This window comes from Rhamphochromis sp. 'chilingali' (genome assembly GCF_963969265.1).
Source record: "Rhamphochromis sp. 'chilingali' genome assembly, chromosome: 9".
Taxonomy (NCBI): Eukaryota; Metazoa; Chordata; class Actinopteri; order Cichliformes; family Cichlidae; genus Rhamphochromis; species Rhamphochromis sp. 'chilingali'.
The window spans coordinates 23,253,230-23,375,126 of record NC_137936.1 but is presented as its reverse complement, the minus strand read 5'-3'; the positions used below and the strand labels follow the sequence as shown (position 1 = coordinate 23,375,126).

Below are 121,897 nucleotides of genomic sequence, written 5' to 3'. Positions count from 1 at the left end.
CCATCCAACCCTGAGGATCTTAATCAGCAGTACATTCATAGTCACACATGCAACGCGCTGACACGGGAATGTGTTTGACCTACCCTTAATACTTTGTAGTGAATGGCTCTGTTGATTTCCAGTGGGAAAAGATTCTGCTCTTCACTGGAGCGGGCCCAGTTAACGTATCGCAGCCAGTTCCCCTTCATGGGGTCTGTGGCATCGATACACATCCAGCCCCGTGTTGGGAAATAAACCTACAGAACACAAGCGGGAAGGTGACGTTTTAAAAAGCAAATAAATAAATAAATCTAAATCAGAAACAGAGATGCAGTGAAGAGTTTTTTAATTCTGTGCCTTGGAAAACTCCAAATGTTTATGTTAACTTGCTCACGGCACACAGAGGACTTCCTAAACTCTTTTGAACTACTGCTGCTTGATAAAGAATGCAGCTGGGCTCGTTATTAGCAAGTATCACAGAAAAAGGTGGCTATGCGCATTTTTAGGGAAAAGGAGCAAGGGGAGGGCTGCAACATACCTCCCACATGTAAACATTGCTGGTCACCTGGGACCTTTTCTTCTTCTCTCCAACAAACGGACCAAGCTTCTTGCCTTTAGGGATGACTCGTGTCGCCCAAACACCTGAAAATAATAAAAATAAAGAAATAAAAAGCAAAGACACCTTACTCATGCCACATCTGAGAGTTATATATTAATGCATTTATTAATAATGCATGGAAATATGTGAGCACACTTATAAAATAGAGCCACAACTGATATATTTTGGTAAACCTTAACAGTCTGTGTTGATAATCGTAAGGATAGGCATGATACGCCATGTAATAAACCTCAGTGAAGTCATTTTGTTTTGGGGGTGGGGGGGGGGGGTCATTTTAGGACTGATTTAGATGTTTAAATTCTAACTTTGTGCACAGAATAAATCAGTTAGCAGAAGCAGGAGATCCAATAATTATGCAACTATATTTCAACCCGGTGGATTTTGTGTCAGATAGGAGATCAAGGTGAGCAGTATCATATCCTGGTTTGTCCTTGCTTTGATTTTTCCCCATTCTTTGATCAGTTTCTTCATTATTATTTCATTGCATTTGCTCACTTTGATTTCAAATACAGATCAATACAACCCACGCTTCTTGATTTAATGCATGTTTGCATGTCCATATAATGTATCTGTCTAGCTGTAAAGCACGGGTGTTTAGCACCACGAGATGTTTATGCATCTAACAGACTCTTTGAAGGAGTAAGCATGCACGAGGCATGTTAGAAAAAAACACTCAAAGCCTTCGACTCAGATGACTCGCTTCATGTTTGTTTAAGTTCTGATTCAGTTATCATTTTCAAGTTTCACTTTCTGGCCCAGCCTGGTCTTGCTTTGCTCCACAATCATTGGTTGCTGGAAGTCTGTTTCAAGGTTATATAGCCGTGAGATTCAAATGAAACTCAACATGTTGCCAGTCCTAAAAGAAGTTGTTACAGTTATGAAATGAGACCGGCTACTCACCAATGCGGCTCTGATTTACAGCAGAAGGCCCCAGATTCAGATAGTCAGGCAAATCTTTCCACACATGAGCTGGAATTTCATTCAAAGACTCCACTGTACCTCCAGTAATAGCCATGGCCTGCAATAAGTGACATGAAGCAGCACTCGTTGATTGTCAAAAGCACCTGGCTCATTAAAACATCTGCAGTTATATTCTGCTGCGTTTTTACTTGTCTGTGCATAAAACTGAGATCCAATAGCAAATAAAAGCAAAACTTATGTCTAATTATCTATAGTGATCCATTTCCTGTTCTTAAAAAGAAACGGCTGTTATTTTTTCTGAAATGGAAGTTGCAGCATGTAAATCTGACCACAGGTAGACAGCATTTTGGAGATATTTCCTCGTCAGCTTCTGTTACAGAAGCCTCTTGTGGCTCTGAATAATTATGCAGCCATTTATATTCCCCAGATGCATAAGCAGCTAAAAGGTTTATGCTTCAGATTCAGTAAGGCTGATTTACAGGAATTTTAAAGAATAATTCTCAGTGGTATCACAATACAGCAGTATATTATGCATATGAAACAACCATTTTCTACAGACCTCAGTCAGTGTGCAACTGAGGCAAAAAAAGAAAGAAAAAACACCCATGAAGAGGCAAAAATCAGAGATTGTTTACTTGTATGTGTGTAATATTATTCCTTTTCAGTTTAATAATGTAGCTCTCAGGTTTAATCATCAGTGCCATTTGTTATTTCCACCCCTCCAAGTTTCTTCTTCAGCACAATCTGGTGCACTTCCGTTCATTTAGTAAGCATCATCTTAGTTCACTTAGAGCCTTGCAGGCAGCAGCTCTTTAACGCCTTTAGTATCAGTGGGCAGAAACTGTCACAATCATGCATACGCTGTGCAAGTTAACAGAAACTTTTCAAATTACACTCATAAAAAGTAAAAGATATTGAGGAAAAAAGCCAAAATAATCTTTTGCTTGTTGGCTTTAGAGGTGTTTTTTTCCTGTCTATTAACTAATCGCGGAATTAACTTTCAGCTTAGCAAATTAATCCTGCAACTATTTCCATAACAGGCACATACTGAGCTTTAAGTCTCTCGCTTTGTATCCCAACTGGCAGAAAAGCCATTTGTTAGGGACAGCAATAAGCAGCTGACCCATGTGTGGCTCTGTGGACCAGGCATACGCATTATTACACTCAATGCAATAAAGAGATATAAAACCCGAGCGGTTCACTAGCAGATATTTTGACCTTAACGACTGTAACGTGACAAAATGATGAGGCAGTGGCAGATAAATGGCATATCTGAGACAATAAACCTCACTGTCTCCACTTGAGGCACTCGAGCTTGAGCTATTGATGCCCCTTTAAAATAAAGGCTAAAATGCTTAACTTTTTATTGGCCAGTCGGTGTAGATTGATTATATATTTTTTCTTTTACTACCACCGGCGTTCCTGGAGTTGTGATCAGACATGTTTAAATCCCCCCTAGCTGAAGTTCAAGCAACAAACAGCAAGAGATTTTAAATTGGGGTGTGTGCGTAGAGCGCATTTTAAAGCGTTTTCTCTCAGATCGTCAAAGAAAAGAAAAGTTGATCCAAGCAAACAAAACTGACTGGAAGCCTTACACTAAAGCGCCTGAAAGATGCAGTTTATTGTTACCCTTGTAGGCAAACCGTCCGCTCTCCTTATTCTTCCCGATGCTGGCCGGGAGTAAGGTGGTTGGAGCGGTTTTTCTCCCTCAATATTTCCTGTCGTAAGGTGTTTGTTGGGTTTAGGATACTCATACGCGCACTTACCTGCTTTATTTCACCGGGAACTTGTGATTTTTGTGCTCTACCTGCTGTCAATCTGTTGAAAATGGTGGATGGAGGGCTTGAGTCGAAAGCCTTTTCAGTGACTCGAATCGCGGTGTAGTGGAGTTGGGAGAGGCAGCCTCTCAGACCCGTGCTCACACACACAGCGATGGGGCAAATATAATTCTCAAGTCAGCCTGCGAGGAAGGAGGGGGGTGTTTTGGTTTTCTTTCTTTCTTTTTCTTTTTTTTGTGGACGACCAGAGCAAGGCTCCCTTGCTCGCCTCTCTTGCGAGCAGTGGTCCAAGTCCTGTCCACACTGCAGCCTAACATGAAACCATGCCAATTAAGTACCTTGCCTAGATTAATCTGTGAGCATAATGGGCCTGTAGGCTGGTACCATCTGTGCAACCATGAATAGCAGAGAGGAACTCAATAAAAGCAGTGGAAATGCAGGCAGAAGGGTGTCAATGCGTCCTCTGTTTTTATGTATTTTTAATTTTAAGTAACTGAGCTGTTGCTTCCTTGTTGCCATATCTCTATTGCAGTTATTCTAAATCTAATAGGGCAGTATTTTAGAATTTAAATAATATACGTCATTTCAAAATGAGGGAGGTACATGGGGGGAAATGGGATTTAGTGTTTCCAAAAGCACAAGCACGTGTTGGTTAATTTATTTTGTTAAATTATTAAGTTTATTAAGATTTTATTTTTAACAGAATAATGTAGAAACAAGTTCAAATGAGAGCCGAGTGAAAACTTTTTCAGTAAAAGTAGACTTAATCAGAATCAGAATACGTTATTAATCCCTCAGGAAATTATGTATTGTGTGTGTATGTATTATGTATGTTAATTGAGGAAGCAAGGCCTTACAATAGCTGGTTTCATCAACATCTGTATGAATATACATATCATTTTATATTGCATGATTCAGTCAGTCAGTCTGATTAAGTAAAATACAAGACAACCTTTTTTTTTTTTTTAGATCATTTAACACCTTATAGTCAAAGCGCTAGATCACCATAATGCTAAATTAATAATGAAAAAAAAGGGGCTGGGTGGGGGGTAAACAGCTAAAGCAAGCAACACAGTTTCATTTGTTGGACTTCCTGTTGGGCTGTAGTGTAACCTCACAGATATAGTAAGTGTACTGGTTCCTTTGGAGCAAATTGGGTAGACGTGACATTTCTCACTACTAACAGGAAGTGCCTGTGGCCACTAGAGGCTGCTGCGATACCACATACTGGTTGTCCATGTGGACGCTCCTGTACAAGCCTGCAGATCTGTGAACTGTGACTGTAGGAGATGGAACTGGGCTGGGGTCAGAGCAGCACTTTAAATTATAAGTACTGGCTGAGTTGTAACACTTGTGATCAGATGTGTAGGAAAATTTACCACCTCTCTCTGCACAGTGTAGATGTCTCTGTCTAATTTTAACAGGAATAAAAGGTAACACCGTTCCTGCTGTTAATGATCATGAAAGCATCTGCGTGGCAGCTTCTTAAGGTATGACCTTGTGCCCTTATTAGTGCACATAATTGCAATGCTTTTACTTGATCACTCAGTTCACCTCAGGACACTCAGCCAGAGTTTCTATTTTAACTGCACTTCCTCTTCCACCAATTTCATCTAGTTTAAAATATCTCAGAAATGCCGTTAGACAAGAGGAGTCACACTGTGAATCACCCAGGTCCTCACTTCACCTGCTTCTTCACCGGTGGTGACCGTGCGTTACGCAGATGTGCTGATTCATGTCTTCACCTCCACTACCCCACGGACACCTCCTGCACCACCCCGGTTCCCATGTCCACCATGTTGACAGCTGTTGCAGCTCCTCCTGCTTTTTATGACATCTTTCAGTCACCTCGTCCATCATCCTCCAGTGTTCTTGAACAAATCCTGCCAGATTTAATTAACTTTAAAAACAGAAGCATTTACCTTTAAAACAAGCTGAGGAAGCTGTCACTTTGCCAACGCTAAGGGGAAATATAATTACTGACAAAGAACTGGATAAACTGTCACTTTCAGTTTATTGTAAGTAATCAGTCTACGAGGGCAGATATCTAAGACTGGATTTCAAAGAGACAACTCCAGCTATGGAGCATAAATGATGACAGTAACAAATAAATGACGAAAGACATTTTAGTTATGTTGATTTCTCACATTGCAGCAGACAGAACATGTAATTAGAAACATCTGGATGGCATCCAGTCATTTCAAAGGTTTTGGGAGTTTTAGTTAAAGTGCAAGACAGCATAACAAGAGCAAATTTTGACACCTGATACAGACATAGCTAAGGTTTTTAAAAAGAAATAATAAACCACCGGATAGGAAAATATTAAAATATATACCTGATGCTTTGTTTGATGTTTGTTTCTATGATTTCTTCCTCTTCATAGCTGTCAGATCCTTTCATGGATGCACATAAAGTCACGTGAAAGTGGTGCTTGGATCAGAGTATGTGCATGACGGGATAAGCGGAACATTTGGTGATTAGAGGTGTTTTTAACACCACGTGAAAGAAAATATCCAGGATACCTGCAGCAAAAATAAATAAATAAATAAAATAAAAATGTAATAACTCCCAGTCAAATGGCTTATTCAGCTTTCAACTTTAACTACAATGATTAATTAAAAATATTTAGAAAACCTTATCAAATGCTTCCATTTACCCACACTCCTACATAATCCTGAAATAGCCAAATATTTATTACAGTTTATTCTCTCCTGTTCAATCAATGATCTCTGCTTATAATAACCAACAGCTAAACTTTGACAGAATCAGTAACTGAAAGACTACTGAAGCACAGTTTAGTTGTATTTCACATTAGTATTTCTATGAGCCAACGATGTCTGCAACATGCACTGTGGAGAGTGGAAGAGAAGTCCCCAGTGCATGATGGGAAGTCCCCTAGCAACCTGAATCCACAGGAAAGAAGGCAGGGATAGCTCAGTAGGTAGAGTGGTGGCCCCATGATCGGAAGGTCAGGGGTTCGATTCCCCTGAACAGCTACCCTGAGGTACCCCTGAGCAAGGTACCGTACCCTACACACTGCTCCCCGGGCACCCAATGGCTGCCCACTGCTTCACTGAGTGAATGGGTTAAATGCAGAGAGGAATTTCCCTACGGGGATCAATAAAGTACACCTTCTTTCTTTCACATTTCAGAGGAAAATATTCTATTTTTTTGCTCATGTGCATTCATTGCACAGCTATAGCTGCATTATAAATTATAGTTTATTGAAATGTATAATTACGGCATTAAATATTATGATTTTTAAGGTTTAACCCTTTCTCCCATAAAGATGACATTTGATGACCTTCCCTAAGTTTTGACAGCTCTGTAAAGTTGTGGTTTGATGACCATTACAATAGTTTCCAGATTTTTCTAAGGGTAGCTGCATAGGGGATAGACCACAGTCACTATCCCCCTAATGCAAACCCAGTCATTTTGTTCTATAGGCAGGTCTGAAATATGACAGCAAGCAGTCAGTTTAAACTACCCAACACCTTTTATGAAGTCATATAATTATAGATAATCCCTATTTCCACCAACCAGAAAAAATGGTGCAAACGCATTAATGCATTGTTCTACTATTGTTATTTTTTATACTTCAGTTATATTTTGCTGATCATAGCTCTGCATATTCACTTAGCTGAAAAATAAATGAGGTTCAGGTTTATTTATCCTCTCAAGGTGCTTTATTCTTTAAAATAACGAACAAAGCACAGGCTAAAACATGCACAGTGGGTAATGGAAGAGAAGTCCCCAGTGCATGATGGGAAGTCCCCTAGCAACCTGAATCCACAGGAAAGAAACATCTTTTGGGATAATATGGCACTTGCAGGTCTTTAATTGGGGCCTAATCATTCAGGACTTTGTATGCGAGGAGGAGAAGTAAGATTTTTGGGGTGTTAACAAGGAGCCAATGAAGAGAAGTTAATCAGAGAGAAATGTGATGGGTTTTTTCTACCACTGAAAGCTTTTCAGCCATTAGAACAATCTCAGTGTTCAGCCAGAGGTAACGACTGCATGGACTCGTTTCTTCAGCATCACTCTGAGAAAGGAAGTTTGCTATTTTGAGACTGTTATGCAGATAAACGATACATCCTGGTCAAAGTGACTCCAAGCTGTACCCGAGGCCAAGGTGTTACCTGCACCATGTTTCTCAAGAATTTAATCTGAATTTAGAAACAGGCCTATGAGTCATACCTGTAACTCTTTGTCTCAATTTTATTGATAGATAAATATGAATAATATAATAGAGAGTCATCTGCTGTTTGGCAGTGTAGATGTCTGAAGTGTTGTTTTATTGTGTGGAAGTGTGTGTGCTGTTGGCTGAATTGTTAATCGAGGCAGGTTTTTTACTTGATTTATGGGCCGGCTGAGGTCAGTTTCCAAACTGAATGCATATTATTGCTTTTTTATTATTCATAGGTAGATAATACCTAAAGCAACACTTGCCTTTTCCTGCCCGAGATTCTGTTGACTCACAATCTACCTGTTATGTAACATCAAACACAGGTTTGCCCTCACTAACCGACAACTGTAATAAGAGCAGGAGAGAACTGAATAATAACATGCAGCACCAGGGATTTCTTTTAAGAGTATTTTGCATTTACATAACTTTATGCATTCAGTATTTTTCAGAGAGGTAGATTCTAAGGTGGCTTTGAAATGTTTTCACATCATGGCTCTGTGAGTCTGTTCAGAGCTTTAAGTGACCACCACGGGAAGTTAGTGATGGGATTTCCGGCTCTTTTTAGAGAACTGGCTCTTTCGGCTCGGCTCACTAAAAAGAGCCGGCTCTTTCGTATCCAAACCAGCTCTTCAGGTTGTTTTGTTGCTTTAATTAATTTATTATTAACAATAATATGAAATTATGCACAAAAGGAATTACTAATGTAAAAAAAAGTGGTTTTATTTATGTATGTTTATATATAAATATATACGGTGGCCCCTAGAGACAAAACACATACAAACTCCAAAGCACATTTCTAGCGTTAACTGAACTTCCAAAACAGAGCTACCTAGATCATTTAAATTACACATTCGAAAGCATATGTGTATTGTTTGTGTATTTATACACAAGCACTCATATATATTCAAATAATTTAAAAAAAAAGTTCATTTACCTGTTATTACCACACACCAAATCCGGTCGTTGGTACTTGCTGGCTTGTGTAGCCACTAGGTAACAAAAGCTCAACACTGCACCCAGCATCCTGGACCACTTCTGTTGTCTTTTGTACGTGTTTTGGAGTTTGTACGTGCTTTGTCTGTAGGGGCCACCATAAATATACTTTTATTTATTTACTCCACATAAAATGTAATATATAAATCATATAATACAAAAACCAACTAGTTACAGTTCAGCTTTTAACTATTTAAATTTTCAGCTTTTTCCTTTTAAACACATTTAAAGTGAAACAACACAAAACACTGCAAACCACAACACAATTAAATATAAATTAAAATATGAAAACAAAAAGAAAATGCACATTCTCTGTCATATGGACCTGCATGAATAAACTTTCTGAAAAAACCCATGGCTCGCAATAAGGAGCCGGCTCGCATCGTTCACGTCAAAGACCCGGCTCTAAGAGCCATTTCGTTCGCGACCGACACATCACTAACGGGAAGACAGTTCAGAGCAAAGATGTCTGGCTCATGTGTTACATTTATATGAACATTTGGGCACAGAGTCAACAGCAGGAGGGGAAACTTTGAACATGAACCTACTCGAGCCAGAAAAATGATCCTATAAAGGTGTGGCATATACTGTGTGATCCCTATAGGATAATGTGAAGTATCACACTGCATGTAGACTACATGGAGGGCTGCGTGCTTAAAGCCAAAGCTCTTGAGATTTGATCACATGAACTATATCACAGCTCAAAAACATACATAATGTATTTTTTTTTAATAATCAGCTCTGTTAAAAAGCAATTTCTAAGCAATCTACAACTTACCTCTGCTTGAACAAATATTTACAACATGTTGTTGCTGTCTTTTCCCTTTCCACGGCAGAGAAAGAACAACACTCATACATCCTTTTACCTGGCTATGAAATGTATTTTTAAGATATTAAAAATACACTGTAACATAAAAACATGGGTGATTTTGTAAGTAATGTAGCCATCTTTGTGAATAGAGTTAAAAGTTGTAAATGCTGATGCCTTTAATAGTCATATACTTTGGAATGTTAGGAGTGTTGTTTATATGAAAATGTAAAACCACACAGAAATTGAAATGTTTAGGTTGAATAGATTCATTTGATAATTTTCAATTAAAATATTGTAAATGTTAATTTTTTGTTGTGTTTAGACTTTGATTGTTGTGGACATGTTACGTGGTTTCCAGCGTTGGTGAGAACAGTGATAAACCTTTGATGTCAGAACCATGAAATAACTGAAAATTCAAAAAATAAAAATTGAAAATAAAGTGGGTTCTTTTTTCCTTTAACATTTTTTAAATGAAATAAATAGTAATTTCCATATATGAGTTTTAATTTTCATCATAAATGTAATTGTGCATTTTAGTTACATTTTCAGTGGGGATCACACTGTTGATGCAGAAGTCCCAAAACCTTACAAAAACTCACATATCAAATATGATATATTAATCATTACGCGATTAATTCAATTCAATTTTATTTATATAACGCCAAATCACAACAAGAGTCATCTCAGGGTACCTAATATCATAAAGACTTGCAATGATGAGAAACTGCAACAATTTTCTTTTTTAAATCAAACTGAAATTAATTAGTGAATATGACAAAAAAAAATCTGAAGTACACAGAAAAGTTACGTAGTTTAAGCTTTTGCTAGTTTGGTGAAAAATGTATTGTAGCGTGTGTGATGAGGCATTGATGGACGTATCTATTGAGACTCTGGAGGTGTAAAAGACTGAGCCAACTGCTTTCAGTGTTTTTATTGTAATACCTATATGCCTCTGACACGTCCTACCTAAAATAATAATAATAATTTTTAAAAAAAGACTAAAACTGAACACTGAAACTAATAAAAATTAAACATTTTGAGAAGATAAAAAACTAAACAGAAACAAGAAAATCCACACTGTATGCTAACTGAAACCAAACTAAAAAAATTAAAGTCAAGACAAAATAAAAATTAAAAAACTAATTAGAAAATGCAAAACTGCAATAACTCTGGAATACACCAGCACACCTATAAAGGTCTGTTACAAGTAGACAAATGAAAATTGTGGAAAAGGTGACGTCTTGTCACAGTTGATGAAGAGAGCAAATTGAATTTAGGCTACAAATACAGAAAAATGTAAATATTTTGTACAGCTTTTTTTTTTTTTTTTTTAAATTCTAGGTATTCCCATAAATTTTGATGTAAAGATGTATCATCCTTTAAAACGTCCTTGATGTGAAGTAGAGTTCGAAAAATGATAAATCTTTGATGGGCAATGAGCATACCCTACCCTTCACATTTAGACCACATTAAACCAATGGCCTCTTTACACTGACAGTTCTGCTCTGGGAGTGTAAAGAAGTTTCTGTGTGTCTGCAAGTTGCTCTCATCTACATTTCTTTTATCATAGCTTATGCACTGCTCATAAAATTAATCCTCACAGTATAAAACACCAAGTCAGGTCAACTTCATGGATATCAGTGCATCCAGGTAGGAAGCATAAACCAATCCGAATGCAGTTCACCTGCTTCGGTGCAAAACAAAAGTGATGACAGTAGTGTGACATGGTGGTGCAGTGTGTAGCAGAAGGTTTCTTGTTTGAACCCTAGGTGGAGATTTATGGAGTTTGCATGTCCTTGCTGAGAGTGTGTGGTTCCTCCAGGTGCTCCTGCTTTCGACCCCCCAAAAACGCATGTTAGGTCGTGGTGGTGATCGAAATGAGCCTGGCAGTGTATAGAATAAAACACTGTATGAACATGTGGCTAAAATGTTGCTGTGAGTGTTCATTGAGACTACAGATATATATATAAACGCAGGTGTGTTACTGATGCACTAGTTAGGCAACAGCAAGACAACAGAATGACTTTACAGGTGGCCCCGGGAGATCTTTGCTCTCCGTGGTCTGATTGAGACTTCTGCACATAACATGACGATAGTTCAGCTCTCATGATGCACTGAGTGTTTCTTCCTGTTAAAGGGGAGTTTTTTTCTTCCCATTGTCACCATTTGGTCAAATGGGCTTACTGATGTTGTCAATTGGCGCTATATAATTGAAACTGACTGAACTTGTATCACTTGGGACACAAGTGATACAAGTTGCTCAAATTATGTGGCAAGTAAAACAAATGTCTTCAGATTATTTATTGTAAATAAAAAGAACTCATCTCCTACGGGCTTTAAGATTTCAGAAAAAGCTCAAACAGCACATTATTCCACAGTGAAGTTACCATATTTTATTTCTTTAAGTGCCATTCATGCATATTGGGGAAGGGGGTGGGGGTGGGCGGTGGTATCGACAATTCTAATAACACTTGAGTTATTTTACAGCACTAAACGAATACAAAGAGTAGCTGTGTCACCTCATCGGACAACAAAAGTAATAAACCGTGCAATAAACAAAAACGAAGACAAATATAGGAGGGAAAAAATTACAAGAAATGACAGAGACAAAATCAAAAAAACGGAAAAATAAAAACACAAACCAAATATATTATCATCAACACTGAAACACTGAATGTAGAACCATAGTACAAGTAAAAGGTAGTGTCACACAAAAAGCCAACGCATTTTTTTTATCACATATATACAATATAGATATATACATACTGTCACCCTCTGATTGGACAATAACAAAATACTCTATTCTTCTCCCTTCCTCATTCATGGATAAGACCCACCCTCTGCCTTGATACCCCACCCCCAAGAGGGGGAAAAAAAAAAAAGGGATGGGGGGGATGATTGAAGACATATGTACAAGCACAACAACACCAGCACTGAATAAAACAGGCCCCAATCAGCAGTAGATGTTGGCAGTTCTCTCCCATTTTGTAACAAGACTTTTTTTTCCCCATTATCTTTCCCCCCCAATAATAATAATAATAATAATAATAATAATAATCTCTCTGGCAGGTACATGTCCAGCGGTATTTAAAAACTTAAATCATCATCTTGGGAAAAAAAAAAAAAAAGGAACTTAAACTCCCACAAGCGAACACACTCACTCAGACATAATGTAAAACTGATTGTGATCCAGTCATTGTCAACACCGTTTTCTTTTCCCTTTCATCCGCTCGATCAAATCTTCTGCTTTTCCTGCCGGATGATGTGCTTTTATAGTACTATACGCGTTCACCGTCTTCGCCTGGAAGAAACGAAACACTCCATTTTCACTCCAACCAACGGCTCGCTGGATGTTCTCCATTTCAGGCCCTTAAGATCATCGAAGAACAAACACGATTCTCCTTTTTTGTTTTTATTTTGTTGCTGCTGTCTTCGGTTGCAGTCCTTTGGCCCACACTCACCCAAAAGAGTCATGAACTGGTTAACTCAGGTGGCTTAAGCGTCCTGTCTGAGTCCTAATTTTGAAAATTCCCGGCAGTTGAATAAAGCGATCCTCCACAATCAGCAGACATTTGATAAACAAAGGGAGAAAAGGAACATGGCAAGAATGATGCAAAAGTATACAGGTGTGTGACTGGCAGGGGACAAAAAAACAAAACAAAATAAAAGCTGAAATTAAAAAAACAACAACAATTTAAAAATAAAAATCAATGGCAGTATTATTAGTTCAAAGAAAAGAACTCAAGTTCTTCTGCACAGTGCAGCTCTGGTCAGTTTAATAGAAGGTCTACAGTATAAAACCAGGCTGGTAATAGATTCAAAAAACAAAACAAAAACACACCTATGTATTCAGAAGCATGGCTTTCCACCATCCAATTTGGGGGGGAAAAAAGAAGAAAAAAAAAAGAGACTTGAAAGTGCCTTTTTACACAATAAGAAAAAACATTTCGCAATATCATAAAATCATAAAAAAGAATCCATGATTGTCTTCCAAGTATAAAATCAAAACTATGCCTACTACTGCAGTCTTTCTTGCTTAACTGTCTTGAAGAAATCGTTTGAAATTCTGGGATAGTTTGACATCTCTTCCACTTTCTAGCTGGGTTTGATGAGAATATTACGCGTCCATATGGTAAATATGATGCCAGAGTGCAGGATTTATACGGTGGCCCTGAGAGGTCAAACACACTGCAACTTAAGAAAACCGGCACAAAGAAAAATCTTGAAATCTCAAAACACAGCGCAAACGCTTTTAGGGAGAAAATAATGTGAAGGATCAGCAGCAGAAGTGACAGAAACCAAAACAGGCTGAATGCACCGAGACGTGTTTAAAAGCGGAGGATTCATCGGTGTTGTGAGGGAGAAAAGGATGCAGCTAATGTGTCACGTGACTCATTATAGGATTCTCTTCCACAGGCCTTTAGTGTCAGAAGGCCTTCCTCCTTGAGCCTGGTTCAGCTGGAGGTTACTTCCTGTTAAAAGGGAGTTTTGCCTTCCCAATGTTCCCAAGTCATTGCTCATTGAGGGGGTTGTATGATTGTTGGGGTCTTAATCTATATTATTGTAGGGTCTTTACCTTACAATATAGAGCACCTTAAGGCGACTGTTGTTTTGTGGCGCTATATATATATATATATATATATATATATATATATATATATATATATATATATATATAAAAAACTGATGTGAATTCAATTAATATCGTAGATACACGTTTACTCTTAGCCGTCTACTGTCAGCTTGTCACTGCTGCAGCTGTTCCGTCACATTACTATGTCCCAAAAACACTTCCACTGCATTTTTCTATTATAGTTGTGTTTTGTGTGCTTTAGCAGCGTTTTTCTATTTGCTGGCATTTCTAAAATTGCAGTGCCTTTGACCACAGCAAATGAAAAAAAAAGTAGTGCAACAAATCTTTCATTAGCAATGAATGATGTCGCAAAACCCAGAAGGAGACAAAGTTGTGAAACGTTTCTAAAAAAGATGTTGGACAAGAAGTAACAAAATTTCTTTTGGTGCAAAACAACTGTAATAATTATCTGAACTCCATAAACTGGGAATATGTACAAAAATGCAAAAAGATTGTGTTAACCAGCATTTCTGTGTCTCGGTAGCTTCATATTTACCATATTTAATTAAGGTTGGTATCAATTTCAACTTCCCAAAATATAGTGTCATAGATGTACAGAGGACAAAAATAATCCTGTTCATTGTTTCTAGATGTCAGGAAGACTAAAAGTGAAATGATGGATAGGTGAATGAATGACTGAACTAATATGAATGATTACTCGATCCACACGGTTCTTTGCAGCTTCAATCAGATGAGTAAACAAAAAGTGTGCAAAGAACTTGAAAACAACAAAAAAAAAACCAAAAAAAAACAAAACATAGTGTCTCTAAAGTTCAGCGCCTGTCTGATTAAGGAGCCACTTGTTACAGGACACAGTGGACAGGTTTCCAGAACCACCGATTTCCCTGTTCTGTGCTTCAGAAACCCTTTTCCAAGAAAAAGTCTAAGTCAAATCTAGTCTTTAAGCACTGTGTGCATCTGCTTTGTGCTCATAGATAGCATAGAGATGATTGCAGTAATCAATCATAGCCCTAAAATTACAATAAAACCAAACATACACACACACATACACACACACACTCTATAACCAGCACACATATATACTGTACGTCCTGTATGAGTCACATTTCTCATTCGGTTATGATTGTATAGTAGCAAAATCTCTATTTAAAAAAAAAAACCTGTGGGCAGTTTAAAGAAAAAAATTAATATCCTCCCAAAAAATTTAAACATCAGAAGTGACAATGAAGCAGGAAAAAAAAAAAAGAAAAAAAAAAGAAAACGCCATGTCTGCTCTGCTGATCAGATTTGTTTCTCTTTGAGAAGGCAGTGTTACGTTTCAATTGTTTGTTTTTCAAAATACAATTTACTTTAATAACCTGTTTCAAGTCAGCAAGAATTGAAAGTGTTACTATTTGGATTCTCTACAGTTTACTGTTACTACAGCAAAACATTTAATCTATGGTTTGGACTAATTCTTTAATTTAGGAAATATGCTTATTGCCAGAATTAGACTCTTATGTGTGTGCAGTAAATATGAGCCCACTTCCAGCAGCTTAAAATTAAGGTGCCAGTTACACAAGCTTACAGACCAGTTAACAACCCCATAGAAACCACTGGTCACTATGGAAAAATGTGCATTCCACAACCAGTTGGTGAGTAATTTCTCGAGGTTGTTGGCGGTCGCCTGGTGAAACCAGTTGCAAAGAGGGTGCTCCGCCAAAAACCACCAAAAAGCATTGCTGTGGTTGTTATCAGATTGCCGTGGTCGCCCGTAGTTTGCATGGAAGACGCCAACAAACAAGTTGAGAGCCTTTGCGGTATCTGTGAACACTCAGAAATTGTGCCTTACAGACCCAACAAACATATTTCAAAAGACTTTTACTATGAAAGCAAATGGTCTTCATTTCTGGTTTCCATCGCACACTTAGTGAGTACTTGGCGTCTTCCGTGCAAACAGCAGGCGATCACGGCTGGTGATAAAAGCAATCACAAGCAGGTTTTCTGCACAGCACAGCACTCATATTTGTGGCTGATTTCCCCTAGCAAAAATGTATTTTTCCTTAGTGACTGGTGGTTACCAGGGAGTTTCCGACCGGTCTTTAGGCTTGTGCGACTGCAGCCCAGCTCTCTCCAAAAGAAAAAAAACTGATCTGCCAGTCGCTCATTATCAGGTCATAACCCTCGATCACAACCTGCTAAGAGAGAAAAAACTCACACTCAATCTGAGCAAATAGCAAAAATTTCAAGGTAATAAAGTGATGATGATAGCGCGACCGATTTAGTACCTTTGAAACTGGACTAATATTTTCCTTGTATTCCCTTACATTAAGGTAACAATGCTCTCAATTAACTCTCAGGAAGAAAATTAACAATTAAATCCTCCACAGTAGAAGTGTTTCGTTTAAAGACTTCAGCTTATGTCTTGTTTACAAAATATAAGTAATGGACATTTCAGTCCCCACCCCCCTATGTTTTTTTTTTTAACTGAACAGGACACTTTAGAGTTCACACATCTTAAACATTACTGTATGCAGCTCCTTGTTTGACCAACATGCAAATATTGTTACCGTTAATGTTCAGTAATAAGTTGGCCTGAAAGCTGCTGTTCAAACTTTAAGCCTAAAACTTGTTTAATGAGAATGGAAGAGCCAAATATGAACAAACATGATGCAAACGGAGAGCTTAAATCAACTCTGGGCTGAATGAATTTTAAAATGACTAATATCTGACTTCTCTCTGCTATCATCTTCCACTCATTCATTCATCTTGAAGTGCTTGGGACAGAGAAATAAAGAAAGACAGTTGCTGTACTCCCATAACTCGTCTAATGCAGTGAGACTGATCACATTGGCTGGCTTTAAAAAACAAAACAAACAAACAAAAACATAAAAAAAAAATAAAATAAAAAAAATCACGACACTTTCCGTGATCTCCCTCTTGTTTTCTATTCTGGTTTGTTTAACATCAAGCCTGGTTACACATTTAAAACCCTGTGTTTGTTTGTTTTTTGTAAACCTATCTTTAACCACTGATTCAGCCACAGCGGGACAACTTTCTCCGAAAAGTGACCAACAAACACCATGACATCACTCACAGCGACGGCTTGTGTTTCATTTTAAAAAAAGAAAAGGAGAAGAAGAAAATAACAATTTAAAAAGAAAAAATAAAGAGAGAAACTCATCCAAGAGGCAGCTGAGGCCAAGGTCAACACGAGAAGAATTACAAGCTGAACACGCCGCTCAAATCACATAACGGTTACGGAGCAGGAGGCTGGAGGAGGGGAGGAGGGAGGGGGGAGGGGGCTCGGACTTTGGAAGGCCGCTCGCTAGGGACGGGGAGAGGGCTGGCTGAGGAACACGTGGTTCAGACGTGAATGTGTTCAACTTGCTTCTACACAAGTTTGTAAGCAATCACTTTAAAATGTCCGACTAAATATGATTGTCTTCAAAGTAACATTTTCTAGTTATGTTTTGCTTTTATTTTTTTGTTTTTGTTTTAAACTGTCAGGACTCTGAAGTCTGAATTCTGCGTCTCTCCACCAAAGCTTCTCAAATGTTCTTCTGCAGTCCACCCACATTGGCCTCCTCCACCTGCGGCCTTTTCAGCTCAGCCTGGCTTCCATCTCCTCCCTTCGCTCCTGTGTATTTGCGAGAAGCAGTTTTAGCAGCTAGACAATGGAGTCCCAATCAAAATCATCCTGGATATCGTCAGCTTGCATGCGATGCATCTGGAAGTTTCTGGCAGGTATCATGTGCTGCTGGTTCATCTGTGCATGGTGTCCTGGAGAGCAAGAGCAGAGGAAGTGTTCGTTTGTGCTTAAAAAACAAAAAAGAAACAAACAAAACCCAAAACATTCAAACTGAGGTAAGAAAACTGTTATGAAGAATAATTTCATCCATGCTTCTGCTGTGGCTATATGTCACCTGTCATAGTGGGTCCTGCACTGCTCATAGGGGGCATGTGGGGATATGCTGGAGGAACCATCATGGACATACTTTGTCTGGAGTCCATGTACAGGTTTCCTGCTGAGAAAAATGGAAACTTTAATTAAAAGATCTTTTAAACCAGATGGAAAACACCTTTGCTGACAAATAACCTTTGTTTTATCTTCTTATCTGTTCAGGCCACTAAAATTAGTCATATAAAATAAGGAGAGAATGAACACTGAGTGGACACAGGCACCAAAATGTGCATGTTTGCCACTCAGGACCTATTATTTTGAAAATCCTCAGTAGCCACTTTCAAAATGTTCCAGTTTGGCCACCATTTCCGTTTTAGGAAACAGTCATTTTACCACAAAATTTAAATTGTGGGTAAATTTCAGGAACTTTGACAATAAATAATTAAAATTTACAACTTAAAACTTTATCAGAGCTTCTTTGTTTCAAGTAAAACTACATTTTAAACTACACAGCATTGTGCAGGTAGGTTGAGGAATTACTGTTTTACTCCTCTGATAGCACTATGAGGAACACAAATCAAGCTTACACACATGTTCAATAAAGAAGATCTGTATTCACTCATCTGCCTGATTTTCCTGAGTGTTTCCTACTCTATTCTTTAGGTCATTTCCTCCTTCCCAATACTCCAATCATTTTCTTTTCTGCGCTCTGAACCAATCAGTTGGTTCAAAATTCATTCAGTTTTTTTTATAGAGTTCCTAAAGACACTTTATATTGTAAGGTAAAGTCCATACAATAAAAGACCAAAAGCCCAAACAATTGAAGGACCCCCTTTGAGCAAGCACTTGACGATATTGGGAAGAAAGAACTCCCATTTAACAGGAAGAAACAGGGAAAGACAGCCATCTGCTGCCATCGACCAGTTAAATCTCAGTGTTCGTCTGTCATTCTTCCTTTCAGACTCTTTCATGATACCCGCCTCAGCCTGGTCATTCAAAGCCCCATCCAAGCCTCCCATCCCAGTTTCTATCCATGCTGGGACTCATTTCTGCTCATCGGAGTCTAATCGCCAAATAGCTTATTAATCAAAATGTATATATCTCAATAAATCATCAATTCTTCCAGACAATCTCTCCTTATTCAACTAAGTCTAGACATTTAGGATTGATACAGTGACAATTTATTCCATGCATGAAGACTTCTTCACCCCTGGCTAACCTCGCTCATCCTGGCACAGTGTCTTTTTTTAACAGGCTAACACGGGGAAACATAACCATTTATCATTAGACCAGCAGCCACTTTAAAATCACCAATTAAACTGACAAGCGTGTCCTCTGACAGGTACAAACACAGAACCTTCTTACTGTGAGACATCTGATGCACCACTGTGCAGCCAAGCTGCTTGCTATTATTATTATTATTGCTATTATTATCATCGTTATTATTATAACTCATGCAACTAAATGTAACTACACTATAAAGTTCATAAGGTTGGGTAGTGTTCGCACTCTCCTAGTTTAGTGCCAGTGTTGGTACTTTTATCCATTTGTGAATTATTTCCTCTCTAAGGTCAAGTTATATTTATTATTGGTGTAGAAACCAGTGCTTCATAGCTAACAAATCTATATTTGTCCTTAAAGACAGGCAAACTGTTTGTGAGATTGACTTGGAAGGAGGAAAAATCTTCCAGATAAACAATTGTTAATGTGCAACGGCAAAAAGACTTCCTCATGAAAGCTGATGTTTAAGCAATTAAGCATTCATATACTGTATAATGAAATACAAACTAAACTAATCAAGGAAAAGGGTCAAAATATAATTGGATGAATCTTTCATTACACAGATTACTGGATTTCCAAACAAAGGAAACATACAGATTACTCTTTTTGAGTCGATAGTCATTTCAGACCCACAAACATGCACATTTACACGACAACAATGATCTCTGATTAGGGCTGAAAGGTTAAGAATCAGCTGTTTAACCTGCGTTGAGGTGCTGGCTGGGTTTGTTGGTGTGCATGGAGCCATGGCAAACGGGAGGCTGCACTTCCCCCTGTGGCTGGATCACACCAGTGCGGGCAAAAAACTGGTTGATGGATGAGCAGAGGTCTGCGATTTGGGTGGGTTCCAGAGACCAGTTGTTCAACTCTGCTTGTCTCATGCTCTCTCTCAGTCCTTGGGAAGATAAAACATACATTTTAGCACACGAGAAGCAGGTGGTGCTGGACTTAACTGACTTAAAATAAAATTTTGTGACAATGAAATGTGTGAAACCGCTCCAGTTGACTTTCCACAGAATATAAATTTTAGTAAATGACAAACTAATTTACAAACAAGTAGCAAAAACTTTGCTGCAATATATATTCATTATGTCAGTAACCTTCAGTGGGTGATATTTAAAAACATCCTACCTTGCAATCCTAGACTGTAATTGGATAAACTGACCTGCTGAGCTTGGTGTTTTGGTAATTAAACTTGAAGGCAGTGTTATTTAATTGAAGAGCTCAGTTTAATTAAACTGGTAATCAACTCCACAGAGTCAACATTTGAGCACTCAATCAAAAGCTGGGGCATTACTGTACTGTCAGCTTCTAGCTTTAAATCTTCTGACTGCATACATGTTAGACAGGAGGTAAATCTGACAGCAAAAGGTTTTTATAAATTCTTCACTTATCAAATTTAATAACTGCAAATGGATTGAGATCTACTTGTAGTGACCAAACCGCACCTTGGTAAGGTGAAAGGTCGACATCAGCCCAGTTATAGCTGCTAGCAATACGACAGCTTTCTTTCAGTGCATCCAGATTTGGGTACCAGTCAGACAGTAAACCTGCAACACACACAGCATACTATGTGTAACATTACAAGGTAAGAGATCAAAGTCATGTGATTTTGGTTCCAATGCCAAGTTCACGCCAGGGACAAATACAGTTTCAGTCATAATTGTAGAAGCACTTGCTCTGGCAGAACGTGTCTGCCTCCCCTTCTGGTTCAAATGGAGTTTCCCCCTCACCGAGTAGGGCCAGTTGCAACCCATTTAATATGGACCCATGTGGTATGAGGACTGAAATCTCTGTCTGTACATGACACATTTTAGTGCTCATCTGTTGTAGTTTTATCCAGCTAAGAGGAATTTAAACCTCAAATGTGAGGTAACAGTTACAACTGTACATTTTGGGGACTGAGCCGTTTTCACACATGAACTCTGGACAGTATCGGAAGAACGAGATTTGAGCAGCTGTCTGAGTACACATAAGGAGAGTCTCATTGTTTGGTTTAGGACAGGGTGTGGCCTGGGTAAAGGCTACAGTGAGGGAGCATACATGATGACCCTCTTGCTCAGGATTTTCAGGATAACTACTCCCTCCGGGCTCACAGCGATATTGTAATAAAGAGATAGCAGGTTAAAGACTATTTAATGTCTGGGGTGTAGGTTAAGCTCACAGGGTTGAGCATGTGATCAGTTTGCTAAAAGGTTAATGCAGAAGCCCAGGTTTGCATCTGCCCCGTAGCCATTTTTTACCTTTCTCCCAGTTTTCCTGTTTTCTCTCCACTACGCTCCAAAAATACATACAAAAAAGATCATTTAATGTCTGATCAGACTGCATTGGACATTTGCAGTCTTAAAAGGAGCTCTGTTGGGTAATGTCGAAAAAAGGTTGAAGGGTGCATTGTGTGAAAACAGCTTTTGTCTGGCGATGGCAAGCCATTATTTCCTGACAACAACAATAATGTCTACACATAAAGGTCAGGTCATTTTAGTCACATTTATGGTTTTGCTGGCAGTCTTTTTCTGAAAAATGAATAAGAAGTCAATGCCAAATATAAAACCCCCTTTTTTGGGGTGTTAAACAGTTCAGTGCTGTGGTGTGGCCACTAGGAGGTGCCAGGTGACTGGACAGGCTGCAGAAATCAGCGGCTTCAGCACTGCTTTGTTCTCAACAGCACAGATAATAAATCAGGAGATGATTTTAGTCTTCAGCATCTAAAACAATTTCTCAGTGCTTTATTACACACACACAAAAAAAAAGAGAACCGATAAGAAATCCAATTCAGCTGTGAGCACGGTGTCTTTGCTTTACATGTGGTTTGCGTGATGGACAGGATGAAGAGTGAACAACACGAGGCGACGCTGGGTCCACAGACAAGTGACAGACAGAGGGCCTTACCTGTGTTGCAGGCCATTTGTTGCTGGGTAGGATGGGGCTGGTGGGAGAGGCTCTGGTGCTGCTGTCCATGTTGAGAAGGGTGCTGGCTGTGCTGTGTGTGTTGAGAGGGGTGTGGCGTGTGTTGCTGCGGGTGCTGGCTGTGGGACTGGTGCTGCGATGGATGCTGCCCGTGCTGGGAGTGCGCAGCATGCTGGGGATGCTGGGAGTGCTGTTGGTGCTGTGGGTGCTGACTGTGTTGGCTGTGCTGAGCGTGTTGGCTGTGTTGGTTGTGAGGGCCCCCGTGCTGCGAGAGGTGCTGCGCATGGGGCGAGCCGTGGCCAGGGTGGGCTTGGGCAGGATGGGACAGGGGAACCTGACCACTGTTGGTGGAGTGGCTGTTAGGGTGGCTGTTAGACTGGTTGTTTGAGAGGCTGTTCTGAGAGCTAATGGTGCCACTGGGGGAGTGCTGATAGGAGCAGGAGGTGTGGGTCTGCTGGGAGGAATCTGCCGGTATGCCCATCAGACCTGAAAAATAAAACATCAATAAAGTAAAGAATTATTAACACAATTAATTTTTAATTGTATTTACAATAAAACAAAGACAATCAGTGCAGGAACAAGGAAAATTATGAAAAATTATTCAACAACTAACTCAATATAATTTGACTTTTTACTTAGGTACTTGTTTCAGCTTCTCACTTTTGAGGATGTGTTGCTTTTATATGTTTCTCATCACCACGTTTAGATTTTGCACCATTTTCTATTACAGCAAAAAGCAATTTGTAGACATTACCCTGGCCCCTGGGAATCACTAAATCTAAAAATAATGGAAAATTAATTTATAATGAAACTATATTTAGCCGTAGCTCCAGCTGCTACTAATTTTCCAAACAAATGCACTCGCATGGTTGCAGGATCGAATGCATTTAAGGCACTTAAGCAGAAACACAAATAAGAGTCGGGAGCCAACACATGTTTAAACATCTACTTCAGGTCATCAGTCTTAGCATCTGACAGTAATGGGACAGGGGCCTCCTGTATTTAAGTAGTGAGACAGGCCAGCTGCCATTTTATCGTGTCAGGGAATGACTCAGCACCAGTTTTGATTCTAAGGTTCGCTGTCTCGAGTTGCCGTCGACACTCTTCTCCAGCTACGCCGTCTTTGACAGATTCATCGTGCTGCTGCGCAGACATGACTGGAGCATGAACATCTGCACACCCAACTGCAATCATCTGAGTGCCGGGGAGTGGTCGTAAGAGGCACTGTCCTTCACAGCTTTGGCACAGTAAACCTATTTCACTGGAGTGCTTTTAGAGCTGACTCCAGCCCTGCACCTCCACAATCGGCACGTAACACTCACTGCAGGGGTGACAAAGGTGCATCTCTTATCGGCACAGAAAGCCCATTGTCCAACGAGGGAAATACAGAAAGCAATTAACGCGGCACCAGAATAATAATGCGAGCTCATTACCTATTATCAAAGCCAGTGAATTAGCTCACTGTCTACAGCGGCAGAGTGTGAAATCCTCTAGCTCGATTATTTACGCTTTTTAATTGCTAGAGCTTGTCTGACTAAGAGATTTCACTTTTATGCACATAAAAAAAGGTTACAACTTTCAACTAATGAAACATAGATGATAGATTAAAGGAGAGGAACTCTTTGAAAACATTAGCATGAAATGCATTTGATTTGTGAAAGTAGGTTATACACAGAAAGCTCAGTCGACTTTGCTCATAACTCGCTTGTCAAGTGCTCCATGTTTATCAGTCAATCAGATTACAAGCAAAACTGCTTTTTGTTCTGCAGGGACTCACAGCCCTTTGGAAAGCTGTGCTCTATCCAACACCGTGTATTATATGATACAAATTCCCCATCATTATGACAAATGAACCTCAAATCCAACAGATTTACTGAGGCCTTAAGCTGCCTGCAACCTCTTCCACTCATCTGATGAAACATACCCTATGTGAAAAACTTGACATGTGACAAGATGCAGACAGCATTTGTCTAACGTGAAGAAACGTGTGGAGAATTAAGCCTGCGTCGGTTAATGAAATACACAGACTCTCAGACTCTGCTTTTGTATATTAAATGAGGTGGTTTTTACATTTTCTCTGGCAGAAGATCGTGAAAATACTCAGTATAGATTTCCACTATAGGCTCGTCAGCCTGTTTGAAAACCTGCTCAATTCTTTGTAAACCTCATTAGTGCCTAAAGACTCTCTATAGCCCCAGCTGTTAAGAACAAACCCGCATTAGGAAAATCGTTCTGAGAATCATCCTGTTCCTTGATGATTGAAGCTTAGGCCCTCTATTAGGTTTCCACTTGATGCTCCCGTGAGCCCACTTACCTTGTTGGCTGAAGGACTGCTCAAAAACAGACTTGTAAAGGCTGCGGAAGGAGGCACTGAGATCTTCAAATTCTGAGAACAAGAGCTGCTTGTCCCTGTCTGGCATGTTATACTGGGACTGGGGAGGCTGCTGGAGGCTCATAGACTGGGACACAGGCTCTGGGTGACTGGTCACCTGGACAAATGAAGAGAGTAACGACAGCAAAGAGTTACAAAAGTGACCAACACTTTGTTTGATGTTTCACTGGTTAAGGTATAAGCTACAGGGATTACTGTAGAGGAGCACCTGTACTTTTCAAAGATACCCACACCATGCTCACCTTATCAAGGAACCGCATCAAATATAAAGCAGTTCTCAAACACATGCATGGTTTAATTGTTCTGAGGAGTGACGGCTACAATGTCTATTTCCGCCTGAAAGGGTGTCAGTCATGTTACATATAAAGAACAATTACGCGAAGCACAACAATCTAGGTCAGTGCTTACCGCCTTGGCTCACACAACATTAAGAGAGCAACTCGAATGGACACAAAGCCAATACTCAGGTGGCTAAGCAAAATGTATTTAAAACAAAATCAATAGCAATACCTTGTACAAATAAGCAGCCATTTTATCCATGTATTTGTGTGGGCAGTCAATGTTATGCACTGCCCCTGGGTGTGAGACAGCAAGCAGCGTCCCCTCCAGCTAAGAATTTATCTATGAGATTCACCACAGCAAGTGCAGCAACACAAAACCATGGTTATTTCACAAAGTAGGACCTGACCTGTTACCACTGTGGGCTAGCACTACAAGAGAGTTCACGTCCAATTTTTGATCATAACATCTTCCTCTTCCAATATGTGGGCACACTGCTGAAGCGCATGGCTCACAGACTGGCAAGGCTAAGAGTGAAGAGGTGATAATAAAGCCGGAGTGTTTACTGCGAGCTGCTGCTTTGGCTGTGTGTGAGAGTGAGAGAGAGACAGAGAAGAGAGAGCGAGCACATCCATCAGGCTGAGCCGATCGATGCCCAGCGCCTGGAGCACGGAGCGCTCTAGGATGCAGGAGGACCACACCAAAGAGGGGGCATCTCTGGTGGGAGGACATCAGAGGAAGCACTTCTCTTTGTCTGGGTTCCAGGAGTGTGCACATTTTTCTCTGTTTCCCTTAACCCCCTTCCTGATGTTGTACTCCAGCTCATGTCCACCCTGAACCTCGGTCTATTACCGTCTACGGCTGGCTCCTCTGAAGAAAGACTCCAGGGACTTTCTGAGCAGATAAAATATGGGATAAAGTACACTTTCTAAGCCTGGCAGTGTTTCATTTTCATTCATTTAGCGACTGTGGCTCTCCTACGGCTTGGAAAAATATGAACACAATGACAATTTATCATTTGGCTGTAAGTGCTTAGTGCTCAAAAAACAACAATTACACCAAATTTATATAAATATCCTGTTACAAATATTCAGTAAGAGCCAGAAACAAACAAAAAAAAAAAAAATCCCACTGTTCTACACTATTGACTCTTTGCAGAACAGCAGGAACAACCTGCCCTGGCACCTTTATTGTTTTTTCTTTGTTCCCATGAACGATGCAGATTAATTGCTGCAAATAAACCTGAGGTCTTTATGGCACCGCTTAGGTCAACCTCAATAAGACGCGGCCCACGTCAAATCTGTATCAAGCCTGACTGGCTCAGGGAGAGGGTAGCAACCCATTCTTTTGTTGCAGGTGTTTGGTGATCAGAAGAAAAATGCATTTCCTGAGACTGTACAGTGCAGGGAATAAAACTGCTGCTGTATTTTTCCAAAGCTCTTTTTTTTTTTTAAATACACTGCTGCAGGTGAGGGTGTTTCCTCTTGTTTTATGGCTGTTTGAATCAACCAACCCAGGTCTCATTAACTTTTGATGTTTCATGTTTTTTGTTGGGGGTTTTTAGGAGGGGAGGTAGAGCTTGTCTATCTTTAGTGCCTTTCTAAATTAGTCAATGTGAAAGTTAAACTTTGCAATCAAGAGAACATTTAAGATTATGTTTAGAGTGCTGAATCCATAAAAATGACAATTCACTCAACAACATTCATCCTAGTTCTTACCGGTGTATAGCTGTGCACACTGCCCACGCTGTTGAGATTGACGGAGGCCAGACTCTGATCAGACAGGCTGTTGTTAAGGCTGCTTCTTGGACTATCACTCCCTTCCTGGTCTGTGTTGTACAACGCCACCTGAAACGCATACACATGTGCATTAGCCTTGATGTCTTAAAAAAAAAAAAAAAAAAAAAAAAAAAAGAAAGAAAAAAAACCCAACCACACAAATAAATGCACTGGTACATCAGCATTCCTGGAAGAAAATTGGTGTTACAGGTAATGTTGGTGTGCAGTTTAATGATATTAGCAGTGGGAATGTGAAGCCAGGAGATGTGTGTGTGCTGCATACAACAGCATGTCATAATTGCAGAATAGTTTTTCGCTTTACTGCGTGCGTGCGTGCGTGTGTGTGTGTGTGTGTGTGTGTGTGTGTGTGTGTGTGTGTGTGTGTGTGTGTGTGTGTGTGTGTGTGAGTGAGTGAGTGAGTGAGAGAGAAGAGAGAGAGAGAGAGAGAGAGAGATAGGGTGCTGCTCAACACCCTCCGCAGTCACTAAGGGGTTCCATCTGAATGTGTTAAGGGGTCTGGAGACAGCTGAGACATTCCCATCACTAAAGGTCATGCTACTGGCGATGTCAGCCACATCTGCTCACCAAGCGCAAATCCGTTTGGGACAGCTAACAAAGGATTTCAGTGCAGCCGAGACACTGACCTTTCAATGTAGGAGCGAAACTAGCCGAGGCACTTCAGGACGACAATCTTAATTATTGTCTAACAAGGTTTAGTCCTCCCGCCATTCCCCAAATAAAGTGTGCCGTCAGACAATTAAGACAGTAGTAAGAAGAATAATCCAGATAATGAATATAATGACACCCACAGAGACCATCCCATGTGCTGAGTTTTGTTTGGTGAGAAAAGAATGGCAGTAACGCGCTGGTGGTGTTGCAGTGGAAGAAGGCATGGCATTCTCAGATTTGTGTGTGCCTGTCCATGTGTGAGTGCAGCATGGTGGCTTCTGCTCATCACTGCTGCTCAACAGAGTGGGCTCTGTGCTGAGCACAATGAAACAGCAGTTGTAGTAGCCTTCAGGCAGGCAGATTGGCCCGGCTTGTCCAGCACCCTGCCTCTCAGTAGCAGCAGTAATGGACTGAAGCCTCTTGTCTTTCTGTTGAGCCACAGCGTGGCACCACAGCGGCCCCAAGGAGGTGAGGAAATTCAGGCAGCCCTGACCAGTCTTCTCTTCTCTGACTGATTGGCCGGCTGACTAATATGTTGGTGCGAATCCAGAGCACAGAGCAAGAGCTTCAGATCATATTAAGCCTTTAATATGGAGCTTGGCTTCTGCACTGATAGAATGAGATAGAAATAGTGCAATTTAAAAAAAAACAACACAACTGAACAGCGCAAATGCTGAATCCAGAGAACACTGTTTGAGGAAGAGGGGTGATGCAGAGGAAGAGGACAACAGGGGGGTGGTAAAAGAAGCTCATTAGGCAACTCTAGCCTTCTTCCACTCAGTGTGGGCCTGGCTCCAGCGTTCATTAGCGCAAAAGGGAACTCAATGAGCAGCTAAGACTGAAGGCTTAAGCACGTCTACAAACTCAGCCCTACAATGCTAATCAAAAACAGCGTGCCACAGATATATAAATGTTATGTGTAATGAAGTCATAAAACAAGCTTTTAGCCTTAAGTCTCTCACCACAATCTATTTTTACACCATTCAACCATAAAGTGTGATGATTTCAAAAACCTCAGTGCTCTGTGGTTTACCCAGAACCCCCATCCCCACCCAACACCAAGTCCTGAGTGAAGATGCCTACTCAAACACGCACCGTCGCAGGCTAACACCCAGTCGCGTCTCACCCACATACATAGAAGCATGTAACATATAATAGACATACATTGCTACAGCAACGGACGTGCACAAAGGTAGAACAACACACATAAACACACAGAGGCCGAGGCAAGCGTGTTCATACAGGCAGGAGCAGCTCCACAGTAAAAACTGTGTACAGCTAGCAGGCAAGCGAGTCAGAGTTCTATTCTTAGCAGTGAATTAAGTAAAAAGCCAGAGGTGTCTTTTACATGGGGGCCTAATCTGGTGCATGAGACATGGATTATGAAATCAAAGCCCAGGTGTCTCCAACAATGCCAGCCAATGTTTGGCACAATCCCCGCATGCATGATCGCACAGACACAAGGTGACAGCGGAAGAGACACAAAAAGGGTATGAGATGCATGAAGGAGATGAGAGGAGAAGAACAACTATTCATTAGCAAGCATATTTCCAACAATCTGTCCTTGCCCCCTCTCGATCATCCACACATTAGTGCCAAAGTTTTGTAACTTTAATGCCAGTGTTTAGGATAATCTCAGAACACAATCTTTGGTGGGGGGCAAAGAAAAGTCTGAGTCTGCGTGAGAAAGACACCAAAGTGAGAGGAGAGGGAGTACAATCGTGTGAGGAATGCTAGACAGAAGATTCTTGCTGGTTCAGTAGTCGTCCTGCCAGCTTCTCCCATTGGTCTATGCGAGAAGGCGGGAATATGAGGGAGAGAGACTAGAATAGAAAGAGAGAGAGAGGAGGAAAAAAAAACAGAGAGGGAATTCCTGTGGCTTGGCATGCAGCACCGAAAGAGGCGTGGCCTGTTGTGTGTTTACAGTGTAAGACAGTGAGAAACAAGCTCTCTCTGAGGACATCAGACCTCAGATCTGTTGCTATTCCACTTTGTCTTCTGCTTGCTTTACTGCCATAACACTTTTTGTCACAATCAAATGAACAAAAGAAGACAAAACTGGCTTGAAATTGCTCAGCTGATGGGGTTTTTTGGGTGTCATTTTTATGCATGTCGGTTATTACTCGTCTAAGTTATTTAGCTGGAGGTATTCAATGGCAGGGATCCAGACTTAACTGTCAGCTCTTAACATTAGGGCCTTATTATGCAGCGGCTGGTGGTGGAGATCGGTGGAAAGTGCTTGTCTGTAGTACTCAAACAGGAAAAGGGTCATCTGTCTCCACACTTTGGCCAATGAATCTGTCTGCTACAGAAACAGCCCCTAGGTAGTTGTCACCGACATGCTCCTCAAAACAAGCAGAAACGCTTTGTAACATAAATGTGCATGCATAAAAATTACAACACACGCCTTTAACTTGAAACGCAAGAGCCTCTGTCATACAAGCACTAACTCATCTTTTCTGTGAACACCCCTGTTCACGTTAAACCATACTTTTTTGTAATGCTTGCAGGAAATAAGCGACTCTTGTAGGCTTTTTAAAAGTACTCCTGAGAGCTGCCCCCACTGGGCTCAGAGGATGAGAGCTTAAGGTTAAAAAGCCTATTTAAATTTCAGAGTGAGCAGCACACTCAGAGCTAACAGCTAGCAGTCCCTGTAGCTTTGCGCTATGATGTACAAGTGTTTCCATGTTTTCACGGATGCTTAAAAAAAAAAAAAAGAAAAAGAAAAAGAAAAGAAAAGAAAAAGAAAAGCCACGGAGAGCAGACAGAGCCAGCAGCCGGGGTGGTCACCTGTAGAGTGGTCACTCGGTGAGAAAACAACTTTTCGGGCGTCAACCTGCACTACAGGTGTGAATACAGAAACCCCAAATAGCATGTGGAGTATTCTGTTTCCAAATGTGCACAAGACTGTGTGCAAGTCTATCAGGTTGCAAAGGCAAGCACCAGTGTGAGCATCATATTTCCGCACTAAAGATAACAAGAGCCTGCTGCCTGTTGTTGTAGAGGAAAAAGGTACAGCAGGGCACATAGTTGTGTATTTTGGTGTGGGTTGTGATGAAGAGAAGCTTTAGGCACATGAGCATATGCTCGTGTGAAAGTGTGTGTGTGCGCGCCTGCATCTCCCCTTCACAAAAGTGCTCCTGTCTCTGTGGGGAATAGTGCTGTAGGTGGTTGGAGAAGTGGGTGGGGTCAGGGTGCAGCCGTGTAGCCAGGTGTGTGTTGGAGCTGGAGGCTGGATTGCTGGCTGTAGTACCTTGTTAGTCACAGTGTTGATTGCCAGCGTTGGAGAGGCACTTCCAGAGATCATACACTCCATCCCCAAAGACTCTGACTCTAGGCTGTACGGCGTGGAAGCCTGTGGGGGTTGGGGGCAGGGAGTGGAGGCAGAACAAAAAAGAAGTCAACGTAATCCAATTATTAAACACACGAGATCCCACTACTGCAGGAGCAACCTGTATTAAAGCTGGTAACAAATTTCATGCTGCTATCACATTCATATCCATCTGCAAGATCTGAAAACAAAAAAACAAACAGAGCTGCTTCTATGATACATCAGAGACACAACTTGATTTAGGACTTTAAAAAAAAAAACACAACTAAAAAGAAAATAGGTCTGAAACCCCAAACCCCACCGTCACCTCCCACCCAAACACATACCATATTGATGCACACGTGCAACCCCCTTGTCTTGCAGTATAGGTACACTGTTGTGAGAGATAACTCTACTGTGGCTGTCTCCCAAAACTGCTTACTGTAAGAGGAATGGCTACAAATTCATGCTAAACATAAATGAGATTTCACAAACTCTCAATTTCACTGTGTGAGACCCTTCAAGGAAGCCTTTGTAGACAGGCAGGGTCTGGGGGGGTGGGGGAGGAGGGGGGCAGTAAACGTGTCCTACAGAAAACAGAGTCCTCTTCGCTTTGTGCGTGCTTTTGTGTCACACTCAAAAAACAAAGGTACTAAAAACACTAAAAACAAGGCACGCTTTGTGTATCTAAGATCACACACCTGCAATACCACAGTTTGTTGAATGAATCTGATAGTATTTGGATGCCGTGAGGCAACTACATAAACAGCATTTTAAGATTAATGGAGTCTATGTGTTTGTGTCTGGTAGAGACAACAGTGTGTGTGTGTGTGTGTGTGTGTGTGTGTGTGTGTGTGTGTGTGTGTGTGTGTGTGTGTGTGTGTGTGTGTGTGTGTGTGTGTGTGTGTGTGTGTATATATATATATATGAGTCTCCCTCGCCAGCTTGGGGAATTTCTCTTCATCGTAGCCTCTGGTCAGCCACATTGTGGAGAAGGAAGAGACGAGAGCCCCCTGTGTTGGGATGCCCAAGGGCCAGGTCAATCTGAGCAGCTCAGTAAAAACCTGTACAGCCGTACGTTAACGGGCGGATGAAGCTCATGCATAATTAAAGACAAAAGCTCCCATTCAGAATAGCCGCTGCACACAGTTCTGCATTAATTGATGTTTGTTAAAAAAAGTGAGTGCAAAATGTAATGTATGTAATGGTTGCCTGAGGCATAGTTTATTAATAAGGAGCCCACTTCATGACAGGCTAGCGAAGCAGCATGAAGAGGTAGTTACATAAAGTCTGGATATGAACTCCTACTGAGTCTGAGTGTGTGTGTGTGTGTGTGTGTGTGTGTGTGTGTGTGTGTGTGTGTGTGTGTGTGTGTGTGTACGTCTGCAAGTGCTAGAGAAAGAGTGAAGGGAAAGTGGGAGAGAAAGAAGGGCAAAAGGAAAACAACACTGAGGCAGATGCAAGGTAAAGACACAAAAAAAATATACTGAACCACACAGATATTAACGCTTTAACAAGAATGAAGGAGGAGAAGGGTGTGTGTGTCTTTCTATCTATCTATCTATCTATCTATCTATCTATCTATCTATCTAAATAAATGCATATTCTTGCAGAGAATGTTAAGTTTCTCCTATCAGACTCACCCGCTCTCCAGACCGCGGCCTCTTCTTTGGCCGTGTAGGCAAAGCATCCTCTTTTGGGTTGGTGTCGATGGCCCAGTAAGAGCCCTGCAGACAGAAGAAAAGCCTGTGAGATGATAAAACAGACTGCTTTCTCACATGATACCCCAGAAATTCCCCTGCATTCATTGCTGAATGGTTACAGAGCACGCAACTTTGATGGTTTGAGTATGGCTTGGGACTCTTGTCACACATCACCCCAGAATTTCATGTCATTCCCATCTTTACAACCCGCCTCTTAAATGTCAAATATCCATTAAAGTCAAGAAAAAAGTCAAATTAAAAATGGGAAAAAAGGAAAACAAACAAACGAAAGAAAAAACAAATCAGGATTAAGACATTTCCACTCTGATATCACAAACATTTTTGGCACTGAAATATACCTGCATATTCAGAACTCTTGGGCCTCATACGCTCTGTTAAAATCTGTCCTATCAGCCCGAGCCTTTATTTGAGTTGATAGCTATGTGTTAAGAGTTTGAGTGGTGTGTGGGTGGGCTTTGTTAGCAAGAAAGCCTTGGCTTTTCCTCCTCTGAGGCTGCTCCTCAATGAGAGGCTGGTGAGGGCAGCTGGTGGTGGTGAAATGCTAAGCCTTTCCTGAAGCTGTACTTCCTCAGCCTCAGGTAGTGAAGTCAGAGCGCTGCTGCCAAGGATGAAGGATCCTGCCTCAGCCCGGGAATGGAGGCAGCGCTAGCCCTGCCGTGTTGCTTTCTTCTAAGGTCTACAAAAGGCTAATCGAGGAGAGAACAGTTGGGGCTGGCTCTGGGGCTGCAGCTCGTAATTCCACAACCAGGCTGCATTATTTATCTTTGCATTCGCCCCATTTAATTTATTTTTCAATGGTGTGCCTCCTCGAAGCCAACAGCAATGCTGCTTGCAGTTGTTAAAAATGAGATTTTTACCCTAAGGCCCTGCGAGTTCTGAATTTGTTTTTAATATTTCATATGACCCCCGATAAAATCTCAATTGTCAAGAGAAAGTGAGATCAGGACCTTTAAAATTACTTCCTTAGCAGAGAGAATAATTGATATTTCTATAAGAAATTCTCTAAACAACAAGAGAGGCCATGGAACAACTGTATTTCAAGTATCTATACAATAATGCAGCATACACAATAGCCTGCTCTTGTTAAATTTAGCAAATCTGCCATTTTTGCATAAATCGCTGCTGCGACTGTTAAAATAAAAATCCAGGCTTGGTCTATATTCATCAGGGGTTAAAATTATAACTCTTCATATGAGTGTGAGGCTTTGGGGTCAATTAGTATTTTCCTGGGGGGGATTCACAGCACAATCAGCACAAGATACAGGCTGCTTTAAAAACAAAAAAAACCAAAACCCTTGTTATATGCAAAGATGAGAGAGTCTCTAAACGTAACTGCTCTCTTTCTGAGAGCTGAAATGGGCAGGTACAGATGTTTCAAAATTAAGTGTCACACAAAGAAAGCCAAGCTCTGTGGTGTTTCTCTTAATTAGGGGGGGAACAACACTTTAAGTTAACCCTCATGGGAGGGGAGTTTTTGCATTTTCCAACACCCACCCCCAGAGACTTGGCAGCAAAAAAGAAAAAAGCATATAAAGAGTCATTAAATTATTCACAAATATACAGCACAAAAAAAAAAAAAAAAGAAAGAAAGAAAGAAAAAGGAAAAATGTAGCAATGCCAAGTGAAGTGTATCCTTGGAGTCTGGGGCAACAACAGAGGAAAGCCACACTATTTCTGCAGCAATAAAACAAAGGCAGCTGTAAAGATTTTTTTCAAGATCCTGATAACACAGGTACACTGCCTGTTCTCTTCCCCTCAATGACGCAGCTTATTTTCATACATCACCATAAATTATGTCACCTGCTTCCCCTTTCATACAGGAAAGACAAACAAAGAAAGTACAGCGGCGATCCTTGCAACTCCAGGCCGAGACATAAGACCAATTAAAAGGAAGACTACTAACAGCAGCCTTCACAGGCTACATTTCTACCTCTGAGGTAGACACAGTGTGTGTGTATGTGCGCGCGCATGTGTGTGCACATGTACAACAACAACAACTGTCATCTCTTACACCATCTCAGAGACAGACACAGAGCGACATGACTCTCCTATCTCATCCAACCAGCAGTTCTCATATTCCTGCCACATTACAATATTGATGCAACATATCAAGAGCGGCTAGCGCCCCTTTGAAGTTGTCTTCGGGGGGAAGGGAGTGAGGAAAATTCCAAATTAAACATTAAGGATGCGAGCATGTTGGCCATGCATTTGGAATGGGATCCATACAGCAATAGATTATTTTGTATTTAGTGGAGCAGCTCCCAGGAGTGTCAATATCAGAGGATTACAGCAAAACATGAAATTAGCATTCAGTCCCCATCCTCTACACAGCTAGGCGTAGCTCTTCATGTGCGTGTGTGTGTGTGTGTGTGTGTGTGTAATTATTTGTGTGGTTCTTTAAGCATATGTACCGCACGCTCTGACATTTCCAGGATGATCTAGGTTATACCACATATGGCTACACCTATGCTCACCATCACATACATTTTGGCCTAAAGGCTCGCTATTCATGAACAACAAAGTTTATCAGCAATTGCTTCATATCAGGTTGATGTTGCGAGAGATAGATTGTGAAGAGAACGAAGCTGAAAGTGCGGGTGGTCCTTTTATGAATAAAATGTCAGATTAACCTGGAATAAATCTTGCAGAAAACAAAAGTGAAAGGCAGAGGCCTGATTTAGTTCTTGTTTTTTCTCTCAGTAGGTTCAGCTTCACTTGGAGTAAATACTTGATGGATGGCAGATTCTGGGAATGACCTAACTTGTACCCTGTTATGGCCCCATCTCTACCAGTCTGGCTTCTTTTCCTCACCCACATCTGTTGTCTGTGCCAGCACATAAAAAAAGAAGAAGTAGGAAAAAAAAGAAAAGAAAAAACTAGCCTCCCCTTATATTTGAAATGCAGTTATGTGGGGGTGGGAGGTTCATAATAGATTACGAGCATTCCATGCATTTCCAGACTGTCAAGAGTCCTGGCAGGAATTCAAAGGTAATATTTTTCTGCCAGAGATAGCACGATACACAACAGAAAAATGCTGTAATAGTGAGTTCTGCGAACTTAGGGTACTTGCTTAAAATTTTAAATATTGCATTTATTTGGCTTGCAATTACATGCAACCATAGGTGTCTGCAATTACCAGTTGATGTTTTTAAGTCTCACCTTTCCTGGGTCATCTTTGGAGCGAGGCACTTTGAGAAAACACTTGTTCAATGACAGATTGTGCCGTATTGAGTTCTGTGGGGGGAAGCAGAGAGAGAGAAAAAATGTGAGGTGAGTTAACATATCAAAAATAAAGAAATAAAAAATACAAATAGAAATCAGATCACATTAACAAGTCTGAAATATCTAAATGTGAGCAATATCACTTGTAGCGGCAAAAAGCAACTTGTTATGAACCATTTAGGTTTAGTCACCGCTCCTGCTGCTGTTTCAAAGCCATTAGATCTGGCTCACAACCATGTCTGGATTCATGTGCAGGAGATCAAATTTATGTACAATACCACCAGGACATACTATCTTTCATCACTGTCCAACAAACTGCATTATGGTTGCACAACATATCAAATTCCACCGGCGCCAAAAATAGGAGCCAGAAGGAATCCCACACTGGGATGGTTGCTGATAGCGGTGCCTGATATTAATTAATGCTTCAGCGGGCTCCTGTGGGGGCAGGAAATAAATTATGTAGATCATTCTGAAAGTTAACTCATTACAGTGTTACAAGCTACTCCACAGTGGTGAAGAGGGAGGTTCATCCAGCTGCCTGATAGGGGAGGCGAGGTGGGCTGAAGTAGCCACAAGGGCTAGAGAGCGATGCTCCAGGCCTGGGTTAACCACCAGCAGTAAGGCCCTCACATCCAGCTGGAGCCAAACCAGCTGAGGGCTTATAAGAGCCAATGGATGCACACGTTGCTCCACTCCACTTTATGGAGTGGTATTGACAGATGGTCACACTAAAAAGCTGTAGGATTCTCTGATGAGTTTAGTGGATGCAGGAGATAAGCTGAGAGGGGGCACAGGCAGAGAGAGAGTGAAAGACCCCTAAATGCAAAAGATAGGAGCTGCTTGTTCAACACCAAAGGCAATTATACCACAGGAGGGATGATAATGGCAGGCTGGTCGTAATGCTGCCAATCCTGCTCGTTAAATAATCCTGAAATGCCCGTACAATTCAGGAGAAGATTAATGCTTTTTTTTTTTTTTTTGTTTCCTCCAAAATAAAATATACATGGGAAACTGTCAGTGGAGTGAAAATAATTCTGCCCTTGTGTCATCCACAGGCGATGTCCGGACCTGGCCCTTAGGCCAAGAAAAGCTCCTTTACGACTCTGAGCCATGGTCACACTGTAAACTCTGAGCTGAGCTCTGCTCCCTTTGCACCACTGGCTGGTCCAATATGCCAAGGACCCTGTGGTTAAACATCCCCTAGTCATAGTCAAGGCTCAACACTTTTCTGACCCTACACTGGAGGAATAAATTTCCCACTTAAGTCGGGACAGCAGAGTCAAAGCCCTTACTGTGCCACAGGCTAAATGAGAACTTTCCAGATTACATCTTGACACTTAAAGTTATGACTTCTTTCTTTTCTTTCTTTTTTTTTTTTTAAGTGCTTGTGCTGTAGCACTACACACTGCACTTCAAATTTATGAGGACATACAAATCTTCTGTATTTACAATAAATCTCATTGGACAAATGTGCAGGGTACTCTCTTAACACAACAGTATTATGATCCTCTTCTCTGCTCCACCTCTGGTCATACAGCGTATTCCAAGCAGTCCTGGATTCACTAAAATATGGCCAAAAGACTGCTTCGTGTACCCATACTGCTTTTTCTAAAAACGGGGAAGAAAAAGTCTCACTGACAGTATTTGACTGTAACAAACGGAGCATGAGGATGGTCAGGAGAAAATACGATTGCACTGAAGCTATTCTGACACATATTGTCTTTCGGTTCAATACAGCTGAGACAAATTCAAGATGGTGTTCATCTTTGCGAAGAGAAGAGCAATCCTATAGGACAGTGTGTGAAATATGAGTGAGGGTGGAGTATCACCCAAATACCTGAAGGAAAACTGAAACTCTCGAGACAAAAAGCAACAGTACAGAACACAATGGTAATAAGAGACACACATCATTCACAGGAAGGCTGTCCCACACTTGCACGCAACACTGTTGACTGAAAAATTCGAAACAAGAGACTATCAAGTGTAAAAACTGTGTTCTCCCTCCCAAAACAGGCACACAAAAAATAACCATCTAAATCATGAACCTCAGAACCCAAAAACACTCACTGCAGAAACATATAAAACAGAAATCATGAACTGCATACAATGGAATCAGAATATTTGACAAATTTATGGTTTATTAAAATCACTCCATGCCAAAAACTTAAATTTACAACATTTTTACTACAGGAAACAAAAGACAATCATTCTGTTCTGCTCTCACACACCAGAATAAATTAATGAAAACCTCTCAAACCGCAGCATCTTGTGGTCACGCCATTATCAGGTTTTCAAAACTACTTGCAGAAGCATTCAGGGTTTCACTGTGATCAGACCCATTATGTGGTCTGAGTGAAATCCAGTTGCATGCTACACAAACGTGCACTGATATGATGCTTGAAAAACTAATCTTAAGAATCAGATCTAAAAAGTCACATAGACTTGACCAACTTGCCACGTACGCTGAGCAGTAGTGAGAGCAGCCTGACGGCCAGCAGAGGTTTTACTGAATGACTGTTTTTCCTCTCAGGTGCTCATCGCAGCCCAGCTTGTCTGCACAGCCTCTAAGCAACAGCACTGTTATAAAAGGCCTTGCCCTTTTGGTTGCAATTTGTCGCTTGCCTTTTCATATTTTGACTTTGGCCAGGATGAATAAAACAATGCGCATGCATAGTGGATGGTGACAAACACATAAGAAGTTCCCCACTTAGCCAGCCCATGCCACTTTAAAACCCAGAGACATGTCCAACAGGGGAGAGTGTGAGCCGGGACGTGTGTGATGCAAGCTCTACAACGCCATACACCCTTAAGTACCTAAAACCATTTTTCCTTCACAGCTTCTGTGTTTGCGTGTGTCACTTTGATGCCAAGGAGCCAGAAGCAGTCTGACTCGCACAGAAAGTTGGCTTTATCCATTAAGGACCTTCTACTGGGCCTAAATCATTGATACAGTCAAGTGTTCAAAGCCTGCTGTTACATCAGAAGTTTAATTTTTAATGAACTGCTTTAGACACATTTGTCTAAAGCAGAAACCACCAGGCTGCGGGTCATACGCAGGTGAGGGGGTATCGGAACAAAAGGGGGGATGTTATAATATTACAACAGCACAAGAAGAAAAAGCTAAACAAAAAACACAGAAAAGACAAAAGTCACTGTATTTGATAGATCATAGCTTCTTTGCTAATGGGAAGAGAGAGTGGGGAGGAAGACAACAACAGGCTGATGAAAAATTACTGCCAATTACCACTAACTATATAAACAGTATGTCACTGTTTGAGCTGCAGGTCTTTACTTTTAGACAGTGGGCTATAAGTTGGTATGAAGACATAAGTGGCTCAACAGCAGAGGGAAATAAAGTAGGTGGAAGAGGTCAGAGGGTGTTAACAGTTGTACACAAAGTGAGTCAGACAGAGCTCACTGCAGGGGTCCTGTCCAAGTGCTGCCCAGCATCTACCTGCAGCCCCCACAGAGCACTTCATATCCAACCTCAGTACAAACCTGTGTCTGTGTGTGTGTCCATGCATGTGGGATGCCTCCTACACACCTAAGAAAGAAAGAAAAAAACAAAACAAAAACCCAACACACACACAGGAACGTGTCTCCTAACAAATGGCGGTGATTTAACACACCAGGACAGCAGTGGAGGCGTAAGCAGCGCCGCCCTCGCTGTCCCCCCTGCTGAGGAGCGCTGCAGCTCAGCAGAAAGGACCGCCAGGGGAAAGTAGGTCAGGCTGACCTCTGCGCTCGGCATGTCAAACGTTCAAAGTGAGCTAAAGGGACAGACCATGTCAGAGCCCTGCTCCTCACAGCTGGGGAGGAGGAGCCACCCCGCGCACATGGTCAGGGACCCAAGGGAGTGGACTCGGCATGCTGGGACAGACATGCGTATGCACACATACCAGTTATGACACAGGGACGAACACAGAGGGAGAGGAAGAGTCACACTGTGCTATAGCATCAATAAATCAATGCCACTGTATGGGCCTTACTAGTTTCAAACCATCTTTCTATAACTTGAGCTTTTAGACAAAAAACAAAAGTGGAGGGGGGAGGAAAAAAAAGGGAAAAATGAATTGTATGTGGGCTCTAACCAACCAACACTCTGCCCATTCTTCTGTTTCCCACAACTAACAACAAAGACATATTAGCCCATTTCTAAGTTTATCCGAAGCATTCCAGAGACCAAGTGAGAGCTGAGATGACCTGGAGGTGCTCTTAAAGTGTTTCGATTAAACTCCATCGGAGAGAAACTTAAATGCTGCTGGATTTGCTGCCTTTGTGATCAAAGTGTTCTCTGTAGCATTGCAGTTTGTGGGAAAATAAGCGGGGGTAAACGTTGTCAGGAGCCAGTGGTTAAACATTACAGTGACCTTCATCACAGTGGCTGCTCATAAAGGCAAACATTCCCAATAAAAAATAAAAAAATCATTCCAGAGTTCAATTTACATTTTTACAAAAGAGCAGGTCTTCAGAGAAAACGTAAAAGCAGGCAGTTTCAAGCTGAATGTAAGGAGAGGTTAGTTCAGGTGACACTGCCTACGCATTCCCAGCATCCTTCCAGTTTTAAGTTTATCCCATTTTGTATGAAATCAACATGTCTTTTCACATTAACAATGAAAAAGAAGACAGAATGTACCACAGGGCTTTTAGAGTAGGAAAAAAAAATAGCCATGTAAAAATACTATTCAGGCCTATTGCCACATTTAATATCTTGTATAAAGCATCTGTACAGAAGAGGGAGAGGAGAACAACAAATCAGACAAACTAAAGCAAACACCCTTGCAAATACTATCGCTAAAAAGATGGGACCTCAACCTCTGACTGACCTGTTACCAAGTCTGAATGACGAACCAATACAAAAGACTTGAGCTATTGCTGAGATGGATGCTTCAGATCTGTTCAGAAATAGAGAAATACGATCTCGTGGGTGAATGAATTGTAAGAGGGAGGGAAATAGCTGGTTATTGAGTGGATGAGTGAGTAAAACAAATGGAAAGAAGAGACTTAAAGATAGACCATACAGGGAGTGCAGAATTATTAGGCAAATGAGTATTTTGTCCACATCATCCTCTTCATGCATGTTGTCTTACTCCAAGCTGTATAGGCTCGAAAGCCTACTACCAATTAAGCATATTAGGTGATGTGCATCTCTGTAATGAGAAGGGGTGTGGTCTAATGACATCAACACCCTATATCAGGTGTGCATAATTATTAGGCAACGTCCTTTCCTTTGGCAAAATGGGTCAAAAGGACTTGACAGGCTCAGAAAAGTCAAAAATAGTGAGATATCTTGCAGAGGGATGCAGCAGTCTCAAAAGTGCAAAGCTTCTGAAGCGTGATCATCGAACAATCAAGCGTTTCATTCAAAATAGTCAACAGGGTCGCAAGAAGCGTGTGGAAAAACCAAGGCGCCAAATAACTGCCCATGAACTGAGAAAAGTCAAGCGTGCAGCTGCCAAGATGCCACTTGCCACCAGTTTGGCCATATTTCAGAGCTGCAACATCACTGGAGTGCCCAAAAGCACAAGGTGTGCAATCCTCAGAGACATGGCCAAGGTAAGAAAGGCTGAAAGACGACCACCACTGAACAAGACACACACGCTGAAACGTCAAGACTGGGCCAAGAAATATCTCAAGACTGATTTTTCTAAGGTTTTATGGACTGATGACATGAGAGTGAGTCTTGATGGGCCAGATGGATGGGCCTGTGGCTGGATTGGTAAAGGGCAGAGAGCTCCAGTCCGACTCAGACGCCAGCAAGGTGGAGGTGGAGTACTTGTTTGGGCTGGTATCATTAAAGATGAGCTTGTGGGGCCTTTTCGGGTTGAGGATGGAGTCAAGCTCAACTCCCAGTCCTACTGCCAGTTTCTGGAAGACACCTTCTTCAAGCAGTGGTACAGGAAGAAGTCTGCATCCTTCAAGAAAAACATGATTTTCATGCAGGACAATGCTCCATCACACGCGTCCAAGTACTCCACAGCGTGGCTGGCAAGAAAGGGTATAAAAGAAGAAAAACTAATGACATGGCCTCCTTGTTCACCTGATCTGAACCCCATTGAGAACCTGTGGTCCATCATCAAATGTGAGATTTACAAGGAGGGAAAACAGTACACCTCTCTGAACAGTGTCTGGGAGGCTGTGGTTGCTGCTGCACGCAATGTTGATGGTGAACAGATCAAAACACTGACAGAATCCATGGATGGCAGGCTTTTGAGTGTCCTTGCAAAGAAAGGTGGCTATATTGGTCGCTGATTTGATTTTGTTTTGTTTTTGAATGTCAGAAATGTATATTTGTGAATGTGGAGATGTTATATTGGTTTCACTGGTAAAAATAAATGATTGAAATGGGTATATATTTGTTTTTTGTTAAGTTGCCTAATAATTATGCACAGTAATAGTCACCTGCACACACAGATATCCCCCTAAAATAGCTAAAACTAAAAACAAACTGAAAACTACTTCCAAAAACATTCAGCTTTGATATTAATGAGCTTTTTTGGGTTCATTGAGAACATGGTTGGTGTTCAATAATAAAATTATTCCTCAAAAATACAACTTGCCTAATAATTCTGCACTCCCTGTATAGCTGAGCACAGGTTGGTGTACAGCTGAATTAACCAGAGCTTTTGCTGAAAAGAAGGGCCAATGTCATATTAGACAGTAGCAAAACGGCACAATTTAATAACCATGTATATAATATTCAATGTGGATCTGAACAATAAAGCATTTCTTTCTTCAAGCATTTGCTACGTGACCACAATCCTGATGTCTGCACTCAATACCACGTCAGTAAAATGACTGGCAAAATAAAAAACTCCAATTCTGCTGAAAATGAAAATGAATTAAAAAATACATGATATTTAAAAAAATAAAATAATAGAAAATTCATCAACAATTGCAAAGCATATTAGAACCTGAGTTTCCAACAAAGAGGACAAAATGAGTACTGAAATTATTTGCAACCAATAAAAAAACAAATATTGAAAAAATAAATGTTTTTAATGATAAAAAGGAAGATTTCTCAAATGTGGTTGGTAGCATTGCAAAATATATGGTAACCTGACTCTTTTTATTTTTAATATAAACTTTTTTAATATAATTTAATGAGCATTCTCATCATTTGCAAACACGTAGTGAAAGAAAACAAACAAAACTAATCGGCATGTTTATTGATAATTAACCTAAACCCAGTTTATCGCTGCAATAAATACCATTGTGTTACATAAAGGGTGTGTAACCTGCTGCTCTGGAGCCACATGTGGTTTTTTTCTCCACCACCTCCACTGGCTCCCTGTGACATCCATTTAAAAAACAAAAAAACAAATAGTGAATATGTCAATGAACAATGGTTTACTTTTTTTTTTTTAGCACCCTCCATTTTTTCTATCATTACTTCAAATAATTATTTACATTCTCTAACTGTAAAAACATGTAGCCTATAGACTGACTTTTTTTTGTAATGTTTCATCATATTTTCTGAACCTCAGTGGCAGTGTTTAGCAAGCATAGAAATGCTGCAACTTGCCTTAAGTATGGAGTTCATGTTCAAAAAAAGAAAAAATATGGAGTAAAACAGAAATAAAGAACAGTGCATTCACTGCCAATGCTTCCTGGTATTCTCGATGTGTAATCAGACTTTTGCCAAAATTAAATTAATACTGCCCACCCCTCACTTTTACTATTTTAAAGCTATTAGGATAATAACTGTTTCATTTATTATCAAGTACAGATTGCACTTGCTTGGCTACTTTTAATTTGATTAATTTTCACAAACGCAGGCAAGACTGATAGTGACCTGCATAGCTTTATATCTGTTTCAAAGTAGGCCTGTACGTGCCAATTTTAGTGACCCTATTGATTTTCTTCCTCCACGTTACAGTTGTTCTTTTTTGTAGTAAACATAACATAAAAAGGCAAACTATTTTCATTGTTTTTTAATATTCTAAATGGAAAAAACAGAACATTGTAAACTAGCTGTAGTTAAACAGACCGTGTCACCTCCATCCTAAGGCTGAAATGTGAAATAATTTTTTTTCTGGTCAAAAATTGCTCAAAACTGGCTCTACTGATGTTGCTTAACCCTATATAAAACAAATATCAGAATACAATAACACTTCACATTGTAGTACTACTGGTGTTGAAGCAATTTCCACATTTGCCTAACAAGCAGAAGATCCCCGGTTCGATCCTAGGAGGAAACAAAACCATTTGCGGTCACAACAGGAAGCGCATCCACATGTAAAAATCTACCAAATCAACTACGCAGAGCTACCTGCTGCGATGCCCCTTGTGACAAGGTAAGACCCAAAAGTAGCTTTTATTATATAAACTTTTAATTCTATTTGAGTCAAAAATCTAATATACATAGTATTTTTCAAAAAAATACAATATGCATGCATTTAAGATATGCTGTGGCAGATTTTACTACTAGTACTATTACAGCATGAGGAGTGAATGGGAAGGAAGGAAGGAAGGAAAAAAGAAAGACAATGGGTGACAATAAAGAGCAGTAAGAAGTGATAACACAGCTCAAAAAGAAGGAAATGGGAAGTGAATCTGTACAGAAACAGTAACACACACACACACACACACGCGCGCGCACACACACACACACACGCGCGCGCACACACACACGCGCGCACACACACACGCGCGCACACACACACACGCGCGCACACACACACACACGCGCGCACACACACACACGCGCGCACACACACACACGCGCGCACACACACACACACGCGCGCACACACAGGTAGATTACTGTATTTTTAGGCCTTTGTTATTTCATATGGACCCTGTGACATGCCCACCAACACAGAACATACTCCTCAGCCTCGGGGATCTGCACCGAGGCCACGAATGTAGCACCTTCGCTGTCTATTTGTAGTGGGTGTGGGAAGGCATGTGGGATGCCACAGCATTTGCTCAGCTAGGCACTGCTAAAAAAATGCTTAAAAAACATCCTCGGACACACATACACAGGTAGAAGAAGGTAGGTTCGTCCAGGTGCACCAGATGAATCAGCTAGCTACAGTAGGAGAGCTGTAGCCTTAAGGATGTTGAAACAAGGTTCTTGTGATTGATTTGATGAAAATCCGCTATGTGATGACAAAGGAGCTGTATTCTTCACTTTCAGCGTTCTGAACATTAAAACCGCCACCCCCCTCCCCCTCCTGTTTTATCCCAGACCCTCAAAGAAGTGAGACAAACATTTGCTTTGCTAGCGGCTGTGAAGTTGAGTCTTTGGCTTCAGTGACACAAGTATTTTCATTAAGCACCTATTACAGACACATCTAATTCTATTTAGCTCTACCTAAAGCCTTGCTGAGTACAATGACCCCTCCCTTGCTGACACTATACTGTCAGACTCAAGAAGACTGCCAACACAAGCCGCCCAACACACTGTGAAGCTCTCTTACATCTACCACAGCTACCAAGAGACCTAAAGCCCACACTCAAATACCAATGAAGTCAACTATAACGATTTTCAACTCATTTTTTAAAAAAACCATCTTCAAAGGAATTTGATCTGCCTCCCTTGGCATCTAGTAGTAATGTGTTGGCATGCTGGGCTTTAAATCCCTTAGTCTCTGATCTTTACTCACTTGTATGTACTTTTAATAAAACATGAAGAGTGTGCTTGCTTGCCACAGAAAAAATACATGCCAAGGTGAAATCTGTCATAAATATAATAACCTGTTATATAGTGGTAGGAGATCATTGTAAGTCTATGTCCATAACGCAGAGGAAAGAAAAAAAACCAAAAGAAAAAGGCACACAAGAACAATCTAAATGATGACTAACTTTTGCTATCTATACTCAGGTCATCTAGTGTGGCACACTGAGGTATTATAGTAATTAAAACTCAACAGCCACTTCTGCAGAATGAGATGACACTATGGGGAAATTGTATTTTTCTCCCTCCCCTCCATAACAGTGAGCATTTGGCTAAATTAAACTCATTTTTCATTGGCAGACTCATATAATGAGGGCAATACATGCAAGAAAGAAATTAGCTTGATAAGCAATTACACGTGTGGAATCAAAAAGGACATGCTATCGCGAGTGGTGAGAACAATGACAGCCAAGGGGAGAGAGAGTGGAGAAAAAAAGTCCTTCACAAGATTTTGTTACAAAAGATGCTTGGACTTTAGCTGGATTTGAAACACAATTAATGACGGTAACAATAAAAACAAAGAAAGAGGGGTAGAAAAAAAAGTGAAGGCTGTTAAAGTCCAGCACGCCTATCTACAACAACATTAGCCTGTGCCAGGCCACACTGGACCCAGCTGTCTGCATATTAACCACACATTAACCAACGAAATGAGCACACAGAAGAAGCTTTAGCTTACCTGCTTATTCTGATAGCTTGGCTTCATCTACAACACCAAGGAAGCAAAAGCAATCCAACTTTATCTGCCAAGTAATTTTGCTGAATGTAATCCAAGGATACTGCATCCTATAGAGCTCAGACAATAGGCTGAGCCAACACAAAACCCCCATAGTTCTCCAGTGGCATATAAGAAGTTTATGAATGCTGCACCAAGGATGTTCGCTTTTCAACAGACGCAGAGGGGTTAGAGACCAAAAGCTCCAATATAAATGTTCTGAACTCAATCTCACTCAGGCACTTGCACCCACATTCCCTTTTCTGACTCTGTATGTGTGCGTGTTTGTTCCCTTTAAGGCTAACCTTGGAACGGACCTACAGAAATTAAAGGGGAAAAAAAAAAAAAAAACAAACTTCTGCATTATTTTCTAGGTGCACTCGAGGTTACAGGCCTGGCTTGAATGCTGCGTTTGAAATTCGAGCATTCCCCTTATAAATTGGGAGGCGGTCACTGCAGATTTGAAAAGCTGTGGGGGAAATTTTCACTTAATGCAACACTGAATGGCAGGTCACACTACAACAAAAGCCCTGAGCCACTCATATGAGGCCTATTTGATCACAGTCCCTCAGAGAGCTATCTGTCTTTGTCTCACTTTCTTTTTTCCTGCCGATATTTGTAGCTCTCCTGCTCTGTCTCTCTCTCTCTCACCTCTTTCTCTTTCCGTCTCTCTCTCTCTCTCTCTCTCTCTCTCTAGCATGCTCAAAACCAACCGCACACTGTCAAAACACTTTGCACAACCTCTAGTGTTGCTGCACTTGCCACACTACTGCAGGGTGCAGAAATGTAGCATGATTCCATTAAGTGGATTATTTGAGAACATCTCTGACCTTCGACAGGGTTGTCATTGGCAATGAACCAGGAAGAATTATGAAAAAATGATGATGGGTCTGACCTCTTTGGAAATTGGCAGGACTGAGTGATAGTAAACAGAGTTCAGCAGCAAACCAGTCGACACAACACAGAGGCTCGAAAAAGAAAGTTTGAGACATGACAAGAGTAAAAGCATGCCAAGAAAATAAAGGTTACGCAAAAATATCTACAGAATCGGGAATCCGGAACCTGGACTGTCTAAGGCTACGTTCACACTGCAGGTGAAAGCGCATCAAATCCGACTTTTTTGACCCTATGCGACCCATATACGATCATGGTATGACAGTGTGAACGGCACAAATCCGATATTTTCAAATCTGATCTGGGTCACTTTCGTATGTGGTACTGAATCCGATACATATCCGATGTTTTAGAAAGCGACTGCTGTTTGAATGGTCATGTCGCATTAAATCCGTCTTTTACGTCAGTGACACAAGACAGACGTCAATTATCAGCGCCGGAGAAGCGCCCGATAAGACATCGCGAACGCTTCCTGGCCATCCAGTGCAGATGTTAGTGAAACTGTTGGGAAGACAACGTTGGAGAAACGTGAACATTTTATTTGTACTGTTTAATCTACAGATTTTGACAGAAATTTCCAACAATCCTTTGAAGCACCGCTCGTCTCTAAAACAGCAATTAGGATCATTGTTAGGCCATATGTAAGTAACAGAATAACTTTATAACTTAAAGCAAAATTGGGAAACGTAAAGTCCGAAACAAGTCTTAATATTAAGGGCCATCAGTCAAACAGTACTGTTTGGTCTGCGCGTTGTGTGTGACGTCTTCTTTTGCGCATGCAGGCCGCTTTGAGCGTTCTCACTAGAGCACGTTTGCTTTTACATTTTATTTGTAGTGTGAACAAGCAGACAAAAAAAAAAAAAAAAAAAAAAAAAAAAAAAAAGTGATTTAATCAAAAAATCTGAATTGAGCATTAAGACCTGCAGTGTGAACGTAGCCTAAGAGGCAATCAAATGGGTTCATTAGTTTTATAGCAGTGTCACTGTACCCTGGATAAAAATATTATTAAAGTGATAAAAAAAATTTAATAAAAGAATGGTATTAGACATGCTCTAACATGGTGTACTTATTTTTTATTTTATTACAGTGATCAATGAGAAATCGAATAAAAATGATGACCACTCTGGTTAACCGAGGCTTAAATCTGATAAATATTCTAATCATTTAATTTTAAATAAGTAATGCACATCTGAAAAAAAAAATCAGACCAATTAAATGCAGCTTAGATTTGAGTATTACAGGTATTTTACTTTAATTCTTACAATGACCCATTCAAATGTGAAATTATATTTAATGGTATTTCCTTTACAGCAGTCCAAGTATGCTTACTGCTTAAAGGTTACAACTGATAATTAAAGATAAAGATATGAGATAAATCTAATCCCAGTCTCTGCTCTAGCAGGTAACAGATGGACAGTTTGATTTCCTACCAAGGCAATTTCGTGAATTAAAATGATAAAAATTTAAAATAAGTGCAAGAAGACGTCGGGAAGTTTTAGTGAAGGGTCATTTTAAAAATCACTGTTACCATATGGCTCAAACCTCGTCTGTCTACTGACTCTCACATACTTTACGTCTGAAGTCATCACAAATTATGCCCAGCCTTAAGGAAACAAAAATAATTGACAGATTCTCAAATGGAGAAAAAGATGTAACGCATAACTGTAAGCGTGGTCACTCGAGACAAAAATGGGAAACTGGTACAGTACAGCCTGACATATCAGCAAAGACAGCCGCCTTACTCGCTGCTGTAAATTGAGTGTAGTTTTCTGAGCGACAATGGCTCGCGCTTTTCTCCTGTGCTACACAGGGCGCTCTCACCCCCCTCTTCCTCCACCACTGCAGAGGCAGCACAAGGCCATGAAAGATTGGAGGCAAAGTGACGTCCTCCGGTTTATCCTCCCTGAAAGCCTTCGCATGCTCTCAGTTCCACATGAGGGATCTGATGAAAGCCGTTTGTCAGTACGCCACTTAATTATCAGCCAGAAGAGGAGCCTCTGATGCTATCCTCTGACAATGGCTCACAGCAGCCTGCTGACTACAGTGCCCACTAACAATGAAGAACTGACTGCAGCTACTAATGGTGACGGGGTAGTGCCAACTGTCCTCTTAAGAGTTAGACAAATTAAGTAACAGCACAGAAAGCCTTTTCTGCGCCGTTACTTCAGCGCATATTATTTTCTTCACAGGCCGATGTAGAAAGCAGCAGATTTTTCCCATCTGCAAATATAGGCTGCAAAATGCGATGCTTGGAAGATAAAATGCAAAACAGAAGTCCTACTTAAAAACACATTATATCATGCTGAGGAAAAAAAACCAAGACATTTTGACCTTTTATTGTTCCTGCATGTCTACACAAACATTATGCAGCTCATGCAGATGCTCAATATGCAAGATTCCATCAGACTACAAAATAAAGTCTCTTAACTGTAGTCATATTCTTTGACTTGCCAACAAAAAGGGACTTTAAGCACTGCTAATTCAAATGCAGCCATCCAGTGACTTATGGTACAGTTAAAAAGGCATGCAAGGAAGAAAATGGGTGGTGCAGTGGTTAGCGCCATTGCCTCACAACCAGAAGGTTCCTGGTGTGGAGTGTGCATGTTCTTCCTGGGCCTTTATTACACACTGATACTGAAGTGTGTGACTGTGTGTCTGCTTTTGTTGGCCCTGTGATAGACTTGTGACCTGCTCAGGGTGTACCCTGCACCTCACCCTATGACAGCTCTGACCTCAAGTTGGATAAGCAGTAAGGAAACTGCTTAAGAACTTATTCAACGTGATATTGCAGTGTTTACATGCCAAGTGGCTAGGCTGTTTATTTCATCCTCCAATGCTTACATTTTCTTATACGGTATGTCACACAACTTAATGTTACATTTGCTTAAATTGCCCTAAAGTATTTGAGTATACTTGTACCGTTGTGCAGTAGCCTTCCGGTCAAGCACCATTCACTGTCATCCATGTGATGAGATTCTTAGTTTTTTGTTGGTTGTTTTTTGTTTTTGTTTTTTTGGGGGGGGGGTTCTGCAGTGACGAAATCTGTAAGGGAATGGCAAAAAGCAAGCCTCATTCTCGCTAACAAACTCTGGGAGGGGGAAAAAAGAAGAAGAAAAAGGGCCTAAGAAAAGACTTTCCTCTGCAATATGTATCAGATTTGATTTCCTTCTGAAAGGAAATCACAGACCCACCCTACAGTCCATTAGCCAAGTTAATGCAGAGCTGCCAGACTTGCTGACCCATTAATAATACATTGCAGTGGTCAAAAGAGGCCAGACACCTCCGTGCACCCCTTCATCCCTCTACACAGCCACATTAATGGACTAATTCAGATGCAATTAACTGGTGGGGAGAGGCTGTGGCCTTGCGGCTGGTGGAGCACAAGCTGAAGGGCTTAGAGCCAGGGCTTGGATTATAATCACTGTGAGCACACACATGAACACACACATTTACAAAACAATTTTGAAAGAAGCCAACACAATTAGCAGTAAAAAAAAAAAAAAAAACACAAAAAAAACAGTGTAGCTTTTCCTATTGAATATCCAAAGTGAAGCCACCCCTTTTATATAGGATGATCCGATCATAATACAGAAATATTTTGGCCACACCAGCAGGGCTTATATTCTGCGAGGTCCTTCCCTATAGCACATCTGCATGAGACGACAAAGCGTGAATTGCTTACGCCGCCCTGTGTTGCGACTTCGTTTCACTGCTTTCCTTTGTACGTTTGTCCATTACAGCAAGTTTCATTCAATAATGCGGCTGCGGAAACTTGCTCTTTCAGATGTGACGTTGACAAATGAGCAATTACAGGAGCGATATTCACGTGTCCCATTTGTGGCCGGCATGACCCGCAATTAGCCTTGCTGATACTGAATGGTAGATGCAAGAGCTGTGGCTGTCAATACAGGCGCCTGTGAAGGCGGCACGGCTCATTCTGGCATGTCATCCATCACCGGTTCCACTCGGCTGCCACAGCTGTGTCACCGTCCCCCTCTCGCAGACCGCTGACCCGACTGAGGACGCACCAGCAGGATGATCAAATATCGCTGCGGGATAAGAGACAGCCATCCAGCTTCACTGACAAGGCAGAGGACAAAAAACTCCACCTTTTCTATACATTCTATGTACCACAGTGACATCTTTATCAATAAACAGCTGTTAATACCAGGCAGCAGAGACACGTAAAGACACGTGGCCACTTCCCTTTCATTCTACAAAACCAGGGACTGTGAAGAGCAGAGTGAAGCCATTAGCTGCAGGAGACTGGCACAGAAGGTGACATGGGTTAAATAATTGCCAAAGAAGACAGAGGGTGGATGAAAGCAAATATGAAACGGAGAAACACTGGCCAGATGTATTCCCATGATAATTGCTTGCCATGGCGATTTTATCAACATGCCAATCATCCTGGCCGGTCTACTCTTTTAAAATTCTTATCAGATGTGAATGACCTACAGTCTGGGTGTAAGACAGTGCAGCTGAGCTCCTAGTCGCTCTAAATGGATGTTCAGTGGAGGGCTTACCCCAGTCAGGCTACAGACCTTTGACCATATCAGCAGTCTCAGGTTGCTTTAGACTTTTTAAAAGGTTCCTTCTCCAGCCTCTGCTAATTACTCCTGCAGCCTCCTTCCCTTTCATTTCCAAAAAGGAAATGTGGTGTAGAGGCTACTGTACAGTGCAGGCAGACAAATTAGCTGCGAGCTTAACAGGAGGAAACCATTCTTTAGGGAGAGCAGGCTACCTTAATTATGAATTAATTACATTTTTAAAAGGCAAGTAAAAAAAAAAAAGAAAAAAAACTTAAAAAAAACAAAAACAAAGCAAAACTCAATCACCCTCACACACATAATTGGTAAAATATTGTTTGCTTGTAAGAATTGTGAAGATTGTGGGACTAAAACCATTTTAACCTAGTTACTTTATGCTATTTATTTATGATGAAAGGATAAAAAGAGCCTCCAAGCCAACCAGCGTGCAAGTGCACATTTTCACATGACAGACATTATCCTAAAACAGACTGGTTAGCCTACAGTCTTTAGATGATGTTTGCAAAGTTTACACTGAACACTTTTTTAGAGTAAATACTCAACAAAAGTAAACTTTTAATAAATTAGCAGTTTCCGTTATGCAGGAAGTGCTCAAAGATGTGAAAAATGGGGTATTTTCATAGGCCGTCTGCTGCTCCCGCTGCCAAGAATAATGGATTAATCCTGAAAGTCTACTGATGTATTGCAACTGTCTGACCAATGAGAATTTGGTTGGAGACAATATGAGCCAACCAATCGACCAGTTGAGCTGGAGACTAGAGCCACAGAAAACTGGATTATATAATATATCCTGTATCCAGATGGAGCCAGTGAAAGCAGTGGCCGTTCCAACCCAGCTTCGATTAATTTAACAGGGCATATACAGCGTTAAAGGCAGATTCCATGGGCCGCTTTCTATTTATAGCATGCAAAAATAGTCAGCTTACCGCTCTCCTTTCTCGATGTCAGGGGGGGAAAAAAAAAAAAAACAAAAAAAAAAAACACAAAACACAAAACAACAACAAAAACAACAACAAAAAACTGTGTGCATACATGAGACTGTTAAAAGCCACCATCTGCAATCCAAATGTAAACAAAAGGTAGCCGGATATTCTGTGAGTAGCCTCTATGCTACGCTGTCATTATTTAGTGAATGTCAATTAGCTGTTTTCTGGAGGGGAGGATTTGATTTCACCCTAATCAATCACTATACTAAGCATTCCAGCTAATACATACAGTTAGTAAACTATAAAGGGTGGGCACTGGATACTGAGAATACTAATTAAGCAGAGACAAAAAAGACTAATAACTAAATTATTGCAAATAATAGAACATAGCAGAGAGGTACTCTTGCTGCTATAATATGGACAATTATTACAGAAAGAAAGCTTTTAATATCTGAGGAAATTTATCGAAGGCTTGCATCTATTGCACCTTTTAGCAACCTAAGGAGTAGCAGTGATTGAACTGTTAAGCTGAATTATTTTCAAATTATTCGTTAGTTTGTCTTTGGAACAGCTTGGTAATGACAACACCACCAGACCCACTCATAAGTCGTATTAGTGACTTTGTTTCACAGTTGTAAGAGAAAAGAAAAAAAAGTACGACTTTTTCACCTTTCCAGCATAATCAGATGAAGACGTTAAATTCAAAAGAATTTTTAAACTTTGTTTGTTCAAACTTGAACTCCACACCAAGTCGAATACATAAATAAAAATCAACAGCAAATAAATAAATAAATAAAAGAAAGGAAGAAGTGGATTTAAAAAAAAACAAAAAAAAAAAAACTGACTACCCTCTCATCTTCTGAAAAATACACGAAGCCACTGGAAATAATAACTGGCATTTTCACCAATATCATGCTTTTATTGCGCATACTCTGCATCACACAAACGCTACAGCCAGCCGAGTCAAAAAATGATAGAGGTAAACTGAAGTCAAAATACCTAAGAAAACATTAGTGCCATTTTTGTTCAAATCTTTGTAGGGTGGCAAAAGATCCTCTAAGCACTGGCAACTCCCTTTTATCTCCTCCTCTGAAATCCCTAAGAACTAACTGCTGATTTTTTTTCCAGTTATGAGTAGTTGTGAAACGTGCTTCAAATTTCTCAAAATTCATAACTGAGGGTGATTTTCTAGTCAACCTGCTCAAGATCCTGTTCTCAATCACAACATAAACAGACACATGTGAAAAAGACACAGAAATACCAATCCTAACCCTTTTCACAGTTATTAAAAAGTCAAGCCTCATTGATGCCAGCCAGCCGAATTTATAATAAAAACTACCGTTCAGGAGCATTATAATCAAAAGACGACTGTTATCTCCACCTGCAGTAATTTATAATTGGGTGTGTGGCTCTGTACTTGGACCTCAGTCTTTCTATACACATGCATGTAGAACAAAAGCAAAACACCCAATAAAAACAGAACAGACATCAATAACAACAGACAGGAGAGACAGCATTGAAAGGTGGAGCTCGGATGGAGGTAAGCTGCAAAGTGGCAAGTAGTGTGCAACTGTAGGCTGATTAAGGTTGCTAAACACTGCACCCTTTGAGATTTACTAAATGGCTGTGGTAATGGTAAAGGAACTGGCTCTCATATAGATCTTTTCTGCACGTTTTGTAATTCACACAAACACTTTTTCTAGAGATAACATTGAAAAACACACTCTTACTCCAATTGACAGTATATTGGCCAAGGATACTGTGGCATAGCAGGGATTGAACCATCAACCTTCTGATTAGTAGATGACCTGTTCTACCTCCTGAGCTACAGCTACCACAAACAGCAATGACGCAAAAGCCATCAACCACTAAGATCTACAGAAACCGCAGCTGAACTGGACTTTGGGGCCTGCCTGAACTAATGCTACACTTGATTTCTCATATCACATACAACTACAAACCATCGCTCGGGAAGCGACAGTACCAAAGAAAGGTCACAGATCAGTAAAGTTGTGGAATTGGTTTGGATTACTTCATTCAGACCAATCAAAGAAAGTCAGTTCGCAAAGGTGTACAAAAAAAATGAGTAGGTAAATCATTACTGCAGCTAGTAATGCAGACATGGCTTGCTTCCCCCCCCAAAATAACTGCACCCAGGTAAGGGTGCAATTGTTTGGAAAATTTGCTTGATTAGATAATTCTCTACCTTGTACTTGAAGATTTTTAAGAAAATAAGAAGAGATTGCAGCCAGTACTGTAGACTTGATTTGCACGGTTTATGCTTCTACTTAAACATATCTGCATAGTTTAAAAGTACAGCACATCGTTTTTGTACATTGTCATATTGCTAAAAAGAACAAAACTGTATTGACCTGCAGTGATCCTTCTCCCCAAAAGGTTAAGTGGACGCACAGTGCGCCAGCAAAATGTTAACAATACTCAATGACCAGGAATCCTTCAGCCCTTCAGATTTTTCAGGCTTTGGCCTTTGGTCATACAATTCTCCTAATTTTGCCTCCATACACTACCACAATAGATCTGAAATGAAGCAATCAAGACATGATTGAAGTACATACTTTCAGCATATTAAGGATAAACAAAAATTTAGTAGAAACCAGTTATATCCATGCATTACATCCATCTTCATCCGCTTTGTCCGGGGCCGGGTCGCGGGGGCAGCAGCCTAAGCGACCCGGCACACAATGCACCCGACCCCTATGGCGCCTCCTGCGGGTGGTGGGCCTGCGGGGAGGATGGGCCCATGTCTCCTCTTCGGGCTGTGCCCAGCCGGACCCCATGGACTAAGGCCCGGCCACCAGACGCTCGCCCTCGGGTACCCTCCCCGGGCCTGGCTCCAGGGCGGGGCCCCGCTAGCCCTTATTTTCATGAGCCCAAGAGGAAGTGGACAAACGAACATATCTTAATGCATGCTCAATCATCCAGGTAACTACATCCCAAAAAGTTGATTTTGTTCAAAGAGACTGGACAAGTAATTTGGATGAGAGACGAAATGTTTTTTCCCCCCACTGAAAAGGCAACGTCTAGATAAACAGAATCAACTTTATGGGACTAACTAACATAATGATAAGGATTCATTTTTAATTCATTAGGTGGTGGTTGTAGGCCTTTCTGTCCTCATTTTTCTTCTTCCTAAGTAAAAGCAAGCTCAGAAGGGTCAAGGTTTAGGTTGATGACTCGGTCACTTTAAGGACACTAAGTTTTTTTGAGCTCTTGGGCAGCTTTTCCTGTGACCCAGACTCATATTTTTTTTTCTTTTTAATTGTGTGATTTGGCAGATATAGACTATATTTCATGGTTGTGTGATATGGCTCTGTCAGTGCAAATCAAGTTAAAGGAGGATTATAAATGGCCTTGATTGTGTGGAAATTGCTCATAACATGCCAATAAAAATTTTATTGTAAGAAGGTGAGTTGCTACTCTACAGTGTCAGAGATGCTGTTCCTCTGCTCTACAGGAGGATCGGCCCAAGCCCAGCTATTCTACCACAGACTGCAATGGAGAAGAGGCCGCAGAGAGACCACTGCTGTCGAGTATAATACCATGCAACACTGTCACTGAGAAGCAAAATGGAGGTGTTTACAGAGACTTTGCTTCATAGGAGTTGGAGGATTTCTTACTCATTCAACAGGGCAAAATCGAGGGGGCAGCATTTTGTTCGTTAGTGACAGCTGGTGCAGACAGTACACCGTGAGAGAGCCTGTATGCAGCACTGAACTGCTGCTCCGGTCCCTGGGACCTTTTTATCTGCCAAGGGGAGTTTGGGAACAATATAATCCGTATGTGGTGTTTTTTCTCTTAGTAGTAATGCAGTAAGAGCTGCTGATCAAATAGCAGAATGTTCAACAACTGCAGTGGACAGAAGGCATACTTACAAATAAATGTTATGGGTTACATATGAGAGCGTTTTAGTTAAATGTTTGGAAAATACACACAAAAAAAGAAATCTGATAAGCCAAAGCTCCCCTGTCAAATTACAATTGTACTATAGGCCACTTAATTCCACTTTTCAATATGTTTTTTTAACTGAAGTAATCCACAGACGAAAACACAGTGACTGTATGGCTGAGAAATAACATATAGACACTTCAGCATACTTTGAGAACTGACGATGATGCTTTCACAATAACAGACTATACGCAACTTTAGTGGAGTTACCAAAACACACATCACCATACATGTCAGGCAACAGTAGGCCTTTTATAAATAAGATGGTTCACTGCTAAACAGAAAAATGAAAAAGAAAAAGAAAACAAACAAAAAACAGTGAGTTTATAGAGCTGACTTGTTTTATTTCAGTGGGCTTTTAAACACTTCGAGACTTACACAATAAGCACCAACCAATATGAAAATAAACACAAAGCACCATGTCACTAAGAATGATTTGCTAAAAGGCAATAAACCGAATAAGCTCCATACAACGATCCAACCAAACTGGAGACCATTTCAAATCCAGATCTGGACATTTTAGACATTTATAAGGAATATTCCAGCTCTGTGCAGCATTGCTCACCCCATTATAGTGCCCTATTTTCCAGCACTGTGGACTCACACTGCCCTCTGGGAACACAAATTGTCATTATTCCAGTTCCAAAGAAACCTTGTCCAGCTGAATGATTATAGACATGTGTCTCTGAAAAAAAACAAAAAACAAAAAAAGAACTGTGCCTGTACTCAAGGAAAAGGTCAATTCTGTACTGGCTCTATTCTAATTTGCCTACAGGGAAGGGTGGGGCACATGATGCAGCCAACAGTGCTATCTGTTTGACTATTAGGCACCTGGAAAAACCCAAGACTTTTTGCATGTCTCCTTTTCGTTGACTGCAGCTCTCACATTTGCTTATTTCAAAACTGAAACAGATAAATATCATTTTATGTTATAAAGAGGCATGTTTCCGTTTTGACCAACTGAATCTAGTATGTCTGGGTGATCAGTACCCCTTTCAGAATCAAGATCAATCAGCATCCTACCGCCTGAGGTTTGTGTCAGCTCTCCATCTCTTAAGCTTATATTCAGTATTCTTACATTTTTAAATCCTTACATGACTTCTGCTGCCATCCTGCTCAGTTTTTGACTGAACTGGAAAGTTCTGATCTGTGGTGTGATGACAACAGGCTCCTTTTAAATGTAAGAAAAAAAGAGATTAGATATGTGATGCAGACACAAGGTGCAAAGAGTGGACCAGAGGATTCTCTAACCCCCCCACCCCTTTTTCTTTCTTTTTTTGTTTTTTTACTACATAGTGTACTCAAGTGTGGGAGTTCAGCATGGTATGCATCCTTAACGTACAGTTAAAATCTAAGCTTGTTTGTCTGGTACAAATGCCATGGGGGTTATTTGGAAGAGTGAACACGAGTCCTTCCAGTGAAATATGTGAACAGAGTTTGCAGACATGCACAAAAAAAAAAAAAAAAAAAAAAAAAAAAAAGCTCTTGTATGAACTATCCCATAGTCACCAGCTATGGTAGAAGACAAAGCACCCCAATGAGCCTACCTCAAATGAAAAAGAACCATGCAGACATGGCTATATGGCATTTTCATATACTGTTGCTGGTTGTGTAATATGTGCAGTGTGTTTCATTTGTGGTTGTGATTTGCCACAAATGTGTTGTCTGTTTCTTTTTTTTTCCCCTCCTAATACTATGGAGGTGGTAAGTGTGCAGTATTTGAGACCAAAATAAATTCTGCCAAAGGGATGATAAAATCTTTTGTATCACATTATAACAAAAGTAGATTGAAATGCCGTTCTACCAGTCCAGCAGCATTAAGAGTGAATCAGAGCTACGAGCACAGCTCTAAATATTTCAGATTTCATTCTGCGACTTTGATCATCAACTAGGTAGTCACTTCAACAGGCTATTTTGCATGTTTTAACCGGTAACTATCATAAAATTCAGCTTGGTTGATCTGGCACAATCTTGGCGAAATTGCAGATGGTCAGCAGGGGATTTCCAGCAAGCAACCAAAAGTGGTTGAAGTGCTAAAAGTGCTGCAACATTTTTAAATTGAGGCAAATCTTATTCAATGGGATAGTGGCCAAATTTAAAACTAATTTTTGTTTTTGCTTATAGATCATACCTTAAGATGTCTCCTTATTTGTAGACTTTGACAAAAATATAAATCCGATGATTTTTAGCTAAATGTCGTGAAAAGGTTTTCTGACTGTTCTTGGATCCCCTTCGGTGATGCTGAGCTCGCCAATGCAATCCTCAACAATGCACTACACAGTTGTTTGGCTTTGCCTAAAGTTTCTATTATCTCTGCATGACAGATCTGTTTTTTTGTTTGTTTTTTTTAAACATAGGAATGGCCTGCTTCATTTGCACAGACATATCTGTGACCACATACCGAGAAACCACTGACCCGACACGTCAGTTGGTTTGCAGGAAGCAAAGAGTGCCAAAGAAGACAGAACAAGTAAGAGTCTGAGGAGCTCTGAAGCTAGAATGCAGTCAGCTCTGCTACTTATGGAGCTATTGGAGATTATTTTTACTTTCTTGGTCTGGACACCAAGAACGTTCCCAGGGTTGCATCTTATTGGACGATATTTCATCACAGGTTGCTGATTTGTACAAACCGTTTGTTTCATCAACACTTTAAAACAACTCAAGAAATTGTATTGCAAAGCACTAATGAGGAAACAGGCAACATGAAACTGCAATCTGTCCAATAACATTCTAGTCTGCAAAAAATAAAAGGAAAGCGGGGTAAAAAATGCAATGTGTAAATTGTTCATTATAGTTTATGCAATAACATTAAACAAATCATTTCTTTGCTTTTACTTAATAAACAGTAACAGTAAATAACAGTAAATTAATAGTAAATAATATTAATAATATATAATATTAATAATACATACTTAACATTATTATTATTTTATTATATTCAAAGGGCAAAGTTGTGAACAATTCTTGTCTGAATCAACAGTACTCAGTGTTCTTCTTTTCTGCATCATAAATCAGTCTTAGAAGGGGGAATAAGCTGCAAAACAAATGGTTTGTCCTCGTCTGTGCATCAGATATCGACTTCATTATCACAGAGGAGGAAGTTCACTGGATCAATTGATGACCACGGTCAACAGCTTTTGCAACTAGCTGTTGTATCACATCTTGAGCAGAAAAAGCAGATGGGAGGGAGCTACTAAGGGTTAATGACTGGGTAAAATGATAACAGAAGTCATGTATATCATGGATGAACTGTGAGACCATGGCAGAGACTGTCAAAAAGACAGCAACAGTTTCCAAAAAAATAAATAAATATTGAAGCCAACATAGCGGTACACAGGCCTGCAGGCCACAAGAGGAAGAGATAGAAGCCTCAGGCCTTTTATGTTCTGCACTGCAGTCAGCACTTCACTCAGTGGAGTGTGGGGACAGCAGCTCCTGCCAAAATGTATCCATGCCAAGGCCTGCCAGCTTGCTCTCCCCGCCCACTCTAAGGGCCAGAGCGTGAGCGGTGGGGCGCCGGTAGGCGGGTGCAAGGTGAGGCTGGTGGGCGGGTGGCCAGGCTGGAGCTTCCTGACACGGGAACCCGCCTCACAGCAGGATCAAACTGGCTGCCGAGTGAATCACTACCCCTCCCACAGCCTGAAAAAGTCAGCGCCGGGCCAGCATGCAGCCACTTTTCCTGTCTCTACAATTAACAAGAAATCCAGTATACGTGAGACCGCAGTAGAAAAGATACATTTCTGAAGAACGAAAAAGTAACTTTGCTATTTACTAAATTTTCAGCAGTATGAATACATATTTAAAGTGATACTGTTTCTTTTGTAACATACACGCTCTCAATTCCAAAGTCCTTAAAATGTAAATGCTTGCTTTACACTGTAATGATGAAAGTAGACGAAAGTATCAGAGACTCTAGCACCGAAGCAATTTTCCACTTTGAGATTTCAGGCCCTGTAAATCTAAGCTTGAGGTGAGAGATACGGGCAGGAGGCACGAATGCTCATACCTGACCGATCTTATTTAAATAAGCAACAGGAGCAAGGATTTTCTGAGCTGTGGCTAGTCACTAGTCAGAAGCAGGAATATTATCTCCAGAGTAAATAATGTCCTGGAGGACCAGTGGCTACCCAAATCGCTTCTTTAAAAAATAGTAAACTGCTCCAGGCTGCTATTATTAAGCCTCAGATCCAATGGGAAGTTGAACCTTTGATCTGTTTAGGGTACTGTGTATTTGCATTTTATAATGAGATCAAAGCAAGGTCCAGGGCCCCTGCAGAAGGCAGTTCCATGCCCCATCTCTGCACACTCAACGATTTACAGACCAAAGCTATATTTCCCTGTTAACAAGATCATGTAAGAGCTATGGACCTCAGTGAAAATGCAGTGGGAGATTCAATGTTTGTTAGGCAATCAAAGCAGCTTCCGTTCTCTTCCAACTAATTTTCTTTTCCTGTACACAGGTGTAGAAGAGAAAAATAAAATAAAAATCATGCCAGTAGCAACAATCTCTTCTTCAGTTAAAGTTCAAGAGCGAACATTTCAAGCGTTTTTTAAAACTGGTTGAGAATTGCTCCCGAATTTCTCTGGCATTTTTCACCTGGAAGAAATGCAGAGGGGAATTTACACACTTTGCCTGAAGTGAGCCTACAACGAGCCGGGAGAAGGTTTGAGATGAACATGGAGGTCAACATTTCAGCTTTTTTTTTTTTTATATAAAGAAAAAATAGACCCAAAAAGAAATCAAACATACTGTCACTCTGTCTATGGCTGAGCTGAGCTGAGATATTTTCAGACAATCAAAGTGGACATTATAGTAAGAGTCAAATTAGCCAACAAGATCGACTGTTGTTACAAAATGTAATGAAATAATCCTGAATTTGTAAATAAAAACTACAGCCATATTTTCATATACATATGCAATTCTAATTTTGTACTATTAGGGACTTTTAAAATCCTCTGAGTTTAATTCTTAAACAGTAATACAGTTGCAAACATGCTTTATTATGAGTAATTTATTTTTAAACAATTTTTGTATAAAAACAAAAGAAATATCTTAATATCTACGATTAAATATAGTCATTTTTTATTGTCAACTAGATAAAGAGTATAACTTCTCAAACTGCTTTTTTATGAAACAATATGACAAAGCAAACTCATTTAAATCAAACTCAGAAATGACTGTAAAGACAAACTACTCTAGTGGTCTTCTAAAATACTGTCCATCTACAAAGTTGATTAGGGGAATACCCTCCTCTGTCACGCAGCAGTCTCTTTCAGGTGTCTTGAAGCCACACGTCTGCAAATCATTTATGCAACATGTGCCCCACAAACAGTCGTAGTGAAAGTGAGAGAACCATGATTTGCCTTTCGTGACACGCAAGAGAGCATCTGTGCAGAGAAAAGGCTGATTCGGGCACTTGTGACACACTTGTTAATTTCATTCAAATGCTAACCTCAACCTTTGAAAAAAAACAAAGACTTTAACTTATGACTTGGTAGTGTATGTTCTAAAACACTGAATAAGACCACTAGGTAAATCCCAAGTCTCATCTTCGCTAAGCGGCAACGACGGAGAGACAAGCATCATCTTCTGACCTTGTGGCTGAGGAATATTCCCATTTATGTTTTAATCTCAGGAGTTATCGGACCAGCTGACGTCACAGAGATTAAGCAGCACATATTTGTTATGACAAAGAAGACAAAACATAAGAGAAAAGAACTTTTTAGATACATCTTTTAAATATAGCTTTCGGTAAACCTAAAGGTCTTCAAGCAATATAATGGATCTTCTTTGCATGGAACAGAAGGCTGCAGAAGCTAAAGTATATGAGCTGAATCATGCACACGACTGCTTAGACAAACCTGCAAAACATGAATCAAAAATGCCTCAGAGAGCCAGAGAGGGTGTTAAGAAAATCACCAACTAATTGCTTGCTCATAGATGCCGAGCACATATTCGGCACTCTCAAGGCAGCGCTTACTTTTTTCCTTTTTTTATTTTAGTTTTTATTTATTTATTTATTTATTTTATTGACCTTGATGAATTATCTGTTTTTATTGACAGCACTTATTGATATTTCTTAACAGCGCAGGCTAATGGAGTTTTATTGAGATGATTAAATGAGCTGCTGGTGCCCAGATTAGCCAGGTCTCATCTCTCAGACACAGCTTGCATTATCATACAGAACAGACGCATGCGTGTGTTGAGTCCCAAATTCCTGCGACTGACATCTCCAGGGGAACAGAGGAGCGATGACTACATCCGACCTACATTCACCCCACCCCAGCATGCTTGCTTCCAACTAATTACACACACAAACATACTCAGTCACACTATAGGTGGATTCATATCATAACGGTCACAGTGCAGGGAGAATTGCAAGCATATTACAGAATTATACAATTTCAATTAGCCGTTTTGTTACTTCCAAATCTTTTGAGTATCTGCTTGGATTTTAAAGGGAGAAAAAAAAACCTTTACAAGCGTAAAAGCTACAAGTGACCTCCTGGTGATTGGGAGAGGAACCTTTCCCAAGGCTTTTGCACAGGCTTGGATGAAAATATCATTTGTGTGATGGGATGTGAAAATTCTCCAAGCACAAAAACATTAGAAACAAACCTAAGGCTACTGGAGCTTGTTCAAATGCCCCGGGCACGGAAACAGTTATATTGGATTTCATTCAAATGTCTTATGCAATGAGAGATTTATACATATTCCATGTGCATTATTCTTGTTGTTTAGATTCTCAGAAAATCTATGACAGGGAAAACACCTTATTAACAAGAACTGAGGGGGGAAAAAAAAATTTGTGACGCAGGCTCCAGCCTATGAGCACATCTTAAAACCGCTTTTTCAGCGTTTCCTGCGCTGTACAGCATCCTGGTTAGAGTGATGTGGTTTTTCACACTTTTAAATGTGAGGGGTATTTCTACAGTTGCAGCCCACATTTAGGCCAGAATCTGTCGATCTATGCAAACCTTTACCAAACTAGAAAGCGCCTGAAGAGCGTCAATCGTCACCAGCGCTGACTAATTCAGTAACTTGCTCTCATATCGAAGACATCATTGCAGTTACGTCAAATCTATTTTAAACTCGACTCTGAAAGAAGCACTTTTCATTCCAACAACTTCAAGATAGCACACTGTGGTTTTGAGTATATTTTTTTAAAAAAAAAAAAAAGAAGCTAAAATCTAACAAGTGCCCTCATATTTTTGAAAATATATCGCATTTGCGATAATATCGCGACATGATCAAGTGCAATTTTCTAACCGCAAAGGCTGCGATTATACTCTGGACATGTCCAAATTCATGGGCTGCATCCTCCTGAGGCCGCATTTGTAGACCGATTACATCACAGCGACGCGCCGAAGGCTGTCCAAATTACTACCATATCCCAGAATTCATAGCGCGGCCCAGCCAAACTCCAGTTTCCAACAATGGCGGCCGCTACTAAGTTTTAAAATTACTCATACTAATCTTTCTGGGTCACAAAATAAACTTTTAACATATTTTCAGGCGAGAAAGTAGTTGTGTAAACATCAAATATCTGCTCGGTTTATCAAGATATCCCATATTTGCAAAAGTGCTTCGACGTTTTCAGAGGCGTCTGCTACCCACCAGCTCGACAGCTAGCCGGGAGCTCGAGGGTTACTGATGCGGCCGAGAACGGCACAACTCCCGGCACATCATTTTCAGATCACCGCGGAGTTTCGCTGCTCGGGTTAAACGTGATATATAAGTCACTTAGACAACCTAAAAATGTTATTGTTGGGCTTTTTTCAGTGTTTTGTTTGTTCGTGAGTAAATCGGTTTGGCTGAGATTAAAGTTATTAGATTAGATAAAATAAAACTTTATTAATCCCCCGGGTGGGTTCCTCCTTGGTTTTCACACAGCTGACTAAACGTCAAACAGAAAACTCATTAAACAGAAGTATGAGACAGTCGAGAATTTACGCCAGTGTCTGGTTATATTTTAGATAGCAAGAAGCAGACGGCCGAGTTTATTAAACTCCACCGAGACAGCGGTGACGCTAATCAGAACTAGCCTTCTGATTAGCTAATCAGAAGGCTAGACCGTCCAATTTCACGCCTTTAAACTTTAAAGGCGTGTTTGTGTGTGTGTTTATACAATTGCTATTATGTTTGCACTTTATGTGTAATGTTACTGACTGCAGAGATCAGTAAGATGTGTGTATTTTTTATTTATTAGTTTTATTTATTTAATATTATTTTTTAATTGAATGACTGTCTAGTAGTTCACAGATGTCGAAAAACTGAGTGTGGTAAAGCCACTGATTTTTTTTATGTATATTTCTGCAATCTGCACATTGTACTGACTTTCATTTTAATGTTTACACCAGGGTTCCTTGTCAGCACTTTATGCTCAGATGTTTGTAAGCTAAAAATAAACTATTGTGTATGTTCAAATATACTGTTGTGATTGAAGAAGTTAAATAAAAATGTCAGTCATCAATTCATGCATCACCTCATGTCATCATAACAGAGGTCTGTCTTCCAGGAAAGAACAGTTTAAAATTAATGTAATATAGTATTGGCCATACTATATGATGTATTGCTTGTCTTTGTTTAATAATACAGAAGACAAAGACCTTAAAAAATAATCGCATATCGCATCGCAATCGCAATATTGGGGCAAAAAAATCGCAATTAGATTATTTTCCATAATCGTTCAGCCCTACTATGCGTCGCCAGGTGTTTCATCAGATTTGAGGTGTTACCTCCTTTGCACAGTATCAGCTTAAAGCACTTGTTGCAGGCTGCTGAGTTTGCATCTTTTGCTGTGAAGTACAGCCAGACTTTTTATTCTGTAGCTCTGCTCTAAAAGAACGTACATACCTGGGCCTGCCTACTATCCTCGGAAAGGTAAAATGATTGGCTAGAATCCAAAGTGTATGACGTCTCAGGGAAAAAAGCACTGAAATAAAGCACCGAAATGTGCGCTGCTTTTCGGTCTGGTTACTACCGTTTATGTCAGAACCGATACCGGTACCCATCCCTACTTGCAGCAAGAAAAAACAAAAGTCCAGAAACACTGTTGCATCAGATCAGCTGCGTGTTATCGCTCAGTCACATTGGAGTAAAAATAAAATGTTAACCTTAGCGTACAGGGTTTGAATTGTTTTCACATTATGCGAGTAACTGCAAGTAGTTGCAACAACCGACTAGCTGTCCTTAACTGAGCAACACACTCATCATCTAGGCAACCACTTTGGATCACATAGTGATTGCACTGGTTGCCTGCTGCCTGGCAACTGGTCTCCAAACAATTGTGGTCTTACTCATATCAACTGCAATTACCGTTTCTGAATTTCTCTATGAGGTACTGGCTCAACTCTGAATGCAAGCAACAGACTGTGTGTATACAACAGACTTGCAAGATGGTTAAACTGCATATGATTGCCATCTTTACTACATTCAATCGAAAACTGGCAATAGACCGATTACAGATGACTCGGTCTTATTACCGTTTGTTTGCATCTTGAGGCATTGAAGTCGTTTTAAAGACTGCAACTGACTGCAAGTACGACCAGGTTCCCATCTTGAAAGCAACCATTTCAAAGGGAATGAGATCGCATTGCACACGGTTGCAGTATTTTTAGGTTTGCTGCAGTCTCCAACCACCGTTTGTCCTAGTGTGACTCTAGCGTTATGATTTAGATTTCTGTGGTGAATCTTTGTAGAGCTTACAACGTAACCCACTTAAGCATCCGGCACTGTTACCAGCATTCATACTTTTGCACAGTGTTTTATATTTTAATCGACTTGGGGTTGTCTCCTGGTGCTTTATATGCAGAGCTAGCCACGATAGAAACTAAATGCTGGGGCTTTTTTCCCCCTCCTGGGTCCCTAACTCTTTGTTGCGGTCCATTTTTTCCCTCCTTGGAGGTAAGCATAATTGTCCACTTCTTTGTACATTCTCTCACATCCATTCTGATGGTGTTGTCAATCTCCCTCCAGGAATTTGCTGAAATCTATGAGTCCTTATATTGAGGCTATGATTATTATTTCTTATACTGAGGTGATGATGGTTATTCTCTCACTGACAAATTCAAATTTTGCAACAGAAAAGTAGCCAGAAATGCACAGAAGGCATCAACAGTCTTGAAAAGGCCAATCTGAATAGTGAATTGTGGTTCCTTTTACAAGGAGGTGCTAGTTGGGTTAGAGCGTACAGTTTCAGAGGGATTTGAGGTTAAGATATACCCAAGATGTAGATTTAACACATTAGAATAAATCTTCCGTTTGGCATGTTGAATTTGTACCCTTTAAAAAAAAAAAAAAAAAGTTTATACAATTCGTGGAAAAAAAATAGTTATCAATACACTGATGCCAATTCATTACATTTTAATAGAAAATGCATTAAACAGATCTTCAAATTATTTAAGCAGGGTCACTACTCTATGACTGTTTATGGCAGCAGTTATGAAATGAATGAGGGTAAAGTGAAGGCAAAAACACCCAACTTGAAGAGAAGAAGATGAAAATCAGAGGGGTGTAATTTTTGACCACTGGTGAAACCAAATCAGAGTTAATCATATTTGTTGCCAGATTAGTGTGATTAGATAATAACAATACACATGCTGACACCACGCTGCAACAAATAAACACCTAAAGACCACATGTAGGGATATTTTTTCTTTAAAAATTAAAGCAATGGTGGGTGCTTGCCTTGTACTGTATTGCAGAGTGTCTGCATCGTGATAAGCATCATCATAGCAGACAGCATATCACGACAGCGTCATTACACGTTTCTACTATACCCCTCATCTAAACCATTAATATGATACACAGTTTGAAGTTTTGAAATAAATTAAACATTGGTATCAGCTACAAATGAAGCCACATACACATCCTTAATGCTACTTCTACTTATTTAGAGTGTAGGCTTTTTGCAACAAGTTTACATAACGTCCTGTTCTTACTGACTGTTGGAAAAAGCCACGCTTCACAACATAAGAACCAAAAGACACATTAGCAGCAAAACACTTGGGTAATTTAATATAATTTCTTCTTTTCTGCTGTAACTACAGTGGAACTGTAACTCAGTGGGAAGACCAAAGCGTCAACCCTGCCAGCAGCATCAGTTTGATTCCCACTGAGGCCACCCACTCTAAAATGTATAAAAAGTGTGTGTATTCACAGTGCTTGGGATAAGTGTCAACTACATGCTATGTCTTATCTACAGTTATTTTAGTTGGGCTAGTCTGTCACACCCTCACATTTCTGAGCAGTAAAGTCTGTGGATATGTAGGAGTTCACCAAGTCCACTACAACCCACCTAAATTATCATCTACTCATGGCTGCTCTGAATAAGAAAGCAGCATTTAAAGTATCTCAGTAGGTACAGTCTATCCAATGATTGCAACATGTTCTGCAACTGGATTTCCTCACAATCCAAAAACAAAGGTGGTGAAAAACGCTCCTCTAGCCTTATACCAGCGTCTGGCGAAAAATCATTTGGCAATGAATTTAACATTTCATTGCACACGGAGGTAGGTGGTATACAAAATGCAGAGCTGAAAATGCCTGTAACTCAATGCAGGAACACATGCAGTCTGACGGCACATATGCTGCTGTGTTACTGACAACTAAATAAGGGATGATGAAGGTAAAAGAGGAAACAAAGGCTGCAAAATAAAACAATTCATTTCCTTACAAAAGGGGCCTTGCCACAAAAGCTAAAATCAATCCATTTATAATAACACATGCTTTCTCATCTCCCCCTCACACACACACCTCAGTGCAGCCTGTACACATGCCAGATCTTGTCGCCCCAGGAAATGGGCTTCATACATCTTGTCTGACTGCAATAAAGCAGTGCCTAAGATTCTATTTCCAATAAACGTCGACTGATTGGAAAACTCATTCTAATATCAATTTCCATCTGGGCCCTTTAAAAGGCAATCAGCATAGCTTCATCTCGGTATATCATGGGCTCCTTGAGATGATGACACAGCACTGGCTCTCTCCTTCTGCATAATGGCCTTCTCCTATCAAGGCATCTGCAATGAATAATACCACCCATGAATGGGCTATTTAGTCTGTGTTCGCACAGATAGGGGCCACTTCCCTGAATATTAATCCAGGGTTTTACACTTCATATGGTTCTCTCAGGGCTGCACCATTTTTCATTCGGAGGACTGAGGCACTTAGTGTGATTTGGCACACTCATAGTTTCTCTCCAAGCTTTCTCAGAAGTGACAATGGTGATTACCAACAGAATCTCACTTTGTTTAAGACATCCAGATCCCACCAAACTACAATTTAAGTCAAAGAATTTCTTCGACGAATGTTGTCAGCAGCTCATCTCAAAAACGTAAGGTCAAAGGAGAATCTAACCAAACGCACAGCCAAATGAATTTTAAAAGAGCAACAACGATAATATTCAATATTCTGGATATCAGATGTCTGTTAAAGGATAACCTTGGTGGTTTTTCTAAATGTAATAATGTACAGGTCTGAACAGCTCGTTTTGCCTTAGCATTTGCTTTTCAAAAAAATAGAAAACAAATAAAACATGGCAGTCAAAGCATGAAAAGCCCAACTAAATGCAAAATTATTATTGCATTTCCTCATCTCCATAGAATTAATAGTCAAGATTTCTTTTTCCTCACCTTCCAGCCACTGCCCGCCTCCCTGTAGTAGGGAAAGTTATCACAGATCCACTGGTAGATCTCGCTCAGTGTCATCTTCTTCTTTGGCGAGCTGTTGATAGCAAACGTGATAAGGCTGGCGTAGCTGTAGGGCGGCTTGCCATCCTTGTGCTGCTGCACCTCCTCCTGGTCCAGCGTGGTGTTGGGATCGAGCAGGGCGCTCTTCTTTCCCATGCCGGGCCCGTGGGCATTCTGGGCATCAGCCTTGCGAATGGCCGCCTGCATGGTTAGCTGAGGGAGCCAATCCATGGAGGTCAGGCTGCTTTCCAGCTCCGACGTCATGGTGACGACCGGCTGGACAAAAGGGGGTGGGGAAAATGTGAAGGTGTTGGTGGTAGCTGTTGGTGTTGGTGACTGATGGAGAGCAGACCAGGTGTGGAATAACAAAGGCGAGTGGGGAATGAAGTTAAGGCTCCCTCAGCTCAGGACATCAGCATACCATCTTCTGGAGATCAGCTGTAGAGAAACAGCAAAGAGACATGCTTAAATAAGTCAACCAGCCTGTGTGATAAGGAGAAATTAAACGTTGGGAATGTAGAGAAGGAAACAGCTCCAATATCAAAAACCAGGCGTGTTTATAAAGCATGCTTATATTTGCTGTGCAGTAGATCACAAGCCAACCACTTTCTCCACCACTTGCTGCTCTGAAAGCTGACTCATAGCTGGGACTCCATCTGCACAGAGAGAGTAAATGCCAGGCAATTGTTTTCACAACTGCCAGCCAAATGGGGGAATGGCTCAGGAGGAATTCCGACTCTCTTGAGGGTAGTAAACCCCCTCTCTATTTTTCCTGCCTGCCTCCTTCCCCACCACCCCTTCCCCCTCAAATCGACCCTCTGCTGTAAACAAGCCAGCTAGTGTCATCTTGCAAACTGTTTCGCCGCCCGTAACAGCCTGTCTCGCTGTCCCTCTCGGCACACTGCCCTCTGCGTCTTAAAATAGGGGGGCAGAGAAAAGCCTAAAGTTACCAAGATAGGTTAAAGGACGTACGTGTGTGTGTACACGAGAGAGAGAGAGAGAGAGAGAGAGAGAGAGAGAGAGAGAGAGAGAGAGAGAGAGAGAGAGAGAGAGAGAGAGAGAGAGAGAGAGAGAGAGAGAGAGAGAGAGAGAGAGAGAGAGAGAGAGAGAGAGAGAGAGAGAGAGAGAGAGAGAATGAAAATGCAATCAGGCTGAGGGGAGAATGAGGACTCCTCACCGAGTTGTGGGATTTTTCTCTTGACTAAGCACACTCACACAAGTGTGTTTGTTAGTGTGAGAGAGCATGTGAGAGTTTGAGTGCATGTCAGGCTGGAAATAACACAGTCTTGACAACACTTAACAGGTCAAATATCTTTCAAAAATAGTGTTTGTGTACCCTTGTGATGCCACTGAACCAGATTTTTCAAACTTTTTAAGCACATTTGAGAATAATGAGTATTTTTGCTAAATACAACTAATAAATTTTACTTGTTATACTAATAATTATTTTTATTAAAACATGCTACAAAAAAGGAACCTCGGTTTGTCTGAATGCAGTTTTACAAGTATTAAAAATATCTACTCCATTACTGACATCGAACTTTTAAAATCTCAGATTTGTTTTATATCCGTTTACTTAATGAGCAAGTCAAAAAACATGGCAAGACAGACACAAAAAACATAATTTATATGCTGCTCTGCTTACCATCTGAAATGCATCAGGAAGAGTACGAAATTCCCAAATTGGCCGGCAGTTTGTGAGAAGCAGTATATGGCTGTCCCTTTCAATTGATCTCTCACAGTAGGGGTTAGCTAGTGCCCAGCAGCCAATTCAATATCTGCTATCAGTGCAGACAGGCAGAGCAGATGATGAAGGCATTTCCACACATCCAAACAGAATTCGGAGAAAGGAAAAACCAAAACCGGCTGCGGGAGATCATTAACGGATTGGCGCAGTGGTCTTAAATCTTCCCTTAGTATAATCAGGGTCAGGTTTCATCAGCCGCTGTTAAGTTTCTAATCCAAGTTTTTCTGAACAAAATGCATTAAAATATTTTATTCATTCCATTTCTTGCCTGCTATTAAACTGATATAATTCCTATAAAGGATGCTCCGAGTATCAAAAACTCCCATTTTCAGGGCTAAGAAAGATGGATCTGACAGAGAAAAGTAGCTATGGTTACCTTGAATTTATGCCAGAATGTTTCAAAAACTACTTTTATGTTTGAGCCCCCCCCCCCATACACACGCTATGTGTACCCAAACTCTGGGCGTTTGTAACATACAGAGCATGAAGGAAAACATAGAAACACTTTCTGCTGGAAAATGAAAAGTTTAGAAAGATGTTTTGATACTTGATTCCCTCCTTGATATTGTTACCTCGAGAATCTGTGGTAATGGATCAAAATCAAGCTGTTCAGACAAGCCTTATGAAACTCAAACATATTTTGAATCTGTTGTTTTTATTCTTCATTAGCACTTACATCATGGCTGTTCACGGACAACACAGGAGAACTGAAACTTCTCCCCCATCCTCTGCAGTCATGAGCAGACTGATAAATGAAGAGGCTTGCTGACTGACTATACTGACAGGTGAGTCAGACTAATGGTGAATAACTCTTCCTCATCATACAAATAAATACAAGGCATCTCCACCCTGTAACTGAACTGAAGGTGACTCACAGGGCTGCTGACAGTAATTTTCCCTCTATGAGTAGAAGCCCACTGAAATACAAAACTAATTAGATTTTAAAATTAATCTACACATTATACACCGTACAGGCCTCCGGTACAGATTTTACATCAGTGTCGTGCAGTCTCTGAAAGTGCAGCCAGTACAGCGTCCATTTTGAGATACTATGTGGTACTCTTAAACTGATCTCAGTTCAGTCAATAGCCCATTTAATTGATGTTCACACTGTTAAGTAGGGTTGCAACTATTATTTTAATCAATCAATCTGCGGAGCATTTCCTCGACTGATTAACTGCTGGGCCAGCACACTTAGCTTTAATCTTGTGTCATGCTTTTGTCCTATCACAGATGTTCTGAAAAAGGCACAAAGCACACATGAATGACAAGGTATAACTATAATATCCGACAATTTGTCTTATAAAAATTTTTTTAAGTAATTAATTTCTCACTGTTTTATTGTTGATCCACTATTTGACTAACTGTTTAGAGCTTGTTCAACACAAATAATCAAGATTTAATATGAAATACTTTGCCTACATTAAAAGAAACTAACCCCAGGTTACAGTCTGTCACTTAGTTTAGACTGTCAGAACATGCCCAAGCGACAGTATTGTTTGGCCTTTGATTTGAGTCTGTTGCTATGCAACATGCTGACGTCACAATACGTCACTGAAAGTTTTGTTGGTTTCAACTTGTTGTTACTGATGTGAAATTACGATACAATGCTGTCATAAGGTCCTGTAGGTGCATAAATGCTACAAATAGGTCCTTTTAGCCCATTTCTAAGTAGTTGCAAGATAACATGACCATGTCTTAATATTCAATATAGATAAGAACCTTCAGGGGACCAAGACAGAGTAAAACACACACTGAAGTCAACTACAAAATAAAAGTTGACAAAATGTCAGGCAATAAGCCATGCTTATACAATCAGTGTTTTTGTACAAGTATTTCTAAAAGTCTGCCCCTCCTGCATTATTAAATACAGCATGTTGCCATCAGAAAAGCAGAAGAGAGTTAAAAGAAAAGAGAAAAAAAGAGAGAGACTTATGTGTAATGTTTTCACAAAATACTGAGCATAAAGGGGGCATGCAAGGAGGAAGCAGGCTGAGCCTTCTGTTGGCCAGCAGAGGTGAGGTGACTGAGACAAGGGTTGATGAAAAGTGCTCCGCCCGATACATGGAGACACATGCCATTTGACCCTCCACGCTAATGATCCAGCTGCTACATAATCTGCAGGGCCAAGATGGTGACTTAATTAGAAAACCTTGTGCTGTGGCAGGAATGATGAAGCGCAACACAAGGAGGCAGTAAGACGGCCTCCCAGCTGCCTTCATTATCCAAGCAGTGGGACAGTCAATGCAGGGATGTGCCCGAGCCCACTGCTGCATCACAGAGGGCTGTCTGATTACATACACCAACAGATTTGGGGGTGGGCAGAGGAGGCGGGGAAGACGAGAAAAGCCAGAGGACATGGAACGGTGGGGGTGAGCTTGAAGGGCACAACCTAGATGACATCAGGCCTGGTACAGAGCAGAAAGTGGAAATGGTCTGCATCCAAGGGGTCTTTGAGTTCAGGCTGTATCATTAGGTGCCAAAGGGAAAAGGCTGCAATGCCACACACATGGAGACACTTTGATCTAGCTGTAGGAAAATGAGGTTCCGTCACTGTCATCGCCAACAAAAAAAAAGAAAAAAGAAAAACATCTTTCTCCCTCTCTCCACTTTAATTTGTTTTTAGAATGGCGTGCCAAGAGTATTTTTTGAGTGCTGAGAGGGAGAAATGGACAGTCAAATCTATTCTCTATTCAAGACTCAACATTTCTTTATCCTCCAGGGATTAATGGCAGATTTAGTTCTGAACGAAAAAATGAAGGCGTATTTGAAACATCTTAATTTACCAACTTCTTGACAGGACTTATCAACAGTCCTGCTGCCAGCAGAGCACTGACAGCAAATCAGTGATTGTGTTTGGTGTCTCAGCTACTAAGTTTGAAGTGGCTCAATCAAACTGACAGCATGGCTATAATACATATGCCAAGATATCTTTTATTCAAGAATCCTCAACGAGGCAACAAGCTGAGTAACGACCAGGGATTACTCAACGTAACACAGCAGATTACGTCAACTCGTGTTAGGCAAGCATGTACCGAGCCACCAGTCAGCAACTGCGTCATAAAATCAGTGCTGTACTCCTGTCACCACTATTGCAAAATTCATGCCTGCACTTAGCAAGCACTTAAAATTTTAGTACCCCCACAACAATGCATGGCCCAGAGAGAAATTAATATTTCAGCTGTGATATTAATACTGTGTATGACACTTAAATGACTTCAAACATTTTTTACAGTGACAGTAAGCATGTCTTTAATCGCAATTTAGAAAGCGAGGAGGGTTGATGAATGGGTGAACGTCTGCATGAAGTATACTAACATCATTACAGGCGTGTACGTACAGAGTGTTTCCTGAGATGGCTAAACAATGTCTGGAACCTTCTTCTGTGACATCGGAGGTAGGGATACACTGTATCTTTCCAAAATAGACAGTTTCATACTTAACCACGTTATGCAGCAAATGGTCGGATGCGAGGGTATGAAAATATGCAATCTTTGAACTCTGAACCACAATCACATCTCACTGCAGCCTTCTGAAAGACTTCCAAACAGCAGTGTTTAAGATGTGGTATGACCCAATCGGCGTAGATTTTTACTGGATCGTGAAGAATAAAACCTCCAAATGTTCGGGTGTGTTTCCAGTTCACTCTTTACTTTGGCACTTACACAGCTGCTTTTAACTAGGTATTAATTACCATAGCTCCTTATGGCTAATTAGCATAAGCTACATGAGCACATGGCTGATTTGCATCAGATAACATCTAAACATTACAAGAGCCATTTCGAAACAGCCATTCCTGAACCTATACTTACACAAAAGCATTTACAACCACCACAAAATGAGCGCTCCGTTTACAAAAAAAAAAAAAAAAAACTTAACTGTGCATTACAGCTCAGAGCTTGGCTAACTACACAGTAAGCTTCAGTGAAACGACAAAACGAAATCTTGGTTATTTTATTGCATTTATATTTAAGCTTTACACAGTGCCTCGTCTCTAATATGTTATTTATTAATAATGCAATGGGAGGTCATAGCAGTAGCAACAGGCTTGGGTTGTGGGGTATCAGCAGTGGAAATCTGCATGGCAGCTTTGGCTTGTCCAATTTCATCCAACAGCTCTTAACCAGCCTATTAAATAGTCTTACTTACATAAAGCTAATAATTATATTCATACAATATGTCAATACATATGACACAAGAGGGGACCTTGAGCAACCATCTCTATGTGACAATTCTGCTTAACATTTGTGACCTATACTCTAGTTTAACAGTTCTGAACCTGGGACTGCATGCACAATACAAAAGTTCAATCTGTGTCCAGTATCCAGCTTTAATAGCAATTACAGCCTCAGTTTCAAACAACTGGCAAACATATACTAATGATTCCTGAAAGACGAGCATGGAATTCAAACTGTTGCAATATACTGTCTCTTTCCCTCATAAAATAAATTCTCGAGCTGACCACTGTTGTGATTTGGCACTATATAAATACAACTGAAGTAATGTTTTGAGAAAAACTACCCACAAAATATCCTATAAAAAGGTCACTCTGCTCTTGTCACACATTGCCTCAGTGCCAATGAATGAAACTAACAGACAGGACATTCATCAAAAAGGGAACTAGTAACTGAAGCAGAAGTGCTGCATGCACACGAAAGGGAAGTAGGCAGAACAAAACGTGAATTAAATAGGTTTTACTATTTGAATTACAGTTTTTTTTTTCCTGTCCAGAGAGAAAAGCAAAAAAACAACAAACAAACAAACAAAAAAAACAGGCTATTGTGGATTTGCAGTAGGAAGCAGCACTTAAAGAACTGACATGCACCCCATAGCCAATGCAAATCAAAAATAACTGCACTAACTGAAACAGCAAGCAGGTTTGTCATCCGTCATTTCTCTCTCTCTCTCTTTTTTTTTTTTTTTTTTAAATGCAAGGTCAATGAATCAGAAAAAATAAAACCGTTATTATGCTTGTCTAAAGAAATGCATGTGTTAACCTGCATCTCGAGTATCTGTGTATCAAAAAACAGCGCCTGTCACTGTGTCTGTGCTCACTGCAGGAACTACTGAGGACAATGCAAAAGCTGTCATTTTAACTCGGCATGAGTAAAAACATGTTTATACGTGACTCTATACTAGCGCTGGGCGATATATCGTTTTTTTGGGGGGGGTTTTAAATATCGATATATTTTTATATGAGATATAAGATGTGACGATATCCTTTATATCGATATAGTCTATGTTACGTTATAATTATAGTTGTGGAGCCTCTCTTTCGTCCACTTTTGTCTTTACGCAACGTTACTCGACCTCGCCTCTCTCCTTCACTAAACACAACTCCCCCTCCTTCCCCATCGCTTCACCTGCAGGCAGCGACAAGATGGACATGGCAAATCTCCGTTAACGAGTTACTGCGCATCGCCCCATGCGTGGGGCTGGACGGCGTCAACGTGTTAATGACCTAACCACGCTAACAAGCTAACCACGCTAACGCCATGCACGGCCTGAAATCCTTTCATTTTCTCAAAAGTTGACAGCGCGCCTTATGTATGAATTCTGGTTGTGCTTGACCGCGAACCGATTTAATGTGGTACACAGCGCTCAGCAATCTGTCAAAAAAAAAAAAAAAATGTTTTAGTACGACTTTGGTAAGCTACAGAGCTAACCACTTGATGGATTGTCGGAGCATTATGGCTACCGAGGAGCCTCGCGTAGTAATACGTACTGTGCTTCAACGTAATATTACCGTCTTGTGTGTGTGTATAAGGACCATAAATGGCACCTGTTAAGACACATGGTTACAAAGCGGATTTCAAACTCCAGGCTGTCAGTCACGCAGTAGAACTTTTGGGAACAGAGCAGCTGTGAAATCTGTCTTTGTTATTATGCTCAGTGTATTTTAGTTTACATTTTGACTGCACAATTGTGAGCTCTTTGTTATGCACAAAAACAACAGTTTTCTTTTATTTATGGAGCATTATTATTTAATAAATGCTCAATTTATTTTTGAGTAGTTTTTTTCATGTACATCTATGCTGTATGTTAATAAAAGTGCCTGTGTGACATCTGGGACACAGCTTTGACTAAGAACTGTCTTTCTGTTCTTACTTTATGGTTTTTAAAAAAAAATATCGAGATATATATCTTATATTGCCATCCAGCTAAAAAATATCGAGATATGAATTTTGGGTCATATCGCCCAACCCTACTCTATACTATAACACAAGGTGAACACGGTATACAAATTCTCTACAATTAAAGCTTACAAAAACGTTTGCTCAATATGACTAATTATTATAGGTGTTTATACCAATCAGCGATTAATCAGCGATTAAGTGGGGGGTACAAAGTGACCACTCTAAAGCCCATTAATAAATATGTTGACTGGAGTGTGGGGTGAACTGAAGGGGTTACATTTCAAAATCCTTAGTCAATTCCCTTCAGACCCTTTAGGTGCATCTAAAATACAACCCCTTTCAGATGCATAACTCTCTCATTGCCTTTATCTAAAGGCTCCTCCCAGTTTCATCCAAACATTTCAATGGCTCTGACAGACAGAAGAAGCCCCAGTACTAGTGTTATATCATGTCCTATGTGTTAACAGTACATCAGAGATGTATAATGCATTATGTCAGAGTTCGCTATATTTTGATATTATTTTTGATAACTGAAGCCATGTAATCCAAGTAGCCACGCTTTAATAAACTTCAGTAAACAGATGGAACAAGTGTTAAACTGTAGCTTGCAAACCACACTTCGCTGGCCTGAAGTGCAGATCACAATGTAATTTGCTGTTAGATTCTGATCAATTCCATCTCTGTGTCAGGGATAATTTTTCATACATAATTAACGAGGTTACTGCTGTTGTGCCACACGTCTAAATGGGCAGAACTCTTTGGATTTGGAGAGGCTTACGGATGACTTGTGATGCAGTTTGGCACTGCGAGTGTGTAATAAACTCAGAAGAAAGGCTTCCAGAAACAGCTGGAAGCAACAGACGAACTTCAGCTCCCGTTAGCATTTCATCAGAACTCGGATTACAGTCATTAACGGGGAATCTCATTAGACTGGCTCCTCAACGCGGTTAGGACTTAACCATAAATGACGTGAAATTGTAGATCAAAGTGAAGGAACACTCAAAATGCAACATACGTGAAAGGTGTTTGGCATTTCTGGAGAGTTCTGTATACACCTTCAATAACTGAAGGCATGCAAACGGAGCGTCCTGCACTCTGATGTTTATGGATCAGTGTAGAAATGTGTTGCTCTCTGTCCATTGTGCAACAAAAAGTCTGTTTGTTAACATTGTTATTTGCAAATATTGCTATCCCTACTGTATAACAAGAATAAACGTATTTAGGATAATGCAGCATCACCTCATAATAGATCCTACTCAAAGTATAACATAGACGTCTATGGATTTTCAGGACACTGTGTGCAGCAGCGTGTTTGAGGAAGGGTTACTAAAATATCTTAAATGCGTTCATTTTTTAAACATTTAGAATTGAGAATTTTGTTCAACACAAGTCAACAAAAGTTAGAATGACTTAAATTACTTTCAATATGTTTTTTAAAGATTACTGATAGTTGACCTCACTTCCTAAGTGAGTTACCAGCAAGAGTCTATGTGAAGACATCTCTTTTTATAGCCTCCTAGGACCTGGCGTCCATATATGTGGGTGGACATCACATTTTCGGTTATTTAGACCAAAATACTCAATTTTGCTCTACAAAGGCCTGATGTCCACTTAGGAGGACATTATACTGTTACTGTTCTATCGAAATCTTGAACGAATATCCTCATACGTGGCTCTCATTTTTTCTTAGAAACAAAAATCAGGTAAAAAAAAACGAACAAAAAAAAAAAAAAATCTGGTAATTCTTTGTTTTTACATTCATCGGGCCCCAATATGCCCAAATATCAAAGAGAAATCAAAAATGCATGCCGTGTAAGAGTTCGGGTCTTAGGTGGTTAAGGCTCTTTGATTAAGTTGTAAAGCAAGGCAGGACTAGTTTACTGTGCAACCTAAACTTTTTTTTTTTTTTTTTTTTTTTCCACCAATCTCAATTTATTCAGTCATTGGCTAGCATTAGAAATATGTAAATATATATACACACACATTAGTTATACAAAATAGGTCATCAGCTGCATTAATCCATTAAAATATTTAACTTCTTTTGCAGGCTGTGCGTTGCCATTATGAGTTTTCAGTTTGCCATTTCCTCTCAAGTTTCTATAGAATGACAAATGCTTGCTGTAATAGGAAAAAATTATTTTTATTGTATAATAAGGCTATACCACAGTCAACCCATTTTATTTCGTACCTAGAACACAGAGTTGCCTACCGAGAACTACTTCCCCTCAAATACCTGTGCATCACTCATCATTTCCTCTCTGAGAAAAGAGTAGGCTATTCTGCTCACATTCTGACTCCCACTTGCAGACAGAAGACTGCTGATAGGCACCAGACCAGCGCTCTCCTGCACTTATCTGCAATTTCCGCGATTAATCCCCTTTTACTGCAGTCATGCATCCGTCATGGCTAACACTCCAGCAGCATGTGTCTGCTCAGCTACAGACACAACCATTAAGGCCCTTGATGACTGTGCTGCTGCATGTGCTACCTTAGAACTGCAGAGGTGATGAATGCAGCATTAAAAACAATGTCACTAGGATTCAAACAAACCACAATAAATATTTACACCAATGATTGTTAAATGCTGACCTGACTTTGGCGTGTTTGGAGAGAGAGACAGGGAGAGCACGAGATGGAGAGAGACACAACAAGGGAAAGTGAAAGAGCGAGAGAGCTCATTATGACAAGAATCTTCCCGTAGTGTGATGGTAACTTGGCAAAAGGGAGGGGAATCGCTAAGTGTGCTCCCTCTGTTATGCCTGAAGATTTGGCACTTGCACTCACAACAACAACAGTGATGTAACCTGGTAACAAGACTTTGGCATGTGTACTCTCGACCGAAACCCGGGTCATACCTTCCATATCAACGGCTTTATATACAGCGTGGGAGAAGCTCGTGTTTTCCTAGCGATTGCAGGGGGGGGGGATAAACAGGGAGGGGTGGGAACTCTGCTCACCTGCCCTTCAGTCAAAGGAGAGACTCCTCACTTTTTCCACCCCTAGAGTCAAAAGGACTTATGGGGTTATTTTAAGGATCTTTCAAACTAAAATAGCTGTGCGTCTGAGTATTGTGATTGCACGTGAGCTCTAATCATGTAGCGAACCACCCTAAGCCTCATCTTCATTAAAAAACTAAAAAGTAGGTACCAGCAATGCCAAGGCAACAGCTTTTAACGTCAGTCTTCCTTCTCAATTAAAGGCTTAATGGTTCCGCTGAAACCACCCCCAGGAAGAAAGCATTAATAACCCAGTCCTTACTTGCATTTTTAGGATGTGTCAATTATCGCTTCACGGCTCACACGGCTGAGCACATTGTTCAGCTTATTGCAGCCTACAGCAGAGCCCGTCGCCAACGGAGGTCTCTGAACGCTGTGCACAAGCGTGCGTGTTTTACAGTGTAATCTACGTGTCAGTTATATTAGTAGGTTACATTTTGTTCGAGTTGGTTTTTAAGATGCAGGCAAGCAGACCTCTCTGCTGCGCTCTTAAAAAAGAAAAATGGTATACATGCTCTTTCAGCTCCCCTACTCCCTCAATCCCACTTCGCCTGTGGTTGAACAAATCAAGTCCATAATTATTCTGCCAATCAATGGGGAGCGCAACTGTGGCTGTGGGGCAGTTTAACGCTGAGGAGAGAGGGAGAGAGAGTTGTCAACAAAGCAAAGCTAAACCTCAACATCCTTTAAACCCGCCAAACCTTAAAAAGGCAAGAGAGATACCTTTGTCTTATTAGCTGGTGCCAAATAAAGGGAGGAATTCTAAATATGTGATAAAGAAAAAGGGCGCCCAGCTGCTGCAAACAGACAGAGAGAAAGACATGCAAGTCGGGCAGAGGGACAGAGGATCACAGTAGTCAAAGATCTGGGAGTTGTCTGGGGGATCAAGAGAGCTGCTTCAGGCTGTCTGGATAGGCCACAAAGCAAGCAATAGGGATCATAATCCCCGAATCAAGACACAGCCAAAGCAAGAGAAAAATGTGAATGGATGTACAAGTGGAAGACTTTAGCGATTAGGAACATGTCCTCAGCTTCTCAGCAGTCAACCATGTTCCATGTTAATATTGGTTTGCGGGACTGGATTGATTTATATTAGAACCCAACATATATTTGCCATTTACAGAGCTAAAACATTCCAATATTGACCAAGGTTGTTTATATGTTTAAATGTACATATATCTATGATGTATTAGGAGCTACCCAGAAGGGAAAATGAAGGGAACATCATTTATAAGCTATACATTTCACAGAAGACTGGAGTTGGAGCTGCTCTGCTGGACAAACTGTTTGATGACACCATTTCCAAATTTCCCCAAGGTTATTTTTGTATGCGTGATGCGATATGTTCTGTTGAAAGGGAGAGAGACCGGAAAAGTTGTCATATCAGACAACATATGCACCCATTCCAATTTATCAGTTACGAGCTGATATCAGATAGCTGACACATGGTTGTGGTCATGCACAGATAGACATGTAGACAAAAAGACAGATAAAAGGATGGAGAGCTTTAGGCAGATAAAGGGAAGACACACAAGCACAAGGCTCCCAGTTAATTTCTGTAACTGCAGGTCAATACAAAAAACATAAAATGTTCCAGTAATTGAATAAGGCCATCCAGTGAATCAGAGCAGTGATCAGGAGGGGTTTGTCTCTCCATCCCTAACAGCTTGCCTGGGAGGTGGCCTTTATTTTGGAGGTGGCAGGGGTGCCTTGACACTGACCATGCGGGCCCAATTACCCCAGTCCCACGGCCTGGGGGCCCATATTAACACAGTCCCCCCCGGGAGGTTGACTCTATGCCAGCCTGGCAGCCAGCAAGACTCTGCTACTGAATCACAAATAGACCACTTAAGGTGCTGGCAGCCCGAGTGTTTGGTGGCAATCTTGAGGGCCTATCATCCTCAGTATTGGCTACATCCAGGTCTATGCTGATGAACCAGTGTCTGAGGTGAGCAGCGAGCTCTGTCGGCATGGGATCAGAACACGATATGATGTCCAAAAAAAAAAAAAAGAAAAGAAAAAAAAAATCTGCACCACCTGAGTAAAGTTATTCTCTTTAGGAGTTAAAACAGTAAAAGAAATGCAGTAATATCAAGGACGAGTCAGTTCAGTTTTATTTATATTGCCTAGGGCTGGGCGATATATCGAGTTTTTTAAAAAAATATCGATATATTTTTTATATGAGATATAAGATGTGACAATATCCTTTATATCGATATAGTCTATGTTACGTTATAATTATAGTTGTGGAGCCTCTCTTTCGTCCACTTTTGTCTTTACGCAACGTTACTCGACCTCGCCTCTCTCCTTCACTGAACACAACTCCCCCTCCTTCCCCATCGCTTCACTTGTAGGCAGCGACAAGATGGACACGGCAAATCTCCGTTAACAAGTTACTGCGCATCGCCCCGCCCCGTGTGTGGGGCTGGAAGGCGTCAACGTGCTAACGAGCTAACCACGCTAACGCCATGCACGGCCTGAAATCCTTTCATTTTCTCAAAAGTACCGAGGAGCCTCGCGTAGTAATACGTACTGTGCTTCAACGTAATATTACCGTCTTGTGTGTGTATAAGGACCATAAATGGCACCTGTTAAGACACATGGTTACGAAGCGGATTTCAAACTCCAGGCTGTCAGTCACGCAGTAGAACTTTTGGGAACAGAGCTGCTGTGAAATCCGTCTTTGTTATTATGCTCAGTGTATTTTAGTTTACATTTTGACTGCACAATTGTGAGCTCTTTGTTATGCACAAAAACAACAGTTTTCTTTTATTTATGGAGCATTATTATTTAATAAATGCTAGGGCCGCTCGATTATGGCAAAAATGATAATCACGATTATCTTCACTGAAATTCAGATCTCGATTATTTGCCAATATTTATTTAACCCTTTAAGACCTACTATAGAACCAAGTCCGCCAGAGCTTTTATATATATATATTTTTTTTTTACATGTTGTAGTGCCATTTGTGGGAGCATTTCAAGTTGCTATACAACTGTTATAGCCCATATTTTAATAATATGTATGCATTAAGTCCATAGTAACTACATTAATTGCAAAAAAAGTGCAATAAACTACAAAAAAATTGAAAATTGTTTTTGTTTTTTACATATATATATATATATATTTCTACTTGGAGAAATTTAAGAGGTTTATCCCTCAAAACTTTAAATACAAAAAAGTTGCAAAAAATAGTTTACAACAACAGGAAATTTATTTTGAGTGTCTTCATAGTTTTATTTTGGAGATACACCAATTTTTATATACTGCAGGAAAAACAAAAAACAATCCTATGATGCAAATTTGCAAAGAAAACAGCAGGTGCATCAAAATAAACTATTTCCAGCAGTGCAATTCAAGTTCTAAGCATCCCAGAAACTATTCAGAAAAGTCAAACATGACCAGTATAGGCTTTTAAGGCCTACAAGTAAAAAAAACTACATTTTCCGCGAAAATGACATCACTTCCGGTTTCGGGCAGGAAATGGCGGACATGCGATAGTTAGCGGTGACGTCTGTTTCAGTGTGCGAAGTGTTACGAACAGCTGATCGGATCGGCAAAGCGTGTTTCTGGAATATTATGTTTTTGTTCCTGCAAGCGCTTTTTATGCAGTTTTTGCAAAGCTATATGTGGAAGGAAACTGTGACCGAGGACAAGCTGATGGCATAAGATGTAAGTACAACTCCTCCGGTTTTATATGCAAAAAAAATTATTGCGCTAGCTTACACGGCTCAGGTTCTACAGGGATTTAAAAATAGTTACACAAAACGGAGCGTGCTGCCCTGACCGGCTTTAAAGGGTTAACAATAACAATGTATTGAATAATGACTTTAAAAAATAATATAAAATAGTGTGCAACACCACTGAAGTTTTTTTTACCTCTCTTTTCAACCAACGGTAGTCACACTCCTCTCCAAATAACTTCTGCTTAGCTTTCCGAGCTTCCCTCGGGTCCTCTTAATCAGCGGTCTCCAACCTTTTTTGCGCCACGGACCGGTTTATGCCCGACAATATTTTCACGGACCGGCCTTTAAGGTGTCGCGGATAAATGGGGGCGGGGCTAATAATCGGCTCAGTCATTTTTAATGATCGTTGAAAGCCCAGATTGTAATCGTGATTAAAATTCGATTAATTGAGCAGCCCTAATAAATGCTCATAATTTATTTTTGAGTAGTTCTTTTCATGTACATCTATGCTATATGTTAATAAAAGTGCCTGTGTGACATCTGGGACACAGCTTTGACTAAGAACTCTCTTTTTGTTCTTACTTTATGGCTCTAAAAAAATATCGAGATATATATCTTATATCGCCATCCAGCTAAAAAATATCGAGATATGAATTTTGGGTCATATCGCCCAGCCCTAATATTGCTCAAATGATAACAATGGTTGCCTAAGGATGCTTTATGCTCTAAGACCCTACTGAAATACAGAGAAAACCCCAGCAATCAGACAACTTGCTTTGAGCAAGCACTTTGTGACAGCGGGAATGAAAAACTCCCTTTTAACAGGAAGACACCTCTGGCAGAGCCAGGTACCCACCAGCCATCTCCCGTGACTAGCTCGTGGGTGAGAGGAGGGAGACGGAACAAAAGATGTAGACCTATGTGCGGTATAAAAACATAGGTTGATGACTTTTATCGATTTAATAATCAATTCATCATTCTCTTTTCTAGCAATTTTTTTTTTTAAATTATTGATTCCAGCTTCTTAATTCTTAACTGATTGTGAAGCACTGTGGTCAACTCTGTTTTTAAATGTGCTATACAAATAAATGTTAAATTGAATTAATGGTGAGGAAACACCACTTCTCTTTGCCTTACATGACAGTGAATTGTACAGACAGTTTTACAAGTCAGTCTATTAGATTATCTTAAATTGGGCTAAAACTCCTGGTTTAATTTATAATGACAAACTGCCACATTAATCAATAATAGAAATTAACACTGAGCAACAGGCATGGTCAAGTAATTCCAATATGATGAGAATTACAAAAGATTATTAGGGCTAAATGACCAGCACATATTCAGTTGTCTGTCAAGTACACAGTGACAGCTCGAACATATATCATAGATAAATGTGAAAAATGTGGAGGAGACACAATGAAGAAATGTTAAAAAGAAAGGATTCCAGAATAACCCAAGCATGATTTAAAGGAATTACCTGTGTGGGCAATGCGTGTTCTGAGTACACAACAAAGAGCCGCAATCGGGTCATGAATTTCAAATTCAAAACACAGTGGATGAGCATTGGCAGCTCTAAAGCGGGAGCAGACTGAAGGAGCTGTAACATTAGTTAGACTGAGACAGAATTTTCTTTCAAACTCCAAGTACAAAGAAAAAAAAATTAAAGTTGAAATAGCTTGCGGTTTTGGTTGATCTGTTAGATGTTCCTCTCACGTAAAGCCAAAAATCGTCTTCATTTATAATGGCACTAGAACTGGGGTTATAATTAAAACCATTTTGCTTTTTAATCAATATTCAATCTCTCAGAAATAATTAACAGCATATTAAAGAGTTTACTGCCTGACAGAGCTGGATGCCTCTACATCATTAAGCTGTTGAAGCGCTGCTCTTTGACTCCTCATGTCCCATTTCAGTGGTTTACTGCGCCTCCGTACAGGCTCTTTAAAATGCTCCCGGAGTCGTACTATACCTGCAGATAATAATACGGTCCGCTGATAACATATAGCATATATACTTTCGTGCTCACACCGAGACATGGCTTTTTAGCATGTAAACACTTACATGAGTGAATGTACATGTTACAAATACAAGGCTTACGCAAGTGCAGCTTTACGGGAAATGAAAGCAAACTACGTTCAAGGTTTGCAGGGCATATTGCTGAGAGTCAGCCACCTGCCATAAATCTGTGCCCTTTCCCCTGAGTGATAATGCACACTGCATTGGAAGTTGCACAACAACACGGCACACAACATATTAGCAGGCTGGGAAGTCATGGGTCAATAGTTACACATTTTCTTCACTCTCCATTCTTCAGCATTACCAAGGCATTTAAGCCACCGAGACAGAGATACTGGAGGTTTCTGTTCTGCAGACTCTCTCTGTCAAATACATAATACACAGGTCACACACACATTAGCGCCCCCCCCCCCCCCCCCCCAACACACACACACACACACACACACACACACACACACACACACACACACACACACACACACGCGCGCACCCCACCCCACATGCAGTCCAGTTAAACCATGATCATAATTATCATATATGTCTACAAGAGAGACATTTAGCCACTGTAGCAGAATACAGTATGAAAGCACTGTAATCAGCTGTCGAATTAAACAACGGTGTCTTGCGTCACCAGGAATTGTTTGTGTTTATACAAGCCAATAAATTCCTTGGGCATTCTCCAGATGACTTCCATGATAATTTGGACGCAGCTCAGTTCTACTGCTGATTAAGGAGAGAGCGGCCGAGTAAAAACATGAAACCGAGACTGTCTGCAGCCAGGCCAGGAATGAGTGGACCAGGAATTTGTTTTCATGTGGAACAGACAGCTGTCGATGTCTATACCTGTTCTCTTCACGCTGCTACGTTCCAGACAATTTCAATTAATTTGGTTTCCTGGAGACCATGTTGCTATTTATATGGGTGTGGATAACGTGGGGAAGGTAACAGCAATCGTTGTTGGTTTAAGCTCTGCAATCAAAACACCTAGTGGCAAAGAAATGGATGTGAGGTTACTGCCTTACGAGAGGCACAATAGGTCATCACAAAAGGAGTGGATTTACCATAATAAACAGCAGACACGTGAGTTAGGCCTAAAGTCAAAACTTCTTGGCTTCCACTTCTAACCTGACAAGAGAAGATTTGATGGTAACTCAGATATATTGGCACTCAGCCTCTGGTGCTTTTGAATAAAAGCTTTTACGCAAATACTGGATTTGCTACTTGCATTGTTTGGGCATAACTAAGCTAACAGCACATCTTGGCAGTCTGATACAACACAGAAACCAAAATAAAGATGTGACTCATCCAAGGTTGACGTGTGTACATTATGACAATTGATAGCCTTAAAATAGACCTCTATTATGTGGTTTGTTTAAATTTACTTAAACATTTCTTCTATATATAGATGAAAGGCAATCAAAACTAATCGCCATAATTTAATATAGTTAAGAGATTGCGGTTGCGGGAAAAGTGCTCTAGGAGCAATTGGAAAAGGAAAAATAAGACCACGACATAACCGAGTTGAACAGTTTAACAGAGGATAAATCTAAATGACAAATTTTAACACTTATTCCACTCTTGCAGGATTCAGCCAGGAAGCTGTATGAGCACTTAGTATGAGTAGAAGTTGTGTTTGCATTAAGGAAAGTGGTCCACTGTAAACTCTACTGACATTTACTCTTCAAAGGTATGTTATGATCCCCTGAGTAACAGTCCATAAGATGGCACGAAACTTAAATAGTTCTATTTAAGTTTAACATAGCCATCATAAAGTAACTACTCAGACCGGATGTTGTTCAGCAGCTGACTCAACACTGCAGCATGAACACAAGGACATTTCTCACAGGCAGATGAATGCCCCATATCATCAGATTTTTGAGATCCAGTGCGCCTGGTTGCAATATACAAGACACTATTGAAGCCCCTGAATATCATTACACAAGTTGCAACTCTGCGTCACACATCAGCCTGAGCCCAAATACCCATGTTGCTACATTTTTTTCCACTTAACCAGTTAAACTACAGGAGCAGCAACGGTGCTCCTGGTAAATCATCCAGCGACACAAACACAGGCCACAGCTGCCTCAAACACCCTTAGGAACTCCAATTGTGTCCCCACCCAACACTCCCGCAGACAGCCCAACCCCCTGCAACACAGGAACTCCCTCCAGTGCGAAGAAGCCGTCAGACGGCAATTTGAGAGTGTTGTCAGACAGGAGAGCCACGAGCAGAAGGAGTTGCTCTTCTACTATTGTGAAATTGATTGTGGTGTTTCCAATGAGAAACTCTTCATTTTAGAGGAAAGTGTAGTTGGGGGGGGGGGGGGGGGGGGGGGGGGGGACTTCTTTCCACACCAATATAATACATCAAATACCTCAAAAACAAGAGTTTATCAGCAGTACTGATCAGCGAACTGTGCCCAGTCTGTCTATTGATTCTGTGTGTCATTTTTAACATACAATAAAAAACACTTAATCCCACAGATGCAAGACCTTCGAGCTGCAGCATTTCTTGAAGAACCGAGGTGCAAATTAACTGCAGTAAACAGTGATGTTCCCACAGAATCTGTTTTCCCAAAGTGCTGCTTTCCAGCGGGCAAACAACTTAACACCTGGAGTTCAGAAGCAGCACTGACAGATCAGAAAATGCTTGGTAGTAGTAAAACAAAAAGAATCAGATTTTTCTGGCTGAATCTGTACGATTACTAGATAGTCAATGTGTTCGTAATTTTTAAACAACAATTATCTGCATGGGACTGACTTTTGACCACAGTTTTAAAAAAGATTAGCCAAAGAGAATAAGTGAGAGAAATACAACTGAAACTTACACTTACTCATTGTTTCCACACACTGACTATACTTGGGTGGTCCATCAAGAGATACTGACTGCATTGTGATCAATTCCCTTGTTCTTGTTTTGAAAGGCCACTCGCTGTTAACCCGCTAACTTCAATCTTTCCTGGTCCACTGTTCCCCTACAGGCAGGCTGCTGCTTGGCCCACAAAACTCCACCATCTTGGACTGCATCTTGTGATAGATGCTTGTTTCGCTCCTGCTACCCACTGTGAGCTAGGGGTGGGCGGTATAACCGTATACAGTAGAAACAATATAAATTTGGCCAACGGTAGAGATTTTGACTATACCGCTCTACCGCGATAGCGCATGTTGATGGTATCATCAAGCTGCGCCTGTTTTGGTTGAAAGCATTGCAGCGGCTGCAAACAACATCTGCAAATTATGCCGAGTGACAGTAATAACAAAGGGACAAAGCCCTTTTGGAATATGGGGAAAGCCAAAAACTGTGCTTCCTCCACTTCTGTAACATTGATTCATTAATGCTGAATTCTCTCGCAGCTGCCCTATTCCCATGTTGCTGCAGTATATTAATGACTAACCTCGTATTGTGGATGGATTATCTCAGTTGTTCTCCTAACTGAAGTTTGGTCCGTTTATAGCATCCTGCCATGCAATTGCATTTGTCCCTGACCACCAGAAACCTGCACTTTAACTTTTATCGAGTGGAAAAAAGTTAGCGTTCATCCTTCAGCTTCACTGTGCTATTGTTATGCTAACATAGCTGTTTTGCTCGCGATCACGTAGGACATCATTATATACCAGGTAGTCCAACTTCAGTAACCCTACAAAAGTCACTGCTGTTTAGTTTTCTGTCTTCATTTATGTTGGAAGTGATAACAGAGCTGTACGTTTTAATTTTTTCAGAAATATCTCAGTCAGAACATGGTATATGGTGTTCAGGTGAAAACTAGCGAGCTAACTTCCTGCTAACTTCTAACTCCGTTAAATTTAATAACTCTGTTTTCATGGATGCCTGGATGTTAAACTTAATTGTTACACCTGGTAAAGCAGCAACGCTGATCATTTTATTAAAGATGAAAGAATTTAGACAGTTTTTAACTCTCCATGATGCCGCAGTGTTTGACTTTGGGACCTGAAGAAGACGGAGTTTTGGACCCAGATTACTCCGCATGGCTCCTGACTCCGGCAGCCGTAATGCTCCGGCAATCCATCAAGCGGTGCGCCTTCATAGCTTACCAAAGTCGCACTAAAACATTTGACAGATTTCTATGCACCATGTACTACATAACATCAGTTCGAGGTCAGTAAGCACAACCAGAATTCATACATAAGGCGCACTGTCGATTTTTGAGAAAATGAAAGGATTTTAAGTGTGCTTTCAAGTGTGTAAAATACATACAGAAGAAAAGAATATATCGCAATACATATCGTTACCGCACATGCTTCAAATTATACCGTGATATGGATTTTAGGCCATATCGCCCAGCCCTACTCTGAGCTTAACCTGAAGCAGGTGGAGACCTGGTTCAGCTAATCTAACCTCATGACGACTGCAGAGCAGAAGGAGGAGCTGCAGTCCAAGACAGTGGAGTTCAAGTTCACTGACAGGAGGAAGAAATTATTGGTAGGGGAGCTGATTATTGCGTTTTCGGTCACAAAGAGCACAAATGCGTTTTCTGTCCACGTTTGTGCAAGAGTGTGACACAAATATAATCCAATTCTGTAGGAAACTATGCATACTGGCAACTTGTCTCAACACAATATAATAATCAAATTATACTTTCCAAAAAAACAAAACAAAAAAACGGAAGGCAAAAAAAGCCTTGTTTTTCATGGCTCTCTCTTCCAGAGTATGCACATCATCTTTCCAACATGTCATACAGTCATGCATTACAAGGAACACCACCGCCACACTGTCGTCTCAGACAAAGCCTTAATCTACTATCCGTCTAATTTGCCTAATCTTCATGTTTCTTCAAACATGGAGTCTTTTATTTCCTAGGTTAGTTTCTAACTTTAAGATCCTGGAATTTGTATTTCCTAGGTCTATTTGGATACAAAAGCCAGAAGGAGTCGTATAGATTTAAGGACTCTATGGCATACAGTAGGCCTCAGCTTATGTGAAGTGCCTGTTAACCTCTGATTGATCTGCAGAGCTCATCAAAAGTCTTGAGTGCTTTACATTACTGGGTGGAGACAAGCCAAAGCACCCCAACACTGACCAGAGATTTACTTCTTTATGATTGAATAAAATTACATTCAAGGAGCTATTGGACAGACTAATGAGGTTTATGATGCACTTTACAGACTGCAGTGAGGACGGCAGCTGAAATATTCCTAATGCACATCAGTCAACAGCATTGTATTTTACTTAATAAATCATTAGATGAAGCATCCAGTTTGTGGATGTTTAAAGAATCTACAGAGGGTAAAGTGCTTTGTCCAATCATGTGATTTTATCTTGAAGCTATTCTTCTAATCACAAGATACTCCTCACTCGAAATGGCTGTTGTGTTTCGTTAAAATGTTTATCTCTTTTTTTAGTAAATTGTAAATCCCCGGAAATTTGGAAACCAGAAGATCGCATCTACAACAAGCACTGTAGGATGCTAAACTTTAAGCAGAGTCTATACAAAAGCCTCATTACATTTGCTAATGGTGGTGATGATGAAGCAGGGTTTTGTTTTTTTATTTCACACCATGTCTTGCTGGTGTAAAAGATAAGGCTAATTAACATGGCACCATTTGCATCTTTACCTCTGTGTTTCAACACCAAAGGGAAGAGTGCAGCCACAGCAGGCTAATGAATGTTTGATTTGAGCGGGAAGACTGTCACTTCCAACGCTCCAGACATTACTCTGTTCGAACCCCCCCCCTCCCCAAATTCTCATGTTCTCCTAGCTGGCAGAGCTGTCTGCGGTTCACCTTTTCCCTCCACCTTCCCTTTCTCCAGCTTAAATTCTTGAGTTCATCCCCCTTTTCCTCACCCCCCACTTCTACCACCACCACACAGGCTGTGCTCATTACAGCGGATTTGCATGTCTGCTCCAGAGCAGTATGAGAAGAGATGAAACAGAACTCCCAGTGGCTGCCTCTGCAGTGCTTCACTCATCTGACAGAAAGAGCTCCAGTTTGGGCCCCAGACACAGTCAGCAAACAAATGCAGGCTTCTTAAAGGGGCCATACGCACGCATATATGCAAACAAACTCAGAGATACTCCCCCAGAAAGAATTTACATTGCACAGTATTCAGTTTAAATACATCTGCATGCAGGATATATTGACAGAATTGGAAAAAAATTAAATAAATCTACCTCAAGGCTGCTAAAACTTGGAAGGAAGAGTTGCGTTGTTGTGCAGCCAGTCTCGATTCCCACATCTAAGAACGATGGAGTGTTTCCCCACACAGACTTTACTGGGGCGGGCGCGGGCCTAACTGCTATACATCTGGCAAGTCATTGTAGTATTTTGATTTTAATCTCCTCAGAGAAAACAACACCCTCTGTCCTTAAAAAAATAAAAATAAAAAAAATAAAAAACTATCCCTGCTCCTTCCAGTCTCATGCTTGGCACACTATCTTGGCTGCTAGAATAACATAACTGCCTCTCCGGTGAGCGTCTCGTCCAGCAGTCGGACGGCCTGTAGCATTTTGGGCTGCAGCTGGTGACAGGAGTCTTTGTCCTGCTCTCCAAGCTGGAGGGCCACTCTAAGCAGAAATGGTTGTGCTCACTGAGGCTGCAGAGCACAACAGGGACTACCATCGCCAGCAGCAATCCAACACTCTGGAAATGAAGTCCATCCATGGGATGAGAATCTCATTGGAGAGACAGCCACTTCTAATAATCTGTTACTTGTAGTTAAAGTACCTGAAGAGGAGCATAATGTAATCTAATCTAATATTAGATTACCCTTACAAATGGGTAAGTTAAAAAAAAAAAAAAAAATTTATATACTGCAATTGGTGCAGGTTTGAATATTTTCCAATATCTGGAAAATAAAATAATTATTGGAATACTGATTGTGTCCGTGTGCTCCTTGTTGAACTGTTAGGCCTTAAGAGGGCTACAACATTTTTCTTGCTAATACATTTCTAAGTTTTAGACTCTAAAACTGCAAAACTGGAACATTTCTGATTAGCCATTTTGTCTTCTTTGATGTTGGCAAAGAACGTTTCAATGGAGCAATGGCAGAAAACACACTGTGATACTACCCCACAGTGACTATTGCTACAAATTATGCAGTATCACATAAAGTATGCAAAGTGAGCAAATGTTGCATACTTTGCTTTAAAACAAATAAAAAAAGAAAAGCCAAGTATGTAGCAAAGAAAGGTCCGTCTTTTGTTTCTGGTCCCCTTAAAATTAGGCGCTTTTGTTCAGGATGACTCACTGGCGAAAGTGGTGAATCATGTGCCATGCAACATGAGTCAGTGTGAAAGAAGGGCAGACAGTCTTATACCATGCAAGCTCCAGATCTGACCTGCACGGTTCCCCACCAACCCAAGAAGTTAGTGTTCTAAAGAAAAAAGAAAAAAAAATGTTTAGCCTTGGTGGAAATGCAAAATCTATGAAGAAGAAAAAAAAAATGGTTTTGGGTCGTCAAGCTCACTTTCATGTTTCACTTGAAACGTATTTAACTAAAGCTAACAAACTGTCTAATTTTGTAGTTTCGAGTGACAGGGTGAAGGAAAATCCTACTCAGTCTGCTCTGACTCATAGGTATATGATGGCTTACTAAGCATATAAATAAAATAAGGAGAATTAAAAATGAGAACTTGGAAATTATTTTGTGTTTCAAGACTTTCATATCCATTTTCTTATTTGGGCAAAAATAGATGCCCTTTGAAAATACAACAATATAAACTGCCAGTAGTTAAATGTGTGAAATGTTGGCTAAACATGGATTAAAAGCACTGATTGGTGGCCCTAACATAACAAAGTATTACCAAATCCCTCTATATTCAATTAATTTTTATTAGTTTTAACTGAGTCTTACGACACACAGTTGTGCAAAAGAATAAAGAAGGGTGCACTTATTACAATATTTAATATATGAATTAACAGAAGTGACGCTTTTTAAACAGCAGGGTGATTTGACTGTGTAACCACAATCTGTCGAGCAGAAAATAAATGACAGATCACACAAGACAAATCAGTGTTTCACTTTGAGAGCGTTTACTGCAATGTTTGTACTGTCACAGGGCGACAATGGTGGCGTCATAAGCGCCCCGATGTAACCACGGCAACAACAAAAAATAAGCAACAAAATATCTCAACAACCTAAAATTGAATTAAAAAATAAATCAATTTTAAAAAGAGAAAAAAAGAAGAAAAGAAAAGAACGTTAAAAATCCTTATTAGCTACACATATGTATCAACCTTTATAACAAGATAATCAGTATAATATACATAGTTAAGCAGACCTTTCATGCTAACATTCAACTTCATGTTTTCAATCTTTGGGCTATGCTAGACTAGTTCTGTATGACTCACAGTACAATAATCCTTATTTATCTTGTACTGGGCTTTTTAATAAGCCAGAACTGTATACATGAGGTTTGAGAAAAAAAAAAAAAAAAAAAAAAAAAGACTAGGGGGAAAAAAGTTGTCCAAACTGTGGCAGAACCAAAATAAGAAAATGCATGTTAGGTCCCTTCAAGTCTCTAAATTATTAAACCTGGATTGCTTGTGGCTGATTAGGCCAAACTGTTAACTGCTGTCATGCACATTGAGCAGGCAAAGTTGCACCAAAAATGTTCAATGGTCCCTTCTAGACATTTGATGACTTCTCTGCCACATGTGACATTCTCTGTATTACCACATCCGCTATGCTGCTCATTTACCACCTTCATGTTATCTCAGTAGCCAGAGATAGATAAAAATAAAGTGTACAATAGAAACTAACTGATATTTAAGTTCTAAAACATCCTCTCTGAATACGTCTCTAAAGCCTGAAATAAACCTTTGTTTACTTAGAAACTAAATGACCAAAGTGACGAAGTGATAAAATTAGCCAAAGCCAAAAATTTGTTATTTCAAGTTACAGTTAGGGCTGCTCAATTAATCGAATTTTAATCACGATTACGATCTGGGCTTTCAACGATCATTAAAAACGACTGAGCCGATTATTTACGGTCGCCTGTGGCTCAGGGGGTTGGGAATCGCATCTGTAACCGGAAGGTCGCCGGTTCGATCCCTGGGCTCTCTGTCCTGGTCGTTGTGTCCTTGGGCAAGACACTTTACCCTACTTGCCTACTGGTGTTGGCCAGAGGGGCCGATGGCGCGATATGGCAGCCTCGCTTCTGTCAGTCTGCCCCAGGGCAGCTGTGGCTACAACTGTAGCTGCCTCCACCAGTGTGTGAATGTGAGAGTGAATGAATAGTGGTATTGTAAAGCGCTTTGGGTGCCTTGAAAAGCGCTATATAAATCCAATCCATTATTATTATTATTATTAGCCCCTCCCTCATGCTTTACTCTCGCGCTGCTCTGTGTGGCAAATCCAGCGCACCTCTCTGCATTTCGAACACGCGTCACAACAATTAGGTCCCCGGGCCTTGGACCGGTACCGGTCCGTGTGTCGTTTGGTACCGGGCCGCGAGAGTTGAGGCTCAGGTGTGAAATGTATGGTTTTCAGGGTTTTTAAATCGGTTTTCAGCGTTATTTTGTTATCGTTTTGATTGTTAACTCGGTTTTCCTGGGTCTTTTCACGTGTGTTATGAATCAATCTTTTTTCGGTACCGGTACTAGTTTTATTTTGTTGCATTTATCCGCGACACCTTAAAGGCCGGTCCGTGAAAATATTGTTGGGCATAAACCGGTCCGTGGCGCAAAAAAGGTTGGAGACCGCTGATTAAGAGGACCCGAGGGAAGCTCGGAAAGCTAAGCAGAAGTTATTTGGAGAGGACTGTGACTGCCGTTGGTTGAAAAGAGAGGTAAAAAAAACTTCAGTGGTGTTGCACACTATTTTATATTATTTTTTAAAGTCATTATTCAATACATTGTTATTGTTAACCCTTTAAAGCCGGTCAGAGCAGCACGCTCCGTTTTGTGTAACTATTTTTAAATCCCTGTAGAACCTGAGCCGTGTAAGCTAGTGCAATATTTTTTTTTTGCATATGAAACCGGAGGAGTTGTACTTACATCTTATGCCATCAGCTTGTCCTCGGTCACGGTTTCCTTCCACATAAAGCTTTGCAAAAACTGCATAAAAAGCGCTTGCAGGAACAAAAACATAATATTCCGGAAAGACGTTTTGCAGATCCGATCAGCTGTTCGTAACACTTCCCACAGTGAAACAGACGTAAGCGCGAACTATCGCATGTCCGCCATTTCCTGCAGAAACCGGAAGTGACGTCATTTTCGCGGAAAATGTAGTTTTTTACTTGTAGGCCTTAAAAGCCTATACTGGTGTTTTTATAAGTCATGTTTGACTTTTCTGAATAGTTTCTGGGATACTTAGAACTCGAATTGCACTGCTGGAAATAGTTTATTTTGATGCACCTGCTGTTTTCTTTGCAAATTTGCATCATAGGATTGTTTTTTGTTTTTCCTGCAGTATATAAAAATTGCTGTATCTCCAAAATAAAACTATGAAGACACTCAAAATAAATTTCATGTTGTTGTAAACTATTTTTTGCAACTTTTTTGTATTTAAAGTTTTGAGGGATAAACCTCTTAAATTTCTCCAAGTAGAAATATATGTAAAAAACAAAAAACAAGAACGATTTTCAATTTTTTTGTAGTTCATTGCACTTTTTTGCAATTAATGTAGTTACTATGGACTTAATGCATACATATTATTAAAATATGGGCTATAACAGTTGTATAGCAACTTGAAATGCTCCCACAAAAAAAAAAAAAAAAAAGTAATATAAGCTCTGGCGGACTTGGTTCTATGGTAGGTCTTAAAGGGTTAAATAAATATCGTCAAATAATCGAGATCTCAATTTCAGTGAAAATAATCGTGATTATCATTTTTGCCATAATCGAGCAGCCCTAGTTACAGTAGTTTTATTTTATTTTTTTCTTTGAGAGGAAACACTGGTCACCTAAGGTTGCTGTTGGCCTTCATTCTGCAGAAATGATAGCCTGCTAAACACTCGTGAATTCATCCTGTCACCTGACAACCTGGCTGGTGACAATGCATTTAATGCACATAAGCACGATTGATCTACATATAGTTAAAGGCAACCAGGCTGCCTTACTTAGAAGTCTCGTGTTATTTTGTTATTGACGCCCGATTTTGAAAACTTTAAGATTAATATATTCCTTATTCTGATACTCTTTGAGGAATTTTTGTGTGGAGGAAAACCCCTGAACATCAACCCCCCAAACTATGGATAAAGAAATCTTCCTTAGTCTGTAGAAAGTGGTTTCATTTATCTTCTATGTTCATATCACTGTGACAGCAAAAATATGATTAATTGGTCAGCATTGTGTCATCTAGATTTTGTAGGTCATAATGAGATTTTATGTAGAAGATGGTAAGAGAAGAAAAAACAAAACTAGCTGGCACCAGTGCGAGGGGTGAGACAAAATATTGATACTGCAATGCAATTATCAGGAGGCTGGTGCCAAATATTGAGCCAAAACGTGCAGCCGCTCTGATTCTCCCACTAATTTGACTTACCAGAGTTACTATTTAGCCATCTTTAAGGGAAGGAACTAACGGGGGGGAAATGGCAGACACAGAGGTGAGCTAATTACAGAGCTAAAACTTTGCCATTATAACTTATTAACACACACACACACACACACACACTTTGTTAGGTACATGTGTTCAACAGTTTGTTGGTGCAAACATCTAATCAGCCAATCGCATGGCACCAACTCAATGAATTTGACGATGATGATCTGCTGAACTTCACACCAAACATCAGAACAGAGATAGGAACTGACAGGAAGGCAATAGTGGCTCAAATTACCACTTGTTACAAGGGAGGTCTGCAGAAGAGCATCTGTGAACGCACAGCACATCAAAACTTGAAGCAGATGGGCTACAGGAGCAAACCACACCAGGTCACACTTCTGTTAGCTAAGAACAGGAAAGCCAACATACAACTTGCACATGCTCACCAATATTTGACAATGGAAGACAGCATTTAGTGTAAAAAACATAAAAGCTTGGGTCCATCCCGCTTTGTAACAATAGTTCAGGTTGCTACTGGTTCAGACTTCTGGCCCTTAATACCATGCAAGCACGGTTTAACCACCACAGCCTTCCTTACTGATCACCTCCCTCCCTTTATGACCACAGTGTACCTTCTATAAAGCTCAGATAATTTCAAAGTGTTTTTCCCGCCTCCCCAACACCACAGCGAGTTCAAAGGGAGATTCATATATTTCAAAATGGACCATATCACCATATCACTGAGGAATGTTTCCAGCACCTTGTTGAATCTATGCCATGAAGAAGGCAAATGGGGGTCCAACCCAATACAAGCAAGTGGCCATGGGCATATACAAATACCAGTAAATGAATACCTGCTTGATGCTTTTTTTGTTAGGGTTTTTTTATTTTGTACTTTAGTTTCACAAAGAGTCATGATACTGTTGTTAGAGGCCAATGTATTGTAATATTTTCACATTGTGGGTTACACCCACCCCTAACGAGTACCACTAGTGTAGATTCAAAGCCATGCTTTTTGGTTTGTTAGCAATATTCTAGCGAACCACACAACCAGCAAATTCAAGGTCACGCTTTTGTAGCAGGCTGATTATATACTGGAGTAAATGGGTAACAATGTAGGTGTGCCACTAAAAGGCGCCTGGAGGATTTCACTGAGAGCAAAAATGTTTGATAAAGCAAAGAAGAGAATCAAAATGCTCGACTGATGGTCAAAGTGGTTCACCACTGGGACCTCAAAAAAAGAAGAAAACACGTGACAAAATTCATTGGAGAAAAGAAATGATAAAAATAAAAGAGGTTTCAAAAAGGCAGCCATTTCAGATGACTAAATAGGGATTATCAGGCATAAACTCAAGCAGCAATCTGCATTAACCAAAGACTTCATAATTTGTTCCCCTCCAATTATAGTCACTTTTGTCAGAGCATCATTTTGACTTTCTGTGAATGGACTCACACAAAAAGGCATAAATCAGAGCAATGTGAGCTGCCTGCAAAACTTAGCACAAGTGTGGCCGGGGCCACACAGCACACATTAAGTCATTGAAGTCCCCATGCCTACAGTCCCTCCCTGACCCCCCACTGTACACACCAGTAACTCCCCAGCACTAAGCCTTTCAGACCAAACACTGCTCTGCCTTCTGCATCTTAATAAGAGGAGGGAAACTAGAAGGGAAGTGAAGGCATGGCAGTCTTTTAGAGGAAGCCGAATAAATGACTGAACACACACCCTGGGGCGGGCATGCTGGGGGGTTTCCAGGAGGTCGGAGCAAGCGGGGCCAATCGTGTCAAGACGAAGGCGGCAGACTAACACAAAACTGACATATCAAAGAAGCCAAGCCTTGTAGAAGGGAAAAAGAGCAGCCAAGACAGCACATTCAACTGCACAGCTTGTTTCTGCATCAATGAGAGACAACACGACCAAAAAACGGCAATTAGCGATTAAAGTGGAAATTCCATCTGGTGCAAAGCGGCATATTTTTCCAATCAAAAACCAGCTCAAGCCATCTCAGTGATCCTATGGCTTTTGATCCCATCCCTGTTTTCTTTTCAGAGGTGGGCAAACTATAAACCAGGCATTTGAAAGATTGCATGTATACCCAAACTTTTTATCTCCTGACTAATCAGTGGCATACATAAAAGCAACTGTTCAAACTTCACCTTAACAGTACAGCCAGAACTCTATCATTGGAGAAAGAAAAGCCGACTAGGCCTTGAGAATCAGCAAAAGCCGACTAGGCAGCTTTCACTGATTCTGTTTAAATGCTTTCAAACCATAATCTCTGACAACCTGGATAAACTGGGAATGAGCAATATAAACGTACAGAGATATAGCAGGATTATGAGATTGCTTAAATGAGTTATATTTTTAAATTGGCTTGATGAGAGCCAGTGTGGCCTTAAACTCAGTTTGCATCTAATGAGATATCAAAGCTCGCCTGTTTACTACGTTTCTTTTTTGCTTGTAATAATGAAAGGAATTCTCTGAGGTGGCCGCCATGCTGACACAGCCTTTAGGTGCTTAAATCCAAAAATGGGTGCATTAAGTGCATTTTAATTGACTTATATTTACCCAGTGTATCGTCTTGCAAATAAGAAAGATCTTCTGGCACTCCTAGAAGACAAAAAAAAAAAAAGTAGGTCACTCAGTCTCCTGTGAGTCATAGGTTCTGGCAGGGGACCAAGCAGAGCAGGTATGGGGAAAGACAGAGCAAGAGCCAGGAGAGGCCTGATACTGTTTCATCAGCTTTATACAGATAATCAAAATTGTTTTCAGTTCTGTGCATTTTGTGACGCAAAGTGAAATTAAGCCAAATTGAAAGCATACGTTTAGGAAATTAAAACCAGTGTTAGACACTTAACTGCATGTGAAATTCACACCAAAAATAAATAAATAAAAAAACTTTAATCTATTTTTTAAACATTTATCCCAAAGTCAGGCCTCCTGAGAAACACTGAAGCATAGTAACTGCATGCAAACTCATCTACAGTCTTCTCATTCTGCCATATAAATTTCCTTCAGTAGACCAGAGACATTTCTCAAATTGCAGGTGCTGTCTTGTTTCTCCCTAGAGCTGAGGCTCTGGGCTCCTCTCCCAGGGCCACAGCACCTTGGCAGAGAGGCTGACTTACAGGGTCAGAGCCTGAGATTTCCAAACAGTTACTTTTTGAAGGCAGTGACTCACCCTGGTCAAAGCTGTCAGTCACGTAGCCACCTTGGGACAACCACATCTGTGAGGCAGCGCTGATCTAGGCAGCTCATGGCCTGTGACCAATGCACTGATAACTTCTTAATTACATTGGGCAACTGGCACAGACCATGTTGCTTCAGCCACCGAGCCCCTCCTCCAGCTAACCTCTCCGCCCTCTCATTCATCCACCCTGAGGGAGAGGCATGCAAACCAGAGGAAGTATGACTCATCTAGTAACAAGATGCATTCTTCTGAATTCTCTGCAGACGTGTTGTTTGCTAAGTGAAGAGCACAGGAGAGTATGGCGGAGAGAGAGAAAAAGAAGGGAAGAGACAATGTGAAACCATAATCAAGACACTGGCTACGTGTGAGAGCAAGGACGGAACGATGGGGCAAGAGCAAGTCACCACGTGTGGGTTTCCTGGTCCACACACAGATCAACATTTCCTCCAACTCCACAGAGAGAATCCTTGGCTTCTGTTGGGGGTTTTCTGAATCACAGATGGAGACTCCAAGTACTAAGGCTAATCCATCAGGTTTCACACAAAAAAAAAAAAAGAAGAAAAAAAAAAAGAGCAACAAATGACGATAGCAGAGAGGTTTTTGACGGGCGCTTCTTCTGAGCACTACAGATGATAATGAGGCACAAGCAAGGGGTATGAAAAAGAAGTGTTAAATCATCGAGTCTAAGAGATCCACTGCAGTTCCTTCCCAACTAACACCACATCTGCATAACTTGGCACTAGTCCTTACAGATCATGAGCCTCACACATCACATCATACAGACTCTAACTGCTGCATTAAGCTATTTCTGGACAGGTCACTTTAACATTGTCAGAAATCACAACATAGAGAAAAGAAGCAACTAAATGCAACCTTCAGTTGTGATCAAAAAAAAAAATGTGCTCAAACAGGTTCTATCTTGTGATATCATGATGAATGGTCTATCAGCCACCAGCTTACTGTTGGCAGAGTATTCAGTAGGGCTGCCACGATTAGTCGACTAGTCACGATTACATCAACTATCAAAATCGTTGATGTGTCGTTTGAAGCTTTGTAAGATCACAAAAGACGCAGGAATAAGTAGTAGGATTTAAGAGTGTAATAATGGACTGAAACAGAAGATGGCAGCACTGCATGTACAAGGATGCCAGCTGCCGTTAAACCCCGAAGAAAAAGAAGTAGCTCTGTCTCAGAATTCATAGCGCAGCCCAGCTCAGTTTCCAACAATGGCGGCAGCTAGTTAGTTTTAATATTACTCTTATTATTCTTTCTGGGTCACAAAATAAACATTTAACATATTTTCAGGCGAGAATGTAGCTGTGTAAACCTCAAATATCTGCTCAGTTTATCAAGACACCACATATTTTCAAAAGCGCTCCGATGTTTTCGGAGACGTCTGAGACGTTTCGGCAAGGCTCACTAGAGCCCGTGAGAACACCGGAGTCCCGGCAAATCGTTTTCAAACCCACCGCCGTCTTTCACTACTCAGGTTAAACATATACAAGTCACTTAGATAACTTAAAAATTTTATTGTTTGGCTTTTTTTAGTATTTTATTTGTTCCTGAGTAAATCGGTTTGGCTGAGATTAAAGTTATAGTTTTTACACAACTGAATAAACATCAAGCAGACAACTGATTATCAGAAGTGTGAGATGCTCGAAAATATACTCCGGTGTCCTGTTATATTTTAGATAGCAAGGAGTTTATTAAACTTCACCAAAACAATCTGCAAATTTCATTAAAATTTAATAAACTATCATCTTGTCTTTATTTTTAGTTAGCACATACCTTAAACACTTAAAGCTGTAAGCTAATGATAGTTATATAAGAGCAGATGCTGCTGGTGCAATAAGCTGTACATCCAATGGATGCATGATCTGATTAGTCGACTAATCGCAAAAATAATCAGTGACTAGTCGACTATCAAAATAATCATTTGTGGCAGCCCTAGTATGAACCAAAGTTATGTGGCAAGCCCTCACCATTCAGCCTTAGGATTGTGGACCAAAATTAAAACTGACCTTCTCCGACTTTGCCTTTTGGATTCTGCAGACTGATGTTCAACCAAATGACAATTCTTTTTTTCCCCTACCGTAACTACATTGCAACAGCATTAACACAATCATGCTATAAAGACAATAAACCTAGGAGGGCAGACAGAATTGCAACTTGCAGTGCATGCTTCCTTTTCAGACACTAATTCCGCTGTAGTAGACAAGCAAGTGGCATCCACACGAGAGATTATCCAACCGCACACTGCTGACCTTTTTTTTTTAGCAAGTGAATTCACCTTGGCTGTAAATTTGTACATCTTAAGTGGTTTATGTATGCTTGTACCTGTGAACCAGCTGCTGCATCTCACAGCACAAAGATTATCATATTCAATCAAGTCTGGTTTATGTTACGCTCTCCATGTATTATTGCTATGCTATCACCTATAAATTGCCATGTCATGCATGCAGTCCACAGGCGGGAGCTGGACGTAACATCTGGGAATATCGTGTTATTAAAGTGTCATTTCATGAAGAGACCTTAGTGCAGCAGTTATTGCCGCCATTCGTATGATATGTCATAAATGAAAGTTCTGTGGCGACTGGTATGCAGGAAAAGCTGCATTGTTTAGTCAGCTGTAAGTGCTACCGTATTAAGTTTAAAAATTTCCCTGTTCTCTAGGAATGCTGCCTAAAAATTGGATTTTATTTCTGCCACGCGAGCCAAAGTAATGATTAAAACAGATACCAAATACTAGGATGAAAGTTCCACTCTTATTACTTAAGCTGCGTCGGCTTAGCGAGCTCTCCTTCCTGCACAAAGCGCGAAGGTCTCCTAAGAGTGTGAATCATATATCAACTCCTTCTACTAAGCAACCAGCCAAAAGGAGGAAAAAAAAAAAAGCCTACACTGATACTGAGGGCCTATTAAAACTCAAGGACAAAGCAAACAATATGATGAATTATTAAATCCGTCAAGGAACTGAAAACTGAGGCCCATTTTATTCGTTTAGGATTTGGGTCTTCATTAGCACTCATGTAAGTAAAATCTTACACGACACAGCTACTGCACACACACAATGTGCATTTACTCAGAAACACTTTTGTTTTCACGTCATTATGACTTGCAGGGCCCGATTTCCTTTGCACATCTACTACAGTAAAACCATCTAACCATCATTTTCGTAACACTTTTGGTCACGCACCTTTGCTTAAACCCAATGCAAAGATAAGATCAAGTTACACATTTATAGTAAAATTGCCACAAAATTTAATATATATCCTTCTTGCTACCACAAGGCTGTAATGACTCACCAAAACCGCCATGCAATACAAGAGCCGCCAAACCCCCCTCCTCTCCCCTCCGCCCCTACCCCACCCATTTCTTCTCCACTTTCTAAACTTACCCGGCAAACTCTAGTGTGGGTAGTTACTGTAGTTCCCCTTGCAAAGAGACCGTCCCTGATTAGTCAGACAGACATAAATCGATACACACTTTTAGATAAAACATGCATCTGAGCAAATGTACTGATAATATGAGCAAAAGAGCCAGCTGAATTAAATATCCCATGACTCCCTCACCAATTCACATCTACGCCCAACTCCAATCCAGGACGTGAATTGGCGCATACAAGACTAGTTCACTGACAAATTCAATTCAATAGATGAGGAGGAGGTAGGATGAGGAGAACTAGACAGTGGACTGCTGGATGAATAAAAAATGAAAAGTGTAGTGCTTCAGCAAATTCATTCTCTCCATCCCGTGAGGAGGGTGGGGGTGACGGAGGAGGAGTAGAGGCTCGTTTGAAAACCGAACCAGCGCTGCATTCCCACATCCACCCATATCCAGCGAGGGGCTCTTTAAAAATTCATTAATTTACAGCAAAAATAGATTAAAGCACCCAGCTGAGCAAAACCCAAAATTTGGCTCCTGAATAACATTAATGATAAAACATCTCCCTCAAGCCCAGGGGGTTTTGCCTGAAGAAACATTGCTGGCTTTTTTCACCTTACAGCACCTTGAGAATAATTTATTTTCAATCATTACTAAAATAATGCATTTCTAATTGTCATTTTTAATTATGCTTTTCTTCAAATGGAGAAAAAAAAAGAAAAGAAAAGCGCTGAGCAAAAACCTGCAAAAACTAATTAAAATCCATCCAAGGATATGCCATTCCCATGATGGCATGGCAATGCCATTCTATTCACCATTTGATATCTCAGCTACAGAGACTCAATGACAGCTGCTCCAGGCCCCAAAAATGCCTAGAACTGCAGTTACTGTAATTGCTCTGGCCAGCACTAAATGAGGTTCACTTAAGTGCAATTATCCCCCTCTGATCGCTCACATAAAGAGACTTCTTTAACATGGAGAAGTGGGCTCACACAATGTGACTGCAAACAAGATTCAAATTGGAATCAGGGAGGCATTTCCAGCAGATGAATGGCTTCATAGCTCATCGGCATTCTAGTGATGCACGGCTTTGCTAATGAAGACTGAGCCAGTCTCTTCTCACCAAACGCGGCGAAACATCCAACGCCGGATATAAGCAGGGTACAGGGAGAATTTTTCAAACAAAAAAAAAAAAAAAAAAACCCAAAAACTGTCCAGTCAGTGTGCCTGAGCCTGGCCTCCATGCAGAGCAAACAGCTGTTGAAATGAGAAGGAAGATCCTGTTTTTTCGCTCATCCAAGAAGAAAAACACGCTGAAGGACAAGATGATGGGCGATGAAGTGAGGAGGGAAGAAAAAAAAAAAAAGACCTAAAATAACTTCACATTTCAGAGCAGAGAGCGAAAGACTGAAACAAGCCACTTTGGATTCAGACCAAAACTAAGTCATTGTAAAAAATATTAACAGAGCCCTCTGACCCAAAGCATCAGCAGTCCTCATGAATAAATTGCCATCTGCCAATCGCATAACACAAAAGGTTTTCAGCCTGAGGGGGAAGATGTGACCGTCTAATAGGGGTTGCAACAGAGGGTACCTGTTGGGTGCTGTCCAACTACACAGGGCGGTGGGGGGGCTGTGATGGGCCTTCATGTTGCCACAGGCTCAACTAGCACCAGGAGTCTGATAACTGCACCTCACGGATGGCCATTTGAATAATCACTTCAACAAGGGGAGAAATTAAAAAGCCTCTCAGTGAGACCGGCTAGGCACAGGGCCACATACTGAATACCAAATGAGCTCATATTCAAAAAAGTAAAAAGCTGTTCTGAATTCACAGTACAATACTGGCTTTCTGACCCCTGACATACATCAAAATTATCCCAATATCATGTCATTATTCTATTTGGTCTATTAAATTATACACCTCCAAGCATAACAGTACCTGTGATGAAATATTTTACATTTATGTTCCTTGTCTTCTGCACATGCCAACAAATTAATTTTTCTTCAGAGATGGTAGATAAATGTTATTGTCATCTCTCTCTCTCACACACACACACACACACACACACGCACGCACTGCTGTAACATCCATTTAATTCATTTTAGTCTGTAAGCAATGCTCATGTTCATATCTGTTTAAGCTGAACTGCTGCCATGCTCAGACTTGGATGGTTCCTTCATGTGTATTATGTACACGTTATTTATAGTTTATCAATTATATCAAACGGAACACTGGTTTGGGATTTTATTTGTTCATATTCTTTCTTTTTACTATGACAAATAAAATCCCAAACCAGGCTCCGTTTGATATCAAATTGTAAACTATAAACTACTGTACATAATACACATGAAGGAACCTCCAAGTCTGAGCCTGCCCAGCATTTTCAGCTTTAAACAGAAATGAACATGAGCATTGCTTACAGACTAAAATGAATTAAATGGATGTTACAGCAGTGCGTGCGTGTGTGTGTGTGTGTGTGTGTTGTAATGTATACTTTTGCAGCAGCCTTTAAAAAGCATGCATTAGCCGTACTTCAAGTCAGATAAGAACTGCAAATACTACCAGTGTCACACAGCCCGGTGACAGATCTTGGTTATAAAAACAGCAGTGTTTATAAAAAGGCGACTTTAGTGAATTGCATCAAGCACCAAAAAACACATAGCAAACTTAAGACTTTTCACACATCTTGTTTGGTGTCACTTCTTGAAACTCGAATGATAAAAATGACGGGGTAAGCATGCATGCTCATTTCCCCACAATACGCCTAATGGAACCACTGTGGCCCTAGTGACCTGGATGGAACAACTTCAAACACCATGCACACTTAAACACCATGTGTCTTCTACAGCTGCACGCACAGATAGCCTCGATCCAGACAGCTCTGTGGGCCTGCTATTTAAAGGATGGGTGATTAAGAAGCAAACCAGGTCTGACCTTTGATTGTGGGTGCTGACTAACGCTATGGGCATTTTGTTAGTTGAAGCATAAGGTCTGGCATGGTTGGGATGTTAGGGGGGAATTTATTACGCTTGGATTTAGTCATAAATTTAACCTTTTTTCGCCGGCTTTATGGCAAATTTAATTGAGAGTATATGATGATTAGCTCGTTGCAAGCCCATCTCTGCAATAGCACACTGAATCCGTTGATAAAGCCTGCACGAGTTGACAGCAGTGCAAATTAAGAGTTCAGTCATCCATCTTTTAATAAAGGAAGTCGGGATAAAAAGGGAAGAGCGCCGTTTTTGTACACAACTACATACAAATGTCGCAGCTGTTTTGTTTTGGGGTTTTGTGTGTGTGTGTGTGTGTGTGTGTGTGTGTGTGTGTGTGTGTGTGTGTGTGTCTTATTCTGAACGATCACAAACTCACTACTAGAAAAAACATAAGAGATAAGAAAAAGCATGCCCCGAGAAATCTTGCACAAATGACCAAAGAGTTAACCGCAATACCCGCCTGTGCCGTCTCAGGACAATGCACAGCGGCACAGAGGCAGACTGGAGATCAAAATCAGCGGCGTAAAATGCACCTGAAACACGCTTTGCACTTGTTGATTGCCCAGCCTCATGACAATCCTTCGCCCTTCTCACACAGGTCGACTAGATTTTTGAGGGGGTCCCCCCCCCATCTTTTTCATGCTAGGATCATTATTTTTCCTGCAGGAATTTATAACCTCGCCCGAGAAGCAGACGATTGACAGACGAGAAAACACACTGCAACAGCTGTGAGTCAAATACCGTCAGAGCACGCAGGAAAGCCAAATGACACTGGGCTCATGCACACACTCACTCCATGCTGGACACACATCGTCTCACATACCAAACAGCTAGCTTAACGATAGCTGTGGAGGGCTGGGGTAGGTCATTATACAGCCACCTAAAGCGAGGAAAAGCACAAGCGTACACACAAACACACCTAGCCCTGGCCCTGGAGAAAGCGCCCACAACACTCTGCTAAAGTTAGCTGGCTACCAAAACTGGCTAGCTAGCTGTCAAAGTTGCCCTGTCAGTTGTCACCGGTTGCACGGCGGTGTTAGCAGGCTAACGCAAGAGCTGTCAACTTGGAGAGTTGCAGCAGCACGGCCGGGGTGTACTAACACTGACCACGGGGGAAACACTGACTGGCTCCCTGAGCAGAAGAAGAAGGGGGAAAAAAAACCAGGAGTCCCCCCTCACGCCTCAGCACAGCGAGTGGAGAACCGTGTGTCAGGGCCTGTTCACTGGGCGCAATCCCCACAACTTCAGTGCAGCTCACTTCCCCGTTAAAGTCGTCCATTTCGTGGGCCTTAGTTCAACTTCCATGCCCGTATAGCTCACTTACTCAGGGTGAAAGCTGCTGTGACGGTGGCTCTCTGTAATCCTCACGGTAGTTTTCAGAGTAACTGTCTCCCCCCTTCCTTCACCTCCTCTTCTTCGGATAGCGGGTTGCCCTCCCCCCTCGGGGATGTCCTGCGCTCCTGACGCTATCGTCCTGTGTGAAGAGCCGCTGTGACCGTGGCTTCGCCGGTGTGCCTGCGGTGCCGTGGCGTCCCTCTTCAGCTTCTCTCCGCCTTCACCCGTTCGCCTTTCTTTCGGCGGCCGAGCCAACATCCGGGACTCTCCCCTCTTTGGGTTAAGTGCCCGGAACTACTTTCACATAGACAGCTCACATGAAGGTTTCTTTTCTCTCTCTCTCTCTCTCTGTCTTTCACCACCCCTGCCGCCACAGAAACTAGCGCGCGGTTAAATGCACACGCCCGCAGTGGAAAAAGCACCCGCACACACGAAAGCACTTCAATCAATAAAAATGATCCGTGATATCTGCTTTATTTATTGCGCACTGGGTGTAAATGTAGCTCAAAGTGCGCAGAAAAATAGAGGCAACATCACAGAATAAAAGCAGGAGGCGCGGGGGGGGGGGGGGGGGGGGGGGGGTAGTTGAATACAGTCCACATGGTCTGATAAGTCACCTTTTTTTAAATAAAAGGTGTGTAAGTTTTAACCAGTGGCTTTATTTATACTTATTCAAAGGTCAAATCATTTAGTAAAACTGTAGCCTACTTACAAGCTCTAACAGGTTTCCAGGTCTATTAAATGGGTGTATGCTGCTTTCATTGTAATAAGTGGGTTATAAATTGTGGCAGCCATCAAGTCTGCAGCTAGCTCACACGTTAATAAGATGTTAATAAAGGGTAAAATCCCTAGAAAATAATTAAAAAATATCTCTAAATCAATACAAAACCTCATGCAGCATGCCTTTTCTCTTTAAGTTGCTCTGATTATTAATTATTAACTGCTGAAACTGCAATAAGTTACTACTTGCAAAAACTTGTATGAAGCATGCCTTTTTAGGAAGTGATACCCACAGGAAGTGTAGATCAAAGATCGGATGAAAGAGTTTAATTAAAATGTGCATCTTTTAAGGAGTAGGTGTTTCAGAGAAATGAAATAGACAGTGATAAAAGACAAGCATTAGTGTTTTGAAACAGCACGATACAGGATCATCTCCATACAAAGGTGCAGTTTTAGCTCAGTTACCACAGTTGGGGGAAAAAAGACCTAAAAATAACAGGCTGGTGTTTCTAAACTTAACCCTGTACTGAATCAACCTTTACTGCAGGAGCATGTGCACACATGTAAGTGGTCCGAGCCTATGTAAATATAGCGAGCTTAAAAACTATTTAAAATGTCCATTGCACAATGTGAACTGCATCATAAATTCACAGAGCAAAAAAAAAAAAAAAAATTGCCAGCAATAACATGACACTAATGGGCTCAGTGACCTCAATGCCCGCAATCACTTCAAAGCAGTTGTAAGCAGTATTATAACAACGGAAGGAAAAGTTTACCGTGGCATCGCCTTAATTTTCATTCATGCTTCTTCTGGGCTTTTTATATGGGATAATTTAAGAAACTGGAAGTGTGTGATAGAGGTGTGGTTGTTGTATGTGGGGAATTTGGTTGCCTTTTTTTGAATTGTTCTGTCAGTTCTTCTGCCAAAGTGTTGCAATCATTTAATTAGTGTGAAGGTTTTATGCTCACTAATATCTGGATGTCCTTTAACTCCACTCATAAAGCTCGACCTTCAACGCGGAGGCTTGCAGAGGCCATCAAAAGAGAAATATCAGCATGGCATCTTTAGTGCAAAACAGTGATCCTGAAAAAATACAAGCAATCACTACATCGATTTATGTTTTTTCCAGCTATTTTTATTATTAATACTTTATTTAGAATTTTCCATGTCACTTATTTTCACCTAAGCTACAACATATATTTTTATTACTTAGTTATTATCATTATTATAATTAATAGTTATTTTATTAGTTATGCAAACAGATATCATATTGTTCTGATATCTAGTAAAAAAAAGTTATTTAGCTTTTACAAATGTGCATCGCATGCGCTTAAACTGGAAGGGAAAACAATGCAATTAAGTACGCACGTGAAGGTAGCAGCCGAAGTGGTGTAACTGTCCTTCCAACGGTGCAGCAGCGGCACCTGCCGGTCGATTGCGGAACTGCCGCCAATAAATCCTAAAAATATGGAACAAGACAATTGATAAACGATTAAAGTCTTAAAATAAAAGGTTTGTAGGTATACTGGCTCAGCCTGCCCTCCTCTAGCTTATGATGTGCCACTTTAGGCTGAAATAAAAAGTTTATGGTGAATAAAACTTATATATCCCAAAATAGTTTTCACACTGACCAAGCAGTTGATTTTTGTGAGTTGTTATTGGTTAGTTTCTCAGATGATTTCTTTAGTTTTTGAAAATCACAAATCCTGAAAATGGACTTTCCTTAGCTACATCTTTTTGTATATATGTATATATATTTTATATATTTTGTGTGTGTGCGTGTATATATATATATATATATATATATATATATATATATATATATATATATATATATAGAGAGAGAGAGAGAGAGAGAGAGAGAGAGAGAGAGACTTTATTGAAACTACAACTGAACTTGTTGTGTTACAGCAGCATGATAAAGAAAAAAAAACTAGTTCAGTCCACGATAAACAACAAATAAGCAACACAGATTTTAAAAAGTGCCACAGGCACCTGGTAAGGGCCTTACACTATGAGATGGTGTCATAACAGTAACAACAACAACAAAGAAAAAAGGAGATCAGATAATAAAAAAATTGTTAACTTAATGAAAAATAAGAATTTATACAACTCGCCTGTCACGTTTACATAAACTATTACATAAAAACTGTGCATTACACCTTTAACCCTTACATACTGTTCAGATCAAATTTGGATAGCAGTAAAAATAAAAATTTGAAATGAAAGTAACACAAACAATAAACCACAAAAATATTGAAATACTGTCTGTGTTCCCATCACAATTGCTCCAATTCCCACAGAGACAGACTGTCGAGTCTTTGAAACAGTGAAATAGGATGCACTTAAGGAGCAGAGTTTAGAGGACACAAGATCTGCACAGTCAGCTGGAATGCAATGAAACAATCTAAAGCTAAACTAATTAAAACACATTTATTCTTAGATAAATGAGATTAAACTAGTTCTAAGCTAAGCGATTGAAAGAGGGCTTGGAAGGATCATATTGTAATGCACTTACATTTCTATAGGTCTGTTCTAGTTTTACTAGCTGCTCAGTAAGTGCTTTATTTATTAAAAAAATAAATGCGTTCACAAAAGCAGACTTTTCCCTTAAACTATAAAAACATAACTTTTGCCTAAAATTAAAAATAACAGTAAAAATGTTCAGATTGTCATATTTCTAATCCACTTGTTTTTGGTTTGGATTATTATTAATATTCATCTTAATCTCAGATTTAAACACAAATGACATGTACAAGACACATATATGAAATAAAACATATATTTTGTACATATACATATATATATATTGAATTTCAAATAAACGCATTTTTCTCCTCCCCGAAAAGCTTGTATTTAAATCTTTTTCAAAACTTACCAGAAATTAGATGTACAAACGCGCACCAACATCCAAAGAAAAGGAGCTTTCAATGATGCTGTTGCTTGTCAAACTAGTCGCACACAAAGTTCAATTCAACATTTTGTCTTTGCTCGTCGACTGTATCTGCTGATTCAGTGGGACAGTCCAGTGCAAAAAGATCCCCTTTTTGAGAGAAATTCCCCTTGTCCTCTCCGTTGATGCTCGGGTTTTATAAAGTTTGACACTTCAAGCAGGAGGGAAAAATAATTGACGCACTGCTGACTCAAAAGCAGACTACCATTTCTTTGTTTAATACCGCAAATGGCCGCTAGGGGAGCTGGAGGCGTTGTGCTGTATTTATAAAAACCAAAGAGTTGGCCTTCAGGAAGTGCACAAGTTGTTTGGAGGTATCCGAATACCAAAGTGGGGTGTTTTGAAGTTTTGTCTGTGAGTCTGAGACGTCGTTTACGTTTTATATAAGGTATTACCGCAGTTGCAAGTAACCTACAAACATCATGTAGCGCTATGTCGTGTCGCCTTTCTTATTACTGAACATTAAGTAGCCAAAGAAAGTGTCCACCTTCTACTTTGACAGCGTGTTTACTGTCGCGTGTCATTTAACCGCAAACAGGTGTGTATCACGTCAGTGTTGTGCTGTGAAGTTCACCCATACGTAACGATGACGCGAGAATATGCATAAACTTAGCCTGTTATTCGACCTGTAAACGGATCAGTGAACAAAGCGAGGATTTTCAGGGAGGCGTGGGTTTATTTCTTCATATTCTTCTTCTCATTAGTCAGCTGTAACATTTGGAAACCACAGGCTATGGGACAAACAGCTATAGATACAAACATAGGTAAGACATAATATCAGAAATACCACGATATAAAAACAGACTGTAAAAAAGTGGACAGTTTAAGTTATTGCACCTATATGTTTAAACACTTTTGGCACTTTGCTAGAGAAACTAAGCAGAGCTCTTTGAGGGACAGAGGCCTATACAGTCAGGACAAGTAGATGATTAGTGTTGGTTGAACCTGTATAAATGTTAAATGACGACAACATTTTAAGATCTAGCCCCCCTGGTGACCTTGAATTTGATAAGCAGAAGGGGGTGGATGGATGCATCCACCCCACCTAATAAAGTGTGAATTCAGTTTACTTTATGCTTATGTATTGCACATTTTGGATTTTTTTTCTTAAATTTTATGTAAATGTACAACGATCATGGCCATCCAGCACACCATTAATTCTTGTTACCGTCAGGTAGACGTTACAGGAGGATGGCTGCACGTACATTTACAGTGCTTAATAAATTCAGCAGATCGTCACCCAGAGTAATGCTTATGCTACACTGGCCTAAATTTAAAGTATTGGCAATTTTTTATCTTTCTGTAATGATTAACCCACCAGTATGCACAAGTCCTTTAATCAAAATAATATTTACAATACTATAATACAATAATACAAATATTATTTTTATCCATGAATTTTCAAATGCGCTGTTTTACCAAAAAAAGAGAAGAAAATAGTGAAGCACAGAATTAACAGTCTTCATTAACTGTCATTTTCTAAATACTGAACGGGAAAATGTAGTTTTTGTGGTTAAATGTCACACTTTGGGTGTAAAATTATCAGCATTATTTTAATATTGTCCCAGTCAGCTTTATTAAAGTAGGCCCAGTGTGATTTATAACTGTACATCCATAAATTTGTGACCTGCAGAAACCAACAGCGAGGTAATCTGATACTGAAATGTCCCACTTTGAAAACAGACCTGTCACTGGAGACTGTTGAATCACATTAGGCATCACTTAAAGATGCCTCCTTCTTCTCTCTTGTCAGGTGATGGCTGAACCCAGAATATCATCTATTGATGGGAAGTTAGCAGAAGAATTTGCTGTTCCCTCCCATGTGGAGGAGGTCAAAGAGAAGATGGCTGCTTTTGCCAGCTTTCACGCAGAAGCAGGCCGAAAGGTGGTTCTCATCACTTCAGGAGGCACCAAGGTTCCCCTGGAGTCCCGCACTGTTCGCTTCCTCGATAACTTCAGCAGCGGCAGGCGAGGAGCCTCCTCTGCAGAGTATTTCATAGACTCTGGTTATGCAGTCATTTTCCTACACAGGCATCGCTCACTCTACCCCTACACACGAATGTTTTTAACCATCAACATGCTGGACGCTCTGGAGTTTCAAGGTGGAGGAGCGCCTGGTAATACTGGTGAAGTGGTGGTTAATCAGCAGGTGCTGCCGAACATTGCCAAAGTACTGAAGAGATACGAGGAGGTGAAAAAAAGCAGACTTCTTCTGCCTATCGAGTTCAGCACTCTGTCAGAGTATCTGCACCTACTCAAAGCAGCAGCGCAGGCTCTCAGCAAAATAGGTAACAGCAGGTTAAAGGCCTGAGCTGTGGCTTTGTCTAACATACGTTCAAAACATCTTCACAAGTGTTTGTTCTGCCCTTAGGATCAAAGGCTATGTTTTACTTGGCTGCAGCAGTGTCTGATTTCTACATCCCAGCATCTGAGATGCCTGAACACAAAATCCAGTCTTCCAACGGACCTCTTCAGGTGAGGGTGGGGGGAAATGGTGTTATTGGTCTGCTTTTTATTCACCACTTCAGTTCGGAGGTGTGTAAAAGGAAGCATGAGATGTGAGTACGAAGGGGGTTCACTGCTTACGGGGGAATATTGCCATGGTAACATATGCTGCTAACCTAATGATAATTAGAGAGTCATCGTTCCTGGAAGATCCCCAGACCTCTGTGTACGGATACCACAGTGTCTTTGTGTCTGATGAGCATCAGTAAGAAATACAGATACTTGGATGAAGCTTTATTTTTTCCTGTTGGTTGCAAATAATTTTACTTTTATTGTTATATAAGCATCAATATATGGTCCTAAAACCGAGCACTAATTTATACTTACAGCTAGGGAATAAACTCCAGGCTGTGAACCCTTACGCTTGCGGTCCCCAACCCCCGGGGCATGGTCCGTGAGTCGTTTGGTACCGGGCCCCGAGAGTCGAAGCTTGGGTGTGAAATTTGTAGTTTCCCTGGGGTTTTTTTTTACCGTGTTGTAGTTGTGTCTTATTTTGAAAGAAATATTTATACATTACCATAGCGACCAGAGAGCATTAAAGGGCAGAGAGGAAGATCTTACTCTTAATGTTGTTGGAGCATTTCAGGAGGACGCTGCTAATGAAGTTCCACAATTACACAGTTAATTTGCGTTTATTATATTTAGAAAATACCAGTTTTTGTCTTGGTCATATAATTTTATTTTGTTGTATTTATCCGCGACACCTTAAAGGCCGGTCTGTGAAAATATGGTCTGACATTAAACCGGTCCGTGGAGCAAAACGGGTTGGGAACTGCTGCGTTAAACAGCTGCACATACTTTCAATTCAGCAGTTGTTATTGTTGCTCCTCTCAGTTGCTGAATTACATTTTCCTGTGCGTATGCCTCTTTAGTCTTGCCAGTAATTACAATTTTTCTTCTGCCCTTCAGCTGAGCATGAAAATGGTCCCCAAGATATTGTCCCCACTGGTGAAAGAATGGGCACCTCAGGCATTTGTCATATCCTTCAAACTCGAGACTGATGCGTCGATCCTGCTGGACAAGGCTCGACGAGCTCTGGATACCTACAGGCACCAAGCAGTGGTGGCCAACGTACTGGACTCTAGGCGGGGTTATGTGGTGGTGGTGACCCTTGAGACTCAGGCTGAGCTAATCCTAACTGAGGAGGATGTGAAGAATGAGGTGGAGATAGAAGAGAGGATAGTCAGCAACTTGACGTCGGCGCATGACAACTTCATAACTCAACAAGTGGCTTGATAGAACGTATCTGCATGTCTGAGCAGCTTTAAGTTGTGTCTGTATTCTTACGTGATCCACATTGGGCTGCAATTCATACCTGCCTGTTCTGCTGGCAAGTTACTGTATATTCAGTATGCTCTACTGTTGCAAAACCTTAGCGACAACTGTAAGTCACATCTTCCTTGTTTGTTGTGTGTGTTCTAAGAATGAACCTCGAAGCATTAAACGCAGTCTCTGTAGAGGGACAATATCCAGGTTTTAAAATGTTTATTCACACTTTCTAGTAATCAGAAAAGCAGTTTCAAGTTTTAAAACAATGACAATATTTTCTTTCCTGCAAGGTTTTCCAATAATAAACATTTAAAATCACAGTCCACTGGTACTGGTTCAATCTCACTGCCACACTTGGCAGCATATTCTGGACTCGGTTACTTGAGTTTGACACTCTTCTTGACACCAGCACGAATACCAGACAGCTCTCCGCTGTATCTCGTCTCTTCGTGACGAACCTCTCGGACCTGGCGAAACGATAAGCAGCAATTTTAAAACGCATCGCAGAAATGTGTGTCACAATCCAGCACATCCTCTTTAAGAGTCTTCAGACAATCCCTGAAATCCTTGCTCAACGATGTAATAAAACATGTTGAATACAGACCTGTCCCTTTCTGCGGATTTTAGCCCGTCTGAACTTCTCTCTGTGCTTGACTCTGGGATTACGGTCAATTTTCTTCCTTTTCGGCGTGAGCCCCTTGTTCTTGGCCATCTGTGGAATTGTTAGACAAACATAATTAATACAATTCAGAAATCAGTGTCACACACTGGATCTAGAAAACTTGAAGGAGGAGAATCCAGAGATGTAAACACGCAGTGCTGTGGAGAACACTTTAAAGCTTGCACTTACGTACTTTTAAAGGATAATTAAGCTGAATTTTGCAAACACGCTCTCTGAAGCTGTAGCAAAACAACTTGATATGCACACTACAATCCATTTTCTTGAACTAGAGCTAGATAAAATCTTTAGTGTACTACTGCGAGTGCCCAGCAGATGGCACTCAATCACGTTTATTAACACCAGTACTTCCAAAAGTGTAGTTTAGACTCCATTCTCCAACAACCGTAATGGCAAATAAATGACTACTTCAAGAAGTTAAGTTGTTCATTTTTAACATTTTCAGTTATTTAATTGGGTCGAAATTATTAATCTGTTATCCAACTACAATCCTTTGTATATTTATCAATTACATATACAATATAGACATGATTTTTTTTATTTATTTATTTTTTTAAAATACCTAGAGGTCAAAATGAGTAAGCATACAAAGACATATGCTTGTGTAACACTAAAAAAAACAAATGTATCCATAGTTATAAAATGTAATGCTTGGATAATTATTAAACAAGCTGTGGCATATGCTACAGTTATCAGTGGGCTCCATCCATTAAATTTCTGCTGTAAGTACTCATGTTTTGTGCAAATACATGACTGTATCACTCAGTACCTGGTAAGTGATTCCTCTCTTTGCATTTGGATCCAATTCTTCCTCCTCTTCATTCTCCTCCATCCTGTAACACAAAGATTTTCTTAATGTTTCACTCTCCTGGTTGATTTTACCTTATATAAATTTGATTCAGTACTACCAAAATATCCAATATGGCTCTTTTGGTGAATACTCTACCAGAGGCACAGTGTCATTTTGGCAACTGAACACCAGTCTGTCCTGTAACTGCTCTCTACATGTTTAGAGCCAAGCCACACATATTTCAGCTCCCCAATAATACTGGTGTTTAAATAGAACTGAACCACTCAGAGGGATGTAAGACTTTAGAGTGAGCAGAGCAGTTTGCAGTGTTTCAGGCTTCTGAAAAATTTCAGTGTATTTCCCAATACTATAGTATATCAAATGTGCTACATCGTGACATCTATTGCAACATGCAAGTCGGCACGGATTCCTGTTATTCTGACCCCAAATCCTCTGCATATCAAAGACACATCCCATGAGTACACTTCCTGTACTTTTACTGCAAGTTAAAAAGTGCATACTTACATTTCATCTTCTGGATTATTGCCCTTCCTCTTTAATTTTAACCGTTCCTCTGCCTCTTTGTAGAAGCGTAGAGCTTCTTCCTCATCCAGGTCAGAGTCTGACTCCTCCTCGGGCACAGCTTCTCCAGATTCCTGTATCCAGTGGGTGCGTGCACACATACGCACACATTAGCAATCAATATAAAAGTTAAACGTCGGCACTAGGGGTCATCTGAGGATGCTCTTTATGTATATCAATGTTGTCGAAGAGTGTCCTCAGATAACCCCTGGTGCAGACGTAATACAGTAGTATATTAATGTTGTTCTCTTACCTTTTCCTTCCTGTTTGAAACTTTAGACTTCTTGCCTTCTGCTTGCTTGCTTCCTGCCTTATTTTCCTCTCCACCAGCTAGTAGCTGGCGAAACTCTGGAGCGAGCCGAGCATCTACTGCGCCTAGTTCATTGATGAGCTGCAAGCAGGCATCAGAGACTCAGTAAGACATTTTGCATTTTGTGGATTTTTGTGATCAGCTTTGTAGGATGTGTGTCAGGAGAGATTTCATAATCGTGTGTCTCATGGTGCTGGTTTGGAGTGTCAATACAGTGAAATCACAAATAAAAGATGCCGACCAAAGTAACAAACGCACAGTAAAAGATTTTGGCTTTTAGTTGCAACAAACAGCTACTATTTTAACCCCTGTGAACCTGACCTGCTGAGCCTGAAGTATCTCACTGATGCCGTTTATTTACACTCAACAAAAATATAAACGCAACACCTTTGTTACTGCTCCCATTCCCCATGGGATGGACGTAGAGACCTAAAATTCATTCCAGATACACAATATAACCATCCCTCCCAAACAGTGGTCACAAATCAGTCCAAATGTGTGGTAGTGGGCACATCTGCTATATTGAGATAATCCATCCCACCTCACAGGTGTGCCACATCAGGATGCTGATCTGACATCATGAGTAGTGCACAGGTGTACCTCAGACTTCCCACAACAAAAGGCCACCCTGGAATGTGCAGTTTTGTCTCACAGCAAAATGCCACAGATGCCACAAGCAATGAGGGAGCGTGCAATTGGCATGCTGACAGCAGGAATGTCAACCAGATCTGTCGCCCGTGCATTGAATGTTCATTTCTCAACCATAAGCAGTCTCCACAGGCGTTTCAGAGAATATGGCAGCTGACTGAACTGAGTTTAGCATTTCAAAGTTAATTAATTCAAAGTTCAGGGTTTGTTCTGAGTTTGCTAAACCTGCCTTTTGGGTTCAGCTCTAGGGCTCATAATCACACATCCTGCGACAATCCTCTTGGACTCATAACAGAGCCTACAAATGTTGAGCTTTCGCGTGCTTTTTTTTTAATTAAAGTACCAAATCTAGGAGAAACTGCTCACCTTTTTTTCAGCATGGTCTAAACATCAGTGTGTGGACTTACATTTCTGTAGGTGAGCAGTCTTTCAATCACAGGGTGGTTGTGAGCAGGTATCCGCTTTGCTTTCAGCACCAAGTAGAAGCTGATGTTTGTGCAGTAACTGTGGCAGGAGAGAAACATCATTCAGTGACAGAGCGTGACAGTTTGTCGTGTGAGTCTACGATCCAATCACAACTTACTTGAGATAAAGTTGCTGCTTTGTCTTCAGGTAATTGGCACCCTTTAGGTTAAAAAAACAAAACAAACAAGGATGAAAGATGTTCAGATTCACATCGTTGATTTTCATGATATTGATGACATGTTCCTGTATACTCAAACACGTCTACACAAGCAAAAAGTTGGTGGTTTGATTCCAGCCAGAGATATATGGATGTGGATTTGCATGTGGACGCGTATCCGGTGTAAAAATCTGAGCAGCTGAAAGTAGCTTACTTACAAATAAGGCTGTAAGCAGTGCACCACAAGTATGAGTATCTTCTCCTTTCATCATGATTAAAGGTTGGAAACACAGAGGAACTTACAATACAATCACAATTTGTTTCCCTAGATAATGGTGCAGATACAAGAAAGACACAGGCGTCATGGTGTTGACGCCTGTGTCCATCATTATTCATTAAATTCTGGCCACCTGATAAAGAAAGCCCAATGATAGTATAATTAAGCTCAGTTTTGATCTCTACTGGTCCCTTGAACAACTGCATGCTTCTTACAGTCTGTCTGCTTTCTGGGGCAGAGAGAGTAATGTACACAGCTTTTTGTGTGTTTTATCACAGGAAATGCCTGCGTGTAGTGGCTGAAAGCAACACCGTGAGAAAAATGTAGCCAAGTGTGCTCACCTTTCCTGCAGGGATCTTTCCCTCCTTAACCATTTGCATGAGAGGCTGAAGCTCATTCTTGAGCTCGTTAAGCTGTACAAAGAAACAGGAATAAGTCACATCTATTGCACGTCACTTGAAAATTTAAAGGCTCTTTAAGTCTGAAGTTGCGTCCTTCCTATTTGTCTCTTACCTTTGCCTTGAAGTCCTGAATAAGCTCAAGCAGCTCTGGTGACTCTTTCTTCAAAAGCTTCATTTTTTCCTTCTGAGACATCTGCTTCAGGTCTTTCACAATCCTCTCCTCTTTTTCCACAGGCTTGCTTTCATCCTTCTCCACAGCAAATTCCTTCATTTAGGCAAAGACGTACAATTAGAATTAGACGTTTCTGTCAGCATGTCATTAGGCCTACGAGAGAGATAAATACCTGAAAAAAGTTCAAATCATAATCCTCCTCGCTCAGATTTGCAGCTAAACGTTTTTGGATGTTTTTAGCCTCTTCTTCTTCTTCTTGTTCCTCAGCCTCCAACTCTTCTTGCGATTTCCCTTCTGTAATAACAGTGATCGAAATGTTGCACAATAAAAGATAATGCAATCATCACACAATGCAATAATACGGCTTGAGATAAAAGGTTCTTACTTGAGGTCACATAATCTGAATCGTAGAACATTTTTTTCTTTCTGCCCCAGGCCATTTCATTAGGGAGCTCTGCAGCAGACAATGTAAACACAGTGAGATAGGCTCAAAATGACACACACACACACACACACACACACACACACACACACACACCAATTTACCGTCCTCATTTCTCCCTTCTAAATCACTCTCCATATCTGTCCCCTCTTCCTCATTTTCTTCTTCTTCCTCCCCTTCATCATCTTCCGACTCAGAAAGATCCAGGGGCATCACCTCCTCCTGTGAAATTCCGATAATCTCAGGTTTCTTCTCGGCTGTTCCTCTACATTTTTCACCTGCAGTTACTTTTAAACAAACACGTACGACATTACCTCATCGTCCACTTCCTCCCGGTCGCTCTCCATTTGAACACCTCGGGCGAGAAGTTTCTGCGGCAAAGACACCGGAGCACGAAGAAAGGTTACAGAACACAACTGTTGCACTGCACACCTACCGTAGTACAAATAAAGAACTTACTGCAATCTTCTCATCATGAAACTCATCAATCTTGTCTTTTGTGTATGTTGAGGATTTCTGAATGAGAAAAGAGAAAACACCTTTGAGAATGAAAACAGTTGTATCAAGTCACCATATGAGAGCACGCTGGTCTTTATTTAGTTTATTCTTCACAGGTCATCAAGGTTTGGCTCAACGTAGATATTACCGCTTTGTTGGTTACAGAAAGTAACAGTTTAATCATACGATCAGGCAAGATTTCAGATCTTGTTTTTATTATTTTAAAGCTATAATTTGACCTCTCTTTTCAAAGTAATATTTTGTCCCCCTTAAAGTCACCAACTACCCTCTAGTTTAGAAATCAGAGGACAATACCGACTTGGGTAAAGTAAGCAAAGAGCCACACACTGAGTAACTGTAACATAATGTGAAATCATGTTAAACTCCAAAGAAATCATTAAAACCTTATCCCCCACATCCATGCAAACTTCTGACCACAGCTGTATAAAACACTGCGTGTCTTACCTTATCAGGGACAGGCATGTCGTTGTAGGCTTCAGGGTCGTCTTCATCATAGACCTCATCCTTGTTTGGCCGCTGCGCGTGTTTTCCCCTGAACAGCAAAAGACAAATAACAAATAACGACTCAAAACTTCTGGTTAAATACCAGATTTATTTTTCCCGGATCACTCCACACTTCACTAGCGCCAGCTCCCATCACAGCAGTGGAGTATAAATCATGCACCCGTATGCTTGTAAATTAAGACTAACAACTTATCGTTGTTTCTACAACACTGCACGCCAATTGTGACCACACGAAACCCCAGAAAAACAGAGCAGAGACGCTATAAAGACAAGCTAACAGGTAGATACATCTTAGCCAAACTTACCGTTTTGCTCGAACCATGATGAACCAGCTTCACACACAGCGGACAATAAACCACGTCTGTGTGCGTATAAATGCAGATTAAAACTGAATATATCCACTTCAGTTAACTGCACACATCTGTTTTACTCACTGGATACCATGTGCCACAAGAAACGTCCCCTTCCTCTTCAGCTCAAACGGCAATCAGAGAGGAAACTTACCGCCCCCTGCTGTCCTGGAGGATTTCTACAAACTGTGCGGAGAGTTATCTGACCATTCATCTCTACATGTGTGTATTTATTCTTTGAAAAATTGGTCCCCAACATCGCATAATAAAATAATTTTAGCTGTTTTACAACTTTTTTTTAAACTTTACAAGCTTTATGAATTAAGATTAAGTAACTGAGCATGTATTTTTATACTTACAGCCATCTTCTGTTAATCTTACAGTAATGCATGTGAAGAAAAATGAAGTGATATGATTTATATGCGGCTTATTTGTTCTCAGAAAATTAAAATATACTTTCAAGAACA

At 40.5% G+C, this 121,897-nt stretch overlaps 4 protein-coding genes across 5 annotated transcripts in view; 1 reads left to right on the top strand and 3 right to left on the bottom strand.

Annotated features, from left to right (window-relative positions):
• The window catches only part of prdm2b (PR domain containing 2, with ZNF domain b), a 23,685-nt gene extending 20,256 nt beyond the window's left edge, over positions 1-3,429 (bottom strand). Inside the window, exons 1-4 of the mRNA XM_080891012.1 lie at positions 3,286-3,429; positions 1,499-1,616; positions 518-621; positions 84-236 (exon numbers count right to left, since the gene is read on the bottom strand). Coding sequence (XP_080747138.1) covers positions 84-236; positions 518-621; positions 1,499-1,613 — 372 coding nt within the window. The 5' untranslated portion in view covers positions 1,614-1,616; positions 3,286-3,429. The remainder of the gene's footprint in view (positions 1-83; positions 237-517; positions 622-1,498; positions 1,617-3,285) is intronic.
• Positions 3,430-16,337: 12,908 nt separating this feature from the next.
• On the bottom strand, positions 16,338-107,943 carry foxj3 (forkhead box J3). Of its 2 annotated transcripts, none has more exons than XM_080892120.1 (12): positions 107,676-107,943; positions 68,696-69,190; positions 35,264-35,338; positions 32,024-32,107; positions 30,324-30,425; positions 26,342-26,470; positions 24,267-24,441; positions 21,935-22,438; positions 20,494-20,595; positions 19,749-19,940; positions 17,787-17,888; positions 16,338-17,643 (listed from the first exon to the last, which is right to left on the bottom strand). In XM_080892120.1, the coding sequence occupies exons 2-12, from the start codon at positions 69,014-69,016 to the stop codon at positions 17,531-17,533; spliced, it is 1,899 nt and encodes a 632-aa protein (XP_080748246.1). In that variant the 5' UTR covers positions 69,017-69,190; positions 107,676-107,943; the 3' UTR covers positions 16,338-17,530. The 2 variants fall into 2 exon arrangements, with proteins under 2 accessions (XP_080748246.1, XP_080748247.1); XM_080892121.1 differs by having other exon boundaries at positions 17,787-17,885.
• Positions 107,944-111,640: 3,697 nt separating this feature from the next.
• Positions 111,641-115,454, top strand: ppcs (phosphopantothenoylcysteine synthetase). The gene is made up of 4 exons (XM_080890869.1): positions 111,641-111,748; positions 113,114-113,648; positions 113,732-113,835; positions 114,775-115,454. The coding sequence occupies exons 2-4, from the start codon at positions 113,117-113,119 to the stop codon at positions 115,099-115,101; spliced, it is 963 nt and encodes a 320-aa protein (XP_080746995.1). The 5' UTR covers positions 111,641-111,748; positions 113,114-113,116; the 3' UTR covers positions 115,102-115,454.
• utp3 (UTP3 small subunit processome component) lies at positions 115,334-121,543 on the bottom strand. Its single transcript, XM_080890868.1, has 16 exons — positions 121,386-121,543; positions 121,021-121,108; positions 120,517-120,573; positions 120,372-120,428; positions 120,162-120,279; positions 120,001-120,069; positions 119,788-119,909; positions 119,556-119,708; positions 119,384-119,455; positions 118,727-118,767; positions 118,551-118,647; positions 117,439-117,576; positions 117,129-117,259; positions 116,583-116,646; positions 115,739-115,846; positions 115,334-115,601 (listed from the first exon to the last, which is right to left on the bottom strand). The coding sequence occupies exons 1-16, from the start codon at positions 121,400-121,402 to the stop codon at positions 115,512-115,514; spliced, it is 1,422 nt and encodes a 473-aa protein (XP_080746994.1). The 5' UTR covers positions 121,403-121,543; the 3' UTR covers positions 115,334-115,511.
• Between the last annotated feature and the right edge of the window lie 354 nt (positions 121,544-121,897).

What these genes read in the sequence shown, in the direction of transcription:
- ppcs (XM_080890869.1), top strand. Translation starts at nt 113,117, where the DNA reads ATGGCTGAACCCAGAATATCATCTATTGATGGGAAGTTAGCAGAAGAA. An exon ending in GCAGGCTCTCAGCAAAATAG is followed by an intron (nt 113,649 to 113,731) that starts GTAACAGCAGGT and finishes TTCTGCCCTTAG; the next exon opens with GATCAAAGGCTATGTTTTAC. An exon ending in CTTCCAACGGACCTCTTCAG is followed by an intron (nt 113,836 to 114,774) that starts GTGAGGGTGGGG and finishes TCTGCCCTTCAG; the next exon opens with CTGAGCATGAAAATGGTCCC.
- foxj3 (XM_080892120.1), bottom strand. Translation starts at nt 69,016, where the DNA reads ATGACGTCGGAGCTGGAAAGCAGCCTGACCTCCATGGATTGGCTCCCT. An exon ending in GTGTGCACAGCTATACACCG is followed by an intron (nt 24,442 to 26,341) that starts GTAAGAACTAGG and finishes TCATTTGTCCAG; the next exon opens with GTGACCAGTCACCCAGAGCC. An exon ending in CAGCCAGCACCTCAACGCAG is followed by an intron (nt 17,889 to 19,748) that starts GTTAAACAGCTG and finishes CATTTTTCTCAG; the next exon opens with CAGGAAACCTGTACATGGAC.
- utp3 (XM_080890868.1), bottom strand. An exon ending in GAAAGATCCCTGCAGGAAAG is followed by an intron (nt 118,768 to 119,383) that starts GTGAGCACACTT and finishes TTTAACCTAAAG; the next exon opens with GGTGCCAATTACCTGAAGAC. An exon ending in GACTGCTCACCTACAGAAAT is followed by an intron (nt 117,577 to 118,550) that starts GTAAGTCCACAC and finishes GCCTGCTTGCAG; the next exon opens with CTCATCAATGAACTAGGCGC.